At 39.9% G+C, this 111,535-nt stretch overlaps 4 protein-coding genes, 1 long non-coding RNA gene and 1 pseudogene across 10 annotated transcripts; all 6 read right to left on the bottom strand.

The window, feature by feature from the left end:
* Positions 1 to 9,653: 9,653 nt before the first annotated feature.
* Positions 9,654 to 15,687, bottom strand: LOC113547278 (type-2 ice-structuring protein). Its single transcript, XM_026947537.3, has 9 exons — positions 14,347 to 15,687; positions 13,008 to 13,092; positions 12,843 to 12,913; positions 12,518 to 12,541; positions 12,397 to 12,423; positions 11,595 to 11,713; positions 10,192 to 10,326; positions 9,969 to 10,077; positions 9,654 to 9,842 (listed from the first exon to the last, which is right to left on the bottom strand). The coding sequence occupies exons 3-9, from the start codon at positions 12,901 to 12,903 to the stop codon at positions 9,772 to 9,774; spliced, it is 546 nt and encodes a 181-aa protein (XP_026803338.1). The 5' UTR covers positions 12,904 to 12,913; positions 13,008 to 13,092; positions 14,347 to 15,687; the 3' UTR covers positions 9,654 to 9,771.
* A 345-nt stretch (positions 15,688 to 16,032) lies between these two features.
* Positions 16,033 to 51,080, bottom strand: LOC113547277 (lactose-binding lectin l-2). 3 transcript variants are annotated; one of them, XM_053233507.1, is made up of 8 exons: positions 50,933 to 50,971; positions 20,734 to 20,804; positions 20,437 to 20,460; positions 20,318 to 20,344; positions 18,977 to 19,098; positions 16,637 to 16,771; positions 16,366 to 16,474; positions 16,033 to 16,248 (listed from the first exon to the last, which is right to left on the bottom strand). In XM_053233507.1, exons 2-8 carry the CDS (start codon positions 20,792 to 20,794, stop codon positions 16,178 to 16,180), a joined length of 549 nt encoding a protein of 182 aa, XP_053089482.1. In that variant the 5' UTR covers positions 20,795 to 20,804; positions 50,933 to 50,971; the 3' UTR covers positions 16,033 to 16,177. The 3 variants fall into 3 exon arrangements, with proteins under 3 accessions (XP_053089482.1, XP_026803337.1, XP_053089483.1); XM_026947536.3 differs by lacking the exon at positions 50,933 to 50,971 and adding an exon at positions 20,878 to 20,984; XM_053233508.1 differs by lacking the exons at positions 16,033 to 16,248; positions 16,366 to 16,474; positions 16,637 to 16,771; ... (2 more) ...; positions 20,437 to 20,460; positions 20,734 to 20,804 and adding exons at positions 48,244 to 48,473; positions 48,597 to 48,705; positions 48,879 to 49,013; positions 49,403 to 49,503; positions 50,781 to 50,860 and having other exon boundaries at positions 50,933 to 51,080.
* Positions 25,001 to 46,926, bottom strand: LOC113547228 (lactose-binding lectin l-2-like). 4 transcript variants are annotated; one of them, XM_034303771.2, is made up of 6 exons: positions 46,689 to 46,824; positions 31,621 to 31,703; positions 26,707 to 26,809; positions 25,585 to 25,719; positions 25,357 to 25,465; positions 25,001 to 25,233 (listed from the first exon to the last, which is right to left on the bottom strand). In XM_034303771.2, the coding sequence occupies exons 2-6, from the start codon at positions 31,695 to 31,697 to the stop codon at positions 25,163 to 25,165; spliced, it is 495 nt and encodes a 164-aa protein (XP_034159662.2). In that variant the 5' UTR covers positions 31,698 to 31,703; positions 46,689 to 46,824; the 3' UTR covers positions 25,001 to 25,162. The 4 variants fall into 4 exon arrangements, with proteins under 4 accessions (XP_034159662.2, XP_034159660.2, XP_026803276.3 ...); XM_034303769.2 differs by having other exon boundaries at positions 46,685 to 46,820; XM_026947475.3 differs by lacking the exon at positions 31,621 to 31,703 and having other exon boundaries at positions 46,689 to 46,926.
* Positions 51,081 to 54,430: 3,350 nt separating the features above from the next.
* LOC113547230 (lactose-binding lectin l-2-like) lies at positions 54,431 to 57,155 on the bottom strand (annotated as a pseudogene).
* A 21,432-nt stretch (positions 57,156 to 78,587) lies between these two features.
* On the bottom strand, positions 78,588 to 82,867 carry LOC113547233 (uncharacterized). The gene is made up of 5 exons (XR_003404802.3): positions 82,726 to 82,867; positions 82,567 to 82,624; positions 81,882 to 81,926; positions 80,067 to 80,111; positions 78,588 to 79,971 (listed from the first exon to the last, which is right to left on the bottom strand). It is a non-coding gene; the product is annotated as an uncharacterized LOC113547233 (long non-coding RNA).
* A 1,624-nt stretch (positions 82,868 to 84,491) lies between these two features.
* On the bottom strand, positions 84,492 to 87,126 carry LOC113547232 (ladderlectin). Its single transcript, XM_026947481.3, has 8 exons — positions 87,079 to 87,126; positions 86,928 to 87,007; positions 86,611 to 86,634; positions 86,494 to 86,520; positions 85,589 to 85,689; positions 85,083 to 85,217; positions 84,805 to 84,913; positions 84,492 to 84,681 (listed from the first exon to the last, which is right to left on the bottom strand). Exons 2-8 carry the CDS (start codon positions 86,986 to 86,988, stop codon positions 84,611 to 84,613), a joined length of 528 nt encoding a protein of 175 aa, XP_026803282.3. The 5' UTR covers positions 86,989 to 87,007; positions 87,079 to 87,126; the 3' UTR covers positions 84,492 to 84,610.
* Positions 87,127 to 111,535: the final 24,409 nt, after the last annotated feature.

Below are 111,535 nucleotides of genomic sequence, written 5' to 3'. Positions count from 1 at the left end.
CCTAGGGGCAGGGGCATAAGAGGACATCAGGTCTTGCGGCACCGTCTCATGTACTGGCTGACCGAGGGCACCCCAGCGTCCTCCTCCTGTTCCGGAAACAGAGGTGGCTGGAACCCAAACTGGCACTGGAACGGCGACAACCTGGTGGCCGATGACTGGAGAGTGTTGTGGGCGTACTCTGCCCATGGCAGCCATGCCTCTGAGACGATGTCCTGTGGGAGACCAAAGACTCGGAAGACATGAGTAAATATTAGTTTGGCTGTTTCAAGAGCAGAAGGGAGTTTGCACAGCGGTATGAAGTGGCAGGCCTTAGAGAATCTGTCGAATATGACCAAAATGACAGTGTTACCTTGTGAGTCAGGAAGGCCCGTGATGAAGTCGACTGCCACATGGGACCAGGGACGCTGGGGAATGGGCAGAGGATGCAGGAGGCCCTGGGGATGCTGTCGTGGGTTCTTGCTTCTGGTGCACACATCACAAGACAGGACAAATGACCTCACGTCCTTCTCCATGCTTGGCCACCAGAAGCGTCTCTTCAAGAAGTCCAGTGTCCTCCGAGCTCCCGGGTGGGCGGTGAGAGGGGACGAGTGACCCCAACTGGAGAACCTTGGCCCGGGCTTGACGAGGGACGTACAAGAGGCCCGGTGGCCCCGTCCCAGGGCCGGGGTCCTGGCGTTGAGCTTGTCGGACGGCCTCCTCAACACCCCAGCGAACAGGGGCCACAATCCGGGACACAGGAATAATAGGCCCAACTTCACTCTCCCTGTTGGTGGACGAGAATAGCCTGGAAAGCGCGTCTGGTTTGGTGTTCTTAGAGCCAGGGCGGTACAATAGGGTGAAGTTGAATCAACTAAAAAAAAACAAGGCCCACCTAGCCTGTCAGGGATTCAGTCTCTTGGCTTGCTGGAGGTACTCCAGGTTCTTGTGGTCCGTCCAAACCAGGAATGGATGTTGTGCTCCCTCCAGCCAGTGCCTCCACTCCTCAAGGGCCAGTTTAACTGCGAGCAGTTCCCGATCCCCCACATCATACCGGGACTCCGCAGGGCTCAGGCGGTGGGAGAAGTAAGCGCAGGGGTGCAACCTGCCATCCGAGTGTTGAGAGAGGACTGCGCCGACACCACTGCCCGAGGCGTCCACCTCGACGACGAATGGTTGCGATGTGTCCGGGAGGACCAGAATGGGCGCCGTGCAGAAGCGATGCTTGAGGTCCCTGAACGCCTTTTCCGCCTGAGGACACCAGACATAAGATCCACTAGTCTTTTTGGTGAGGTCTGATATGGGCGCTGCTACAGAACTGAAGTTCCTGACAAACTTGCGGTAGAAGTTAGCAAATCCTAAGAACCGCTGAACTTCTTTAACGGACTTGGGAGTGGGCCAGTCCCGGACGGCCAGGGTCTTGGCTGGATCCATCTGGAGTTGACCCGTTCGTACAATAAAACCCAGAAAGGAGACCTCAGGGACATGAAACTCACATTTCTGGGCCTTGGCAAACAGATTGTTCTGTAGCAGCCTCTGGAGAACCTGGCGGATGTGATGGCGGTGCTCCTGCAAGGTCTTGGAAAAAATCAGAATGTCGTCGAGGTAAACAAAGACATATTGGTTGATCGTGTCCCTCAAGACGTCGTTGATAAGGGCCTGAAAAACTGCTGGCGCGTTGGTGAGTCCGAAGGGCATCACTTGGTACTCATAGTGCCCTGACGGGGTGTTAAAGGCAGTCTTCCACTCATCTCCCTGTCGGATGCGGACGAGGTGGTATGCATTCCGTAAGTCCAACTTGGTGAAGACAGTAGCGCCTTGGAGCAGATCGAACGCTGTGGACATCAGCGGAAGGGGATAGTGGTTGCGCACAGTGATCTTGTTCAGGCCCCTGTAATCAATACATGGCCGGAGCCCCCCATCCTTCTTGCCGACAAAGAAGAAGCTGGCCCCAGCGGGTGAGGTGGAGGGTCGAATGAACCCAGAGGCCAGGGCGTCCTTGATGTACTCCTCCATGGCCTTGCGTTCTGACTGAGTCTGCCACGAGGAGGGGTAGCCCCAGGGAGCAAGTCGATGGCACAGTCGCAGGCACGGTGCGGAGGAAGAACGGCGGCCCTGCTCTTGCTGAAGACTTCTTTCAGATCCCAGTACTCTGGGGGAACTTGGGATAACTCGGTGAGATCAGGAGGCTCGGCAGGAGACACAGGAGAGCTAGAGAGCAGACAAGAGGCATAGCAAGCAGGACCCCATTCCACAACCTGGCTTGTTACCCAGTCTATGCGAGGGTTGTGGCGGGTAAGCCAAGGAAGGCCTAGAATAACTGGGAACTCTGGTGAATGAGTCAGGTGCAGGGATATTTCTTCTTTGTGACCTTGAGACTGGAGAAAGACTGGAGAAGTTACTTGGGTGACTTTTCCATCACCTAAAGCTTGGCCATCGAGAGCAGACAGACAGCGGGACTTCAAGAGGTACCGTAGGGACATTGATTTTTCGGGCGAAGTGGACATCCCTAAAGTTTCCAGCCACCCCGGAGTCTAACAAGGCCTGGCAAGAGTGGACGGACTCACCCCAGGAGATGGAGACAGTGATGTAGACTCCTTGGCCGGGAAGTTCGGGAGACAGTAGATGCAGCACTTATCCCTCCTTCTGCGCTCCCTTTCAGCTGCGGAGAGACGAGTACGGCCAACTTGCATGGGCTCTGGACAGTCACTGGAGGAGGTGGACGGCCTCCAGGTTGAGGCAGTGAAGCAAGGGGAACTCAGAACTTGGTGACGCTCTCTAATCCTGTTATCAAGACGAATGGCATGCGAGATCAGAGTTTCGAGGTCGCTTGGGCATCCTATAGAGGCCAGACCGTCTTTGATGGGGTCAGACAGACCATGGTGGAAGGCTGAAACCTGGGCAGTCTCATTCCATCCGCTGACTGCTGCGAGCGTCTGGAACAAGATGGCATAGTCTGCAATGCTTCCTCCTTGCCGGATGGACATGAGCTTCCTGGCTGCATCTTTACTGATGTCCGCCTGATCGAAGACCCGAAGCATCTCCTCCGTAAACAGCTTGAAATCAGAACACTCAGGTCCCTGTCTCTGCCAGATGGCTGTTGCCCAAACTCGTGTCTTATCAGCTAACAAAGTTATCACAAATGCAATCTTGTGGCAATCCGTAGTGTAGGTGGTAGGCTGGAGCTCAAAGGTGAGTTGGCACTGGGTAAGGAACTCCCGGCACTCGCCGTCATACCTCTGTGGTGCAGGAAGACAGGGTTCGCGAGGTGAAGGAGGCAGCGTGGCATGAAGCACTGGAGCAGGAGCAGATGGTGGAGCAGGATCAGGAGAAGATGGAGGCAGAGGAGTCAGCTGTGCCAGGGCTTTCCCAATTTGTTGAAGCAGTTCCTCGTGGCGAGCAAGGGCCTCACGTTGGCTTGCAAGTGTCCGTCCATGAGTGTCCATGGTAGTTCCAAAACCTGTTAAAACAGCCACAATTCCCTGAAGGTTAGCCAGGTAGACAGTTGAAGAAGCCTCTGCTGAGTCAGTCATGACGGAGTCTTTCTGTTTGGGTTTTGCTGGGAACCGAACCCAGGTCGCCAGCATAGTAATCTAGCAAACCCCCACTAGGCCACCAGGGGAATGACTCAAGTGCAGAGGAGTGAGGCGAGAGTAAAGTAAAGGAAACAGTTTATTAATTAAGATCCAAAATCCAAGGCAAAAAATAACAAAAGTATAATCCAAATGCTCAGAAGATACAAGGGGAAAAAAATAGAAAAAATCCAAAAGTACACAGTCCAAGAAACCAAAAATCAGAAAAAAAGAGGCAAAAATCCAAATGCTCAGAAGATCCAACAACAGCAAGTCCAAAAAGTCCACAAGAAAGCAAAATACAAAAAACAACACAAAGACATAAGTTAGGAACACAGAACAGAGGTTACTAGACTTAAACATAACAGCACAAAGACTCCATGACAAGAGGCCAAACTGAGGGGGTATAAATACACAAACAAATCAAGGGGGCAAACTGAAAACAGGTGTAAGTAATGAGGACTAGGCGGGGCACAAGGCACATGGAAAAACAAAAGCACATGGCTGTCAAAACAAAAACACAAAACACGGAAACAATAGCGGCCTCTAGAGGCCAAGATAGTCCAAGTCCTAACATTCTCCACATCAGCTTACCAGGAGAAAAAATATATTATTTTAGTACATCAATCTGTCTCTATTATCTCTATTACCAAATTTTAATATATGTGTCTCTATTACTTTGAACGACAATGTAAGGTTGCAATGTTTAAAAAACATTAAAATTGCATAAAAATTTTAAATGTCACTAGCAAGTGCTATTGCACATATTTTCCTTAACAGCTTAAAAAATGTTGTGAATGTATAAGAATATTAAGTACTTATTGTAACTACTTCTGGACAGCTTTGAAAAGATTTAACTGTTTTAATCTTAGTTACCAAAAGCTGTCGCTGCAATGGTGAGAATAAGAAGTAATACCACTTCAGTCTGAAGAGCCATAACTCTAATTTTTCATGTGCTAAAAGAAAAGCATTCATTAGCTAAATGACATTCATTAAATAAACCTGGAACAGGTAACACTCCTTTAAAGTCCATTAAACTTACATCTAATCGGGAGATTCTTCTTGCTTGATATAAACCATGGGTGAAGTGGAGGTGCTTATATAGTAACGGGAACTCCTATCACCACCACTACCAAAATAAAGTAATCTGAACAATATAGTTAATGATTATCTTATACACATAATGTCACTTCAAGGATACTGTGGCATTGACAGAGATGGCGTGCTGAGGTGGAGTTTCTCTTACTGTCTGCATTGATTTGTTTTGACAATAAGCTGTTTGAGCGTTGCTGCCTCACAATTCCTGGTTAGATCCTGAGTTTGGGTTACTATTTATGTGGACTTTAGATGGCTATTGGCAATGGTCATTTATAACATAATGTTAGGACAAATGGTCACCACATGACTTTGTGGTGAAGGTCTCAACATGTGGGTGCATGCAAGAAGGTATCCATGTGTTAAAACATCAACCTCTTTTTTTGGCATTAGAATGTTATGATGGAAAGTTAGCTAGCTAGTAACTAGCTAGGGAAATAACACACAGTCATGGGAAAAAGAAAGTACAGTTCTATTGTGTTTATTTATCAGGGCCTAAATAACATTTGGGTCGTCCTCACCAACTTCTATAAATAAACAAATAATCTCAAATGACAACAAAAAAAACACAACTGATTTCAATATGTTGTCATTTGAGATTATTTGTTTATTTATAGAAGTTGGTGAGGACGAATTTGAATTTCTCAAAAAGTAACATTCAGAAAACAGGTGGGGAAAAAAATCAGTACACCCTATAATTTAGTAACATGCAGAACCACCTTTAGCAACAATAACTTGAAGTTTAAAAGTTTTCTGTAGGAGCTTATCAGTCTCTCACATTGTTTTTTTCTCACATTGCTTCTTTACAACATTGCTTCGGTTCATTGATGTTTGAGAGCATTAGTTTATGCACAGCTCTCTTAAGATCCCCCCACAGGATCTCAGTGGGGTTGAGGTCTGGACTTTGACTTGGCCATTCCCACACCTTGATATTTTTTTCTTTAGCCATTTAGATGTCGATTTGCTGGTGTGCTTGGGATAATTGTCCTTTTGTGTGACCAAATTTCGGCCCAGCTTAAGCTGCTGGACAGATGTCCCCACATTTGGCTCAAGAATATTCTGGTATAAAGTCGAGTTCATTGTTGTCCCAATGACTGCAAGTTTCCCAGGTCCTGTGGCTGCAAAACAAGCTCAAATCATTACCCCTCCACCACCATGCTTGATAGGTGGTATGAGGTGTTTGTGGTGATACGTTGTGGCACTGTGCATGATGATCAAACATCTCTGCCTTGGTCTCATCAGTCTAAAGGATATTGTTCCAGAACTTTTGTGGTTTGTTCAGATGCAATTTTACAAACCCAAGTCATGCTCCATATTCTTTTTGAAGAGATGAGACTTTTTTCTAGCCATCCTTCCATGAAAGCCATACTAGTTCAGTCTTTTTCTGATTGTGCTGTCACAAACATAAACATTAAATGTGCTTACAGAGGCCTGTAGGTCATATGATGTGGCTCTTGGGTTTTTTCTTTATATCTCTGAGCATTAAATGGTCTGCTTTTGGACAGAATTTGCTGGGATGTCCAATCTCTGAAGATTGGCAACTGTGTTGAAGGCTCTCTATTTGTAAACAATCCTTCTCACTATAGAATGATGTTTTTCAAACTGTTTGGAAATGGCCTTATAACTCTTTCCAAATTGATAAGCAGCAACAATTGCTTCTCTGAGGTCATGGCTGATTTCCACGCCTGGTGCTCCAGAACACCAAACTACTAAAACGTCTGCTTTTATATAGGTAGTCACACTTCCTGATGATTGACTAATCTGATTGTTAATTACTCTCTTAATGATTGTGTAAGTAGGAAGGGTGTACTTATTGTTTTCCCATCTGTTTTCTGAATGTTGGTTTACATTTTAGGGAAAAAAATGACTAGATATTGAAATCTGTTGTGTTTTTTATTGATGTAACCTGAGATTATTTGTTTGTTTATAGAAGTTGATGAAAACCACCCAATTGTTATTTAGGCCCTGATAAATAAAAACATTAAAGGAACATTACAGAATTAAAGGAGCGTGTACTTTCTTTTTCTCATGACTGCTGATGAACTTTACTGGCCAAATAAAATTTCTACCCAGTGACTTTTAACTATGTATTTATAATGTATTATACCAAATAAAGCTCAGTGGAGCTGGTTTGATAGATGAAAGTGACTGTAGATTTTAAGTCTGCATGCAACATTATAAGTAAATACATAAATTCATAAAATTCATGCTGCATTGAATTATTTATACCAACAACACTCAATAATTGCTATTCAAATATTTACAAAATGTATTTCGTTATACTTTAAATGTATAAATAAATTATTAACAATTTAAGATATAATTAAATAATTAGAATCTCGCTGCACCTTTACACACCATTAACACTCTCTGTAATATGTAATATAACATAATGACTATAATATGATCTTGACTGTCTTGATAGATAAGATAAATTCTCTTTCTTCTGGGATACCATCCACCCCAAGCTTCCCATCATAGGTTTGAACCATCATTATATATGCTGACTTTGACGTATTAATATCAATATAATTATATCTTAGTTTCCTTGTTTTTAAAGTTCTTTAATCTCCAAGTTGTGTTCTTTAATCACCAGCTATTTTCTAGGTTTTGACCCTAGACCCCTGCCATGATTATGGATTTGATTATAACAATCATGTCTGTATTAATCGCAGGCATAGATTTGGACCATGAATTTTAGAGCTACTTAAATAAAATATCTATTTACTTTCATTTTATTGCCTTGGATAATTACGTGTTACAGTACAGCTTATTATGTTGTTATAAATCTCCTTATCAAAATTTTCTGTCAAATTTTTGTTTGACCCCACTCAGTCTGAACTATCTAAACTCTACAGTGTCAGAAGGAACACAGATACCATCACACAGTGGTGTGAATCACAGCCAAACCACGACCCAGCTCAATCAGAAAGCAAATATGAGGCCAGATTTATTGTAAAAGCTTCCAAATTATTTGTATTATCTAACAGTTTTATATATAACTGACCTGTCAAGACCAATTTCCATTCCTTCATAAAACACTTTGTGGTTGAAATCCTGAATACATAATCTGCTTTTTCAGCTGCCTGGGCTACTAATTTGTCCACATCTAAAAAACATTTAGATCTACTTTTTGAATATATATATGTATACTCTGCCATATTGCTTTATGAGACACTTTTCATACTCCCAGTCACATGAAATACACTGAATGTACTTAAATGATAATAATCCGGGAATAAAACAGAATAAAAAAAAATACATTATGTGCAATATAACATAGTACTGTGACAAACCTAACTATAATTAACAGAGTTATCTGCATAATCATGATTCTTTTCAGTTAAATCTTCTTGGATATCTGCTGTCAGACTTATCTGGTTAAGCCTTTGAGGTTTGCTCAAATCCCAGGACTGCCTGTGTGCCGCTGATGACTTTTGGTCTGATTAATGAAATGATGACATGGCTTAAAAAAAACCAAAAAAACAGAATGTTTAATGCTGACTGTCAAAAGTTGTAACATGAAGTGCAACTATAAAAAAAAAACATAACCACTTAATATTGCTGTCTAGTTAATAGCCTTGAACTAATCACTAAAGGTAGCTGTTGTCATCATTCAGTCATTTTGTCTGAAACTTTATATAACTGGACCTTCAATTTTTTATTTGAAGACACCTGTCCTAAGAAATAAAATGGATTTTTTTTCATGCTTGTAATTAAGGCAGGATACAAGTATCAGCAGCCAGAAGTTCAAAAGCAGTTCAAAAGCTGCCTGGAGTCAGAAATAATTTTCACTGAGTGAGTAAGAGATCTAGGTTTGCTGACAACTTCATAACTGGTGACTGGATAATGTTGTTGTTTCGGCTTCTCCCATGGCAGATTATTAGTCAGCATGTTTGATTTGGCACAGGTTTTACACCAAATGCCCTTCCTGTCACAACCCTCCCATTCTATCTGGGCTTGGGACCAGCACTGAGAGTACATTCCTAGTGGCTGAGTTGGTTCCCTACCCAGGAATCAAACCCGGGCTGTAGTGGTGAGAGCACAGGACCCTTAGCCACTAGACCACCAGGGACCAACTAGTGACTTGATAATGATGGTCATAATTTTGTGAATGTTTCTACTACAGGTTTGTTACAAAACCAAAAGGTACTGCAAAAGTTAAAATCAGACTGTGTAAATGGTCACAATTCAATTTGCTGTTTCAACAAATTATAGTTTATGACACTCTAGAGGTTGTCCTTTGATGATGATCAAGTCCTGGAGGTGAAGGTGGAGGTGAGGTGTACACACACAGATGTACACACTTATCCACTTGTGCCACTCAAAATTCTATACTTGTTAAACGTTGTTCGACAAGAAACTGGCAACACAATTAAAATATCAAATGCTAGCCTGGGACCATGGTATAGGATTGGTACCAGGCATGCCACTACTGCAAAGTACTACTTTCTTTCCCCAATTACTTTTTAAAAATTAACGTCATGGAAAAATAAATTTAATAAGGTCAGGGGCTTGGATACATATATCCCTTTACATCCCCTGTTGCAGCTGCATTTTTCTTCATCTATGCATTGATTATAGAGGCTTAAACTACAGAACTGTCAAACACCGTGATTCATTTTCCTTTAGAACAGCTAAGAGGGAAAGAAATATTCACAACTCTGTACCTGAGATATTTTCAACATCACATCAAAATGTGTGGTGGTTTTGTTCGGACGTTGTGCACACAGCAGTGTTCAAACTCAAACCAGATCCCATAAGCAAGACACTTTGGTAGTATAGACCCAGGTTCTATTTAAAAAAAGAAAGGGTTCCTTTGGATGGTTTTTTACCCTAAATTTCTAAAAGTATTCTACTCTGTACTTCAAATGAAGAGGAAGCCATTTGTTTTGTGATTCTATGATTCCCAAAGGGACAAACTGAAAAGCCCTATAAGGTGGGCTGATGGAATTGAGAGTGTATTTCAAAATGATAACCATTTATGAAGTAATTTCATGAACACCAAAATCTAAAGATTTTTTTTATTGCTCAAGTTATACTAAATTGGCACAGTGATGTTTTTGTAAATCCATCAGTGACAAGAAAAACTTAGTGTAATAGTAGGTAAGGTGAGGCTGTGAGCATTTCATTTAAGCCTCCTGGCACACACAAAGGGACATTTCTTTTTACAGTTAATGTCATTCCAGTCCTTCGTTTCTGCAGACACAGAAAAAAATAAAGATTTAAAAATGACTTTTGCATCAAAAAGGACACAACAAAGCTGAATTTAGAAAAGATTCTAAACAAAATACAGCCACAAAAGAAGTTTCTAGATCTGCTTACTGCCATAGTTCATTTGCACACAGCACTCTCCAAGTAGATGATTTGGTTCTTTTGAGTTCCACTTGGTGAAAGTCAATTTGGTGCCATCAGACCAAAAAAACTTATTTTTCTGAAAGGATGAACAGTGGACAATCCATTACAGGCTGTAATATTTGATAAAAATTTGAGAGATCCTTTATCTGTCTATGTTATTTTGATAAATCTTGTTTGATACTTAGCAAACCTGCTGACAGCTAGAAAGGCCGATCCATGTTGGACTCTCCCCGTGGTCATATGTACGGATAATGGACTTGGCCAGCCGGTAATCATTTTCACTGTGTATTGAGATCAAGTGTCCACCGAGACTCAGACAGTGTTTCTAGAAAAAGAAAAAGAGCTTTGGCATCATTGCCCATTCTTTAACTGCAGTTATTATGGTGCATAATTTTGCTTATTGTTTTAAGGCAAAAGCCTCTGTGACACTGTATATTGTTCCTAAATAATTTTAATTATCTATTTACTTTAAGTCTAAAAGTGTAAGTGTCAAAATACACAATTCAAGTATTATAATGCTTGTTATTTAAGTGTACAATAATTTTAAAATCATAGAGCTTTCTATTCCTGAACTGTCCATTTAGAGCACACATTAAGTCCAAATTGACATCATTTGAAGTATTGCTTGTTTTTGAGTTATTTAGGTTTTTATTAAAGCCACTGATACACCAGCCCAGAACAATACCTCAGCACGCAGCCCCCCCAAAATTTTGAATCATTAACTCATTGGTGTTTTCAATAGCCTATTCACAGGATATATAAACGACATGAACAATACACTCAGTATTGTGTATGACCTTGCTTTGCCTTTGTTGGCTTTCTGCCATGGATAGCCCTTTTGCTTTGCCTTCGTCTGCCCTGGATCTCTGTTTTACCTGGTCATACAGAATATAGGCAATGGGGCACGGTGATTTTTTGCCCCATTGCCTATATTCTGTATGACCTGGAACTGTTCTCTGTTTATGCCCATTGTCTATTGGATGCTGTTTATATTAAATCTCTTGCATGTGGATACTCATCTTCCTGCTCACGCTTTGCTGTTACACCCATGCAATTCAGTGAAAATGGCTAATAAGGACAAGAAGTGTATAAGCCAGATCCCTGGTGGTTCCTGAACCCCAGTTTGAGAACCATGGTTCTAAAACCAATGTAACTACATTTGGAGTATAATATAAACATTGTTTGCAGTCCTGTTCAAAACCATATAATATAGGTGTAGCTGTAAGTGGCAACAAAAATTGATAACTCTTTCTGTATATTTTATGTGCATGTGATTACATATTTGTAACATCTATCTATAGTTTGACTTTTTCTTTAAGACGAAATAGGCTGCCTTACTTACTGATTCATTGGGTTGAACATTTAGGATTAATTGGCCAAATTAAAACTCATGTACAATAAAAGATTTTAATCTTTCTGTTCTGTGCTGTTACTGATTGCTAATCTACAGCTTATTGCTAATCGCATATTATATCACATCTGTATAGTTAATATCCATTGCACCACTGCTGTTAATAAGTAAGCATATAATCACACTGCACTCTTTTATAAAAACAACAAAAGTGAATAAAGATGAAATGAATTGAATTGAACCTCAGCAGAAGCCCAGATCAAGTTGGTGGCCTGATAGATGAAGCAGCGTCCGTCATGTTGCACCCAGCCAGATGGACAACATCTGGAACATCTGTCATTTACTTCCCGGTGTTTGGCTTCTGACTCATTGGTAAGAAAATAAAAACAAAAAAGTAAAAACAAACAAACAAACAAACCCTTCAAGAACAGTAGCTTATTTATATGGTGCCTCTGAAATGACATAGTGACATAATTTTTAATAAGGAATGGCCAGACATTAATATAAGGCCAATAGTTAAGCTTCTAGAGATTCATGTATTAGCTACAAAGTACTTAACTTATGACAACTACAGAATTTTAAAATGACTAAGACAGTAATTGGTTAAATTAAATTTTGACATTTTGACAAAAGGAACTATAATCATGAAAATTACCGATGATAATACACTTTACTTACCACATCAGCTTAGTGTGTATTCTCACATTCTTACAGACTTTTCCACCAAATAATTAACTGGAGGTCAATTGTTAAGGATGTTGTTCTCACAACATATTATCACATGAGCTCAAGTTATACAGTTAGTGGCCATGACTTTGGCTTCTCATATAGCAGCAAACTGACCTCATATATTAACTTGTGGCATCAGTATATGAACTGTGGTCATGCCTTATTAAAAAAATGACTACCATGTCACCTCATTGGCTCTGGTATGTTTAAGTTCTGTAACAATCTAGATTTTAAAAAGTCAGTAAATACAGTACTAATGAAGGAATATTATGATCATGTTCTTCATCTGTGCAGTTTTTTTTTTTTTTAACTAACCCTGTACGATCTTATCAAAATCAGCATCTAGAAAACAGAAAAAGACAGAGAAAAATTAGTACTGGTGGTTGCTAAGACTATTTTTGAATCTATTCATGTGTGTAATTTTACTTAATTTTACCCGAGAGAGTCATCACTGTAGTACCTTAAAGGGAGAAAAAATGGTAAAGATCAGCATACATATTTTTTAGACATACAGAAGGCAGATTTTCATGGTCAAGAACATTTAGAGATCACAGCAATTTGGCTAAAATCACAAGATATCACAAGCAAGTCATGTTTTTAATAAAAGCTTTTCAAATGTGCAAAAACACTACAAAAGTGGAATAATCAAACTGCTACTGTATAATAACTATAATATTAAATAGTTTCTGAAGTACCCATGCTCCTACAACTGTGTTATTTTGAGTGATAAGTATCCTACTTAATAGAGCTAAGATTCTTACCCCAAGCTGTTGCTGCTGTGGCGAGAATAAGAAGTAACACCACTTCAGTCTGACGAGCCATAGTTCATGCACTGCAAGAAATTAAGAAGTTACAGCATAATTTTTTAATACAATGCACACGCGCACACACACACACACACACACACAAAAAAAACATCCACTTACATCTAATCAGGAGTCTCTTCTTACTTGATGTAACACACTGAGGTAAGTTGTGATGCTTATATAGTGACGGTGATGGAAACCTCCCCTTTTGTAAAGGAAAATAAGTCATTTGAACTTGAGTTAATGATTATTTCATATATAAAATGTTCCTTGAAGATGCAGGTCCAAGGACATAGTAATATTATGACAGATGGTATGTTGAGTTGGAAATGTTTGGATATGTAAATGATTTAACACATAAAGTGTTACTGTTGCTCTATATTCAGACTGCATGAATTAAAGAGGAAAAGAATAACATGAAAAACTAAAACTATAGATACTTTTCTCATCATACTAGAATATTTTTTTAAAATCTGCAAAATTTTCTTATAACTCATATCTGCTGAGTATATTCCCTGGGCAGGGAACAAACGATTTAAAAAGGGCCCCCAATAAAACACACACATACACAACTTGGGAAATGTAAAAGGCTGTAATGCATAAATAAACTATAACTCATTCTAATTTCATATTCAATATTGCTTTAATAACTTAGCCATACATCCCTCAAGTTAACCAGTTCTTCTTCCCTTTTTCTTTTTCCTTTTTTGTGTGCCTGACTTATGCGACATCTTAGAAAAACTTGCAGGATTTAAAAGAAACTAATACCCAGAGACTCCCTATAGTATATGAGAACAATTAGCCACAATGTTTCAGTAGTTGTGCAATGCAGCAGAACAACCCATTAAAAAAAAAATAAATGGGAAATTAATCTGATGAGATGCACACAATGGATAGGCCCACATTTTGACAATGATAGTTTCAGATGGTTGATGAGCTACATTGTCGGCAGCTCCAGCTTATAAACTGTGCAGGATAGTGAGCTATGCAGGGTAGCAGGCTTTAAAACATAACAATTCTGATCAAGCACATGAAGAAACATGGAGTATTTGATTAACTTGGAAGGATGTGATCTTAAAAATGCACCTGCATCACTTTCAGTTGGTTCTATTGCTGACAACAGCCCAACATATATTTTCTTAGAGCACCTAGAATATGACCATTAGGTCTAGCTTGGTGAAAGTTTTGAACTGAAGAAAATCATTTCATGGTTGGGTATCATCATCTGAGTTGCTATAGTTCTGAAAAGACCTGTAGGTGATTGATGTTTTGACCCTCTGAGCTGTGATTAAAGTCAAGAGGCTATTGTTGTTATAACTAGTAATTATGAGCTATCAACATAACATATGTGTTAGCCTAACACCCCTTACACTAAATACTACCTATTTAGGTCATTAGCCACTAACTAAGAAAGCAGACAAAACGGAATAAATCCAATTAATTAGTATTAAGTACTTACCAGGGTCTTGTTTTTTTTCTGCTCTTCTGTTTTTTTTTCTGCCCCAGGTAGATATGAACCCTTCAACCCTTCATCCAAGAGACAGAATACCATGATAGTCAGGGTCATGAACCATACAGAAGATAAAGCACAGCTCAGAACTTAAACAAAACACTAGGAATCAGTAAGTCCATGATCAAAGAGCCAGGAAGTGACCTAATAGTGAGCGTGAGTGTCAGAGATCACGCTAGAAGTCAGGAGTACAGCATCTGCTGACAGGGAAGGGGAAATTTCTTGAGTCCTTGTTACACATATTGTCTAAATGAAATGGCAAAAATCCCAATTATGTCCATTTCAATTCCATGTGGAAAAAGTTAAAGGTGCTAAATACTTATGCAAGGCACTGTAATATTTCCATCTTTGGTCTTTGATTTCTAGTTCTAGTTTATCCATTTTTTGGATTTGTTTGGAATAATAATATCTGAGTGTTTCAACCCAAGATATGGATTTGTACCATGGGCTTTAAAAACATTCACACTCATTATTTTGGCAATGTTACCTCTAAACCAGAAGTAAAATATCTGGCACCACCCAATACAAGCTATCTAACCTGTACATTATCAGAAGGAAAGCAAATATCATCAGACAGTACCATTGTCCTCTATCAATAATTTCAGGCAGGATGCTGCTAATAAAGTCTCACTGGCCAAGACAAACATTCAGACTGCTACTCTTATCAACCATAAAGGAAATCTACACTTCAACTGACTCTTCATATCAGTCTTATCTGCCTATATTACCATGCCATAGGTTTTTTAAAAATACATTTCCTCTTATGATTATGTACTGTACTGAGCATCTCATAAGGTTCATCATGGACCTTTATACTGTATTGTAATGATTAACTATACACACAAGTGAAACGCCTGTTGTCTGACTTTACAACTTTTCTCTTGTTTATAGTGCAATCAGTTATAAACTGAAGTACTAGAAGTGTATGCATTTATTAATGGCATGTAAAGTGGAAAGTACTCACTAGCTATCATTTATTTTTTCGTTGTGTATGCATTTTTGTCTGGACTATGGACAGATTTATTTCAAAAGGTAATAAGTATTAACATACTAGTACAACACACAACATACAGTAAGAGGCTTTTGTTACACTTATTCTACCTACCAAATCCAACAATAATGCTGAAAGTGTAAATAGTGGACAGTTACAACAGCATGAAAATAAGCTATAATTTTTGAATAAAATTTCACACAGCTGGCAAATTGAATCATGAATCAGTTCTTAGCTTCAATGCAAGGCATTTGTCAAAAGGATATGTGTGCTGTTTTTGTCATTACTATATATATCATTCCTATTATTATTTATTATTATTACTATAATAAAGAAAGTTTTACTAAGATTACTTTCCTGCTAGCTATCATTTATTTTAGCCATGTTAACATTAATGAGAGAACTGTAACTAGGAGATCAGTGTATCTCACACGTCTGCATGTAGTACAGACCTAACGTTTTTGTTACGTAGGTAATTTTTGCAGACCCTTTACTGTAAAGTAAATTTCACAAACACTTCAGTACAGATCTGAGTATATAAATATAAATAAATATAATGCTTCACAGACCCCTCAGTGTCCTGTTTGTTCTGTGATTCTACATAGAAAATGCAAGAGATCCCCAAAGGGACAAACTGCAAAGCCTTTAGAGTGCTAAATGATTTTTTTTTTTTAATGAATTAATTTCATTAACACCAAAGTGTAGTTTTTTTATTGCTCAAATTATGGCAAGTTGCCAAAGTGAGTTTTTTATAAATGCATCATTGACAAGGTAAAAATTTCTGACATTTCAGATAGGCTTCGTGGCACACACAAAGTGATATGTCCATTCACATGGAGCATCGACCCAGTCCTTCCTGCCTGCAAAAACAGAATAAAATAAAAAAATATGATTTAACCATGCCATGACACTTGAATTAAACACAATATATCTATGTAAGAAGTTCTACAGCTTCATAAGAAGAAGGAATTACTTACCGTCGAAGTTTATAAGCACACAGCATTCTTCATTTTTAAAATTTGGTTCAGTTGGATTCCACTTGGTGAAAGTCAATTTGGTGCCATCAGACCATAACCAGTTATTTCTCTGAAACAATTAACAGCAGACAGTCATTACAGGCTGTAATATTTAAATAAAATTTTGAGTGTTTGATCATCTGACAATGTTCAAGTCAATAAATCATGCACTATACAGTTATAGGATTTCCTGCTGTCACATATCTGACTCAGTATTTTATTATTAGCTAACCTTCTGACAGCCACTGAGGCCGATCCATGTTGGCTTCTCTTGGGGGTCATGAGCACGGATAAGAGCCTTAACCAGCTGATATTCATTTTCGTTGCGCATTGAGACCAAGTGTGCATTGAGATTCAGACAGTATTTCTAGAAAAGGAAAAAAGTAATGTATAATTATTTATAATGTAGAATTTTGCACATTGTTTTAAAGCAAAGCCTCCTTGGCACTGTATGTTCAGTAAATCATCGATTCATTCATCACTGTGTGATCCTGGTCAGGGTCGTTGTGGATCCTGGGAGCACTGGACAAAAAGCAGGAATGCATTCTGAATGGGACACCAGGCCACTGCAGTGCATCATTAACACACATTCACACACACACACACACACACACAGACACACACACACTCATTCACACATAGGAGCAATGTAGTGTAGTCAGTACAACTACCAACATGTTTTTAGGTGGTGGGAGGAAATCGGAGAAGCCTATGCAAACATTCAGGGTCACTGGATGATCAATATATTATTATATTATTGCCCTATATTACATTATTTTCATAAGAAATTTTAATTTTATCCCTTTAACTGAAACAAATAAAAACCCTTACCTGGCAGGCCCCAATATGTGCGGCTATAGAACTGTGTGTCAGAGTGGATTGTAAACATGATCAGTACCCTTTTTCACTTTTCACACCTCCGATTTCAGGTATAATTCTGAGACGTGTCATCTACAAAAGTTCTCAGATGACAGTTACTGTGTTGTCTATTATTGAGGGGAGGGAGGAGGAGTACAGGATCCTGGTGAACAGCTTTGTGGATCTCGTGTCAGCACAACCATCTCCAAATAAACTCCAGGAAGAGAAAGGAGCTCATAGTGGATTCCCGGGGGATGAAGTCTCCTCCAGCTCCTGTCACCATCCAGGCTGAGAACATCGAGGTAACTCCTACATGTACCTGGGTGTCTATTTGTGTGACAAGTTGGGCTGGGAAGTGAACGTGGACAGGCTGTACAAGAAGGGCCAGAGCCAACTCTACTTCCTGAGGAGGCTGAGGTCCTTTTTTCTGAATGACCGGCTACTGAGAACTTTCTACAGTATGAGTCGATGGTGTCCAGAGCCATCTTATATGATGCTGTGTTCTGGGGCAGCAGCATTTCAGCGAAGGACACTGACAGACTGAACAAGAACATTAGTAAGGCTAGCTCCTGGGGGCTAAACTGGATACATTGGAGATGGTGGCAAGAGGAGGATGCTGGCAAAGTTGTTACTGATCATGAAGAATCTCTCCAATCCACTCCATAAAACACTACAGGGGCAGAGAAGTACACTGAGCAGCAGAGTGCTCCTGCCCCGCTGCAGGAAGGAACACTTTCGTAGGTCATTTCTCCCTGCAGCTATCAGACTGTACAACTCTGCACTTTAATCCATTTTTTAATTCATGCATCAGTATACATTTATGCATTATCTGCCCTGGACACAATATGGCAACTTTAACTACCTCATCTGTGGATAACTATAAATAACTATAACACTGTATAGAACTGCAAGACAATATATTCTTGCACCTTAGCATGGCTGTAGATGAAATATACTATATAGGTTTACTATATATATTATATCTATGCTAGGCATATATATATATATATATATATATATATATATAGTTTTACTTTTACATTTTATTTATTTTTTACCATTTCAATATTTATTTTATCTTCTTTTATCTTTATTTTATTCTTAACTTATTTCTTATGTGTATTTTTTGCCTTGTCATTTATGTATGCTGCTGAAACGCTCTAATTTCCCCTTGGGATCAATAAAGTGTTATCTTATTTTAAAAAAAAAATCAGCTGACCCCACAAAATATAGATAAAGAGTTAATTATCTAAATGTACAATAATGTTAAATGTACAATAATGTTAAAGCTATACAGCTTTTTATTCCTACTCACAGTTAAAAATTGTCGTTATTTATAAGTTTATTTGTTTTTAAAAGGTTTGGATTAAACCCATTAAATTCAAGTGTCTAGTAAAATAAGCTAAAAGATCTAAAAAAGTGGATACTGAAAGTGAGAGAGTATAATTTAAAAAAACAAAAACAAAACAAAACAATAAAAAGAGCATATAGTAAGTTGCCAAACTAAATGATTTATTGTGTTCTATATCTAAGACCAAGTGTCCATTTCAATTTCCATGTTCTATAAAATAATTAAGTCTCTCTGTCCTGAACTATGACTGTTCATAGCCGATTCCCACTCTCATCGATGTGCTAATCAAAGATTTTCATAACACTGCTCACTTTGGGATAAAGACAGCAAATGTAAATACAGTTGAAATAAATTTAATTGAACCTCAGCTGATATCCAGTCCATGCTGGAGGCCTGATACGTGAAGCAACTTCCACCATAGAACACCCAGCCAAATGGACAGCATCCGAAACACCTGCTTTTTGCTTGACGGCGTCCAGCTGACTCTTTGATAATAAAAAACAAAAAATAAAAAAAATAACTTACTTAAATAAATAGACACAGCTGCTGTGGTTATTTTTTTAATAAGGTGTGGCCATGAATTAAAATATTGAGGTCACATGTTTCTGGAGGTTTATTTCTTGGCCACAATTTATTTATCTAATGGCATCTATTGTATTTTAAAATGATTGAGACACAAAGACAGAGTAAACAAGTGAATTAGAATATTGTGGCTGCAGTGATGCTAAGCATAGAAATGACAAATGATACACTTTACTTCTTGAAATGAAGTATTAGGGAGTGACTGGCATTGTGAAGTATATCCACCATTAGCCCATGCCTCTTTAATGGGGCATTCTTAAAATGAATAGAATTTTTTTGCTCCTTCTGCCAAATAATTAACTGGAGGCCAATTATTAAATATGAGGTTCACACAACATATTGAATCGTAAGATCAAGTTTGGTATTGTGTATATCATCAAAGTAACTTATGGCCATGAGATGTTTAGTATGAGACCTTGACATATTAATTCTTGGACTCAATATATCAACTTGTGGCCAGATTATACACTATATGGCCAAAGGTTTGTGGACACCTGACGATCACACCCATCTGCATGTTTAACATCCCATTCCAGATTTATTCCCCCTTTGCTGTTATAATAACCTTCACTCTTCTGGGAAGGCTTTCCACTGGATTTTGGAGAGTGTCTGTGGGGATTTGTCCATTTAGCCACAAGAGGATTAGTGAGGTCAGGCACTGATGTTGGGTGAGGAGGCCTTGGGGTGCAGTCAGTGTTCCAGTTCATCCCAAAGGTGTTCAGTGGTGTTGAGGTCAGGGTTCTCTGCAGGCCACTTGAATTTTTACTACTTTACTGTCTTCATGGAGCTCACTTTGTGCACAAGGGCATTGTCATGCTGGAACAGGTTTAGGCCTCTTAGTTCCAGTGAAGGGAAATATAAATGCTACAGCATACAAAGACATTCTATACAATTGTGTGCTTCCAACTTTGTGGAAACAGTTTGGGGAAGAACCACATAGGGGTGTGATGGTCAGGTGTCCATAAACTTTTTGCCATATAGTGTATTAACATGTGGTACCAACATATATTTGTTGTCATACCTTATTAAAAAAATAACCATCATATCACCTCAGTGAGGCGGAATAAAAAAAAGTAAAAATTGTAATATTAAGGTATTTTAAGGTATTTTAATTTTAATTACCTTGCACAATCTTATCAAAATCAGCAGCTAGAAACCAGAAAAAGACAGAGAAATGTTAGTGCTGGTGGTCACAATGACTAATCTACTGATGATTATCAAGCCTTTAATTTTAATTTTACCTGTCAGAGGTTTCACCACATTAGCTTAAAAGGAGAAATGGGAAAAGATCATAATTTTTGGGAAATTATACTGTCTACATTTCTTAAACATACAGTTGGCAGATTTTGATGTTCAAAAAGCATAATGAGATCACAGCAATTTGGATACAATTACATGATAACAAGCAAGTCATATTTTCACTAATAATGTGATTTAAAAAAATGTACAAAAATAAAATCAAAGAGCTGTAATTTCACACATTCTAATAGTAATATCACTTTAGAGGAATTTTTGAATTTTTGAGCTAAGAATCTTACCAAAGGCTGTTGCTGCTATGGCGAGAATAAGAAGTAACACCACGTCAGTCTGATGAGCCATAGTTCATGCACTTCAAGAAAAACATGACTTGTGTTAATTAAATAAGAATTTAATATTTTATACCTCACCAAAATTCCACTTACGTCTAATCAGGAGTCTCTTCTTGCTTGATGTAACACACTGAGGGAAGTGATGATGCTTATATAGTGTAGTGTCAGTGATAAAAGCTTCCTCTTCCCAAAGAAAAATAACAATCATCTGAACTTACTGAGTGAATGATTATTTCATACACAAAATTTTCCTTTAAGATGCAAGGCCAAGGACACGGTAATATTAAGGCTGACAAATGGTGAATGTTGAGTTGGAAATGTTTGGACATGATGTGGAAATTTTTGGACATTTCCATGAAATGATTTAACATTTTCAGAGTTACTGTTGCTGTATATTCAGACTGCGTGGATTAAAGAGGAAAAGTATAATGTGAGGCAAAACTACAATTCTTATGAGATATTTAATATTGCTTTAAGAACTTTGCCATGCACTCACTTCCTTGAGTTAACCAGTCCTTCTTCCTTTTTCTTTTTGTGTGCTTGATTTATTTGATTAAAACTAACTAATAGCCAGAGACTCCCTATTTATGAGAAAATGTCTGATTATTGTAGACAGCTTGTAGAAGCTCTTACCGGGAAAATGAAGACCAAACCTTTTTAAAAACATAGTGGAAATATTCACTTATCTAATGAACAAATGCAGCGTAGGCCTACATTTCTGATACGTCACCTAGCCAGAGCCTGGGACAGCTTCCCTGGTTATCCCTCTGCGATGTCAGGGTGGTTTAATATGCTGAGTCATGTTATTTGTGCATTTATGCGTTTATTTATTTATGCGTAAAAAAATTGTATGTATGTGTGTGTATATATATACTGTATATCCACGCCAGCACGAATGCACACTGTCATCAAAGCAAAAAGAGGATGTACAAAATACTAAGAAGCTCTGAAATTCATGTAAATATTTCGAATTTTCTACTTTTCATTCAAGTTGTTTTATATAAGTTGTAATAATATAATTTGTAATTAAATTGTAAGTAAATTAGAAAAGAATGCAAAATAGAAGCATTTTCACTAGTGCTCTCAGACTTGATTTATGATTTATTAGTTTGGGATTATTAGTAACTTCATCATCTGCAGTTTAAATGACAGAAATGTCTGCAAAATGCTCACAATAAAACAGAGCGGCCTAAAAGCATGGCCACCGACTACAATTCACTGAGCTCAGAGCGGCCTACAAACATGGCCGCCGAAGACTACAACACCCAAAAGGCATCATGAACTCTCTCATATTCACCTTCATTCTTATTGCACACACCTGGACTCAATTACTCAATCACTCTCCACAGTATTTAAGGACTCACTTCAGCTTTGCACTTTGTCAAGTATATGCTCAGTGTCCTGTACCTCTCATACCAAGACTTGCTAGTCTGCTCTAGTTTTCATGGTTATGGTTATGATTCTGGTTATTTGATTTATGTCTTTGTCTTTTGCTCAGTTAACTCCATTTGAAAATCACTTGACTTCTGCCTATACTCTGACTTTGATTCTGCTTAACATTTGGGATTTGTTTGCCTGGTTCACAATAATGACTCTTAACCTGCAACTGTCACCGTCTCTGCCACCTGACACAGGATTGCAGAATACTTGTTGCCAGCCCTTGTTCTTTAGATATCAGGATGTTTGATTTGTTGAGAAATGGATCCCCAACAGCATTAGAATCCCCACCCATGATGAGCAATCAATCAGTTTTAGCATCTTTGTAGTGATTGTGTCATAACTTTTTGGCTAAACGCCCAGTATCTACGCTTACAAAACATGTAACAACAGCTACAATGCAGCTACAGCACAATGTGGCGTGATAATTTCATTCCAAGTTATGGTTATAAGCTGAAACTACTCAGTAAATGTCCCAATATACATTTATGTGTGCTACAAGTGTAGTATATTTGCATCTCAACATAGTCTACAAAAAATTAAATAGCATAGGAGAACTACATACTGTCCATCTTAGAGCTCTTGCTCATCTAACAGAGGTATGGAAGGAGAGTTGATGGGCATACTTGTCTGCAGTGACGTCAGTATATGAGTAATAAAAAAAAAAACTCTCTATAATGTTTTACAAAAATACCTTTTTACAGTAGGGTACTTCAACAATAATTTTGGTGAAAATTACATTTTGTCAATAACAAAATTCGAGTTCTATTACACAAGCTGCCCTGCGATGGACTGGTGTCCAGTTCAGGGTGAAATCCCACCTCGTGCCCAGCGTTCCTGGGATAAGCTCTGGACCCACTGCAACCTTAATGAGGATGAAGTGGCTACTGCTCATTAGTTTAGTTTTGCTGAACTTAGTCCTGCCTAAATGTACACATTATTCATACCCTGAATGTGCATGTTGTATTATTGCAAGATTGGTTTTGAGAAAACAATTAAAAATCAGAAGGCAGCTCTTGAATTGTTTTGGGCCTCAAATAATCAAAATAATGGGTTTGGTTAATCTGGACCACTGATGGATCTTCAAATCATGTAGTTCTTTTTACATGTGTGTTTTTTAATCACCCTTAAATAGCTAAAGATCTGAATCATTTTAACTTTAAAAACAAGTAGCCATTAAATTCCCATTGTTCTCTGTAGAAGAGTCACTCATTAATAATTCTAGTACTAGTGACCATGTTATAGTCTGTGTTATCAGGATGTTTTAAAGAGGCAGATTGCAAAAAACTTCTGTTACTGCAGGTATAAAACTGGACAGATGTTTCCTGTGATGCAGATAACTGAAATGATCTGTTGGTAAGATGACTAAGACTAACTGAAATGAGATTCATAGATAGCAACAAGTGAAGAGACAGGAAGTTAGCTGCATGCTGTGTGCATAGGGGCATGAGGTACAGGTCAGAGAGAGAGAGCATCATATAATTTGCGCCATGGCCCTTTACAGTAGAACATACAAACAGGTATGTAAACAGAGTAACAGAGTTTATGCGCAATCATTTGTAAGGTTGAAGCCAGGACGTAATCAAACACATTAATTGTATGTAGGAGACTGATTAAAAAGGTGCGACACATTTGATGATGATACATGCCCCATGAAAGTGACACATGATTAGCATTAAGCATGGATGGAGCATCAACTGTGGGGTGTTTTATCAAATACGGACTGGCTTCCTCACCATGACCTATTAGATTTCTGTCATTTATTAAGACATAAAAAATGTTTGATCACATGTATGTGAAATTAAAAATTAACAGCTGAGCTATGTCTGTAGTATCAGTGCTTTCATCACACACAACTGAATGAAAATCTAGGTACATGCTTTACCTGATACTTGCTGCTTTAGATTGGTTGACAAATCATTGAAATCTTTAATGTTAAATTCTTGCATCTTTTCTGGGCACATTATAGTAACAACTTTCTTGAGGCACTGGTTCATATAGAGTCACACTCTGCAAAAGATTTTTCCAAGCTACTAGCTAGTTACCAGCTAGCCCTTATAGCATGCTCTTGCACCTGGTTAGCAAAAAAACTGGTTATGTTGAGCTAACAGGCTAGCTGCTAGTTATTTCACCTTCTTTCTTTTCATTCAGCACTAGTGTACGACTTCAAATAGTGTTGTTTTATTAAATGTCTCTTAACACTACTCCTTTTATTACAGCCACTGATTGCTAACAAACTAAAGAAATTTTGCTCTGAAACTATCCATTTTGCCAGTTTGGTGCTGCCAGTAGCTTTGATGATACAGACAGCACAAACTTAGACACCACAATATGAACTATGGTTTCAAGGCAAAAGACATACATGGACTAGAGAGCAAACCGTGACAAAAAATGACAACGAAAAACAAAAGCTAGACAATGTGTGCTGTGCTGAAGTCGGTGTAACCATGACAATTATAATTAGCCAATGCCCAATTACATTAAAATGTCTTCTCACCATACAAACTGTCATGTTATTGTCATCTCGCTTTACTGCACAGAGACATTGTGATTTCCAAATATTGCACTTCTCAGACCCCTGGTGCCCCCAGAACCCACTTTAAGAACCACTGCCTTAAGGGTTCTTTGGATGGTTGTGATGAAAGTATTCGTTTTGGAACTTTTCCTGAAGAGGAAACCATTTATTGTGTGATTCTATGTGCATGATCAGTGCATGTGCTAGATGGGTTTATTTTTCTGAGAGTGTATTTAAGAACGACACAAAAATGATAACCGTTAATGAAATTGAAATGAAAAAATTTTTATTTATTTATTTATTTTTTAGATTTTTTCTTATTGCTGTAATTATGATAAGTTGCCACAGTTTTTTGTAAATTCATCAGTGACAAGGAAAAATTTTCCAACATTGTATTATAGTTGGTGAGGTGAGGCTGGGAGCATTTCAGTTAATACTCTTGGCGCACACAAAGGAATAGGTCTGATCGCATGGAATGTCATTCCAGTTCTTACTGCCTGCAGACAAAAGAAGGAATATAGACTTATACATTGCATGACACCCGAATCAAAATGAATCACTAAACCAAAGATATAAAAGATAGATTCTAAACACAGCTACAGAAGGAAGTTTCTACTCACTAGACCAGTTCGTATGCACACAGCCCTCTCCAGGTAGAAAATTTGGTTCAGTTGGATTCCACTTGGTGAAAGTCACTTTGGTGCCATCAGACCAAAAGAAGTTATTCCTCTGAAAGGATGAACAGTGGAAAATCCATATTAGACAGGTTGTAATATTTGATTAAAATTTTGAGGTTCTTCATATGACCTATTTGACTGAGTTCAGGAAGTGTTTTATTATTAGCTAACCTTCTGACAGCCAGTGAGGCCGATCCATGTTGGCTTCTCCTGGGCGTCATGAGCACGGATAAGAGCCTTAACCAGCTGATATTCATTTTCGCTGTGTATTGAGATTAAGTGTGCATCGAGTTTCAGACAGTGTTTCTAGGAAAAGAAAAAGAGCTTTAGCATCATTGCATGTTCATTAATGCAGTTATTATGCACTATTTTGCATATTGTAAGTAGTTTTCTTTTTTCTTAAATTTTGTTACAGCGGTGAAACTTAGAAAATGTAGAAATTTAATTTAATTAATTTTGAAGGCATCCTTGCTCTACAGCATTTCTTTGCATGTGCGTAAGACTTTTGCACAGTATGTGTGTGTGTGTATGTGTGTGTATATATATACATATATATATATATATATATATATATATATATATATATATATATATATATATATTTACCCATTCCACCAGTGATATGCTAATAAATAAGCCTTAACATTTCTTACTCTTCTATAAAGACAAATGTGAATACAGTTGATATGAATTGAACTGAACCTCAGCAGAAGCCCAGTCCATACTGGTGGCCTGATACGTAAAGCAACATCTCTCATGTTTCACCCAGCCAAATGGACAGCATGTGGAACATTTGCTGTTTACTCGACGTTCGTCTGTTTCTAACTCATTGGTATTAAAAAAACAAAATTAGTCAATAGCTTGTTTACATTAAGGTGTGACAATGAATTAATATATTGAGGCCACAATTTAACCTTGTGAGATCTATTAGTTGGCCATTAAATACTTAACTTGTGGCAACTCTATAACAGAGAAATCAATTGAATTAAACTATTTTGGTAACCTAAGCATGGAGATGTCACCTTTACTTCAATCTTAGAATGAAGCATAAAGACATACTGGAGTCACTCGTGTTGTCAAATGGATATACCATTAGTACACATCAGCTTAGTCATATTCTTAAAGACTTGTTCCATAATTCCCACCAAATAATTAACTGCAGGCCACATAATCAACATAACAATAACATCAACATAGTTTGTATCCATGTGATGCCTTGTCACGAGCCATAGTTCATGCACTGCAAGAAAAGTACGGCTTTTGTTAATGAAATAAACATCTTATATGCTTTACCTCACCAAAATTCCACTTATATCTAATTAGGAGTCTCTTCTTGCTTGATGTAAAACACTCAGGTAAGTGGTGCTGCTTATATAGTGATGCTGATAGAAACTTCCTGTTTGCAAAGAAAAATAACAAGGACAAGGACATGGTAATATTAGGACAGATGGCATGTTGAGTTGTTCAAAAACCTGCAAAATTAAAAATCAGTAGTCAGTAGTTATTATCGTACCTGCTGAGTATATTCCCTGGACTGGGAACAAATGATTTAAAAAGGGCCCCCAATAAAACACACACATACACAACTTGGGAAATGTAAAAGGCTGTAATGCATAAATAAACTATAACTCATTCTAATTTCATATTCAATATTGCTTTAATTTTAGCCATACGTCCCTCAGATTAACCAGTTCTTCCCTTTTTCTTTTTCCTTTTTTGTGTGCCTGACTTATGTAACATCTTAGCAAACTTGCAGGAGTTAAAAGAAACTAATACCCAGAGACTCCCTATAGTATATGAGAACAATTAGCCACAATGTTTCAGTAGCTGTGCAATGCAGCAGATCAACCCGTTTTTTTTTTAAATATATGAGAAATTTATCTGATGAGATGCACATAATGCATAGGCCCACATTTTGGCAATGATAGTTTCACATGGTTGATGAGCTACATTGTCTGCAGCTCCAGCTTATAAACTGTGCAGGATAGTCAGCTATGCAGGATAGCAGGCTTTAAAACATAACAATTCTCATCAAGCACATGAAGAAACATGGAGTATTTTATTAATAAATTGCTTCTCTTGCAGACACTCGCTTTTGCGATGATGATAATAATTGTAAACACATATTTTATTGTCTTTACCTAAGGAAAAGAAAGCAGCAGTAGTGTTACAATCTAGAATGGAAATAATTGAAATTTTATTTTATAACTCTATTTATATGGATTATAATCTATGATTTAAAAAAAGAAAAGAAAAGAAAAATCTTTTGTAAATGTTTTCAGGAGGTTGTTCAGCAGAATTCAGTGAGCAAGTAAGGAGGGCATTGGTCAGAGAAGCACCCAAGAGGCCATCGGTTTACTTGGAAGGATGTGATCTTAAAAATGCACCTCCATCACTTTCAGTTGGTTCTATTGCTGACAACAGCCCAACGTATATTTTCTTAGAGCACCTAGAATATGACCATTAGGCCTAGCTTGGTGAAAGTTTTGAACTGAAGAAAATCATTTCATGGTTGGTTATCATCATTTGAGTTGCTATAGTTCTGAAAAGACCTGTAGGTGATTGATGTTTTGACCCTCTGAGCTGCGATTAAAGTCAAGAGGCTACTGTTATCATAGTTTATGAGCTATCAACGTAACATATGTGTTAGCCTAACACTCCTTACTCTAAATACTACCTATTTAGGTCGTTAATTAGTATTAAGTACTTACCAGGGTTTTGGGTTTTTTTTTCTGCCCCAGGTAAATATGAGCCCTTCATGATCAGAGCATGTTCATGATTTTCTGATATTAGTCACATTAGTTACCTAATTTAATTACATAAATGTCAATTTCTCTTCTTTTTACACCACAAGGGAGACCCCTGCCAGATACAAAAAATACTTTCACCAAATGATAATAATGCAAGCTTTTTGCATATCTACTTCAAATATCATGAGGCCCTGGTGAACCTGGTGCCCTAAGCAACCGCTTATACCCCTTGTAACAGCTCTTGACACATATACCAGAAGACTTGCACCTGTAATTTCAGCCAAAGGTGATTTACCAAATATTGATCTGGGGGTGAATATTTATGCACCTAACAATTGCTTTTTTTGTTTACTTAACCATAAAATATCTTGTACCACCAAATGTTAGACATATTGTTACAATAGAGACTTAGACCAAGTGTGAGGACCCCTTTTCAGAAGGTTTTTAATAAAAACACAAAGCCCACAATCCAAAGATGATTAACCAATCCAAAGCCCAAATACTAATGTGAACAGTTACTGAGGCCAAATGGAGATCCAAGAGACAGAATAACATGATAGCGAGGGTCATATACCATAGAGAAGATAAAGCACAGCTCAGAACTTACACAAAACACTAGGAATCAGTAAGTCCATGATCAAAAATCCATGAGAACCAGGAAGTGACCTAATAGTGAGCGTGAGTGTCAGAGATCACGCTAGAAGTCAGGAGTACAGCATCTGCTGACAGGGAGGGGGATTTCTTGAGTCCTTGTTACACATATTGTCTAAATGAAATGGCAAAAATCCCAATTATGTCCATTTCAATTCCATGTGGAAAAAGTTAAAGGTGCCTAATACTTATGCAAGGCACTGTAACATTTCTATCTTTGGTCTTTGATTTCTAGTTCTAGTTTCTCCATTTTTTGGATTTGTTTGGAATAATAATATCTGAGTGTTTCAACCCAAGACATGGATTTGAACCATGGGCTTTAAAAACATTCACACTCATTATTTTGGCACTGTTACTTCTGGACCATTAGTAACTCAAAGCTGCTTTGAGACAATGACCTTTGTAAAAAGCGCTATACAAATAAAAATGAATTGAATTGAATTGAATTGAATAATACAATAAAATATCTGGCACCATCCAATACAAGCTATCTGACCTGCACACTGTCAGAAGGAAAGCAAATATCATCAGACAGTACCACTTTCATGTCCTCTATCAATAATTTCAGGCAGGATGCTGCTAATAAAGTCTCACTGGCCAAGACAAACATTCAAACTGCTACTCTTATCAACCATAAAGGAAATCTACACTTCAGCTGACTCTTCATATCAGACGTATTTGCCTATTTTACCATGCCAAAGGTTTTTTAAAAATACATTTCCTCTTATGATTATGTACTGCACTGAGCATCTCATAAGGTTCATCATGGACCTTTATACTGTATTGTAATGATTAACTATACACACAAGTGAAACGCCTGTTGTCTGACTTTACAACTTTTCTCTTGTTTATAGTGCAATCAGTTATAAACTTAAGTACTAGAAATGTATGCATTTATTAATGGCATGTAAAGTGGAAAGTACTCACTAGCTATCATTTATTTTTTTGTTGTGTATGCGTTTTTGTCTGGACTATGGACAGATTTATTTCAAAAGGTAATAAGTATTAACATACTAGTACAACACACAACATACAGTAAGAGGCTTTTGTTACACTTATTCTACCTACCAAATCCAACAAAAATGCTGAAAGTGTAAATAGTGGACAGTTACAACACCATCAGAATAAACTATAGATTTTGAATAAAATTTCACACATCTGGCAAATTGAATCATGAATTATTTCTTAGCTTCAATGCAAGGCATTTGTGAAAACGATATGTGTGCTGTTTTTGTCATTACTATATATCATTGCTATTATTATTTATTATATATCACAATTGTACCACTCTGTTTACTGCACACTGAACTGCATTCATCTGTTATTTCTACCTCCACTGTAATCGAAATTACAATTAAGTCAACCAATTTCTGCTTAAGGTGCAATATATGGATATTAGGATGGTAATTAAAATGTTGTGTGTTGTGTTGACTGTGATGTGTGTGTTGTAAACTGTGTTGAATGTGTTGTTTTGTGACCGAACACGAAGAAAAATTCCTTCATGTAAATGTATATTGCAAATAAAATGATTCTGATTCAGATTTAATTTTCTGTGATGATTTTTAAAAAAATTCATCTAATATCTAAAAAAAAATCCCAATTTCTTTAAAATTGTCATTTTTATTATAGTTATCACTGTGCAGGCACTGGAAAACTGTCCACTGATTATTCACCTTCTGAGAGCGTGATCTTTCTGAAAGCCAATCAATATCTGAGCCTTCCTGGGGTCATGAGCCCAAATAAGAGCCTTAACCAGCTCATTAAAGGGGCATTCTGTAATTAGAAAATAATCACCTCTGGCTGCATCACACCACCTTGTCATTGATTATTTTCCTAGAATAGCATGCCCCTTTGTGGTTTATTCCTTGCATAAGATCACTTCTGTGGCATTTGGAGAAATTTTTTGACACACCAATGTTTCTTAAGTGTAATTAACGTGCAATATTGGCTGTTGGCCATTGCATGAAGGATAAGATCATAGTAGTGACTACACCACCCTGAGGAAATCTCATTCAGGAAATTTGACCCAGAAAGGATAGAAGACAACAAATAGCCATGTGTCACAAGCCTTTCATCTGAATGAAAGAAATTAATCAGAGATGTGAATTCACAAAATGATTTAAAACACCTGAAGCAGAGAGAAAGTAAATATCAAATAAATATAATCAGTGTAAAAACTCATGTTTACTATGGCTTCCAACAATACCATAAATCAACCAGGAAATCTCCAGTCATATTCCAAGCTACCAGTGGAGGAGTCTAACACCATCATGCAAGGGGAAAAAATAACGATAAACTACTGAAAACATTTGTGAAATGTACACCATCATCCACTTGCACTTACTGAAGGCCAGGTCATGTAGTGACCATAGCAACATATGAGAAAAAGTACACGGCAATATTATTGAAGACTCCATGCATTATGGACCAGATTCCACCCTGTTCACAGAAAGGAACAAAATAAGAATTGTCCCTGTTTCCATTGAAGGTTCAGTTATAGCTTACCATAAAACATTGTAATATAAGAACAAGAAGAAGACGCTATGATGCAAATGAACATTAACAGTTATAGATTACAGAACACAGCAGAAGAAAATGATTCACTTCTGTATAAAACAGATACTGAGCAAAGACACAGGTTTAACACATCAGTAACACTATGACGAAGCTTCATTTCAGCACATGGCCTCATGACTGCTTTAGAAACTGATTCAAAAGAAATGTAAAACCTGGAGGATCATTCAAAGAATTAGTTTGAGTGAATTATTGATATAGAGATGTTTTGTAAGGTGACATGTGTTCTCACCGTGTTTGTGTGGGTTCTCTGGTTTCCACCCACCTCCCAAAATAGGCCAGTAGGTGTGAATGAATGTGTGTCTGCATGGTGCCCTGCGATTTACAGGCAAAATAAGCATTTGTGTGTTAGTATATAGGTTTGTAAATAGATGTAACCTATTTTATCATATTAGGGCATTGTTTTATCTTTTTGCCTTTATGGTTAAAAAAATTAACATTGCTATGCTATCTGAAGGCATTGGAATGCACAGACTTGTTAACTGAATATGAATCATATTCATATTGAAAATCCACTGCAACCTCAACTAGCACTTAGTAGAATACTATTTGCACTTCATGCTTTTGATCACCAGAGGCCACTAGAATGAAATGCTTGGACTAATCAACTCTATTTAGGAAGAGTTTGGGGAAAGTTCATTTTGCCATCACTACTACTAGCACAGGATTTTCCGCTCATGTGGGCAGTTAGGAAATAGTTTCCCTGTGCTCAATGTAGAATCTTCAAAAAAACAAAACAAAACAATCAGTAGTGCAACACTACTACAACCACAAATTATGTAAGAAACAAAACAAAACAATAAACCTGCCCCAAAGACTTTGATGGAAACTTGAAAAGGGAGCCAAGTTTCTCCTACCAATTAGGAAAAACTCTCACCTGCAACCTGTAGCTAACCTGCACCCCTGTGCATATCATACCTTTTCTCCTCCTTCTTATTTTAATATTTGATAAAATTCTGAGTGTTTGATCATCTGACCATGTTTAAGTCAATAAATCATGCACAATACAGTTACTATACGGTGCTTGCCATGCTGTCACATATTTGACTGACCTCAGGAAGTGTTTTATTCATAGCTAACCTTCTGACAGCTAGAAAGGCCCAGCCATGTTGGATTCTCCTTGTGGTCGTGAGCATGAATTAGGGCCTTAACCAGCTGATATAAATTTTCATTGTGTATTAAGACCAAGAGTGCACCAAGATTTAGACAGTGTTTCTAGATAAGGAAAAAGAGTTTTGGCATGATTCCATGCTCATTAACTCAGGTATAATAATTTTGCATATTGTTTTAAATCAAAGCTTCCTTGGCACTGTATGTTCAGTAAATCATTGATTCATTCATCTTCAGTAACTGTGTGATCCTGGACAGGGTTATGGTGGATTCTGGGAACACTGGACAAAAAGCAGGAATGCATTCTGAATGGAACACCGGGCCATTGCAGTGCATCATGAACACACATTCACACATATGGGCAATGTAGTATAGTCTATAGTACAACTAAAATTGAGAAAATTGGAAAAGCCTGTGAAAACCCTCAGGGTCACTGGAAGATCAATTTATTATATTATTTTCATATTTCATATCGTATTAGTTTCATAAGTAATTTTAATTTTATCCCTTTCACTGAAAAAAAAAAAACCTGACCAGCAGTCCCCAGTATGTGCGGCTATAGAACTGTGTGTCAGAGCCGTTCGTAAGCAGCACAGGTGCTCCCCAGGAGACTATACAGTTCCCCTTTCTTTTCACTTTGGACACCTCTGAATTCAGGTATAATTCTGAGATGTATCATCTACAAAAGTTCTCAGATGACAGTTACTGTGTTGTCTATTATTGAGGGGAGGGAGGAGGAGTACAGGATCCTGGTGAACAGCTTTGTGGACAGGTGTGAGTGCAACTGTCTCTAAATACACACCAGGAAGAGAAAGGAGCTCATGGTGGATTTGGGATGAAGTCACCTCCAGCTCCTGTCACCACCCAGGGTGAGAACATCGAGGTAACTCCTACACGTACCTGGGTGTCTATTTGTGTGATAAGTTGGGATGGGAAGTGAACGTGGACAGGCTGTACAAGTATGAGCTCCTTAATGGCGCCCCCCGAGGCAGACGAGTTTGCTCGCTCCCCACTCGAATGCCAGTTTTTTCTTCTTTTTTGTTTGTTTCTTGTTTTCACCGCAGTGCACAAATGCAATGCACTGCTAACATACAACAGACAGGCATTGCTGGACATCGCCAATTCAGCCAACCATTTTGAATTTACCTGTTTTATACCTCCGGAACTACAACTCATTATCCGCTCCCCCAGCCACCGCCACCATCCCCAGGAAGGCCTTGAAGCACTGAGCTCGAGCGAGGTAGCTGACCCGAGGAGAGTGCTCCGGAGAAGGCGACGCAAGCGAGGCAAGAGGGGAGGGCTTCATGCTAGGCTAAAGGCCTGTGCTAGCAGACCACCGCTACCCAGCCTCTTGTTAGCTAACGTGCGGTCTCTGGAAAACAAACTGGACGAGCTGAGAGCAAGGATCACATCACAACGGGAAGTAAGAGAATGCTGCGCTCTGATTTTTACCGAGACCTGGCTCTCAGAGAAAGTACCGGAATCCTCTGTTCAGCTACAGTCTCACTCCTTACACCGAGGAGACTGGACCGCAGCCTCCGGTAAGGCTAAAGGGGGAGGTGTGTGTGTTTATCAACAACTCGTGGTGTGGAGACATACAGACTGTTTATAAGCACTGCTCGCCAGATGTGGAGTTTTTATTGTTGAAATGCCGTCCCTATTATCTACCAAGGGAATTCACTGCTGTGTTTATAGCCGCTGTTTACATCCCTCCACGAGCCAACTCCACAGCCGCGCTCAGCAAGCTCCACGACGTTTTCAGCGCACTAGAGACGGCTCATCCTGATGCTGTTTTTATCGCTGCTGGCGACTTTAATCAGTGCAGTTAAGCTCTGGACCCCAGAGACCGAGGGCATCATGCAGGACTGCTTTGCCCTGACAGACTGGGATGTGTTTAAAGCTGCAGCCACTCTGGAGGACTCTTCTGTCAGCATACAGGATTATGCTGAGTATGTGACTGGGTACATTAGCACTTGTGTTGATAACATCGTACCCACCATACAAGTCAGGAAGTTCCCCAATCAGAAGCCCTGGATAAACAGTCAGGTACGCCACATGCTGCGTGCTCGATCTCTTGCATTTACATCAGGCAATGAGTACAAAGCTGCAAAGTACGGACTGAGAAGAGCCATTACAGCGGCTAAAAGACAGTACAGAGAGAAGCTGGACAGCTTCTACTCTACTGCCGACACCGGAAGGATGTGGAAAGGCCTGCAGCACATCACAGGCTACAAGACCACCACGAACACTACTATCAGCCTTTCAGACAGCCTGTCAGATGACCTCAACACTTTCTATGCCCGCTTCGAGACCTCCAGCGTCGACACAGAGAGGACACACACACACTCGGACCACCCAATCCCCCCTCCTACTGTCTCATCAGCTGTGGTACACAAGGCACTGAGGAAGATCAACCCCTGCAGCAGGGCCAGACCACATCCCTGGGCGGGCCCTCAGAGCTTGTGCTACAGAACTGGCTGATGTTCTCACTTCCATCTTTAACCTCTCCCTCAGTCAAAGGACCGTCCCAACCTGCTTCAAAACCACAACCATCATCCCCCTTCCCAAGAAGAGCCACCCAACCTGTCTGAATGACTACAGGCCAGTAGCACTCACTCCAATCATTATGCAGTGTTTTGAGAGAGTGGTGCTGAACCACATTCAGAGCACCAACAGGTCCATCTCAGACGCCATTGCTGCTGCCCTCCATATTTCCCTCTCTCACCCGGAAGATAAGGACACCTACATCAGGATGCTCTTTATCGACTACAGTTCTGCCTTCAACATGGTCATCCCCCATAAACTCACCCACTGTTTGCACTTGGACTACACCCCACACTCTGCGACTAGCTCCTAGATTTCCTTACTGGTAGACAACAGTCTGTCAGGATTGGAAAGAGGACCTCAGACACCATCATTACAAACATTGGCACCCCACAGGGGTGTGTTCTCAGTCCCATCCTCTACACACTGTTCACACACGACTGTGTCGCCTCCCACAAGGAAAATATCATCGTGAAGTTCGCTGACGACACCACTGTGATAGGACGGATCACTGGCGGAGATGAAGCAGCCTACAGAAGGGAGGTGGCCAGTCTTGTGACATGGTGTGAGGACAACAACCTCACCCTCAACATGGACAAGACAAAGGAGATGATAGTGGACATGAAGAAAGAGAGGAGAACGCATCAGCCACTGTTTATCCGAGAGCTTGAAGTGGAGAGGGTGAGCAGCTTTAAATATTTGGGGGTCCACATCAGCGAGGACCTCACCTGGACACTCAACACCACCCAGCTGGTTAAGAAAGCACAACAGCGGCTGTACTTCCTAAGGAGGCTCAGGAAGTTTGGCATGTCACCTAAGATCCTCAACAACTTCTACAGCTGTGTTGTTGAGAGCGTCTTGACCAGCTGCATCACTGTGTGGTATGGCAGTACTACAGTTAGGGACCGCAAATGTCTGCAGAAAGTGGTGAAGACTGCTGAGAAGATCATCAGGACTCCACTGCCCTCTCTGCAGACCGTTTATCACTGCAGAGTCCACAGGAGAGCTGCCTCCATCCTTAAGGACCCAACCCACCCACAACACGGACTGTTCACACTCCTACCCTCAGGACGGAGGTACAGGAGTGTGAAATGCAGAACCTCCAGACTAAGGAACTCCTTCTTCCCCTCAGCCATTAGACTTTTAAATGGGTAGCCAGTGGACACAGACTAGTCTCACATATCTCATAGAATAGATGGACTGAACTGCTACAGCTGAATTTGCACATTTGTAAATGTTACTGCTGCTATCTTCTTATCGAGAAGCTTCATCTTGTTTTGCACATTGTTAAATGTGACAGCTGCTATTATTATTGTGTAGTTGCACTCAATTTGCTACAGGTTACTGTACTATTGTTTTGTACATAAGTTGATATTGCACATAGAGATATACTACATATTACTGCTACATGGGAACACATTACTGTCTATAATACTGTTTTGCACAATTCAACATTGCACATGTTACTTTACTGCTGTTTTGCACAAGTCAATATTGCACACTCACACATACAGATGTACATAGTCTATATTTCTATATACATAATCTATATTTCTACCTCTGAAACTTTATTTTTACACTTTGCACTTGTCCTGGCATCAATGTGGACAGCAAAGAAAAATTTCATTGTACAGGGAAACTTGCTTTCCTCACTGTGCACATGACAATAAACGCTTTAAACTTTGAACTTTGAACTTTGAAGAAGGGCCAGAGCCAACTCTACTTCCTGAGGAGGCTGAGGTCTTTTGGTGTGAATGACCGGCTGCTGAGAACTTTCTGAGTTGGTGGTGTCCAGAGCCATCTTATATGATGCTTTGTGCTGTTGCAGCAGCATTTCGGCAAAGAACACTAACAGACTAAACAAGAACATTAGAAAGGCCGGCTCAGTCCTGGGGGCTAAACTGGATACACTGGAGATGGTGGCCAAGAGGAGGATGCTGGAAAAGTTGTCAGTGTTCAAGAAGAACCCCTCCCACCCACTCCATAAAACACTACAGGGACAGAGAAGTACACTGAGCGGCAGAGTGCACCTGCCCTGCTGCAGGAAGGAGCACTTTCACAGGTCATTTCTCCCTGCAGCCATCAGACTGTACAACTCTGCACTTTAATCCATCTTTTTATTCATGCATCATTGTACATCTATGCATTATCTGCACTTTAACTACCTCATCTGTGGATAACTACATGATCTGTGGATAATACTTTATACATAACTATAATACTGTCTAAAACTGCAATACAATATACTGTACTTCTTGCACCTTAGCATAGCTATAGATGTATATGATTGTAGTGTCTCGCACCTGTGGCAGGCAGAACACAGAAACAGAACAGGCAGAGATAGTGCAAACACATATGAGTTTATTGATTCAGTGGAGGGGTGAGGAGGAATGGCAGTGCTGGTGGAGGAAGAGTGAGGGTGGCTGGCTTTCTGGGTCATGGGCCGCAGTCAGGAATTTGTCTGGAGAGCCGCTGTCAGGCAATAAATGGTGGCAACGCGAAGTCAGGAGGCGTCCCAGAAGTGAGGAGGTCGCAGACTTGCTGCGTGGTGCAGAGGGGGAGTGGCGTCTTCAGCGCTGTCACCTTTTTCTTTGAGAAAAGAAAAACAAGTTAAACTTTCCATATGAGTACAACACCCCCTCACCTCTCTCTGTCCGCCACGCCCTATTACAGCATCTAGGCTTCAGCATGAAAGTGAGGAGCTGCTGCTGTCTTTATTAGTTTCCAGCCGTGCTTTGTTCTGCTGCTGCACTTTACAGCCATGTGCTATCGTGCTTTCCACAACAACAGTGCTGAAGTGGCGCTGTCCCGGGCAGCAATTGCATAAAGAGCATGCAGTGTTCCATTTGCCAGGGCTGGAGGCCCGCCATCACAGTAACCCCCCCAACCTCCCCTCCGAGTTCCTAGCGTACTGCCAGCGATGTTTGTGTCCTGAAGCTGTACCTCTGGGAAAGGCCATCGGCATCGCCGTGGTGGGCCTGAGTTACCCGAGCGTTGGTCTCCTTGGCTTTAGCCATCAACTGTAGTGGGGCGTGGTCTGTGACCAGGGAGAAGTGTTGGACGGCGAGGTAATTGCTCAGTTCACGAGCCCACATAGTGGCCAGGGCATCTCGTTTGATGGTGGCATATCGCCTTTCGGCAGGGGTCAGCTTTCGACAATACCACATGTTCCTCACTGTCAAAGTGTTGGGAGAGCATGGCGCCCAGACCAGCCTCAGAGGCTTTGGTGTGGACTACTAAGGGCCGGTTAAAGTCAGGGTTTCTGAGGACTGGCGACCTGTTGAGGGCTTGTTTTAGGACTGCTTCAGGTGACCAGTGTACTCAATCCGGTTGGCCTTTCCAGGCTAGAGCTGGGCGGGGGAGAGGCTAGAGAAGAGAAGTTAGGCACAAATCTTCAGTAATACCCTGCCAACCCCATGAAGGCACATACCTGTCACTTTGTCGTGGGCTGTGGGCACACTTTTACCACTTCTATCTTCTTCTCCTGTGGTTTCAGTAGTCCCTGGCTAATGTGGTACCCCAGGTACTTTACCTCGGTCAGCCCCAGATGACACTTTCATGGGTTCACCATCAGCCCGGCCTTCTGGAGCTCACCCAGGACCTCCCTGAGGTTGTCTGACCAGGTGGTGGAGAGAATTATGACATCGTCCAGATAGGGCATAGAATGAGATCCATAAGGTGCTGGAACGTTGCGGGGGCCCCTGTTTCAGGGGAGCCTGAAAGTGAGGACCCTGTACTACCAGTGGCAGCTAGTGGTGCTGAATATCATTTTACGTTTGGAGCCAGGGCTACCTGCAAATATCCCTTTGTGAGTTCCATGGTGAAGATGAAATGGGCCCTCCCTAGGAGCTCCACCAGGTCATCCACACAATGGAGGGGATGGCTGTCAAAATCTGACACCTGGTTGACCCTCCAGAAGTCATTACAATGCCTGAGGGTTCCGTCAGGCTTCAGGACCACCACAATGGTTCTGGACCAAGGGCTGGCAGATGATGCCGTCCCTTAGCAACTGGCTAACTTCCTCCTCGATGGCCTTGCCTCAGGCCTCAGGGACACAGTAGGGCCGCTGTTGGTCCACTACTCCTGGAGGGGTCTTTATCTCATACTGGACCAGGTGTGTCATCCCTGGGGTTGGCGAGAACATGTGGACTTCCTGAGCAAGGTGCGGTGACACTGGAGGCATCCCTGGCAGACCTTTCGTACCTCGGCCTCCATACCTGGCCAATGAAAGCAGCCTCTGACTTTCACCAGTGTGTTGCGGGTCCCCAGGTGACCGCCCAAGGGGTGTGAGTGGGCCAGGTGCATCACTATGTTCACCTTGGAGCACAGCACCACTAGGAGATTGCAGGCTTTCAGTGTGATAGTAGAGGAGGCTGTCTCTGACTAGGAAGTAGGATGTGGGTAGCAACAGGTTGGGTCTTTGGTTCTCGCCCTTTACTTGTAGTACTTCAGGCTGTTATCTTCTTTCTGCTCATGTTTGCAGTTGCCCTCATGTGTGACCTGGTGGAAAACAGAGGAAAAAGGGTTAGTGCTAATGTGAGGCTCACCTGCCGCTCCTGCATCGGCATCGTTTTCCTCCTGGGACAGGTAGACGGCCTGAACCTGGGGCAAGCTCTGCAGTGGTCATTTCCTCTAGGCAGCTGGATCTGGCCATCTTGGTGCGAGCAGGTGGGACCACTGGAAACACTGGTCAGTCTCGTCTCAGGAGTAGTGGCACCGGAAGTTCTGGTGCAAGCCCCACCAGCAACGGCCACTCACCTTGACAGTACCCGAACCCGGACCTCAGTAGTGGGGACCTCCCTGACGTCTCCATGCACATGCAAGCCTTGGCTGTGCAGGGCAGGGATGCCGGCTGGGCAAGCGTGACCATATTCCCTGAATCGAGGAGGGCTGGGATGGGTGTGCTGTCTTCTCCCCTCTTCTTCCCACTCTCCCAACAGCCAATTGCCAGGGTGGCCAGGGTGCACTCCAGTGCTTCAACCATCTCTCTGGGGTCATCGGGGGCTCTTGCGATCTTCGGGCAGCAGAGTCCTTAGGAACTGGTCCATGGCGACTCTTTCAACAACGTCTGTCAAGGTGAAGTCGGGTTGTAGCCACTATAGTCAGAGCATGGCATCCATCTGGGCCCTGGGGGTGGTTCCGGGCTTATAGGCCCACTTGTGGAACTCTGACGCCACATTAGAGGGGGGTAGACCACATTGCGGCAGGATTTCCTCTTCGAGGCTGTCGTAGTCTGTGGCCTCCCTTGGCGCAAGGGCATAGTAGGCCAGCTGGGCCTCCCCAGAGAGAAATGGCATGAGGGTTTGGGCCTAGTCCCTTTTATGCCATCCCTTGTGGGTGGCAACCTGTTAAAAGGTGTGGAGGTAGGCCTCTTTAACATCCTCCGCCATCATTTTGGAGAGCAGGTGTTGGACATCCTGGGGGGCCAGGGGGGTCAAGGCCTGGCGGCGGCGGCAGCAACAGTGCTCTGCCGGCAGAGGGTTAGCAGTCCCTCTGTGGCAGTGCGGAACCCCTGTGCCAACTCCTGGGTCACTGCCTGTTGCTGGAGGCTGGTCTCCAGCAGGTGTCTCAGCACGGGGTCCATGACGGGGGTCTGGTCTGCATTCTTGCCCGCATTCTGCACCAGTGCAGCATCTTGCAGCTATGGCAGGCAGGACACAGACACAGAACAGGCAGGGTTAGTGCAAACACATGTGAGTTTATTGATTCAGTGGAGAGATGAGGGGGAATGGTGGTGCTGGTGGAGGAAGAGTGAGGGTGGCTGGCCTTCTGGGTCATGGGCCGCAGTCAGGAATTTGGCTGGAGAGCCTGCTGTCATCGTGGCGTGGCGGTGTGGGTGTCAGGCAATGACTGGCGGCAGCAGAGGTGGAGTGGCATCTTCAGCGCTGTCATCTGTTTCTGTGAGAAAAGAAAGACAAGTCAAACTTCATATATGAGTACAAGACCCCTCTGTCGCAGCACCCTATCACAGCCTCTAGGCTTCTGCATGAGGTTGAGGAGCTGCCGCTGTCTTTATTGGCTACCAGCCGTGCTTTGTTCTGCTGCCCCACCTTACAGCCATGCCCTCTTGACTCTTCCACACCAGTGGTGCTGAAGTGATGCTGTCTCTTTAGCACCCGGGCAGCAGTTGTGCAAGGAGCGGGCAGTGATCCATGTACCAGGGGTGGAGACCTGCCATCACAATGATACATACTATATAGGTTTACTATTTATATTATATCTATGATTGGCACATATATTTTTATATTTTTACTTTTACATTTTATTTTTTTTTTTTACATTTTCAATATTTATTATACTTTATCCTATTTTATCTTTATTTTATTCTTACTTTATTTTTTATGTGTATTTTTTGCCTTGTCTTCTATGTATGCTCCTGAAATGCTCTAATTTCCTCTTGGGATCAGTAAAGTGTTATCTTATTTTTAAAAAAATTCAGCTGACCCCACTAAATATAGATGATGAGTTAATTGTTTAAATATTAGGATTACATGTACAGTAATGTTAAAGCCATACAACTTTTTATTCCTACTCCCAGACCACCTTTTTTTTTTTAAAAAAATTGTCTTTCTTTATAGGTTTACTTGTTTGTAAGAGGTTTAGATTAAACCCATTAAATTCAAGGGTTTAGTAAAATAGGCTAAAAGCCCTAAAAAAATTATAATAAGAAGTTAATGGTATTAAAGACAGCAAAATACAGTAAATACAGTTGAAATAAATTTAATTGAACCTCAGCTGAAGCCCAGTCCATGCTGGAGGCCTGATACATGAAGCAATGTCCACCATAGTACACCCAGCCAAATGGACAGCATTTAGAGACATTTGCTTTTTGCTTGACAGTATCCAGCTGACTCTTTGGTAATAAAAACAAAAAAGTAAAAAAAAAATGATTTTAGACAGATTTGCTGAGGTAGGATGGTGATTATTTATTTAATAAGGTGTGGCCATGAATTAAAATATTGAGGCCACATGTTTCTGGAGGTTTATTTCTTGGCCACAATTTATTTATCTAATGGCATCTATTTTAAAATGAGTGAGACACAAAGACAGAGTAAACAAGTGAATTAGAATATTGTGGCTGCAGAAATGCTAAGCATAGAAGTAACAAATGATAATACACTTTACTTCTTGAAATGAAGCATACTGGAGTGTATAATGTCAGTGGCATTGCGAAACAGATCCACCATTTACCTGTGTCTCTTTAAGGGGCATTCTTAAAATGAGTAGAATTTTTTTGCTTGTTCTGCCAAATAATTAACTGGAGGCCAATTATTAAATATGAGGTTCACACAACACATTGAATCGTGAGATCAAGTTTGGTATTGTGTATATCATCGTAGTAACTTATGGCCATGAGATGTTTAGTATGAGACCTTGAAGTATTAATTCTTGGACTCAATATACTAACTTGTGGCCAGAATATACACTATATGGCCAAAGGTTTGTGGACACCTGACGATCACACTCATCTGCTTTTTGAACATCCCATTCCAGATTTATTCCCCCTTTGCTGTTATAATAACCTTCACTCTTCTGGGAAGGCTTTCCACTAGATTTTGGAGCGTGTCTGTGGGGATTTGTCCATTTAGCCACAAGAGCATTAGTGAGGTCAGGCACTGATGTTGGGTGAGGAGGCCTTGGGGTGCAGTCAGTGTTCCAGTTCATCCCAAAGGTGTTCAGTGGTGTTGAGGTCAGGGTTCTCTGCAGGCCACTTGAATTTTTCCCACTTCATCTTTGGCAAACCATGTCTTCATGGAGCTCACTTTGTGCGTTGTCATGCTGGAACACGTTTTGGGCTCTTAGGTCCTGTGAAGGGAAAGATAAATGCTACAGTATACAAAGACATTCTATACAATTGAATGCTTCCAACTTCGTGGAAACAGTTTGGGGAAGAACCACATACTGGTGTGATGGTCAGGTATCCACAAACTATTTGCCATATAGTGTATTAACATGTGGTACCAAAACATATTTGATGTCACACCTTATTAAAAAATAACCACCATGTCACCTCAGTGAGGCGGAATAAAAAAAAGTAAAAACTGTAATAGGAATTCCTAAAATCATGTTGTTGATCTGTGCAGGTATTTTATTTATCTTTCACAATCTTTTAAATCAGCACCTGCCAGAGGTTTCACCTCTGCGGAGGTGAAGCAAGGAGGCATAACGATGTCCTCAACCCAACAGGAAAGTAGATCAACGTCCTCAGCTGGGCAAGGAAGCAGAGTGGTGTCTGAAGTGGGGCAGGGAGGGTGGGATATGGTCTTGGTCAGGTCAGATTAGGTCAGGTCAGGCCAGGAGCCCCCCCCGCCACAAAAATTCCGGAGGGGGCGCATGGCACCGAGCCATTGCTTATTGGCCCTGACTCAAGCTTCCTTCCCCTCTTGCTCCCACCTCAAATGGTTCCTATCCAGGAGCTACTCTTGGACTCCATGTGTAAGTCTTGCTTTCTGTCATGTAACAGAGGCGAAGACAGATGCAAGAGCAGATTAAAGTTTAATGAAAATGAACATACAATCAAAACGTAGTATACTAGACACACAAAACATGAACTATGAACTTGAGGCAGAAATACAAGGACTAAGGAACATAAACTAAAGATAACAACATAAGACAAAAGCAAGACAAATGTGAAGTGCAAGAAGTGACTTATACACTAGTGCTCATTAACAGTGATGCAGGTGCAGGTGGTCATGTGACGTGCTCCAGTGGGGTGCAGTGGCTGATAGTCATGCGCCAATGTTGGTGTAACCATGACACATCTATTTCTTAAACGTACAGCTGGCAGATTTTACTGTTCAAAAAGCATTAAGATTTCACAGCAATTCACTTTGCGGGGATTGTGTCATAGCTTTTTGGCTAAATGCCCATTATTTCTGCTTACAAAACATGCAACAACAGCTACAATGCAGCTAAAGCACAACCTGGCATGATAATTTCATTCCAAGTTATGTTCAGTTTAGTTTTGCTGAACTTAGTCCTGCCTAAACGTACACATTATTCATACTCTGAATGTGCATGCTGTATTATTGCAAGACTGGTTTTGAGAAAACAGTTAAAAATCAGAAAGCGGCTCTGGAATTGTTTTGGGCCTCAAATAATCAAAATAATGGGTTTGGTTAATATGAACCACTGATGAATCTTCAAATCATGTAGTTCTTTTTTACGTGTGTTTTTTAATCACCCTTAAATAGCTAAAGATCTGAATCATTTTAACTTTAAAAACAAGTAGCCATTAAATTCCCATTGTTCTCTGTACTCTAATTCTATACTAGTGACCATGTTATAGTCTGTGTTATCAGAACGTTTTAAAGAGGCAGATTGCAAAAAACTTCTGTTACTGCAGGTATAAAACTGGACAGATGTTTCCTGTGACGCAGATAACTGAAATGATCTGTTGGTAAGATGACTAAGACTAACTGAAATGAGATTCATAGATAGCAACAAGTGAAGAGACAGGAGGTTAGCTGCATGCTGTGTGCATAGGGGCATGAGGTACAGGTCCGAGAGAGAGAGCATCATGTAATTTGCGCCATGGCTCTTTACAGTAGAACGTACAAACAGGTACGTAATGAGTTTATGCGCAATCATTTGTAAGCCATGAGGGAGAAGCCAGGACGTAATCAAACACATTAATTGTAGGTAGGAGACTGATTAAAAAGGTGTGACACATTTGATACATGCCCCATGAAAATGACACATGATTAGCATTAAGCATGGATGGAGCATCAACTGTGGGGTGTTTTATCAAATACGGACTGGCTTCCTCACCATGACCTATTAGATTTCTGTCTTTTATTAAGACATAAAAAATGTTTGATCACATATATGTGGAGTTAAAAATTAACAGCTGAGCCATGTCTGTAGCATCAGTGCTTTCATCACACACAACTGAATGAAAATCTAGGTACATGCTTTACCTGATACTTGCTGCTTTAGGTTGGTTGACAAATCATTGAAATCTTTAATGTTAAATTCTTGCATCTTTTCTGGGCACATTATAGTAACAAGTTTCTTGAGGCACTTGTGCATACAGAGTCACACTCTGCAAAAGGTTTTTCCATGCTGGGCTGCTAGTAACCAGCTAGCCCTTATAGCATGATCTTGCACTTGGTTAGCAAAAAAAATAAAAAATCTGGTTATGTTGAGCTAACAGGCTAGCTGCCAGTTATTTCATCTTCTTTTTTCCTCATTCAGCACCAGTATACTACTTGAAAAATTTTTTATTTTCTGTCTCTTAACACTAATCCTTTTATTACAGCCACTGATTGCTGAAAAACTATAGAAAATTTGCTCTGAAACTATCCATTTTGCCAGTGCACCTGAAATCTTTTGCATTTGCTTTCTATTTTTCATGTCTTTGCTGCTGCCAGTAGCTTGGCAAAAATAATACAGGCATAAATTCACATTCATTTTTACATGAGAGCACTCAAACTAGCATTCAAGCTTTCTTAGTAGTCTGGCAGTTTTAATTTTACTTCCAAAATACCTCTGACAAAAAAAATGGCAGCAGTCCGTAGTTTGGACTCCCTTGTCATAAGTTTATGGCACAATGGCTTATTGTCAGTGTGGCAGAGTGAGTGCAGTACAGGTTTTAACAAGCCCAAGTTCATCTACTTAACCCTAAAGATTATTATTAGGTCACACAGGTTCGCTTCTCCCATTTAAAAAAAAAAAAAAAAAAAAAAAAAAAAAAAAAAAAAAGGTAGGCAGGAAACGTAGGGATCGTATAAAAACACAATTTATTCACAATGAATTCAACAAGATAGAAAAATTGCTTAAAATAATCACAATGATAAGGGGCCACTCCTAGCAGCTCACTCTCAAATAACAGTCCAATAAACAAAGACAGACCAACCTACAGGGCTGAGGTTACCCACAGGAGTGATCACCAGGCCTATTTATCCAAAAAACACACTTCCACACACCCCACCGTGCACTCATCACACACCCAAACACTTCAAGTGTGTCACACGGCAAATGTTGACGCAGCCACCACCACCCGTGGAACCCCAGCTCCTGAAAGAAAATCAAAAACAAACTAAATAAATCTTATAACAGAAATCAGTCAAATGAAATTACAATATACAAATACAAATATTCAAAAAAAGAAAAAAAAAAAAAACAAACTCAATTCAAACTATGAGGAAAACAGGACTCGTACGGAGCGGCCACGTAGTCTGTACGCCAGCTCCAATAATCAAATAGACAATCCTCCGCCCCGAGATAAAACAAATAAATTAAATAAACTAAAAATAAACAGAAACCAGACAGCAGCAGCAATCCCCTTTTATTAGTTGCGAGGTAACAGCGTTCTTGCAGCGCGGCAGCAAAAACGACAGCGTGGCAACAATAATCTCCCAGAACGAAAGGGAGAATCCTGCGGCAAATACGAATAACAAAACAGGTGTTACTAATTACATGATCACCCACTAAAATACCCCACTCGTAACCACATGCAAGACACTTACCAACGAGGACAAATGTGCTTTATGATCTGTTCACAGGCCAGGATACACAGCCTTCATATAACCCGCTGCTAAACTAAAGTACAGGGAACTGCACATTACTCAAACCAACCGCCAAACTGTCAAGCCCCAAGCGAAGCTAGATCTGTTTGCTACAAAACAGCTTTAACTCACCTACCGGAAAGGAGGGCAGTCATCAAATCCAATACTTGAAACAACCGAAGGAGACACGCACAGATGAAAAGACAAGCTAGGGTGCAACAAACGAATCATTAATGCCACATAAACAGTAATTGGAAGGGTCAGCGAGCTGCTACATGCTAACAGCACTTACGTGAAACCATCGTCAATAAACAGAACGGGGAGGATCCGGACGTGACGCATCACAGGCTACAACGAACCTGCTCTAAAATAGGAAGCACTCGTCACTAATTGGTGGTCACAAGTGTCAATCACCACCACTTACCTCAGTCATACTGTCACATCAGGATATTGTAGAGGAGGCAGATGCAAGTGCAGATTTTTATTTTAATGAAAAACAAACAATACAGACAGCGCAAACATAGACACCAAAACATTAGCTATGGTTTCAAGACAAAAGGCATACATGGACTATAGACCGAAACATGACAAACAATCAAGGACAAAAGATAAAGGCTATACAATGTGTGCTGTGCAAGACGTGACTTAAATACAAGTACTCATTAAACCAAAATGTGAATCAGGTGCAAACATTCACGTGACGTGATCCGGTGAGGTGCAGCGGCTGATGGGAATCGTAGTCCTGCGTCAAAGTCGGCGTAACCATGACACTTATAATTAGCCAATGCCCAATTACATTAAAATGTCTTCTCATCATACAAACTGTGCTGGTATTAATGGATAGAGCTGTGCCTTTTTTTTTTACTGCTTATACAAATTGATCAATTAAAGAGAATGCATATGCTGACCTTAAAATTCTGCTTTTAAATTTTAGACTTTTTTTGATGTCATTCATTAATTCTATTGTAACTGTTCTTTTTTTCTGGTAATCAGCAATTTTATCTGTAGTTTTTTATCTTCGCACCATTCTGTGTAAACACTAGAGACTGTTGTGTGTAAAAATCACAGGAGATCAGCAGTTTCTGAAATAATCAAACCAGCCCATCTGGTACCAACAACCATGCCACAATCAAAGCCAAAGAGATCACACAGAATCTTCATTCTGATGTTTGATGTGAACATTAACTGAAGCTCTTGACCTGTATCTGCATGTTTTTTGTTTGTTTGTTTGTTTGTTTTTTTGCATTGCGCTGCTGCCACATGATTGGCTGATTAGATAACTGCATGAATGTGCAGGTGTACAGGTGTTCCTAGTAATGTGGACAATGAGTGTATCTGGGGACACAATGAACAAAATGAAAGAGCTGTAGAAACAAGGTAATCAAAGCAAGTGTGTCATCTACCTGAGAAAAAAATGCTGGTGAAATGTTGGTCATGTTATTGTCATCTAGCTTTACTGCTCAGAGACATGGTGATTTCCAAATATTATAGTTCTCAGACCCCTGGTGTCCCCAGAACCCACTTTAAGAACCACTGCCTTAAGGGTTCTTTGGATGGTTGTGATGAAAGTATTCGTTTTGGAACTTTTCCTGAAGAGGAAGCCATTTATTGTGTTTTTTTATGTGCATGATCAGTGCATGTGCTAGATGGGTTTATTTTTCTGAGAGTGTATTTAAGAACGACACAAAAAATGATAATCGTTAATGAAATAAATTTATTATTTTTTTTTTTTAGATTTTTTATTGCTGTAATTATGATAAGTTGCTGCAGGTTTTTTTGTAAATTCATCAGTGACAAGGAAAAAATTTCCAACATTGTATTATAGTTGGTGAGGTGAGGCTGGGAGCATTTCAGTTAACACTCATGGCACACACAAAGGGATAGGTCCGATCGCATGGAATGTCATTCCAGTTCTTACTGCCTGCAGACAAAGAACAAATATAGCCTTATACATTGCATGACAACCGAATCAAAAATGAATCACTAAACCAAAGATATAAATGATAGACTCTAAACTCAGCTACATAAGGTAGATTCTACTCACCAGACCAGTTCATATGCACACAGCACTCTCCGTACTGAAAATTTGGTTCACCTGGATTCCACTTGGTGAAAGTTAATTTGGTGCCATCAGACCAAAAGAAGTTATTCCTCTGAAAGGATGAACAGTGGAAAATCCATCACAGGGTGTAACATTCAATTAAAATTTTAAGTTTCTTTATTTACCCATGTTTAAGTTAATAAATCATGCACTATACAGTTATACGATTCCCTGCTTACATATTTGACTGAGCTCAGTCAGGAAGTGTTTTTATTATTCGCTAACCTTCTGACAGCCAGTGAGGCCGATCCATGTTGGATTCTCCTCGGCGTCATGAGCACGGATAAGAGCCTTAATCAGCTGATATTCATTTTCGCTGTGTATTGAGATCAAATGTGCACCGAGATTCAGACAGTGTTTCTAGAAGGAGATAAAGAGCTGTAGCATCATTGCATGTTCATTAACTGCAGTTATTATGCACAATTATGCATATTGTAAAGAAGCCTCCCTGGCACTGTATAAATCTCATAAATAATTTTAATTTTATAATTTAAAATGTTCAGTATATATAAAACTGTCTAAGCAAGTACATATAGACCAAGACATTAAATTATTCGTCTCCATTTTAATAAAAAGAACTTAATTCTCTGTCCTGTGCTATTACTGTTCACAGCCTTTTGCTAATATCACATTTAACTGCATGTTTCAAACCCATTCCACGACTGATATGCTAATAAATAAGCCTTTCATTAAATTTCCTACTCTTCTATTAAGACAGCAAATGTAAATACAATCGAAATGAATTTAACCTCAGCAGAAGCCCAGTCCATAGCAGTGCCCTTATATATGAAGCAACGTCCGTCATAGTACTTCCAGCCAAATTCACACTGTCTGTATCCTTCACTTTCAGCTGCATTATTAATGATAAAAATATATACAATTAATAAAAGCCTATGTTTAGAATTCAGTAATTATATATTGAGGCCAAGAGTTCTAGAGATCTACACTATATGGTCAAAGTTTGTGGACACATGACCATCACACCCATATGTGGTCCTTCCCCAAACTGTTGCCACAAAGTTGGAAGTACAGAATTGTATAGAATGCCTTTGTATGCTGTAGCGTTACAATTTCCCTTCACTTGAACTAAGAATGGAGTGGAAGAACTCAAGAGGCCTGCACAGAGCCCTGACCTCAACGCCTCTGAACACTTTTGGAATGAATTGGAATACCGACTATGTGCCAGGCCTCTTTGCCTGACATCAGTGACTGACCTCACTAATACTGTTGAGGCTGAATGAATAAACCCCCACAGACACGCTCCAAAATCTAGTGGAAAGCCTTCCTAGAAGAGTGGAGGATATTATATCAACTAAGGGGGACTAAATCTGGAATGGGTTGTTCAAAAAGCAGATGGGTGTGATGGTCAGGTGTCAACATAATTTGCAGCCATGAAATACTTAGATTCCAGCCTTTTTCTATTAACTTTTGTCCTAATTTTTTGGTGCAGTAAATTAACGTGTGGCCTTTATTCGTTAAACCATGGTCTTAATATATTAATTTGTGGCATCAATATAGGAATCTGTAGTCACACCTTATTAAAAATAACCACAATGATACATCAGTGGCTTTGTATGTTTCTAACTTCTGTAATAGGAAATAATCAGTTTAAAATTAAAAAAAAAAAAATCAGTGAAGAAGGTACTAATGAGGGATTCTTAATAGCATGCTAATCTGTGCAGGTATTTTAATTACCTTTCACGATCTTATCAAAATCAGGTGATAGAAACCGGAAGAAGACAGAAATGTTAGTGCTGGTGGTCACAATTACTAATCTACTGATGATTTTCAAGCCTTTAATTTTAATTTTACCTGGTGGATGATTCACCACATTGGCTTAAAAGGAAAATGGGTAAAGGTCATCATTTTTTGTAAATTATTTTCTCTACATTTCTTATACGTACAGATGATGGATTTTGATTATGTTCATAAAGCATTAAGAGATCACAGCAATTTGGCTACAATCACAAAATAGGAACCAAGTCATATTTTCACTAATAATATGATATTTTGTTAAAGCAAAAAGAAACCAAACAGCTGTATTATAACTACACTACCACATAAAACATCCCCAAATGTTTCATTTTTAGTTATAAGTATCTTGCTTAATTGCGCTAAGACTTTTACCCAAAGCTGTTGCTGCTGTGCCAAGAATAAGAAGTAACACCACGGCAGTCTGATGAGCCATAGTTCTGAATTTTCATGCACTGCAAAAAAAGCATGATTTGTTTTAATGTAATATGATTTTATATGTTATATCTCACCAAAATTCCACTTACGTCTGATCAGGAGTCTCTTCTTGCTTGATGTAACACACTGAGGGAAGTGGTGATGCTTATATAGTGTAGTGTCAGTGATAAAAGCTTCCTCTTTCCAAAGAAAAATAACAATCATCTGAACTTACTGAGTGAATGATTATTTCATACACAAAATTTTCCTTTAAGATGCAAGGCCAAGGACACGGTAATATTAAGGCTGACAAATGGTGAATGTTGAGTTGGAAATGTTTGGACATGATGTGGAAATTTTTGGACATTTCCATGAAATGATTTAACATTTTCAGAGTTACTGTTGCTGTATATTCAGACTGCGTGGATTAAAGAGGAAAAGTATAATGTGAGGCAAAACTACAATTCTTATGAGATATTTAATATTGCTTTAAGAACTTTGCCATGCACTCACTTCCTTGAGTTAACCAGTCCTTCTTCCTTTTTTCTTTTTGTGTGCTTGATTTATTTGGTTAAAACTAACTAATAGCCCTATTTATGAGAAAATGTCTGTAATTAGCCAAAAAAGGTTCAGCTTGTAGAAGCTCTTACCGGGAAAATGAAGACCAAACCTTTTTAAAAACATAGTGGAAATATTCACTTATCTAATGAACAAATGCAGCGTAGGCCTACATTCCTGATACGTCACCTAGCCAGAGCCTGGGACAGCTTCCCTGGTTATCCCTCTGCGATGTCAGGGTGGTTTAATATGCTGAGTCATGTTATTTGTGCATTTATGCGTCTATTTATTTATGCTTAAAAAATTTTATGTATGTGTGTGTATATATATACTGTATATCCACGCCAGCACGAATGCACACTGTCATCAAAGCAAAAAGAGGATGTACAAAATACTAAGAAGCTCTGAAATTCATGTAAATATTTCGAATATTCTACTTTTCATTCAAGTTGTTTTATATAAGTTGCAATAATATAATTCGTAATTAAATTGTAAGTAAATTAGAAAAGAATGCACATTCGCCTTCATTCTTATTGCACACACTCAATTACTCAATCACTCTCCACAGTATTTAAGGACTCACTTCAGCTTTGCACTTTGTCAAGTATACGCTCAGTGTCCTGTACTGCTGAGGCCAAGCCTTGCTAGTCTGCACTAGTTTTCATGGTTATTTGGTTCTGGTTCTGGTTATGATTCTGGTTATTTTGTTTATGTCTTTGTCTTTTGCCCAGTTAACTCTAATTGAAAATTACTTGACTTCTGCCTATACTCTGACTTTGATTCTGCTTAACATTTGGGATTTGTTTGCCTGGTTCACAATAATTGCTCTTAACTTGCAACTGTCACCGTCTCTGCCGCCTGACACAGGATTGCAGAATACTTGTTGCCAGCCCTTGTTCTTTAAGAAATGGATCCCCAACAACAAATCCCCAGCCATGATGAGCAATCAATCAGTTTTAGCATCTTTGTAGTGATTGTGTCATAATTTTTTGGCTAAATGCCCAGTATCTACGCTTACAAAACATGCAACAACATCTACAATGCAGCTACAGCACAATGTGGCATGATAATTTCATTCCAAGTTATGGTTATAAGCTGAAACTACTCAGTAAATGTCCCAATATACATTTATGTGTGCTACAAGTGTAGTATATTTGCATCTCAAAATAGTCTACAAAAAATTAAATAGCATAGGAGAACTACATACTGTCCATCTTAGAGCTCTTGCTCATCTAACAGAGGTATGGAAGGAGAGTTGATGGGCATACTTGTCTGCAGTGACTTCAGTATATGAGTAATAAAAAAAAACTCTCTATAATGTTTTACAAAAATACCTTTTTACAGTAGGGTACTTCAACAATAATTTTGCTGAAAATTACATTTTGTCAATAACAAAATTCGAGTTCTATTACACAAGCTGCCCTGCGATGGACTGGTGTCCAGTTCAGGGTGAAATCCCACCTCGTGCCCAGCGTTCCTGGGATAAGCTCTGGACCCACTGCAACCTTAATGAGGATGAAGTGGCTACTGCTCATTAGTTTAGTTTTGCTGAACTTAGTCCTGCCTAAATGTACACATTATTCATACCCTGAATGTGCATGTTGTATTATTGCAAGATTGGTTTTGAGAAAACAATTAAAAATCAGAAGGCAGCTCTTGAATTGTTTTGGGCCTCAAATAATCAAAATAATGGGTTTGGTTAATCTGGACCACTGATGGATCTTCAAATCATGTAGTTCTTTTTTACATGTGTGTTTTTTAATCACTCTTAAATAGCTAAAGATCTGAATCATTTTAACTTTAAAAACAAGTAGCCATTAAATTCCCATTGTTCTCTGTAGGAAAGTCACTCATTAATAATTCTAGTACTAGTGACCATGTTATAGTCTGTGTTATCAGGATGTTTTAAAGAAGCAGATTGCAAAAAACTTCTGTTACTGCAGGTATAAAACTGGACAGATGTTTCCTGTGATGCAGATAACTGAAATGATCTGTTGGTAAGATGACTAAGACTAACTGAAATGAGATTCATAGATAGCAACAAGTGAAGAGACAGGAAGTTAGCTGCATGCTGTGTGCATAGGGGCATGAGGTACAGGTCCGAGAGAGAGAGCATCATATAATTTGCGCCATGGCCCTTTACAGTAGAACGTACAAACAGGTACGTAATGAGTTTATGCGCAATCATTTGTAAGCCATGAGGGAGAAGCCAGGACGTAATCAAACACATTAATTGTATGTAGGAGACTGATTAAAAAAGTGTGACACATTTGATGATGATACACGTCCCATGACAGTGACACATTAAGCATGGATGGAGCATCAACTGTGGGGTGTTTTATCAAATACGGACTAGCTTCCTCACCATTACCTATTAGATTTCTGTCTTTTATTAAGACGTAAAAAAATGTTTGATCACATATATGTGTAGCTAAAAATTAACAGCTGAGCCATGTCTGTAACATCAGTGCTTACATCACACACAACTGAATGAAAAGCTAGGTACATGCTTTACCTGATACTTGCTGCTTTAGATTGGTTGACAAATCTTTGATTTGTCAGGCAACTGTGTTTCTTTAATGTTAAATTCTTGCATCTTTTCTGGGCACATTATAGTAACAACTTTCTCAAGGCACAGGTTCATACAGACTCATCTGCAAAAGATTTTTCCAAGCTGGGCTGCTAGTTACCAGCTAGCCCTTATAGCATGCTCTTGTACTTGGTTAGCAAAAAAAATGGTCATGTTGAGCTAACAGGCCAGCTGCCAGTTATTTCATTTTCTTTTTTCTCATTCAGCACCAGTGTACAACTTAAAAAAGTGTTGTTTTTTTATGTCTCTTAACACTACTCCTTTGAGGCAGATGCAAGTGCAGATTTTTATTTTAATGACAAACAAATGGTACAGACTATGTGCATGATTACTGCATGTGCTAGATGGATTTATTTTTCTGAGAGTGTATTTAAGAATGACACCAAAATGAGAACCGTTAATGAAATAAATTTTTTATTATCATTATTTTTTTTTTTAGATTTTTTTAAATATTGCTGTAATTATGATAGGTTGCCGCAGTTTTTTGTAAATCAATCAGTGACAAGGAAAAATTTTCCAACTTTGCATTATAGTTGGTGAGGCTGGGAGCATTTCAGTTAATACTCTTGGCGCACACAAAGGAATAGGTCTGATCGCACGGAATGTCATTCCAGTTCTTACTGCCTGCAGACAAAAGAAGGAATATAGACTTATACATTGCATGACATCCAAATCAAAATGAATCACTAAACCAAAGATATAAATGATAGATTCTAAACACAGCTACAGAAGGAAGTTTCTACTCACTAGACCAGTTCATATGCACACAGCCCTCTCCAGATAGAAAATTTGGTTCAGTTGGATTCCACTTGGTGAAAGTCACTTTGGTGCCATCAGACCAAAAGAAGTTATTCCTCTGAAAGGATGAACAGTGGAAAGTCCATATTAGACAGGTTGTAATATTACACAGTTTGTCATATTTGATTAAAATGTTGAGGTTCTTCATTTGACCATGTTTAAGTCAATAAATCAGGCACTACAAAGTTATTTGATTTCCTGCTCACATATTTGACTGAGCTCAGGAAGTGTTTTATTATTAGCTAACCTTCTGACAGCCAGTAAGGCCGATCCATGTTGGATTCTCCTGGGGGTCATGAGCACGGATAAGAGCCTTAACCAGCTGATATTCATTTTCTCTGTGTATTGAGATCAAGTGCGCACCGAGATTCAGACAGTGTTTCTAGGAAAAGAAAAAGAGCTGTAGCATCATTGCATGTTCATTAACTGCAGTTATGCAGTTATATACTGTATATTGTAAGGAGTTTTTTTTTTTTTTTTAAATTTTGTTACACTGTTGGATCACTGCCAATCCACAACCTAATTAAATATTTTATATGTATATAAAGTACAGTTAAATATTATTTTTTTTGTAAAGCAAAGGGTCATCACACCAAATATTCACTTTGTTTCATTTATTACGGTTTACTGCTCTTTAGTATTTTTTTAAGTGTAGAAACCTAGAAAATGTAGAAATTTAATTTAATTAATTTTGAAGGCATCTTTGCTTTACAGCATTTCTTTGCATGTGCCTAAGACTTTTGCACAGTATGTGTGTCTCTGTGTGTGTGTGTGTGTGTGTATATATATATATATATATATATATATATATATATATATATATATATATATATATATGTATATATACACACACACGTACACATACATACCCATTCCACCCCTGATATGCTAATAAATAAGCCTTAACATTTCTTACAATTTCTTACAAATGTGAATACAGTTGATATGAATTGAACTGAACCTCAGCAGAAGCCCAGTCCATCCTGGTGGATTAGTACGTGAAGCAACGTCTCTCATATTTCACCCAGCCAAATGGACAGCATGTGGAACATTTGCTGTTTACTCGACGTTCTTCAGCTTCTGACTCATTGGTATTAAAAAAACAAAATTAGTCAATAGCTTGTTTACATTAAGGTGTGACAATGAATTAATATATTGAGGCCACAAGTTAACCTTGTGGGATCTATTAGTTGGCCATTAAATACTTAACTTGTGGCAACTCTAGAACAGAAAAATCAATTGAATTAAACTATTTTGGTAACAGGAACCTAAGCATGGAGATGTCACCTTTACTTCAATCTTAGAATGAAGCATAAAGATATACTGGAGTTACTGGTGTTGTCAAATGGATATACCATTAGGACACATCAGCTGAATCATATTCTTAAAGACTTGTTTGATAATTCCCACCAAATAATTAACTGCAGGACACATAAGCAACATAACAATAACATCAACATAGTTTGTATCCATATGATGCCTTTAAATATTAACTCTTTTATTACAAAAATTCTTTTTTACTCTTTTATTAACTGGGTTGGTTCCCTGCACACAGGGACACAAGTTACTTGTCCAAGTAAGAAATAATAAAAAACTGACTATTGCACCTTTAATATGTTAACTTGTGGCCTTAATATATTTACTTGAGGCATCAGTATATGAATTTGTGGTCACACCGTATTAAAATTTTAAATTTTACATTTAAAAAAATCTGTAAAGACAGTACTAATGAGGGATTCTTAATATTATGTTGATTTCTGCAGGTATTTTAATTACCTTTCACAATCTTATCAAAATCAGCCGCTAGAAACCAGAAAAAGACAGAGAAATGTTAGTGCTGATGGTCACAATGACTAATCTACTGATGATTTTCAAGCCTTTAATTTTAATATTACCTGACTGAGGATTCACTACATTAACTTAAACGGAAAATGGGTAAAGGTTCATTTTTGGTAAATTATTTTCTCTACATTTCTTATATGTACAGATGGCAGATTCTGATGTTCAAAAAACATTAAGAGATCACAGCAATTTGGCAACAATCACAGAATAGGAACAAAGTCATATTTTCACTAATAATATGATATTTTGTTAAACAAGCAAAAATAAAACCAAACAGATGTATTATAGCTATACTATCCCATAAAAATTTTGCAGTTCCCATACTCCTGCAAGTGTATCATTTTAGTTGTTTACATATCCTGCTTAACAGCGAAGAATCTTACCAAAGGCTGCTGCTGCTGTGGCGAGAATAAGAAGTAACACCACTTCAATCTGGCGAGCCATAGTTGATGCACTGCAAGAAAAGTACGGCTTTTGTTAATGAAATAAACATCTTATATGTTATACCTCACCGAAATTCCACTTACATCTAATTAGGAGTCTCTTCCTGCTTGATGTAAAACACTCAGGTAAGTGGTGCTGCTTATATAGCGATGCTGATAGAAACTTCCTGTTTCCAAAGAAAAATAACAAGGACAAGGACATGGTAATATTAGGACTGACAGATGGCATGTTGAGTTGGAAATGTTTGGATATGTAAATGATTTAACACATTAAGTGTTACTGTTGCTGTATATTCAGACTGCATGAATCAAAGAGGAAAAGAGTAACATGAAAAACTAAAACTATACTTTTCTAATCATCCTGGAATTTTTTTTTTTTTAAAAACCTGCAAAATTAAAAATCCTTAGTCAGTAGTTATTACCTATTTTTATTATAGTTAGTACCTGCTGAGTATATTGCCTGGGCTGGGAACAAACGATTTAAAAAGGGCCCCCAATAAAACACACACATACACAACTTGGGAAATGTAAAAGTCTGTAATGCATAAATAAACTATAACTATATCTGATGAGATGCACACAATGCATAGGCCCACATTTTGACAATCATAGTTTCAGATGGTTGATGAGCTACATTGTCTGCAGCTCCAGCTTATAAACTGTGCAGGATAGTGAGCTATGCAGGATAGTGGGCTTTAAAACATAACAATTCTGATCAAGCACATGAAGAAACATGGAATATTTGATTAATAAATTGCTTCTCTTGCAGACATTCGCTTTTGCGATGATGATAATAATTGTAAACGCATATTTTATTGTCTTTACCTAAGATAAAGCACAGCTTTATCAATTAACAGAAGTTACACAAAACACTAGGAATCAGTAAGTCCATGATCAGAGAACCAGGAATAAACGACCTACTAGTGAGCGTGAGTGTCAGAGATCACGCTACAAGTCAGGAGTACAGCATCTGCTGACAGGGAAGGGGAAATTTCTTGAGTCCTTGTTACACATATTGTCTAAATGAAATGGCAAAAATCCCAATTATGTCCATTTCAATTCCATGTGGAAAAAGTTAAAAGTGCTAAATATTAATGCAGGCACTGTAATATTTGGTCTTTGATTTTGGTCTTGTCTTTGATTGTCTTTGGTCTTGTCTGGTATTTGGTCTTTGATTTCTAGTTCTAGTTTCTCCATTTTTTGGATTTGTTTGGAATAGTAATATCTGAGTGTTTCAACCCAAGACATGGATTTGAACCATGGGCTTTGAAACCATTCACACTCATTATTTTGGCAATGTTACTTCTGGACCATTAGTAATACAATAAAATATCTGGGACCACCCAATACAAACTATCTGACCTGTACACTGTCAGAAGGAAAGCAAATATCATCAGACAGTACCACTTTCATGTCCTCTATCAATAATTTCATTCAGGATGTTGCTAATGAAGTCTCACTGGCCAAGACAAACATTCAGACTGCTACTCTTATCAACCATAAAGGAAATCTACACTACAACTGACTGTTCATATCAGTCTTATCTGCCTATTTTACCATGCCAAAGGTTTTTTAAAAATACATTTCCTCTTATGATTATGTACTGCACTGAGCATCTCATAAGGTTCATCATGGACCTTTATACTGTATTGTAATGATTAACTATACACACAAGTGAAACGCCTGTTGTCTGACTTTACAACTTTTCTCTTGTTTATAGTACAATCAGTTATAAACTGAAGTACTAGAAGTGTATGCATTTATTAATGGCATGTAAAGTGGAAAGTACTCACTAGCTATCATTTATTTTTTCGTTGTGTATGCATTTTTGTCTGGACTATGGACAGATTTATTTCAAAAGGTAATAAGTATTAACATACTAGTACAACACACAACATACAGTAAGAGGCTTTTGTTACACTTATTCTACCTACCAAATCCAGCAAAAATGCTGAAAGTATAAATAGTGGACAGTTACAACACCATCAAAATAAACTATAGATTTTGAATAAAATTTCACACAGCTGGCAAACTGAATCATGAATTATTTCTTAGCTTCAATGCAAGGCATTTGTCAAAAGGATATGTGTGCTGTTTTTGTCATTACTATATATCATTGCTATTATTATTTATTATATATCACAATTGTACCACTCTGTTTACTGCACACTGAACTGCATTCATCTGTTATTTCTACCTCCACTGTAATCGAAATTACAATTAAGTCTACCAATTTCTGCTTAAGGTGCAATATATGGATATTAGATAATTAAAATGTTGTGTGTTGTGTTGACTGTGATGTGTGTGTTGTAAACTGTGTTGAATGTGTTGTTTTGTGACCGAACACGAAGAAAAATTCCTACATGTAAATGTATATTGCAAATAAAATGATTCTGATTCAGATTTAATTTTCTGTGATGATTTTTTAAAAAATTCATCTAATATCTAAAAAAAAAATATCCCAATTTCTTTAAAAGTGTCATTTTTTTTTATTACAGTTATTACTGTGCAGGCACTGGAAAACTGTCCACTGATTATTCACCTTCTGAGAGCGTGATCTTTCTGAAAGCCTATCCACATCTGAGCCTTCCTGGGGTCATGAGCCCAAATAAGAGCCTTAACCAGCTCAATAAAGGGGCATTCTGTAATTAGAAAATAATCACCTCTGGCTACATCACACCACCTTGTCATTGATTATTTTCCTAGAATAGCATGCCCCTTTGTGGTTTATTCCTTGCATAAGATCACTTCTGTGGCATTTGGAGAAATTTTTTGACACACCAAATGTTTCTTAAGGGTAATTAACGTGCATGTCACAGTAATCGACCATACAGTATATTTATGCAAGAAGGATAAGATCACAATAGTGACTACACCACCCTGAGGAAATCTCACTCAGGAAATTTGACCCAGAAAGGATAGAAGACAACTAATAGCCATTTGTGTCACAAGCCTTTCATTTGAATGAAAGAAATACCATAAATCAACCAGGAAATCTCCAGTCATATTCCAAGCTACCAGTGGAGGAGTCTAACACCAGCATGCAATGTGGAAAAATAACGATAAACTACTGAAAACATTTGTGAAATGTACACCATCGTCCACTTGCACTTACTGAAGGCCAGGTCATGTAGTGACCATAGCAACATATGAGAAAAAGTACACAGCAATATTATTGGAGACTCCATGCATTATGGACCAGATTCCACCACACTGACCAGAAGAACTGGGTAGAACACCTAAAATGACAAAAAACAAAAGTTAATACTAAATCCCTGTTCACAGAAAGGAACAAAATAAGAATTGTCCTTGTTTCCATTGAAGGTTCGGTTATACCTTACCAGAAAATATTAAGAACGACAAGAAGAAGAAGCTATGATGCAAATGAACATTAACAGTTATAGATTACAGAACACGGCAGAAGAAAATGATTCACTTCTGTATAAAACAGATACTGAGCAAAGACACATGTTTAACACATCAGTAACACTATGATGAAGCTTCATTTCAGCACACGTCCTTGTGACTGCTTTAGAAACTGATTCAAAAGAAATGTAAAAACTGGAGGATCGTTCAAGGAATTGGTTTGAGTGAATTATTGATATAGAGATGTTTTGTAATGATTTACAGGCAAAATAAGCATTTGTGTGTTAGTATATAGGTTTGTAAATAGTGTAAATATTGTAACCTATTTTAGAAGTATCATATTAGGGCATTGTTTTATCTTTTTGCCTTTATGGTTAAAAAAATTAACATTGCTATGCTATCTGAAGGCATTGGAATGCACAGACTTGTTAACTGAATATGAAATATATTCATACTGAAAATCCACTGCAACCTCAACTAGCACTTAGTAGAATACTATTTGCACTTCATGCTTTTGATCACCAGAGGCCACTAGAATGAAATGCTTAGACTAATCAACTCTATTTAGGAAGAGTTTGGGGGAAAGTTCATTTTGCCATCACTACTACTAGCACAGGATTTTCCGCTCATGTGGGCAGTTAGGAAATAGTTTCCCTGTGCTCAATGTAGAATCTTCAAAAAAACAAAACAAAACAATCAGTAGTGCAACACTACTACAACCACAAATTATGTAAGAAACAAAACAAAACAATACACCTGCCGCAAAGACTTTGATGGAAACTTGAAAAGGGAGCCAAGTTTCTCCTACCAATTAGGAAAAACTCTAACCTGCAACCTGTAGCTAACCTGCACCCCTGTGCATATCATTCCTTTTCTCCTCCTTCTTCTTATTTTAATATTTGATAAAATTCTGAGTGTTTGATCATCTGACCGTGTTTAAGTCAATAAATCATGAACAATACAGTTACTATACGGTGCTTGCCATGCTGTCACATATTTGACTGACCTCAGGAAGTGTTTTATTCATAGCTAACCTTCTGACAGCTAGAAAGGCCCAGCCATGTTGGATTCTCCTTGCGGTTGTGAGCAAGAATTAGGGCCTAACCAGCTGATATTAATTTTCATTGTGTATTAAGACCAAGAGTGCACCAAGATTCAGACAGTGTTTCTAGAAAAGGAAAAAGAGTATTGGCATGATTCCATGCTCATTAACTCAGGTATAATAATTTTGCATATTGTTTTAAATCAAAGCTTCCTTGGCACTGTATGTTCAGTAAATCATTGATTCATTCATCTTCAGTAACTGTGTGATCCTGGACAGGGTTATGGTGGATTCTATTATTGAGGGGAGGAAGGAGGAGTACAGGATCCTGGTGAACAGCTTTGTGGACTGGTGTCAGCGCAACTGTCTCCAAATAAACTCCAGGAAGAGAAAGGAGCTCATGGTGGATTTGGGATGAAGTCACCTCCAGCTCCTTTCACCACCCAGGGTGAGAACATCGAGGTAACTCCTACACGTATCTGGGTGTCTATTTGTGTGATAAGTTGGGATGGGAAGTGAACGTGGACAGGCTGTACAAAAGGGCCAGAGCCAACTACTTCCTGAGGAGGCTGAGGTCTTTTGGTGTGAATGACCGGCTGCTGAGAACTTTGAGTTGGTGGTGTCCAGAGCCATCTTATATGATGCTGTTTGCTGGTGCAGCAGCATTTCGGCGAAGAACACTATCAGGCTAAACAAGAACATTAGAAAGGCCGGCTCAGTCCTGGGGGCTAAACTGGATACACTGGAGATGGTGGCCAAGAGGAGGAAGAACCCCTCCCATCCACTCCATAAAACACTACAGAGACAGAGAAGTACACTGAGCGGCAGAGTGCACCTGCCCTGCTGCAGGAAGGAGCACTTTCACAGGTCGTTTCTCCCTGCAGCCATCAGACTGTACAACTCTGCACTTTAATCCATCTTTTTATTCATGCATCATTGTACATCTATGCACTTTAACTACCTCATCTGTGGATAACTACATCATCTGTGGATAATACTTTATACATAACTATAATACTGTCTAAAACTGCACTTCTTGCACCTTAGCATAGCTATAGATGTATATGATTGTAGTGTCTCGCACCTGTGGCAGGCAGAACACAGAAACAGAACAGGCAAAGATAGTGCAAACACATATGAGTTTATTGATTCACTGGAGAGGTGAGGAGGAATGGTGGTGCTGGTGGAGGAAGTCGGGAGGCGTCCCAGAAGTGAGGAGGTCGCAGACTCGCTGCGTGGCGCAGAGGGGGAGTGGCGTCTTCAGTGCTGTCACCTTTTTCTTTGAGAAAAGAAAAACAAGTTAAACTTTCCATATCAGTACAACACCCCCTCACCTCTCTCTGTCCGCCACGCCCTATTACAGCATCTAGGCTTCTGCATGAAAGTGAGGAGCTGCTGCTGTCTTTATTGGCTTCCAGCCGTGCTTTGTTCTGCTGCTGCACTTTACAGCCATGTGCTATCGCGCTTTCCACAACAACAGTGCTGAAGTGGCGCTGTCCTGGGCAGCAATTGCAAGTTCCGAGTGTACTGCCAGTGATGTTTGTGTCCCGAAGCTGTACCTCTGGGAAAGGCCATCGGCATCGCCGTGGTGGGCCTGAGTTACCTCAGAGTTGGTCTCCTTGGCTTTGAGCATCAACTGTAGCGGGGCGTGGTTTGTGACCAGGGAGAAGTGTTGGACGGGCGAGGTAATTGCTCAGTTCACCAGCCCACATAGTGGCCAGGGCATCTCGTTTGATGGTGGCATATCGCCTTTCAGCAGGGGTCAGCTTTCGACAATACTGCATGTTCCTCACCGTCAAAGTACTGGGAGAGCACGGCGCCCAGACCAGCCTCAGAGGCTTTGGTGTGGACTACTAAGGGCCGGTTAAAGTCAGGGTTTCTGAGGACTGGCAAGCTGGTGAGGGCTTGTTTTAGGACTGCTTCACGTGACCAGTGTACTAGAGAGGCTAGAGAAGAGAAGTTAGGCACAAATCTTCAGTAATACCCTGCCAACCCCATGAAGGCACATACCTGTCACTTTGTCGTGGGCTGTGGGCACACTTTTACCACCTCTATCTTCTTCTCCTGTGGTTTCAGTAGTCCCTGGCCAATGCGGTACCCCAGGTACTTTACCTCGGTTAGCCCCAGATAACACTTTCATGAGTTCACCATCAGCCTGGCCTTCTGCAGCTCATCCAGGATCTCCCTGAGGTGATCTGACCAGGTGGTGGAGAGAATTATGACATCATCCAGATAGGGCATAGAATGAGATCCATAATGTGCTGGAATGTTGCGGGGGCCCCCTGGAGCCTGAAAGTGAGGACCCTGTACTACCAGTGGCAGCTAGTGGTGCTGAATATCATTTTACGTTTAGAGCCAGGGCTACCTGACAATATCCCTTTGTGAGTTCCATGGTGAAGATGAAATGGGCCCTCCCTAGGCACTCCACCAGGTCATCCACACAATGGAGGGGATGGCTGTCAAAATCTGACACCTGGTTACAATACCTGAGGATTCCGTCAGGCTTCAGGACCACTGCAATGGGTCTGGACCAAGGGCTGGCAGATGATGCTGTCCCTTAGCAACTGGCTAACTTCCCACTCGATGGCCTTGCCTCAGGCCTCAGGGACACAGTAGGGCCGCTGTTGGTCCACTACTCCTGGGGGGGTTTTTATCTCATACTGGACCAGGTGTGTCATCCCTGGGGTCAACGAGAACATGTCAGCAAACTGGTCCATGAGCTCTGTTAGGTTTTGGCACTGCGAAAGGGTCAGCTCTTACCCTTTCTGGACCAAGGTCCTTCAGGATCCCCACATGGCTGAAGCACAGGCTTTCAGTGTGATAGTAGAGGAGGCCGTCTCTGACTAGGAAGTAGGATGTGGGTAGCACCAGGTTGGGTCTTTGGTTCTCGCCCTTTACTTGTAGTGCCTGGCCTCAGCAGTACTTCAGGCTGTTATCTTCTTTCTGCTCATGTCTGAAGTTGCCCTCGTGTGTGACCTGGTGGAAAACAGAGGAGAAAAGGTTAGTGCTAATGTGAGGCTCACTTGCCGCTCCTGCATCGGCATCGTCCTCCTCCTGGGACAGGTAGACGGCCCGAACCTGGGGCAAGCTCTGCCGTGGTCGTTTCCTCCGGCAGCTGGATCTGGCCATCTTGGTGCGAGCAGGTGTCCATCTGGTTCCGGGCTTATAGGCCCACTTGTGGAACTCTGACGCCGCATTAGAGGGGGGGAGACCACATTTTATCAGGATTTCCTCTTCAAGACTGTCGTAGTCTGTGGCCTCCCCTGGCACAAGGGCATAGTAGGCCAGCTGGGCCTCCCCAGAGAGAAATGGCACGAGGGTTTGGGCCTAGTCCCTTTTATGCCATCCCTTGTGGGTGGCAACCTGTTAAAAGGTGTGGAGGTATCATTTTGGAGAGCAGGTGTTGGACATCCTGGGGGGTCAGGGCTGGTGGCGGTGGCAGCGGTGCTCTGTCGGCAGAGGGTTAGCAGTCCCTCTGTGGCAGTGCGGAGCCCCTGTGCCAACTCCTGGGTCACTGCCTGTTGCTGGAGGCTGGTCTCCAGCAGGTATCTCAGTACGGGGTGCATGACGGGGGTCTGGTCTGCATTCTTGCTCACATTCTGCACCAGTGCAGCATCTTGCAGCTATGGCAGGCAGGACACAGACAGAAAACAGGCAGGGTTAGTGCAAACACATGTGAGTTTATTGATTCAGTGGAGAGATGAGGGGGAATGGTGGTGCTGGTGGAGGAAGAGTAAGGGTGGCTGGCTTTCTGGGTCATGGGCCACAGTGAGGAATGTGGCTGGAGAACCTGCTGTCATTGTGGCGTGGCGGTGTGGGTGTCAGGCAATGACTGGTGGCAGCAGAGGTGGAGTGGCATCTTCAGCGCTGTCATCTGTTTCCATTTGGGGGCAGTCGTGGCCTAATGGTTAGCGTCTTGGACTTGTAACCTGAAGGTCATGGGTTCGAGTCTCAGGTTTGGCAGGGATTGTAGGTGGGGGGAGTGAATGACCAGCACTCTCTCCCATCCTCAATACCAAGACTGAGGTGAAACCCTTGAGCAAGGCACCGAACCCCCAACTGCTTCCCGGGTGCCACAGCAAAAAAGGCTGCCCACTGCTCCGCACGTGTGTGTGTGTGTGTGTGTGTGTGTGTGTGTGTGTGTGTGTGTGTGTGTGTGTGTGTGTGTGTGTGTGTTCACTGCTGTGTGTGGGCACTTGGATGGGTTAAATGCAGAGCTTCACTACACGTCACTTCACTTCTGTGAGAAAAGAAAGACGAGTCAAATACGGTGTCGCAGGACCCTATTACAGCCTCTAGGCTTCTGCATGAGGTTGAGGAGCTTCTTTATTGGCTGCCAGCCATGCTTTGCCCTCTTGACCTTTCCACACCAGTGGTGCTGAAGTGATGCTGTCCCTTTAGCACCCAGGCGGCAGTTGTGCAAGGAGCGGGCAGTGATCCATGTGCCAGGGGTGGAGACCTGCCATCACAATGATACATACTATATAGATTTACTATTTATATTATATCTATGATTGGCATATATATTTTTATTTTTACTTTTTTTTTTTTAAACATTTTCAATATTTATTATACTTTATCTTATTTTATCTTTATTTTATTCTTACTTTATTTTTTATGTGTATTTTTTGCCTTGTCTTCTATGTATGCTGCTGAAATGCTCTAATTTCCCCTTGGGATCAATAAAGTGTTATCTTATTTTTTTTAAAAAATCAGCTGACCCCACTAAATATAGATAATGATTTAATTGTTTAAATATTAGGATTAGATGTACAGTAATGTTAAAGCCATACAGCTTTTATTCCTACTCCCAGACCACCTTTTTTAAAAAATTAGGTAGGTCGTGGGTTTGAGTCTCGGGAGCAAGGCACCGAACCCCCAACTGCTCCCCAGGCACCGCAGCAAAAAAAAAAAAAAAGGCAGCCCACTGCTCCAGGTGTGTGTTCACGGTGTGTGTGTGTGTTCACTGCTGTGTGTGCACTTGGATGGGTTAAATGCAGAGCACAAATTCCAAGTATGGGTCACCATACTTGGGTACACATCACTTCACTTCTATTCATATAGTGTATTAACATGTGGTACCAAAGCATATTTGATGTCACACCTTATTAAAAAATAATCACCATGAGGTAGAATAAAAAAAAAGTAAAAACTGTAATAGGAATTCTTAAAATCATGTTGTTGATCTGTGCAGGTATTTTATTTACCTTTCACGATCTTATCAAAATCAGCACCTGACAGAGGTTTCACCTCTGCGGAGGTGAAGCAAGGAGGCATAGCGAGGTCCTCAACCCAACAGAAAAGTAGATCAACGTCCTCAGCTGGGCAAGGAAGCAGAGTGGAGTCTGAAGTGGGGCAGGGAGGGTGGAAGATGGTCTCGGGTCAGGTCAGATTAGGTCAGGTCAGGTCAGGAGCCGCCCCCCCACAAAATTCCAGAGGGGGCGCATGGCATCGAGCCATTGCTGATTGGCCCTGACCCAAGCTGCATCCATGTGTAGGTCTTGCTTTCTAATACAGAGCATCCTACAAGCATGACCACCGACTACAACTCCCAGAACACAGAGCAGCCTACAAACATGACCGCCGAAGACTACAGCACCCAACAGCCATCACGAATACTTTCACATTCACGTTTGCCTTCATTCTGATTGCACACACTCAGCTTTGCTATTCTGCTCTAGTTTTCATGGTTATGATTACGATTCTGGTTGTTTGGTTTATGTCTTTGCCTTTTGCCCAGTTAACTCTATTTGAAAATCAACTGACTTCTGCCTGTACTCTGACTTTGATTCTGCTTAATGTTTTGGATTTGTTTGCCTGTTTTACAATAATGACTCTTAACCTGCAACTGTCACCATCTCTGCCACCTGACACAGGATTGCAGAATACTTGTTGTCAGCCGTTGTTTGTTAGATATCAAGATGTTTGATTTGTCGAGAGATGGATCCCAAACAATGTTAAAATCCCCGACCATGATGAGCAATCAATCAGTTCTAGCATCTTTGCAATGATTGTGTCATAACTTTCTGGCTAAATGCCCAGTATCTATGCTTACAAAACATGTAACAACAGCTACAATGCAGCTAAAGCGCAATGTGGCATGATAATTTCATTCCAAGTAACAGTTACACTATATTACCAAAAGTATTCGGTCACCTGCCTTGACTCACATATGAACTTAAGTGCCATCCCATTCCTAACCCATAGGGTTCAATATGATGTCGGTCCACCTTTTGCAGCTATACCAGCTTCAACTCTTCTGGGAAGGCTGTCCACATGGTTGAGGAGTGTGTTTATAGGAATTTTTGACCATTCTTCCAAAAGCGCATTGGTGAGGTCACACACTGATGTTGGATGAGAAGGCCTGGCTCTCAGTCTCCGCTCTAATTCATCCCAAAGGTGTTCTATCGGGTTCAGGTAAGGACTCTGTGCAGGCCAGTCAAGTTCATCCACACCAGACTCTGTCATCCATGTCTTTATGGACCTTGCTTTGTGCACTGGTGCACAGTCATGTTGGAAGAGGAAGTGGCCCGCTCCAAACTGTTCCCACAAGGTTGGGAGCATGGAATTGTCCAAAATGTTTTGGTATCCTGAAGCATTCAAAGTTCCTTTCACTGGAACTAAGGGGCCAAGCCCAACTCCTGAAAAACAACTCCTGAAAAACAATTCCTCCTCCACCAAATTTCACACTCGGCACAATGCAGTCCGAAATGTACCGTTCTCCTGGCAACCTCCAAACCCAGACTCGTCCATCAGATTGCCAGATGGAAAAGCGTGATTCATCACTCCAGAGAACGCGTCTCCACTGCTCTAGAGTCCAGTGGCGGCGTGCTTTACACCACTGCATCCGACGCTTTGCATTGCACTTGGTGATGTGCGGCTTGGATGCAGCTGCTCGGCCATGGAAACCCATTCCATGAAGCTCTCTGCGTACTGTACTTGGGCTAATCTGAAGGTCACATGAAGTTTGGAGCTCTGTAGCAATTGACTGTGAAGAAAGTCGACGACCTCTTTGCACTATGCGCTTCAGCATCCGCTGACCCCTCTCCGTCAGTTTACGTGGCCTACCACTTCGTGGCTGAGTTGCTGTTGTTCCCAAACTCTTCCATTTTGTTATGATAAAGCTGACAGTTGACTGTGGGATATTTAGGAGCGAGGAAATTTCACGACTGGATTTGTTGCACAGGTGGCATCCTATGACAGGTCCACGCTGGAATTCACTGAGCTCCTGAGAGCGGCACATTCTTTCACAAATGTTTGTAAAAACAGTCTGCATTCCTAAGTGCTTGATTTTATACACCTGTGGCCAGGCCAAGTGATTAGGACACCTGATTCTGATCATTTGGATGGGTGACCGAATATTTTTGGTAATATAGTGTATAAGCTGAAACTACTCAGTAAATGTCCCATTATACATTTATAGGAGCATAGGAGAAATACATACTGTCCATCTTAGAGCTCTTGCTCATCTAACAGAAGTATGGAAAGAGAGTTGAGGGGCATACTTGTCTGCAGTGACTTCAGTGTATGAGTAATAAAAAAAAAACTCCCTACAATGTTTTACAAAAATACCTTTTTACAGTAGGGTACTTCAACAATAATTTTGCTGAAAATTACATTTTGTCAATAACAAAATTCGAGTTCTATTACACAAGCTGCCCTGCAATGGACTGGTGTCCAGTTCAGGGTGAAATCCCACCTCGTGCCCAGCGTTCCTGGAATAAGCTCTGGAAGCCACTCCAACCTTAATGAGGATGAAGTGGCTACTGCTCATTAGTTTAGTTTTGCTGAAATTAGTCCTGCCTATATGTGCAAATTGTTCAGACCCTGAATGTACATGTTGTATTATTGCAAGACTGGTTTTGAGAAAACAATTAAAACTCTTGAATTGTTTTGGGCCTCAAATAATCAAAATAATGGGTTTGGTTAATCTGAACCACTGATGAATCTTCAAATCATGTAGTTCCCCTTCAGGAACTCGAGCTGCGTCGAAATGCTATGGGAATGCCTTCAGTGTGACCACGCTCTGAATCACGTGTGTAACCAGTCCAATGGATGGGCGAGACGTCACTGGTGGGGTGACGTAGCAACCAGGAAGCTTAAAAGCGTGTGCAGTGGATACAGCGGCAGCTTTTTTTTCATTCAGCGCGTGCTCTGTGTGTCGGGCTTTTTATGTTGTTTGTCTTTCACTGTGGCATGCCTAAAGCTAGCGAAAAGATGAAACATAAGGGTGAGAGCAGGCAGCGTTTTAGGCTGTGTGTTTCTCCCTGCCTGCGCAATATTACGGGTGGGGATGCACACAGTCTGTGCGTTATCTGCTTGGGAGCAGAGAACGCAAAGTCGGCTCAAGGGAGCCGACTGCCCGCATTGCAAGCGTTTGCCGCTGCGTGTGCTTCGCTCCCGGAAGGCTCTCTTTGAGGAGGGAGCCTTCACCAGTTTTCCTCGTGGTGCTGGCCCCGCTTCAGCCGAGGCCGAGCGGCGGCTACACTTGTGGGGATTGCAAATGGATTTGTTGGAGGGAATGGAGACGGGCTAGCCCCTATCTTCTTCCTCACCCACCAGATCCATTGCCCGCTCTCTGGGATCGGAAACCCCTTTCTTCCCCCCGGGGAGTGGGCTCGGCGGTCCTCCTGTCTTCTTCCGAGGCGGTTGACATGGTGGGCGTCGATGAGGATTCGCCCCCTCAATCTCCCCAGTCTGATGAGCTGTTGGAGGTGGTTACTCGTGCTGTGGCCCAGCTGAACATCGACTGGCCCGCAGAAAAGCAGGCTGGATAAACGCTTTCTGTGGAGTAAGCCGCCACCCTCCATGCCGGAGCCTACCTTTCTTCCCTGACCTCCACACCAAGGTGTCGAGGTCGTGGGGGTGGCCTTTCTTGGCCCGTATCTTCAGTTCCGCCTCCAGTCATTATGCTAATGTGGTGGGGCTGAGTGATCTTGGTTACAGGGCTGTGGACCACCTCAGAGCTGGTGGGCAAGGGGTACACGGTAGCAGGCCAGGCTGGCACTTGCCTGCACACCATGGCGGTGTTGTACTTCCCATACAGGAAATTCAAAACGGTCCTTCAAAGCCTCTTCAGTCTCTTCATACCATCTCTTCACTGTGCGGGTGACCACTGGTTCCCTGTGCACAGTGGGTTTGTATACAGGCAGAAGATGAACCAGGTTGTGATCTGATCTTCCAAAGGGGGGAGGGGTGAAGAGTTGTATGCCTCCTTGGTGTTGGCATATAATAAGTCCAGTATTTTATTGTCTCTGGTAGGGCAGGTGACATACTGACTAAAAGTGGGCAGCATGTGGGAAGGAGAGGCATGATTGAAGTCCCAGAGATAAGAAAGCGGGCCGGTAGGTGCTGTATCTGTAGCCTGCTTATGACCAAGTGGAGAACATCACAGGACGAATCAGCCTTAGCAGAGGGGGGAACATACGCAGCCACCGCGATAACATGCCAGAATCCCCTCGGTAGGTAGTATGGCCTCAAGCTAACAGCTAACAGCTCAATGTCCTTACAGCAGATTTTTTCCTTCACAGTGATATGCCTAGCATTACACCATTGGTCATTTACAAATACTACCAGCCCTCCTCCTTTCCTCTTACTGCTCTTACCTCTTCGTCCTGTCTGCCCTCACCAGGTGGAATCCATCCAAAGTTGCATTTGTGTCCGGAGTAAGCTTGGTTAGCCACGTCTCCATAAACAGCATGATGCTACACTGCCGGTATTCCCTTAGGTGCCAGGACAACGCCGCTAACCCGTCCACCTTATTGGGGAGAGATCTTACATTCCCCATGATGATCGATGGGAGGACGGGTCTGTGTCCTCTCCTCTTGGACCGGCATCGAGCTCCTGCTCGGCTCCCCCTTTTCCTCCTCCTCAGCTCACAAGGGATGCTGGGTCTGTCCTGGGGCAACACCGCTGTGTTACGGAGTGTTAGCAGCTGATCCTTACTGTAAACAATGGAGCTGTGATTGCATGACAATGCGGTTTCCAACAGTGCAAGAAACATAAGGATTACCAAGATAGACAACACTACCTTGGTCCCCATAGTGCAAAGTTAAGTAAAAGAGAAGATAAAAAGTGACGAAGAAAGATGATAAAAATAAGAGAAACTCAAGAATATTTGTGAATATAGAAAGTTTGTGAACCCATTATAATTTTCTGTATTTCTGCATAAATCTATACAAAAAATGTGTCAATTTACAATAATTAGAGCAATAAAAAACATCTAAAAAAAGATACATTTATTTCAATAAACGGCAGCACCAAAGACATGAAAAATAGACAGCAAATGCTAAAGATTTCAATCGCACTGGCAAAATTGATAGTTTCAGAGCAAAATTTCAAAATGTGATCAAGTCTTCATGTAAGTCCTAAAATTAGATAAAGAGAACTCAATTAAACAAATGATGCAAAACATTATAGTTTTTAGAAATTCAGCACCACTGTTACTCTGTGAAGGAGTGGTCCTGAAGCAAAAAAAGAACCCCAGGGTAACATTGAAGGACCTACAGGCCACTCTTGCATTGAGTATTGTCAATGTTCACGAGACCACCATCAGGCAAACACTGAACAAGAATGTTATACATGGCAGGATAACAAGGATGAAGCCACTACTCTCCACAAAGAACACTGCTGCCCAATTGAAGTTTGCTCAGGACCACATGGATAAGCCAGAAGCCTATTGGAAGAATGTTCTGTGGACAGATGTGTCCAAAATAGAACTTTTTCGTTTAAATGAAAAGTAGTATGTTTGGCGAAAACACTGCATTCCACTGCATCTCAACCATGAAGCTTAGGGGTGGCAGTATGATGGTTTGGGGCTGCTTTGCTGCCTTTGGTCCACGGGACTAGCCATTATTGATGGACCTATAAATTCTAGATTGTACCAGCAAATTTCACAGGAGAATGTCATGGTATCTGTCCATGAACTGAAGCTTAACCATAACTGGGTCATGCAGCAAGACAATGACGCTAAGCACACAAGTAAGTCTACAGAAAAATGGTTAAAGCAGAAGAAATTTAACATTTTGGAATGGCCATGTCAAAGTGCAGACCTTAACCCAAAAAACATGTTGTGGAAGGACCTAAAAAGAGCAGATCATGCAAGGAAGCTCACCAACATCACTGAGTTGAAGCAGTTTTGTAAGGAGGAATGGGCCAACATTCTTCCAACCCATTGTGCAGGATTGAGCACCACTTACCAGAAATGTTTGGTTGAAAGGTTTACAAATTTATAATGGCACTACTGTTCCTGTTAGGAGTTGCCACAGAGGATCATTTGTCTGCATATTTGATTTGGCACAGTTTTTACAGCTGGATGCCCTTCCTGACACAGCCCTCCCCAGTTTTATCTGGGCTTGGGACCAGCACTGATATTGCACTGTTTCAGTCAACCCCAGTGGTTGGGTTCCCTGGCTGGGAATCGAACCCAGGCTGCAGTGGAGAGAGCGCTGTGGTCTAACTACTAGTCCTCCAGGGACCCTATAATGGCTAAAAATTAACAGCTGAGCCATGTCTGTAGCATCAATGCTTGCAACTCAATGAAAAGCTAGGTACATTACCTGATACTTGCTGCTTTAGGTTGGTTGACAAATCTTTGATTTGTCAGGCAACTGTGTTTCTTTAATGTTAAATTCTTGCATCTTTTCTGTGCACATTATAGTAACAACTTTCTTGAGGCACAGGTTCATACAGAGTCACCCTTTGCAAAAGGTTTTTCCAAGCTGGGGTGCTAGCTACCAGCTAGCCCTTATAGCATGCTTTTGCACTTGGTTAGCAAAAAAAATGGTCATGTTGAGCTAACAGGCTAGCTGCCAGTTAATTCACCTTCTTCTTTCTCATTCAGCACCACTGTATGACTTGAAAAAGTGTTGTGTTTTTATGTCTCTTAACACTACTCCTTTTATTACAGCCACTGATTGCTGACAAACTAAAGAAATTTTGCTCTGAAACTATCAATTTTGCCAGTGCGATTGAAATCTTTAGCATTTGCTGTCTATTTTTCATGTCTTTGGTGCTGCCGTTTATTGAAATAAATGTATCTTTTTTTAGATGTTTTTTATTGCTCTAATTATTGTAAATTGACACATTTTTTGTATATTATGTATATATAATGCCATATAATGTCATTCCAGTTTTTACTGCTTGCAGACAAAGAACAAATATAGACTTATACATGACATGTATATTCGGCATGACAACCGAATCAAAACTGAAACACTAAACTGAAGTTATAAAAGATAGATTCTAAAGACAGCTACATAAGGAAGTTTCTACTCACCAGACCAGTTCATATGCACACAGCCCTCTCCAGATTTAAAGTATGGTTCACCTTGATTCCACTTGGTGAAAGTCAGCTTGGTGCCATCAGACCAAAAATAGTCATTCCTCTGAAAAGATGAACAGTGGAAAGTCCTTCAAAGGGTGTAACATTTGATCAGAATTATGAGTTTCTTCATTCGACCATGTTTAAGTCAATATATCATGCACTATACAGTTATGCGATTCCCTGCTTACATATTTAACTGAGCTCAAGAAGTGTTTTATTATTAGCTAACCTTCTGACAGCGACTGAACCAGAAAAAGACAGAGAAATTTTAGTGCTGGTGGTCACAATGACTAATATACTCATGATTTTCAAGCCTTTAATTTTAATTTTGCCTGACTGAGGATTCAAAACATTAACTTAAATGGAAAATTGGTAAAAGTTCATTTTTGGGAAATTATTTTCTCTACATTTCTTATATGTACAGATGGCAGATGTGACGTTCAGAAAACATTATGGGATCACAGCAATTTGGCTACAGTAACAGGATAGGAAGCAAGTTATATTTTCATTAATAATATGATATTTTGTTAAACACGCAAAAATAAAACCAAACAGCTGTATTATAGCTATACTATCACATAAAACATTTGCAGTTCCCATACTCCTGCGAGTGTATCATTTTAGTTGTTTACGTATCAGATAACAGTGAAGAATCTTACCAAAGGCTGTTGCTGCTGTAGTGAGAATAAGAAGTAACACCACTTCAATCTGACGAGCCATAGTTCATGCACTGCAAGAAAAGCATTACTTGTGTTAATGAAATAAAAATTTTATATGTTAAACCTTATCAAAATTCCACTTACATCTAATCAGGAGTCTCTTCTTGCTTGATGTAACACACTCAGGTACGTAGTAATGCTTATATAGTGATGCTGATAGAAACTTCCTGTTTCCAAAGAAAAATAACAAATCATTATACAAAATAAATCATTTATTCATCGTCATAATCATCTGAACTTGAGTTTATGATTGTTGCATATATAAAATGATTCTTGAAGATATGGCAATATTTGGGCTGACAGATGGCATGTTGATTTGGAAATGTTTGGACATATAAATGGTTTAACAGGCTTAATGTTACTGTTGCTGTATATTCAAACTGCATGGACTAAAGATGAAAATTATACTGAGGCAGCACTGCAACTGTACAGTGGCCCCAAAAAGTATTTGGACAATTAAGCCACACTTACAAGTGCATGAATTTGACTGCATTAGAAAACAGTCAAAAAAAAAGACATTTATTTTAAAGAAAGATACCATAAGCACGCTTTTCAAGCAAAAATACACTGCCTGGCCAAAAAAAAAAGTCGCACAATCTAATAATTTGGTTGCACTGCATTTAGCTTTGATTATGGCACGCATTCGTCCTGGCATTGTTTCAACAACCATATGCAACTTCACAACGTTTATTTCCATCTAGAGTTGCATTAATTTTTGGCTGAGATCTTGCATTGAGGACAGGAGAGTCTAACCACTCCGTAAAGTCTTCTCCAGCACATCCCAAACACTTTCAATGGGGTTAAGGTCAGGACTCTGTGGTGGCCAATTCATGTGTGAAAATGATTCCTCGTGCTCCCTGAACGACTCTTTCACAAGTTAAGCCTGATGAATCTTAGCATTTTCATGCTGGAATATGCCTGTGCCGTCAGGGAAGAAAAGGTCCATTGATGGGATAACCTGCTCATTCAGTACATTCAGGTGCTCAGCTGACTTCATTTTACTGTCACACAATGAGGCTGAGCCTCGACCTGACCAGTTGATGCAACCCCAGATCATAACACTGCCTCCAGAGGCTTGTACAGTAGGCACTATGCATGATGGGTGAATCACTTCATGCATTTCCCTTCTTACCCTGACACGCCCATTGCTTTGGAATAGGGTAAATCTGATTTTATCAGACCACATGACCTTTTTCCATTGCTCCACAGTCCAGTCTTTATGCTCCAGAGGAAATTGATGTCATTTTTCCCATTAGCCTCACTAACAAATGGCTTTCTTGTGGCCACACAGCTGTTTAGTCCAAATCCTGTAAGTTCTCATCACATTGTGTGTGTGGAAATGCTCTTACTTTCACTATTAAACATAGCCGTGAGTTCTCCTGTAGTTTTTTTACGATGTGATATCATCAAGCGTTTTAAAAATCTCTGATCACGATCATTCAAAGATTTTTTTCTGACTGCATTTCTGCTGTAAAGTTGACGGTTCACCACTATCCTTCCAGGCTTTAATAATGCACTGGACATTTCATAACCCAGTTCCAGTGATTTCAGCAATCTCCTTAGTTGTTTTCTTTGCTTGATGCAGGCCAACAATTTTCCCGTTCAGAAACATCTTTTCCACGACCATGGGATACGTAATCCGCCATGGTTGTTTAAGAAATGAGAAGCTACACACTGCATCAGTTAAGGTTAAAAGAATTGTTGCCAGCTGAAACATATTAATCACTGCAGTAATGATCCAATCATAGGCTCTTAAGTATTTGCTTATTTAAACCCAAACAGTGACCTTTTTTTTGGCCAGGCAGTGTACTTCCCAAAATACAGATTGTTATGTTTAAGATTCTAAAAAGAATAGATAGACTGGTCATAATTAGATAAAAAGTATGTGTTCACTCAGTAGTGGCTTCATTAAAGATCACAGTGTTTTAGGATTTAGTTTTTCTATCCTTTGTTTTGCAGAACTTCTTGACAACATCTGGGCATGGAATTAACAAGTTTCTGTAACAGTTGTATTGGAAGTTTCCTCCACATTTCAACCAACAAAACTTTCAGTTCATTGACACTAGAGCATCAACAATGGACAATTCTCCACTGCATCCCAGAGATGCTCTGTAGGGTTTAGGTCAGGGCTCTGGGAAGTAAATGTCGGCTGGTCATTTGGAGCATTATCCTGCTTAAAAAATCCTTTTATGTCACTTGACTAATTTCTTCACTGATATCTGCAAGTTTGCATCCAAAACATCTTTGTATACTTCTGAGTTCATGACGCCATCAATGAACACAAGTTCACCAGCACCACTGTAGGAAAAACAGCCTCAGAAATCTCTGTGCTTTATAGTACCCTTAGTGCAGCTTGTCTGGAATTCTTCTCCTGGCTTTTTCCACACTAACTCACTACCATCAGATCCACCCAAGTTCAATTTGGATTAATCTGAAAATAAGAAAATAAGTTCTCCAGAAGCTGCTATCTTTCTCTGCATGTTATTTTGCAAATTTCACCCTTACTTTCTTATTCTTGAGACTGATTAATGGTTTCTGCTGCAATACTCTCCCTCTGTACTCATGCTCATTGATCCTGTTTTGAACAGTTTGGGCTCTAATTGTATCTGAAAATTCTAACTGATGTCTCTAGCAATCTTTTTGTTACCTTTCACAATTATCCTGCGGAATAACCACATGGTGTAGTTCATCACATTAACTATGGATTAACCGTGACAACCAAAATAGTCTTAAGTGTCCAAATACTTTTTTTTATCTAATTATGAGCAGTATTAAGTGCTGCTAGAAAGTTTGTGAACCCATTACAATTTTCTGTATTTCTGCATAAATTTGACCTGAAATGTGATCAGGTCTTCATCCTAAAAGTCCTAAAATTAGATAAAGAGAACTCAATTAAACAAATGATGCAAAACATAATAGTTTTTACATTTATTTCTTGAGCAAAATTATGCAACATTAAATATCTTTGTCAGAAAAAGTATGTAAACCTCTAGTTAATTTAGAGGTGTAACTGAAGTCAACCCTTTCAGTCAAGAGGATGGCAATCAAGTGTGAGTTCAGCATGCCCTCTCTTGTTCCAAGAACATAACCTTGTGGCTTCAGTATCAAGGTCTGGTCTTACCACACAGGTTTATGGAATTGTGCCATGCCTCAATCAAAGGAGATTCCTGAGGATCTCAGAGAAAGGAGTTATCAATGCTCATCAGACTGGAAATGTTTACAAAACCATTTCTAAAGAGTTTGACCCCCACAAATCCACTGTGAGTCAGATGATATACAAATGGAGGAAATTTACAAATTTGTAATGGCACTATTGTTCCGCTGTTCCCATTAGGGGCTGCCACAGAGGATCATTGGTCTGCATATTTGATTTGGCACAGTTTTTACACCGGATGCCCTTCCTGACGCAACCCTCCCCAATTTTATTTCATACACAACTGAATGAAAATCTAGGCAGATGCTTTACCTGACATGCTTTACCTTGCTGCTTTAGGTTGGTTGACAAATCTTCTATTTGTCAGGCAGCTGTGTTTCTTTAATGTTAAATTCTTGCATCTTTTCTGGGCACATTATAGTAACAACTTTCTTGTACTTGGTTAGCAAAAAAATGGGTATTTTGAGCTAACAGGCTAGCTGCCAGTTATTTCACCTTCTTTTTTCTCATTCAGCACCAGAACCACAACTTGAAATAGTGTTGTTTTATTTTATGTCTCTTAGCAGTACCCCATTTATTACAGCCACTGATTGCTGACAAACTATAGAAATTTTACTCTGAAACTATCCATTTTGCCAGTGCACCTGAAATCCTTTGAATTTGCTTTCTATTTTTCATGTCTTTGGTGCTGCCAGTAGCTTGGCAAAATTAATACAGGCATAAATTCACATTCATTTTTACGAGAACATTCAAACTAGCATTCAAGCTTTCTTAATAGTTGGGCAATTTTAATTTTATTTCGAAAATACTTCTCAGACTATTTTTAAAAAATGGCTGCGGTCCGTAGTTTGGACACCCCTGTTATAAGATTATGACATAATGGCTTATTGTCAGGATATTGTAGAGGAGGCAGATGCAAGTGCAGATTTTTATTTTAATGAAAAATAAACAATACAGACAGCGCAAACATAGACACCAAAACATGAACTATGGTTTCAAGACAAAAGACATACATGGACTATAGACCGAAACATGACAAACAATCAAGGACAAAAGATAAAGGCTAGACAATGTGTGCTGTGCAAGACGTGACTTAAATACAAGTGCTCATTAAACCAAAATGTGAATCAGGTGCAAACATTCACGTGATGTGAACTGGTGAGGTGCAGCGGCTGACGGGAATCGTAGTCCTGCGTCAAAGTCGGCGTAACCATGACACTTATAATTAGCCAATGCCCAATTACATTAAAATGTCTTCTCACCATACAAACTGTGCTGGTATTAATGGATAGAGCTGTGGCTTTTTTACTGCTTATCCAAATTGATCAATTAAAGAGAATGCATATGCTCACCTTACAATTCTGCTTTTAAATTTTAGACTTTTTTTGATGTCATTCATTAATTCTATTGTATCTGTTCTTTTTTTCTGGTAATCAGCAATTTAGGCCAGCAAAACGTGTCCTACTCACTGCAGTGGGGTATGCTGCATACCTAAAGATCTCCTCAGATCTACTCACTCTTGCTGAGTTTAGAGCGAAAATTAGCCATCTTAATCTTTAGGTAGTGTTTCCATCCTTCATGGCTAGTGCGAGTTCCTTTTTCCCTCAAGCAAGGTGGGCATTTATCAAGGCTTCAGCTGCCTAATCAAGCTGACTATCAGTGGGGTATGCTGCATACCTAAAGATCTCCTCAGCCATGCCTTCAAGAATGTCAGATCTTAGTTTGGGTGGTGGAATAAGGAGCGTTCCACTTTTGTTGAAGTCTGTGTCAGCTCTCTGAAGCTGAATTTCAGCAGAACATGAAAAACGAGGAACTACAAAAACCTGAGGCCAAGGACTGGTTCTTGACTCCGGAGACGTAACTATGACAGTCTCATCGCTACTGGAAAACGAGTGATCAGACAAGTTGACTTCCTGGACTGAGTCAATGGCACAAGCGCTAACATCTCTTGTGTCAAGAGTGTCAGAGCTACAGGTTGAACTGGGTGAAGGAACAAGAATGCTGGAGCAGGAAGGTGCATCAGGTGCACTCTCTTGCATGCAGTAGTTACAGTCATCAGTTGATAGAAAAATCACTTTCAGGGTATCCCTGTCTTCAATTTGACTGGTTGAGATTCATGTATTCATTTCCAAAGTTCTTATCTTTGTACTGGAGCCTGAACTTTTGCTTCACCCCAAAAACAGTCATTAGTTCAAGGACAAGGTCATCCACAGACTTTGGGATTCCTGTCTTAAGCGTAAGCTTTCTTGCATCGTCATCCCCACCAAAAACAATCTTCAGAAAGACTGGACACGACATTTTTCTCTTCTTTTCTAAAAGAGGGAATGAAGCAGAAAATGACATAAATCAGTAATACAATTTTTGCGCTGTAACTTATTTTAAATAAAACACTTCATAAATACATTACCTTAAATGAGGATGTGCCTCTTCAGGGTCACCATTCGTCTTCCTCCTACCATATAATCATACAGTGGATAAGCATCAGTTAGCTGATCTAGATCAACCAGGGCAACCTCTCTATCAGGAGAGACAGTCAACTGAAAAGCTCTAAAATGTTCTTGATACCATGCACACAGTTTCTTCACAACAAAATTCAAACTTCTTTTGACAATACAGATTTGAAGAATTTCAGCAAACTCTTATTCATTGCCTTCTCGTTTTCCCGTTTTTTCCCCCTGAGTTATTTCCGTGTGTTTAATAAATAGATTCTTGTGCACTACTTCAGCGTTTGCTTCGTGGGTTCACCGCCTCCGCGTGGCTCAACGCCTGAGACCCGGGTTCGATTCCCGGTCGTTGGAGGCATATGTACATGGAATAATGTGAGGTCTATTGGTTTTATCACCCCACTTATAGGGGAAGTTCAAGATCAAGGTGTTTAGTGTATCAAGAGACAGATACTTCTTGGAAACAAAGTACAAGTTCAAATGGGACAATGCCCTCAAACAAGTCGTGTACAATATCAGATGGGTAGCCTCTAGTAACATGAAAGTGAGATAAATTCTCTGTTAACACACAACCTCTTTTTACTCCACAAAATATGCCAGAGTTATCCTTTGCAGATGTAACATGTGCATCATGAATTTCCTTTGTTCTAAGGGCAAAGTCCCCGGTCTGAACAGATTCAGCCTGGATCGCCAATCTCTTCCCTATGCAAAACCTGCAAAAGTACTCACCAGAGAAGCTTTCTATGAAGCCTGCTGAACTGTGGGCCCCTAAATTATCTGCAATGACAGACTGGACTGTACCTTTCACAAACCGTCCAAGCTCTGGAATGTAGACACCATGACTCTCTAAAGTAATCAATTCCTGTAAAAGGGGCTCTAAAATTGTCATATCCATATGACTTTACATGTTCAGTCTTGCATAAAACTGCCAGATAGATAGATGAAAGTGTGGAACTGCATCTGGGTGGCAAATTATTCAAAATCGAATAGAACCCACAAAGTTTGTGCTTTTTACATGAGGTGCATAAGGGGTTACAGAACTCAAAATCATCAATGTACAATGACAAAGATATTTTCAATTCCTCTCCACAAAAAAAAAGTTTGGACTTCTGATCGGAAGGTTGAGAGTTCAAATCCCAGCACCACCAAGCTACCACTGCTGGGCCATTGAGCAGGGCCCTTGAGCAAGGCCCTTAACCCTCAACTGCTAAGTTATATAAATGAGATAATTGTAAGTCGCCCTGGATAAGGGCGTCTGCCAAATGCCATAAATGTAAATGTACCCCAGAATCAGTTTTCTGTCTCTGGTGGTCACCAGTAACACTCTTTAAAATATTACTGCAACTAAACAACAGCTGAAGAGAAGGCAAAATTGGTATATACTGATAGGTCTTTTGACTCGTTTGATCAAGGATAAACTCAATTGGTTCTACAACACCTACATATTCCTTGTAGAATTGCTTCTGCTTGAAAGCTGTGGCAAGGGGACCACCTTTTTCTATGGCTTTAACCAAGGGATTTGACCTGCCCACTGCTTCAGAAAGCTCTTGAATGACAGACTCATCAATTTCTAAGTTGTAATTTCTAAGAATGTCAGAAATGATGCTACAAGTCACTTGATTTGATGCTGAAGTTAATAAATAATGTAGTTCCTGAAGTAATTCATCAACGCGGTGGCTGGGACATGCAAAATGTTTTCCAACTTCAATAAAACAAGGGCAATATTAAGAACACTTGCCTTAGAAATATCTTCATCATTATTAGCATCACTGCATTACCTTAAATGAGGATGTGCCTCTTCAGGGTCACCATTCGTCTTCCTCCTACCATATAATCATACAGTGGATAAGCATCAGTTAGCTGATTTAGATCAACCAGGGCAACCTCTCTATCAGGAGAGACAGTCAACTGAAAAGCTCTAAAATGTTCTTGATACCATGCACACAGTTTCTTCACACCAAAATTCCAACTGCTTTTGACAATACAGATTTGAAGAATTTCAGCAAACTGATCATGATTCTGTTGAACATGCGGGAAAATCAACGGGAGAACTGGCCGACTCCTGACAGTCTTGCAATGACTGTGACAACATCTAACTTAAAGTCAGTTAGACAATGTGGATTGTGCTTCCTATTTTTATGTGTATGAAATGTATTATAAATGTTACTTTTAAATGTACACTCTTTAAATACACAGGTCGCAGTTTCATGTTTGCGCAAATGTTCATTTAGATGACCGAAGTAATCTCTTTCATTTGACTCAATGCATGCACACAGCTGACACGAAAATGTGGCTAACTGATCTTGTTTCGAAGATGACTGATCACAGTGGGCATGGTATATATGACTTAGGAGGTTATTCCATGATTTAAAAGTGCAAGGACAATTACTGTATATACAAGGATGCATGAACCTTGCCCCAAAATGTCCATGTTTGAGCTTAGAATGTTTCAATAGCGCATACCTGCTGGATACTTCTGTGCCACACACTTTACATTGCCACATTCCCAAGACTCACAGATCTAAAAGTCAAAAATGAGTGTGAGAACATTAACACTTTTACAAAGTAATTAGACAAGTAAAGTTTAGTTATATTTAAAACAACAACAACAACAACACTTACTGTAATTGAGTGATTGCCCCAAACTGGAAACAAATGTGGAATGATGTCACAATGATGAGGTCTCTGAAATAAAGATGACATATAATTTGAGTTTTGTAATGAAATTACAACTCTGCATTAAAAGAATGCATGATCAACTTAATGTACACGATTTGTTTTAAATGGAAATCCTATAAACTTTTACATATACTCACATGACTAAAAGTCAAAAAAGAGAGAAAAGATCAACACTTTTACAAAGAAATGAAATGAGTAAAGTTTAGTTATATACATATAGTGATTGACCTATAGTGATTTCAGATTCAGTGTGGAATGATGTCACAACGATGTCTCTGGAATATTAAAGACAACATATAATTTGATTTTTGTAATGAACTTACAACTCAGCATGAAAAGAATGCACGTTCCACTTGATGGACACAATTTGTTTTAACAGGACATCCTACAAACTTTTACATGTAACTTTCATGTACTGTTGAGCATGTTGTTACAACGCTTCAGCATAGTTGCAAAGCATATTTATAGAAAAGCAAAATGTACATCGAGATGGCTAATCTATTATTTTAAAAAAGTCATACATGCGTATTCTGGCTAAAAAAGTTAAAAAAAAAATTAAAATGATCGGAGTTGCATATATTTGATAACAGATTTGTTTTTACGCGAAATCCTAACGTTTAGCGTTACATGTTCTAGCATATTTGCAAAGTGAAATGTAAGATGACAAGCTGTTATTTAAAAAAAAATCATACACGCGTAATCTGCCTAAATGCAAAAATGATGCACATACTCAAACGATAGTAAATTTTAAAATGATCAAGATAACGTTAGCAGGGAAAGCCGAAAATATCTAACGTTATTTATTGTTAACGATATTAATGATAACGTTCATTCGCCAAAAAGTGCAGTTACGTCAAAACTAAGATATTTCTTAAATCAAGATCGATCAAATCATAAAAATAGTTTATGTTTAGTCTACATCAATTATATATGAAGAAAATATCTTAACTTGTATAATCTCCTCATCTGTTCATTAATCTTCCTTGCGACCGTTGAGTCACTCTCGTGCCCTCATCGACTTCCCGCCTTCAGTGTTTTTTTTTTTTTAAATGTAATATGCGCATGCACAATATCTGCATTCGCGCTTTACTGCAACAAATTAGGTATAGTTTATGTAAATTGATCATGTTGGTGTCGGATCCATTACGTTCATGTTGAGAAAGCGTAATTCGGAATAATAATAGTTATTTTATACTTTTTTAAATATACTTTATTTAAATTGTTTGCTCCATTTCAATTACTGGCGAGAATCATTTTTTTTGAGTGTGTGCAGGTGTACAGGTGTTCCTAGTAATGTGGACAATGAGTGTATCTGGGGACACAATGAACAAAATGAAAGAGCTGTAGAAACAAGGTAATCAAAGCAAGTGTATCATCTACCTCAGAAAAAAATGCTGGTGAAATGTTGGTCATGTTATTGTCATCCATCTTTACTGCTCAGAGACATGGTGATTTCCAAATATTATACTTCTCAGAGCCCTGGTGTCCCCAGAACCCACTTTAAGAACCACTGCCTTAAGGGTTCTTTGGATGGTTGTGATGAAAGTATTCGTTTTGGAACTTTTCCTGAAGAGGAAGCCATTTATTGTGTTTTTTTATGTGCATGATCAGTGCATGTGCTAGATGGGTTTATTTTTCTGAGAGTGTGTTTAAGAACGACACAAAAAATGATAATCGTTAATGTAATAAATTTATTTATTTTTTTTTTTTAGATTTTTTATTGCTGTAATTATGATAAGTTGCCACAGGTTTTTTGTAAATTCATCAGTGACAAGAAAAAATTTTTCCAACATTGTATTGTAGTTGGTGTGGTTAGGCTGGGAGCATTTCAGTTAACACTCATGGCACACACAAAGGGATAGGTCTGATCGCATGGAATGTCATTCCAGTTCATACTGTCTGCAGACAAAGAACAAATATAGCCTTATACATTGCATGACAACCGAATAAAAAATGAATCACTAAACCGAAGATATAAAAGATAGATTCTAAACACAGCTACATAAGGTAGTTTCTACTCACAAGGCCAGTTCATAAGGACACAGCACTCTCCGAATCGAAAATTTGGTTCACCTGGATTCCACTTGGTGAAAGTTAATTTGGTGCCATCAGACCAAAAGAAGTTATTCATCTGAAAGGATGAACAGTGGAAAATCCATCACAGGGTGTAACATTCAATTAAAATTTTAAGTTTCTTTATTTACCCATGTTTAAGTTAATAAACCATGCACTATACAGTTATACGATTCCCTGCTTACATATTTGACTGAGCTCAGGAAGTGTTTTTATTATTAGCTAACCTTCTGACAGCCACTGAGGCCGATCCATGTTGGATTCTCCTCGGCGTCATGAGCACGGATAAGAGCCTTAATCAGCTGATATTCATTTTCGCTGTGTATTGAGATCAAATGTGCATCGAGATTCAGACAGTGTTTCTAGAAGGAGATAAAGAGCTGTAGCATCATTGCATGTTCATTAACTGCAGTTATTATGCACAATTATGCATATTGTAAAGAAGCCTCCCTCATAAATAATTTTAATTTTATAATCTAAAATGTTCAGTATATATAAAACTGTCTAAGCAAGTACATATAGACCAAGACACTAAATTATTCGTCCATTTTAATAAAAAGAATTTAATTCTCTGTCCTGTGCTATTACTGTTCACAGCCTTTTGCTAATATCACATTTAACTGCATGTTTCAAACCCATTCCACGACTGATATGCTAATAAATAAGCCTTTCATTAAATTTCTTATTCTTCTATTAAGACAGCAAATGTAAATACAATCGAAGTGAATTTAACCTCAGCAGAAGCCCAGTCCAAAGCAGTGCCCTTATATATGAAGCAACGTCCGCCATAGTACTTCCAGCCAAGAGGACACTCGCTGTCTCCTTGACTTTCAGCTGCATTATTAATGATAAAAATATATACAATTAATAAAAGCCTATGTTTAGAATTCAGTAATTATATATTGAGGCCAAGAGTTCTAGAGATCTACACTACATGGTCAAAGTTTGTGGACACATGACCATCACACCCATATGTGGTCCTTCCCCAAACTGTTGCCACAAAGTTGGAAGTACAGAATTGTATAGAATGCCTTTGTATGCTGTAGCATTACAATTTCCCTTCACTGGAACTAAGAATGGAGTGGAAGAACTCAAGAGGCCTGCACAGAGCCCTGACCTCAACGCCTCTGAACACTTTTGGAATGAATTGGAATATCGACTATGTGCCAGGCCTCTTTGCCTGACATCAGTGACTGACCTCACTAATACTGTTGAGGCTGAATGGATAAACCCCCACAGACACGCTCCAAAATCTAGTGGAAAGCCTTCCTAGAAGAGTGGAGGATATTATATCAACTAAGGGGGACTAAATCTGGAATGGGTTGTTCAAAAAGAAGATGGGTGTGATGGTCAGGTGTCAACATAATTTGTAGCCATGAAATACGTAGATTCCAGCCTTTTTCTGTGTGGCCTTTATTTGTTAAACCATGGCCTTAATATATTAATTTGTGGCATCAATATAGGAATCTGTAGTCACACCTTATTAAAAATAACCACAATGATACATCAGTGGCTTTGTATGTTTCTAACTTCTGTAATAGGAAATAATCAGTTTAAATTAAAAAAAAAAAATCAGTGAAGAAGGTACTAATGAGGGATTCTTAATAGCATGCTAATCTGTGCAGGTATTTTAATTACCTTTCACGATCTTATCAAATTCAGGTGCTAGAAACCGGAAGAAGACAGAAATGTTAGTGCTGGTGGTCACAATTACTAATCTACTGATGATTTTCAAGCCTTTAATTTTAATTTTACCTGGTGGATGATTCACCACATTGGCTTAAAAGGAAAATGGGTAAAGGTCATCATTTTTTGTAAATTATTTTCTCTACAATTCTTATACGTACAGATGATGGATTTTGATTATGTTCATAAAGCATTAAGAGATCACAGCAATTTGGCTACAATCACAAAATAGGAACCAAGTCATATTTTCACTAATAATATGATATTTTGTTAAAGCAAAAAGAAAACCAAAACAGCTGTATTATAACTACACTATCACATAAAACTTCCCCAAATGTTTCATTTTTAGTTATAAGTATCTTGCTTAATTGCGCTAAGACTCTTACCCAAAGCTGTTGCTGCTGTGCCAAGAATAAGAAGTAACACCACGGCAGTCTGATGAGCCATAGTTCTGAATTTTCAGGCACTGCAAAAAAGCATGATTTGTTTTAATGTAATATGATTTTATATGTTATATCTCACCAAAATTCCACTTACGTCTATTCAGGAATCTTTTCTTGCTTGATGTAACACACTGAATTATGGTGGTGATGCTTATATAGTGATGCTGATAGAAACTTCCTCTTTCCAAAGAAAAATATCAATCATCTGAACTGAATAAATGATTATTTCATATGTAAAATGTTCTGTGAAGATGCAAGGACAATGACATGGTAATATTTTGGCTGACAGATGGCATGTTGATTTGGAAATGTTTGGACATGTAAATTCAATTCAACTCAGTTTTATTTGTATAGCGCTTTTAACAATGGACATTGTCACAAAGCAGCTTTACAGAAATAAATACATTCAAATTAAGTTAAACCAAAATAAATTGTAAAGGAGAAACTCCCTAAGATGATATGAGGAAGAAAACTTGAGAGGAACCAGACTCAAAAGAGAACCCATCCTCATCTGGCTGCTAACAGATAGTGCAATTATACATAATTCCCTTCTATAACTGTGTACTATATGGACAAATAGTGCAATTATGCAACTAGTAAATTCATCACAGTTTCTGCAAGAAGTCCAGTTGGTTAAAATCTATCCACTGTCCACTGATGGAGTCCTGAGTACAAAGCTGCTCGTGGCAACCGCAGCCCCAAAGCCACCACAGCAATCGCAGTCCCAAGCCATCACAGTACAGCTCCCCATATGAGATCTCCAAGCCATCCCCAGCAATCCTGCTGATCTTCAGGCTGTCCATGTGGGGCCACCTCCAGCAGCAGCGAGCGATCTCAACTGATGAGAACTCCAACCAGAAGTAGGGCATCAGGATGGATCAGGCAGGTCCAGAGAGCAGAATGGGTTAGGATCATTGGTATCTCAGGAGTAGCATGTGTAGCTCAACAGAGAGAGGCAGAGAGTGGGAGAGATTGATAGGTATGCTCTTGTCATGTAGTGGTTAAAGACAATGTACTTTGCATGCAGAGTGCAAGCAGGGAATCCGGCAAGACTAGCTATGACAGTGTAACTAAAAGGGAGAGCCAGAAGGTAACAGAGACACCACAACACTCCCAGTTCACCACAACACTCCCAGTTCACCACAACACTCTATGCCTGTGAACTCTCCAGACCCGCTCCTTTACCTAAGAAAAAACTATTCACAAAAGGCTTGACTAAACAAATATGTTTTCAGCCTAGGCTTAAACACTGAGACTGTGTCTGAGCCCCGAACACTAATTGGAAGGCTGTTCCATAACTGTGGGGCTTTGTAAGAAAAAGCTCTACCCTCTGCTGCAGCCTTCACTTTGATCAAAGTAGGTGTGACGGATCATAAAAGACCAAAATTTCGCTCAGGTACTGTGGCGCGAGACCATTCAGTGCTTGATAGGTCAATAGTAGTATTTTATTATCAATATGTGACAGTATGAATGAGGTAAGTGGTGGTGATTGACGCTTGCGACCACCAATCAGTGACGAGTGCTTCCTATTTTAGAGCAGGTTGGGTGCAGCCTGTGATGCGTCACGTCCGGATCCTCCCATTCTGTTTATTGACGATGGTTTCAGGTATGTGCTGTTAGCGCGTAACAGCTCGCTGACCCTTCTAATTACTGTTCATGTGGCACTAACGATTCGTTTGTTGCATCCTAGCTTGTCTCTTCATCTGTGCGTGTCTCCTTCGGTTGCTTCAAATAGTGGAGTTAGAGCCATCTTGTCTTCCCCAGGTACTTTTCGCCTACAACACTACTCCTCACCAAGCTACAGGGGAATGCCCTTATTTTTTGATGTTCGGGCAGGAGCCTAGACTTCCAGTCGACTTCTTGCTTGGTAGAGTTGAGGAGCCTCTGGCAGGTAGTGGGTCCTGGAGCATCAGGATCAGTTGCAGGTGGCTTTTGAGGGTGCTCGTGAGCGGTTGGGGGCCGTGGCCGATCGCTGAAAGGCCAGGCATGATCTGCAGGTACGAGAATCACCACTGAAGGAGGGTCAGTTGGTATATCTCCGCGATTATAGCGTGAGAGGTCGACATAAAATCCACGACCTGTGGAGCTCAGTGGTGTATCAGATCTTGAAGGTACCTAAGGAAGGGGCTGTGGTGTATACTATTGCCCCCACCACAGATTTAGGTAAGTTAAAAAATGTGCACCGATCCTTGCTGAAACCTCAGATTGGCAGGAACCCCTCTCCCGTTTTGCAGGACATTCCATTAGTGGAACCTGTGCGGTCTCGGGCAGAGGAGTTAGATGAGGGAGATTTGTTTGTCTTGGTGCCTGAAACACCGCAGGTTAGTATTGGGCAAGCACCTTGGGATATTGGCCAGTCCGTCCCTCAGGGGTCTGGTGAAGCCCAGGGAGTAGAAGAAATTCTTGAGGCAGAGGTGCATGGGCAGCCGGTAATGAACCCTCCTTTAAGTTCTGCCGTGAAGGGTGAGAGTGTGGTGAGGAGGACTGGAAGGAGTACGGCTGGGCAGCACTCTAATGTACATCATCTCCCACGATCATTGGGGGCAGGTACAGTGTCTAGTATAGTGGGTAGTACAGCTGTTGCTTGGTTCCGTCCTTGGGACTGAAGGTTTAGAGGGTAGGTTTTTGTTTAGTTCATCGCTGGGGCGACGATGCAGAAGCTGGGGGTGGATTGTGACAGTATGAATGAGGTAAGTGGTGGTGATTGACGCTTGCGACCACCAATCAGTGATGAGTGCTTCCTATTTTAGAGCGGGTTGGGTGCAGCCTGTGATGCGTCATGTCCGGATCCTCCCGTTCTGTTTATTGACGATGGTTTCAGGTATGTGCTGTTAGCTGACCCTTCTAATTACTGTTCGTGTGGCATTAATGATTCGTTTGTTGCATCCTAGCTTGTCTCTTCATTTGTGCGTGTCTCCTTCGGTTGTTTCAAGTATTGGATTTGATGACTGCCCTCCTTTCCGGTAGGTGAGTTAAAGCTGTTTTGTAGCAAACAGATCTAGCTTCGCTTGGGGCTTGACAGTTTGGCGGTTGGTTTGAGTAATGTGCAGTTCCCTGTACTTTAGTTTAGCAGGGGGTTATATGAAGGCTGTGTATCCTGGCCTGTGAACGGATCATAAAGCACATTTGTCCTCGTTGGTAAGTGTTGTAGGAATCGAGACTATCAAATTAAGGAAACTAACTGTCTCTACAACCACACAGAGGACAAAGACATTCCTTCACACCCAACGGACCTAAGATGGCTCCGGCCTGTCTAGATTAAACGACAGGTCGTTAAACATTAAGGGATGATAACGGTCATAGGAATGCAAGAAACCCCGAAAAGAGGGTGTAAATTACTCCTCCGTGGATCTAACCTTGAATTGACCACCCTTAACAGATGCCTTTTGTTTGGATTAGGGAATTGGTTGAGATTTATTACACTACACCCTACTCAGCTTCAAGTGACCTTTTGTTCCCAACTGAATCAGCAAAAGGGCCCCAGACTCGAGACTCCTCCACTTCTTGGAATGTCTTTTTCTTTCTCTGCATCTGCCTTATTTTATTTCAATATAATCGCTCAGTTTGTGTCAAATCTGTATGGGGAATACACATTCCCACAACCTGTATTAAACCAGGGGGCAAGAGTTAACCTTCACTTCAGCCACGGCGACTTCTCACATGGTGGGAAGTCCAGTGTTACCTCCAAATCATGTACTCTAACCCGCATTATATTACAACCCCACTATTAATGGAATTGTATAATACTAAGTCTGTTTCTTTCTGTAAACATGCCATTATACCCAGTAGCTAATGGCCATGGCTAATGTATGTCATGTGTGGTATCTGCATGCTTGTCTTCATGTGCTGAAGCTGTTGATGATTTGCAATTCTCAGTACCTCATATCATACATGTATTATAAACATTAAAGGTAAATAAGACCACATTACATGGACATTAAAAAGGAGGCAGCCCGGGAGGGGTCGCTTGCAAATTAGCTGGAGGGCCAGCCAAGCCACTCTCCAATCATCTCCAAACCGGCCTGCGGTTGGTTGAAGACCTCAAGAGGCCGGCTCATCTAAACTAACATAAAAACCACATGCCCAAGCAAGAAAACACACAGAGAAACACAGAAACACAGAACACCTCGACCAAGAAAAGAACCGAGCCGGAGTTGGAGCTGGAGCTGAAGCTGGAACCCGAACAGAGCTGGAACAGCAAGAGAACCTGCCTCAGAAGATCCCAAGACTGGCAACCTCGAACTTCGCCTGAATCAATTTTTCTCCCAGCCGTTCAGACTCCAGCCTCCCTCTCCAGCGACGATCCATAACTCCTCTAACATCCTCCAACTCCGATCCGACTAGAACCTGCTGACCGACACCAACTCCTTCCACTCATCACCCAAGCAAAGCAAGTATTGATACCTCCCAACTTCATTCAAGCTGGTGCAGTAAACCTAAACCCTTTTTCATTGACTAATGCTGATACAGAATGATGGCTCACTCAGGTCAGGGTCTAGTAAAATGGTCTTGCATATGCTTCAGAACTCAACTCTCTGGTTATTATCACTGGTTCTTCTCATGTCACATACCCACATGTATGAATGTGTATGAATGTGTATGTCTGTGTGCGTGTTGATTGTGTGTGGTAAGTTAGGATGTGTGTGTGTGTTGGTCATGTGTAGTAGTTAGGATATGTGTGTAGTAATTAGGATATGTGTGTAGTAGTTTAGCCTGTGTCTGTAGTAGCTTAGTATAATAAAGTCTTGTCTATGTTCAAGGTGATGTTGTTCTGTGATTTCCTGCTCACCATCTGAGTTCCTAGGGTGCCCGATCTGTAGTACCGTGCTCTATAAAGGTTGTCCTCAAGGGAAGTTATTACTGTCGACGGCCGCGATTGTAATGACTTGCCAGAGTGGATAAGACACCTCGTCAAACTTATTTTGATAAAATTCCCTAAGATAATCAATATTACTGATTACATTAATAATTTTTACGTCATAATAATTATAAGACCAAACTAAGTCAACATCTAATGAGCTAAAAGTTCTTATATAATGGTGGAGAATACGTCAGCTTAATTTAAATGAGCTAAGCTTTCCCTACAGTGTCTTACATGTGGGTACGAGTGGGGTATTTTAGTGGGTGATCATGTAATTAGTAACACTGTTTTGTTATTCGTATTTGCCGCAGGATTCTCCCTTTCATTCTGGGAGATTATTGTTGCCGCGCTGTCGTTTTTGCTGCCGCGCTGCAAGAACGCTGTTACCTCGCAGCTAATAAAAGGGGATTGCTGCTGCTGTCTGGTTTCTGTTTATTTTTAGTTTATTTAATTTATTTGTTTTATCTCGGGGCGGAGGATTGTCTATTTGATTATTGGAGCTGGCGTACAGACTACGTGGCCGCTCCGTACGAGTCCTGTTTTCCTCGTAGTTTGAATTGAGTTTGTGTTTTTTTTTCTTTTTTTGAATATTTGTATTTGTATATTGTAATTTCATTTGACTGATTTCTGTTATAAGATTTATTTAGTTTGTTTTTGATTTTCTTTCAGGAGCTGGGGTCCCACGGGTGGTGGTGGCTGCTTCAACGTTTGCCGTGGGACACTTTTTGGAGTGTTTGGGGTGTGATCTGAGTGCACGGTGGGGTGTGTGGAAGTGTTTTTGGATAAATAGGGCTGGTGATCACTCCTGTGGGTAACGTCAGCCCTGTAGGTTGGTCTATTTGTGTTTATTGAACTGTCATGTGACAGCGAGCTGCTAGGAGTGGCACTTTATCATTGAGGCTATTTTAAGCAATTTTTCTATCTTGTTGAATTCATTGTGAATAAATTTTGTATTTTTATATGATACCTACCTTTTTTTTTATAAGAGAAGTGAACCTGTGTGACCTAATAATACACTTTCGGGTAATTTCTATTTGCTGGGTGAAAATCCCCCAGGTGGCATAGTCGAATCTTCTACAAGTAGATGAACTTGGGCTTGTGTTAAAACCTGTACTGCACTCGTCCACCACAAATATGAGATTTGACTGGGGGCCAATGCAGTGTGGATAAGATAGGGGTGATGTGGTCATATCTACTGTTTCCAGTAAGGACACTTGCTGCTGCATTCTGGACTAACTGGAGCTTGTTTATGCATCTACTGGAGCATCTAGACAGTAAGGCATTACAATAATCCAACGTAGAGGTAACAAAAGCATGAACTAATTTTTCTGCATTGTGTAGTGACAATATATTTCTTATCTTAGCAATATTTCTGAGATGAAAGAAAGCTATCCTAGTAATATTATCTACGTAAGCTTCACACGAAAGACTGGAGTCAATAATCACACCAAGGTCTTTTACTGCTGCACATGATGAAAGAGAAAGGCCATCCAGAGTTACTGTGTAATCAGAAAGCTTACTTCTAGCTGCATGTGGTCCTAGTACAAGTACTTCTGTCTTAAGTAAGAGAAAGTTAATAAGCATCCAGTTTCTAATGTCCTTCACACATTCCTCAATTTTATTAAGCTGGTGTCTGTCATCTGGCTTTGCTGATACATACAACTGTGTGTCATCAGCATAACAGTGGAAGCTAATACCATGTTCATGAATAATTTTGCCCAGAGGTAGCATATATAAAAAAAAGAGCAGTGGGCCTAAAACAGAGCCTTGTGGAACACCAAACGTTACTTTAGTATGCGTAGAGAAGTCACTATTTACGTCTACAAATAGTCAAATCAGTCAAATAAGACCTGAGCCAGGAGAGAGCCGTTTCCTTAACGCCTAAAACATTTTCTAGTCTATCAAGGAGAATGGTATGATCAATGGTATCAAAAGCTGCACTAAGGTAAAGCAACACAAGCAAGGAGACATAACCCTGATCAGAGGCCAGTAGTAAGTCATTTACCATTTTAACCAGCTATGATGAGGCCTAAATCCTGACCGATACATTTCATGAATGTTTTTCCTATGTAGGTATAAGCATAGCTGCTGTGGAGATAAAGGGGAGGTTTGATATTGGCCTATAGTTAGACAGCCGACAGGGGTCAAGGTTAGGTTTTTCAAACAGGTGTTTGATAACTGTTGTTTTAAAAGATTTAGGTACATAGCCAGTGCTAAAGGAAAAACTGATTATCTTTAGAAGAGGTTCGATTGTTTCTGGAACGATGTTTGAAGAAACATGTAGGTAAGGGATCTAGTATACAGGTTGATGATTTTGATGATGAAATTAGTGAAATTAGTTTGGTTTCTCTACGGGGAGTAAAACATTCTAATTGTTGATCTGATATCATTATATTATTATCTACAGGGTTAGTTATAAAACTGTCTGGTTTTAAATTAATAGTCTTAATTTTGTGCCAATTTTGCTACAGTATTAAATAAGAATCTAGGATTACTTTTGCTATTTGAAATACTACCAATTTAGTTTGATGCCATTTACGTTCTAGTTTTTGAGTGGTCTGTTTTAAGGTCCGTGTGTGATTGTTATACCAGGGTGCTAGCTTTTTCTCTCTAATTTTTCTTTTAAGTGGAACTACCTTATCTAGCGTGTAGCATAACGTTGAATCTAAGCAAAACTACGTTGTACATTGTACAATACATACAAAACTAAATTGTACAGTGCCCCAAAAAGTATTTGGACACTTAAGCCACACTTACAAATTCATGAATTTCACTGCATTAGAAAACAGTATGTCAAACCAAGTGGCATTTATTTTATAGAAAGATACCACAAGCACACTTTTCTAGCAAAAATATTTCCCAAAAAACAGACTGTTATGTTTAAGAATATAAAAATAATAGATATATTGGCCATAATTAGAAAAAGGCAGTATGATGGTTTGGGGCTGCTTTGCTGCCTTGGGTCCTCGGGACTAGCCATTATTGATGGACCTATAAATTCTAGATTGTACCAGCAAATTTCACAGGAGAATGTCATGGTATCTGTCCATGAACTTATAATCTTATAAACACACCAGTGAGAGACTGTCCAGAGCGCTAATGTTTAAATAGCCATGTTTAATTTATTTCTAATGCACAGCTTTTGTTTTGTTATACACTGCTCAATAGAGTCTGAATGGATAAAACAAACACTGTGTGATTTTTAAGTTTCAGTTATTGTACTTTTATAATGTTGAATGTTTTAACCAATTTCACATGGAAAACGAAGGCTATTTTCAGGCAGTCCTTAATTCAGGCAGTCCTTAATTTGAGTTTTGAGTTTTGTGTATTGTTACACTGCTATTTCCATGTCCTAGTTGTATATAATTATACAAGGTCTTCTTGAGCTGTTTATTAGTCTGGGATTTATTTCAGAAGAGTTTAAAATTTTCTTTTGTTGGTTGAAGTGTCATGAATTATTGCTAAAATAAGAAATATATTGTCACTACACGATGCAGAAAAATTAGTTCATGCTTTTGTTACCTCTACGTTGGATTATTGTAATGCCTTACTGTCTAGATGTTCCAGTAGATGCACAAACAAGCTCCAGTTAGTCCAGAATGCAGCAGCGAGTGTCCTTACTGGAACCAGAAGATATGACCACATCACCGCTATCTTATCCACACTGCATTGGCTCCCAATCAAATTTCGTATTGATTATAAAATACTACTATTGACCTATAAAGCACTAAATGGTCTCGTGCCACAGTATCTGAGCGAACTTTTGGTCTTTTATGATCCGTCACGTCACACAGATCAAAATGTGCAGGCTATTTGTTGGTACCTCGAATAATGAAGGCTACAGCTGGGGGTAGAGCTTTCTCTTACAAAGCCCCACAGTTATGGAACAGCCTTCCACTTAGTGTTCGGGGCTCAGACACAGTCTCAGTGTTTAAGTCTAGGCTGAAAACATATTTGTTTAGTCAAGCCTTTTGTAAATAGTTTTCTTAGGTACAGGGGCAGGTCTGGAGGGTTTCACAGGCATAGAGTGTTGTGGTGAACTGGGATGTTTGGATGCTGTCGCCCCCCCACTCTCACACGTTCACTCAGGTTTGTTGACGGTGGAGTGGCTGGCTGCTTTATGTCCCAGGGTGCCCTCATGTCTGTGTTAGCTTCTGGCTCTCCCTTTTAGTTATGCTGTCATAGCTAGTCTTGCCGGAGTCCCTGCTTGCACTCTGCATGCAAAGTACATTGTCCTTAACCATTAGAGTTCAAAAGCTCACTTAACAATCTCTTCCTTTCTCTCCATCTCTCTCTCTCCCTCACTCTTTGTCGAGCTACACATGCTACTTCTGAGATGCCAGTGATCCTGACCCCTTCTGCTCCTCCTCGCTGCCTGACCTATCCTGATGCCCTACTTCTGGTTGGAGTTCTCATCGGTTGAGTTCGCTCGCTGCTGCTGGGGGTGGCCCCATATGGACCGCCTGAAGAACTGTTTGGATTGCTGGGGATGGCGCAACCTGGGGGCTGTGGAGATGGCATGGGGATCACATATGGGGAGCTATACTGTAATGGCTTGGGACTGCGATTGTTGTAGTGGCTTTGGGGCTGCAGTTGCCACGAGCAGCTTCGTGCTCAGGACTCCATCAGTGGACAGTGGATAGATTTTAACCAGCCGGACTTCTTGCAAAAACTGTGATGAATTTATTGGTTGCACAATTGCACTATTTGTCCATATAGTACACAGTTATAGAAGGGATTTATTTATAATCGCACTATCCGTTGCACCCAGATGAGGATGGTTTCCCTTTTGAGTCTGGTTCCTCTCAAGGTTTCTTCCTCATCTCATCTCAGGGAGTTTTTCCTTGCCACCGTCGCCACTGGCTTGCTCATTAGGGATAAATTCACAGTGATAAATTCAAATATTTACAAGATATTTTTGTGAATCCATTTATTTCTGTAAAGCTGCTTTGTGACAATGTCCATCGTTAAAAGCGCTATGCAAATAAAATTGAATTGAATTGAATTGAATTGAATTATAATTCATAATCACTTCTGAACATCTGTCTAGTTTTATATCTGTTACTGCAGATATAAAACTAGACAGATGTTTCCTGTGATGCAGGCAACTGAAACAAACTGTTCTTGTTAAGATGACTAAGACTAACTGAAATGAGATTCATAGATAGCAACAAGTTAAGAGACAGGTGAAGTAAAGGTCAGAGAAAGAGAGCATCATATCATTTAAACTTTGCGACATAGTCCTTTATAGAAGAACGTACAAACAGGTATGTAATGAGATTATGTGCAATAATTTGTAAGCCATGAGGTTGAAGCCAGGACAAAATCAAACACATTAATTGCATGTAGGAGACTGATTAAAAGGTGTGAGACATTGGGTGATGATACATGCCCCAAGAAAGTGACACGTGACTAACATTAAGCATGGATGGAGCATTAACTGTGGGGTGTTTTATCAAATACGGACTAGCTTCCTCACCATGACCTATTAGATTTCTGTCTTTTATTAAGACATAAAAAATGTTTGCTCACATATATGTGTAGCTAAAAATTAACAGCTGAGCCATGTCTGTAGCATTAGTGCTTACATGACACACAACTGAATGAAAATCTAGGTACATGCTTTACCTGATAATTGCTGCTTTACGTTGGTTGACAAATCTTTGATTTGTCAGGCAACTGTGTTTCTTTAATGTTAAATTCTTGCATCTTTTATAATGGGCACATTATAGTAACAACTTTCTCGAGGCACTGGTTCACACAGAGTCGCCCTCTGCAAAAGGTTTTTCCAAGCTGGGCTGCTAGCTACCAGTTAGCACTTATTTTTTCTCATTCCGCACCAGTGTATGACTTGAAAAGGTGTTGCTTTTTTATGTCTCTTAACAGTACCCCTTTTATTACAGCCACTGATTGCTGACAAACTAAAGAAATTTTGCTCTGAAACTATCCATTTTGCCAGTGCACCTGAAATCTTTTGCATTTGCTGTCATGTCTTTGGTGCTGCCAGTAGCTTTGCAAAATTAATACAGGCATAAATTCACGTTGATGTTTATATGAGAGCATTCAAACTAGCATTCAAGCTTTCTTAATAGTTGAGCAATTTTAATTTTATTTCTAAAATACCTCTCAGACCATTTATGGCAGCGGTCCGTAGTTTGGACACCCTTGCTATAAGATTATGACATAATGGCTTATTGTCAGGGTACTGTAGAGGAGGCAGATGCAAGTGCAGATTTTTATTTTAAAAACAAACAATAAAGACAGCGCAAACTTAGACATCAAAACATGAACTATTGTTTGGACGTGACATGGAAACGTGACAAACAAACAAGGACAAAAGATAAAGGCTAGACAATGTGTGCTGTACAAGATGTGACTTAAAAACAAGTGCTCATTAAACCAAAATATGAATCAGGTGCAAACATTCACGTGATGTGAACTGGTGAGGTGCAGTGGCTGATGGGAATTGTAGTCCTGCGCAAAAGTTGGCATAACCATGACACTTATAATTAGCCAATGCTCAATTACATTAAAATGTCTTCTCACCATACAAACTGTGCTGTTATTAATGGATAGAGCTGTGGCTTTTTTTTTTTACTGCTTATACAAATTGATCAGTTAAAGAGAATGCATATGCTGACCTTAAAATTCTGCTCTTAAATTTTAGACTCATCTTTACTGCACAGAGACATGGTGATTTCCAAATATTATACTTCTCAGACCCCTGGTGTCCCCAGAACCCACTTTGAGAACCACTGCCTTAAGGGTTTTTTGGATGGTTGTGAAAGTACACCTTTTGAAACTTTTCCTGAAGAGGAAGCCATTTATTGTGTGATTCTATGTGGATAATCAGTGCATGTGCTAGATGGATTTATTTTTCTGAGAGTGTATTTAAAAATGACACCAAAATGAGAACCATTTATTAAAATAACTTTTTCTTTGATTTGCCAGAGTAAGTGATTTTTTTTGTATATTCATTAGTGACAAGAAAAAATTTTCCAACATTGTATTATAGTTGGTGAAGTGAGGCTGGGAGCATTTCAGTTAATACTCTTGGCGCACAGGATAGCACCGATCGCACAGAATGTCATTCCAGTTCTTACTGCCAGCAGACAAAGAACAAATATAGACTTATACATGGCATGACAACAGAATCAACACTGAAACACTAAACTGAAGTTATAAAAGATAGATTCTAAACACAGCTACAGAAGGAAGTTTCTACTCACCAGGCCAGTTCATATGCACACAGCCCTCTCCAGATTTAAAGTTTGGTTCACCTGGATTCCACTTAGTGAAAGTCAGTTTGGTGCCATCAGACCAAAAACAGTTATTCCTCTGAAAAGATGAACAGTGGAAAGTCCATCACATATACATATATATACGCACACACACACACACACTCATATATATATGCTAATAAATAAGCCTTTTATAACATTTCTTACTCTTCTATGAAGACAAATGTGAATACAGTTGAAATGAATTGAACTGAACCTCTGCAGAAGCCCAGTCCATCCTGGTGGCCTGATACGTAAAGCAACGTCTGTCATATTTCACCCAGTCAAATGGACAGCATTTGAGACATCTGCTGTTTACTCGACGTTCTTCAGCTTCTGACTCATTGGTATTGAAAAAAAAATTGTCAATAGCTTGTTTACATTAAGGTGTGACAATGAATTAATATATTGAGGCCACAAGTTAACCTTGTGAGATCTATTAGTTGGCCATTAAATACTTGACTTGTGGCAACTGTAGAACGGAGAAATCAATTACATTACACTATTTTGGTAACAGGAAACTAAGCATGGAGATGTTACTCTTAACTTCAATCTTGGAATGATGCATAAAGATATACTGGAGTCACTGGTGTAGTCAAATGGATATACCATTAGTCCAGCTTAATCATATTCTTAAAAACTTTTTCATTCATTCCCACCAGATAATTAACTGCAGGCCACATAATCAACATAATAACAACATCAGCATAATTTGTATCCATGAGATACCTTTATGTATTAACTCTTGGCTAAAATATATTCACTGATGGCATAGATATATTAATTTGTGGCCTCATTAAATGAACTTGTGTCCTTGATATGTTAAATCATGGCCTTAAGAGTGCATTAGGTCAGACATTTGAATGATTCCCACCCATGTTCACGAAGCTCCACACTCAGGATCTACACTGGCCTGTAGACTAGAGTGTCTATAAAATGACTGACAGGAGGCTCATCCAAACACATACAAGTATTCTGGAACGGAACCTGTTTTTCCAAATGGGTTTTCTCAGCGACTTTATACAGTTTTGCTAAGGCTATGACTTAACCCATTGTTTTTTTTTTTAAAATCATCTTCTACATACCTTGAAGGTGTGACGAGCGAGATCACAAGGAGGGCTGAACACAAGCAACTGTTCTACCAGCCTGTCGATCTGGGGGTGGTCGACGGACATCCTCAGATGTTTCACCTACAACAGCTGACACAGATCTATCATTAGTTTAGACATAAAGGGCGTACCTTTGTCGGTGATGACATCCTTGGTGATTCCCAAGTGGCTGAAGAGGAGAAGGAGCTCACGTGTGATGTTCTGGGAGGGGGCCTTTTGAAGTAGAACTGCGTCGGGGTAGCAGGTGGCATAGTCCACAATGACCAGGATGTACTTGTGGCCCCGGGCAGACTTCGGCAGCGGCCCTAGGAGCACCATGCCTATCCTCTCGAAGGGGACGCTGATAATGGGGAGAGGGATGAGTGGCGTGGGAGCAGGCTTGTACAGTGTCATCCTTTGACACTGGGGGCACTGCTGGCAGAAGGCCCGGACCCCTGCGTCCATCCCAGCCATGTGAAACGGTCCTTTAATTTTTGGAGGGTGTTCCGGGAGGGCTCACCTGCTGAGGTCACTCTGGCCACGTCATCCTGTTCCTCCTCTTCCGTGTGGCTTGTGGGGCCCTGGCTGTGGCAAACCTGGGCCAGTCTCAACCCAGGAGCAGGGGCACGGAGAGCTCTGGGATGAGGCCCACGAGGCCCACGTGAGCTGCTGGAACCTCCCGGACATCCCCGTGCACACAGGAGACCGTTAGGGACCCACTGGCTTTGGGAGAAGTGAGGATGGAGGGACGGGCCAGGGTGATGGTGCTCCCAGAATCCAGGAGGGCTGAGACTGGCCTGCCATTGACTTTAACTGGGATGGTGGGGAGGCTGGGAGGAGTCACCTTGTGGAGGGCACATCCGGCGAGCCAGGGCTTTTCCACACGTCGAGGGGCAGTGGGGTCCGGCTCTCCAGTGTAGCCATTGCTCGCTCCAGAACCTCCAGCATCTCCCGAGGGTTGCGTGCTCCACACATGCCCACAGCCTTTCTTTCCTCGGGAGGCAGAGCCATCAGGAATCAATCTATGGCCACCCTCTCAACAACCTCGGTGGCAGTGAGACGGTTGTCACAGTTAATCCATAGTTAATGTGATGAACTACACAATGTGGTTATTCCACAGGATAATTGTGAATAAAATCAAGAAAAAGCAGGTGACAAACAGATTGCTTCATACATCAGTGAGAATTTCCAGATACAACTAGAGCACAAACTATTCAAAACAGGATCAATTAGCATGAGTACAGAGGGAGAGTAATGCAGCAGAAACCATTAATCAGCCTCAAGAATAAGAAAGTAAGGGTGAAATTTACAAAAGAACAAGCAGAGAAAGACAGCAGCTGAAACCACCGCTTGGCCGGGAGGGGTGGCTTTTGGGTCATAGCTCCAGCTGGAGCTCTGCCGCCGCACTGGTAAGGGAGAGACCACAGCGTAGGAGGATGTCACTCTTCACAGTGTCGTATTGGGCAGCTTCCTCTGGTATGAGGGCATGGTATGCCAGCTGGGCCTCTCCTGTGAGGAATTGAGCGAGGTTGTGGGCCCAATCGTCCTTAGGCCAGCTCTCCACAGTGTCACTTGAATAATTTCTTCACTGATTTCTGCAAGTTTGCATCCAAAACGTCTCTGTATACTTCTGAGTTTATGACACCATCAATGAACACAAGTTCACCAGCACCACTGTAGGAAGAACAACCTCAGATGTCTCCGTGCTTTATAGTACCCTTAGTGCAGCTGAAATTCTTCTCCTGGCTTTCTCCACACTAACACTCTACCATCAGCTCCACTCAAGTTCAATTTGGATTCTCCAGAAGCTGCTGTCTTTCTCTGCATGTTCTTTTGCAAATTTCACCCTTACTTTCTTATTCCTGAGGCTGATTAATGGTTTTTGCTGTATTACTCTCCCTCTGTACTCATGCTCATTGATCCTGTTTTGAATAGTTTGTGCTCTAGTTGTATCTGGAAATTCTCATTGATGCCTGTTTTTTCTTTATTTTATTCACAATTATCTTTTAATTAAGGACCTCAGAGAAAGGAGTTATCAATGCTTATCAAGCTGGAAATGTTTCCAAAACCATTTCTAAAGAGTTTAATCTCCACCATTCCACTGTGAGGCAGATGATATACAAATGGAGGAAATTCAGCACCACTGTTACTCTGTGAAGGAGTGGTCCTGAAGCAAAAATCAAACAAAGGGTGCAGCGATTAATATTACAGGAAGTCACAAAGAACCCCAGGGTAACACTGAAGGACCTACAGGCTACTCTTGCATTGAGTATTGTCAATGTTCAAGAGACCACCATCAGGCAAACACTGAACAAGAACATTATACATGGCAGTATAACAAGGATGAAGCCACTACTCTCCACAAAGAACACTGCCGCCCAATTGAAGTTTGCTCAAGACCACGTGGATAAGCCAGAAGCCTATTGGAAGAATGTTCTGTGGACAGATGTATCCAAAATAGAACGTTTTTGTTTAAATGAAAAGCAGTATGTTTGGTGAGAACACTGCATTCCACTGCATCCCAACTGTGAAGCTTAGGGGTGGCAGTATGATGGTTTGGGGCTGCTTTGCTGCCTTTGGTCCTCGGGACTAGCCATTATTGATGGACCTATAAATTCTAGATTGTACCAGCAAATTTCACAGGAGAATGTCATGGTATCTGTCCATGAACTGAGACATGCCATAACTGGGACATGCAGCAAAACAATGACCCTAAGCACACAAGTAAGTCTACAGAAAAATGGTTAAAGCAGAAGAAATTTGACATTTTGGAATGGGCATGTCAAAGTACAGGCCTTAACCCAAAAGACATGTTGTGGAAGGACCTAAAAAAGAGCAGATCATGCAAGGAAGCTCACCAACATCACTGAGTTGAAGTAGTTTTGTAAGGAGGAATGGGCCAACATTCCTCCAACTCTTTGTGCAGGATTGAGCACCACTTACCAGAAACATTTGGTTGAAGGTTTTACAAATTTATAATGGCCCTACTGTTCCTCTTTCGGCTGTTCCCGTTGGGGGCTGCCACAGAGGATCATTTGTCTGCATATTTGGTTTGGCACAGTTTTTATGATGGATGCCCTTCCTGACGCAGCCCTCCCCAGTTTTATCCAGACTTGTGACAGGCACTGAGATCGCACTGTTGCATGCAACCCCAGTGGATGGGTTCCCTGGCTGGGAATCAAACCCAGGCCGCAGTGGGGAGAGCACTGTGGTCTAACCACTAGTCCTCCAGGGACCCTATAATGGTACTATATACAGTGATATTTATTACAGGTGTACAATCATTGCATATTATATTCCATTGTTTGATCAGAGGCTAAATTAGACGAAATCATGAAGTAAAAAACTTACACACGTCTGCCGAATTTAGGCAGCCTTTCCCACCTGTTTCAATCCAGGTCAAAGGGAAGACTTTGTATAAAGTCTTATAAGCCATGGGCTTTGGCCTTGCCTCCTTTAGAATCACACCAGTGAGAGACTGTCCAGAGCAGTAATGTTTAAATAGTCATTTTTAATTTATTTTCTAATGCACAGCTTTTGTTTTGTTATACACTGCTCAATAGAGTCTGAATGGATGAAACAAACACTGTGTCATTGTTAAGTTTCAGTTATTGTACTTTTATAATGTTGAATGTTTTAGCCAATTTCACATGGAAAACGAAGGCTATTTTCAGGCAATCCTAAATTTTTCTTGAGCTGTTTATTACTGTGGGATTTATCCCAAATAACATTTCAAAAGAGTTTAACATTTTCTTTTGTTGGTTGAAGTATCATGAATTATAATTCATAAGTGGCAAAAAAGCTTCTGTTACTGCAGATATAAAGCTAAGACAGATGTTTCCTGTGATGCAGGCAACTGAAACAAACTGTTCTTGGTAAGATGACTAAGACTAACTGAAATGAGATTCATAGATAGCAACAAGTTAAGAGACAGGTGAAGTAAAGGTCAGAGAAAGAGAGCATCATATCATTTAAACTTTGCGACATGGCCCTTTATAGAAGAACGTACAAACAGATATGTAATGAGATTATGTGCAATAATTTGTAAGCCATGAGGTTGAAGCCAGGACAAAATCAAACACATTAATTGCATGTAGGAGACTGATTAAAAGGTGTGAGACATTGGTTGATGATACATGCCCCAAGAAAGTGACAAGTGACTGGCATTAAGCATGGATGGAGCATTAAGGCTGGTTGACAAATCTTTGATTTGTCAGGCAACTGTGTTTCTTTAATGTTAAATTCTTGCATCTTTTCTGTACTATACAGCACTGTACTATTGTTTTTGTTTTTGTTTTTGTTTTTGTATTTGTATTGTATTGTTTTGTACATAAGTCAATATTGCACATAGAGATATACTTCATATGCACAAGTCAACATTGCACACTCACACATACAGATGTACATAGTCTATATTTCTATATATATAATCTATATTTCTACTTCTGTAACATAGTCTACACTTTATTATGTCTGTTTTTATTTTTATTTCTGTATAGTTTCTGTTATCTTGGCATTCAATGTGGACAGCAAAGGAAGAATTTCATTGTTCAGGGAAACTTGGTTTCCTCACTGTGCACATTACAATAAATGCTTTAAATCTTGAATCTTTGAATCTTTTCTGGGCACATTATAGTAACACCCTCTGCAAAAGGTTTTTCCAAGCTACCAGCTAGCTACCAGCTAGCCCTTATAGCATGCTCTTGCACTTGGTTAGCAAAAAAATCCGGTTATGTTGAGCTAACAGGCTAGCTGCTAGTTATTTCACCTTCTTTTTTCTCATTCAGCACCAGTGTATGACTGGAAAAAGTGTTGCATATTATTGTCTCTTAACAGTACCCCTTTTATTACAGCCACTGATTGCTGACAAACTATAGAAATTTTGCTCTGAAACTATTCATTTTGCCAGTGCACCTGAAATCTTTTGCATTTGCTGTCTATTTTTCATGTCTTTGGTGCTGCCAGTAGCTTTGCAAAATTAATACAGGCATAAATTCATTCATTTTTACATGAGAACATTCAAACTAGCATTCAAACTTTCTTAATAGTCTGTCAGTTTTAATTTTATTTCTAAAATACCTCCATTTTTCAAAAATGGCAGCGGTCCGTAGTTTGGACACCCCTGCTATAAGATTATGACATAATGGCTTATTGTCAGGGTACTGTAGAGGAAGGATATGCAAGTGCAGATTTTTATTTTAATGAAAAATAAACAATACAGACAGCACAAACCTAGACACAAAAACCTGAACTATGGTTTCAAGGCAAAAGACATACATGGAATAGAGACCAAAACGTGACAAACAAACAAGGACAAAAGATAAAGGCTAGACAATGTGTGCTCTACAAGATGTGACTTAAATACAAGTGCTCATTAAACCAAAATGTGAATCAGGTGCAAACATTCATGTGATGTGAACTGGTGAGGTGCAGTGGCTGACGGGAATCGTAGTCCTGCGTCAAAGTCGGCGTAACCATGACACTTAGAATTAGCCAATGCCCAATTACATTAAAATGTCTTCTCACCATACAAACTGTGCTGTTATTAATGGATAGTGGCTTAATGGATAGTGGCTTAATGGATAGTGTCTGTTAATGGATAGTGGCTGCTTATCCAAATTGATCAGTTAAAGAGAATGCATATGCTGACCTTAAAATTCTGCTTTTAATTTTTAGACTTTTTTGATGTCATACAGGTGTTCCACATAAAGTGGACAATGAATGTATCTGGGGACACAATGATCAAAATGAAAGAGCTGTAGAAACAAGGTAATCAAAGCAAGTGTATCATCTACCTGAGAAAAAATGTTGTTCAAATGTTGGTCATGTTATTGTCATCCATCTTTACTGCTCAGAGACATGGTGATTTCCAAATATTATACTTCTCAGACCCCTGGTGTCCCCTGAACCCACTCTGAGAACCACTGCCTTAAGGGGTCTTTGGATGGTTGTGAAAGTACTCTTTTTGAAACTTTTCCTGAAGAGGAAACCATTTATTGTGTGATTCTATGTGCATGATCAGTGCATGTGCTAGATGGATTTATTTTTTCTGAGAATGTATTTAAAAATGACACCAAAATGAGAACTGTTTATTGAAATAATTTTTTTTTATTTCTCTAATTATTGTAAGTTGCCACAGTAAATGATTTTTTTTGTATATTCATTAGTGACGAAAATTTTTCCAACATTGTATTATAGTTGGTGAGGCTGGGAGCATTTCAGTTAATACTCTTGGCACACATAAAGGGATAGCACCGATCGCACAGAATGTCATTCCAGTTCTTACTGCCTGCAGACAAAGAACAAATATAGACTTATACATGGCATGACAACAGAATCAACACTGAAACACTAAACTGAAGTTATAAAAGATAGATTCTAAATACGGCTGCATAAGGAAGTTTCTACTCGCCAGGCCAGTTCATATGCACACAGCCCTCTCCAGATTTAAAGTTTGGTTCACCTGGATTCCACTTGGTGAAAGTCAGTTTGGTGCCATCAGACCAAAAACAGTTATTCCTCTGAAAAGATGAACAGTGGAAAGTCCATCACTGGGTGCAAAATTTGATCAGAATTATGAGTTTCTTCATTTGACCATGTTTAAGTCAATAAATCAGGCACTACACAGTTATTTGATTCCCTGCTTACATATTTGACTGAGCTCAGGAAGTGTTTTATTATTAGCTAACCTTCTGACAGCCACTGAGGCCGATCCATGTTGGATTCTCCTGGGGGTCATGAGCACGGATAAGAGCCTTAACCAGCTGATATTCATTTTCGCTGTGTATTGAGATCAAGTGTGCATCGAGATTCAGACAGTGTTTCTAAAAAAGAAAGAAGAAGAAGAGCTGTAGCATCATTGCATGTTCATTAACTGTGGTTATTATGCACAATTTTATTATTGTAAGGAAACCTTGTAACTTATGTTAATGAATTAAAAATTTTGTATGTTATACCTCATCAAAATTCCACTAACATCTAATCAGGAGTCTCTTCTTGCTTGATGTAACATACTCAGGTACGTGGTAATGTTTATATAGTGATGCTTCCTGTTTCCAAAGAAAAATAACATAAATCATTATACAAAATAAATCTGTACTGTTCTCCTCGCATGTGCAAATGCAATTTAACAGCCAGCCAAACTCCATCCATAAAGTACCGATGAGTCAGGATTCATCTTAGTCTTTCTCGTTTAATAAGATGCCAGTGAAATGTACATTATGAATTAGGAGTAAAACTGTAAAAAACAGCAAACAAACAATAATCAGAATAATTATACAACAACCAAAGAATATGCATACAAGCAGCTCCGAGACTTATATCTGAAAAAAGGCTCAAATATTATCGATGTAATCAATTTACTTAAATGAAATTATCAGATAACCAAAAATAGCAACAAGAATGAAATCAACACAATGAGTGCCATATCAAATAATGGCTAGGCTAACAGCTAGAGGCTATTACTAAAATTACATCAAATCAAAGCTTCGAAAGAACTTATTACAAACATGTGCAAATATATATATATATATATATATATATATATATATATATATATATATATATATATATATATATATATACTCAAGCATTATGTAACTAAGAATTAACTTACAGATGATGCATTTACAAACACAAAACAAAGGATGGCATCCAAAAATCGAGGATAAACTGACTGCATGAGAAATGTGCTCTACTCTGAACTCACTTTGCGTAGAACTATTCATTCGCCAAACCTATAGAAGTGACGAACTTGGAGCAGAACAAAATCATTTATTCATCATCATAATAATCTGGTAATATTTGGGCTGACAGATGGCATGTTGTTTGGACATATAAATGGTTTAACAGGCTTAATGTTACTGTTGCTGTATATTCAAACTGCATGGACTAAAGATGAAAAGTATACTGAGGCAACACTGCAACTGTACAGTGGTCCCAAAAAGTATTTGGACAATGAAGCCACACTTACAAGTGCATGAATTTGAAAACGTGCCATTTATTTTAAGGTAAGATACCATAAGCACACTTTTCAAGCAAAAAATATATCCACAAAAAACAGATTGTTATGATTAAGAATCTAAAAAGAATAGATAGACTGGTCATAATCAGACAAAAAAGTATGTGTTCACTCAGTAGTGGCTTCATTCAAGATCACAGTTAACAGTGTTTAGTTTTCCATCGTTTGTTCCGCAGAACTTCTTGACAACATCTGGGCATGGAATTAACAAGTTTCCGTAGCAGTTGTAGTGGAAGTTTCCTCCACATTTCAACCAACAAAACTTTCAGTTCATTGACACTAGAGCATCAACAATGGACAATTCTCCACTGCATCCCAGAGATGCTCTGTAGGGTTTAGGTCAGGGCTCTGGGAAGTAAAAAGTCGGCTGGTCATTTGGAGCATTATCCTGCTTAAAAAATCCTTTTATGTCACTTGACTAATTTCTTCACTGATATCTGCAAGTTTGCATCCAAAACATCTTTGTATACTTCTGAGTTCATGACGCCATCAATGAACACAAGTTCACCAGCACCACTGTAGGAAAAACAGCCTCAGAAATCTCTGTGCTTTATAGTACCCTTCGTTCAATTTGGATTAATCTGAAAATAAGACAGTTCACCAGAAGCTGCTGTCTCTCTCTGCATGTTCTTTTGCAAATTTCACCCTTACTTTCTTATTCTTGAGGATAATTAATGGGTTCCACTGCATTACTCTCCCTCTGTACCCATGCTTGTTGATCCTGTTTTGAATAGTTTGTGCTCTAGGTGTATCTGGAAATTCTCACTGATGTCTGAAGCAATCTGTTTCTTGTCTGTTTTTTTTCCTGATTTTACTGCTGAGTAACCACATGGTGTAGTTAATCACATTAATGATGGATCTTAAGTGTCCAAATACTTTTTTTCCCTAATTTTGAGCAGTATATGATTTATTAGTTTTTATAGTTTTAAACATAATCTTTTTTTTTCTAATGCAATGAAATTCATACATTTTAAGTGTGGCTTAAGTCTCCAATTCACACATGTGCTATTCATCATTGCTTGCCCTACACTCACTCCCTTTAGTTAACCAGTCCTTTGGCACCTTTTCTTTAATTATGCTGTCTCATGTGATTATAGGTAATTAATACACAATGCAATTTCTCCAAATGTGACATGTATGTCTCATTCACTTCCATCCATCCATGTTCCATACAACACATGGCTTTGGACTGGGGGAGGAAGCCATAGTACCTGGAGGAAGGCCCCAGGTAGCCACAGGGAGAATATGCAAACTCCACGCACACAGGGAGGAGGTGGGATTCAAACCCCCAGCCCTAGAGATGTAAGGCAAATGTGATAACCACTAAACCACTATGCCCCCTGTCTCATGCACTTATTAATGTAATTCAGTAATTACATAATAATTTGAATACTTAATAATTTTTTTCCAATTAAAACATGTAATTAAATTTTTTTTTTAATTCATTCGGCACCTTAATTCATGTTGGTCTCATGTCTAAATTGTAATATGAACCCTCCGGGTTGATAATATAAATTGTTCACACACCATCCATTTATTATGTTCACAGCTTTCCATCTGTATTTGCACTGACTTTGACACATTACATTGTAAAACCACATCCACACAGCAAAATCCCCAGTGTTAACACCTGGAGTATTGACTTAAGATTTTATTCATGTAAACACTGTATGTGTTAATTCAACACTGGGGATTTTGCTATTAGCTTCCCATCTGTATTTGAGTTGACAATGACCTGCCATTTTGTATTTCATTGGAAACAACAATTTAAAGTACATATTTCTGCCATGCAGGTGCATTACAGTGTTTTTCATTTTCCTAGCTCCAACTTATGAGTGGTGCAGGATTGTGCTCCTAGAGAACCTCTTAAAACAGTAACAATTTTAATCAAGCATTCCCAATACAACATGGAGAAACATGAAGTATTTGATAAAGAAATTCACTTCTGCTTCTCTTGATGACACTTGGTTTTGGGATGAAAATTATTTTGCCATCATATGTCATTGTCTTTACCCCAAGGATTATGTATATAGAAAAAAAAACCCACTTGCTTCACGCATAAGTATTCACTTGAACTTTTCCACATCTTGTGGTGTTAATGGACTTAATTGGGATTATATGTTATGATACTACACAAAATAGTCCATAATACTGAAGGGGGAGGGGAAATAATCATAGTTTACAAAACTATTTACAGATATAAAATGTAAAGGTTTTGATTGGTTTTGATGGTGCAACCATTTATGTTCCACAAATTCCACTTATGTGCAATTAAAGTGTTTGTTAGAGAAGATACCTTAAACAAACTGTGTCATTAGGACCAAGAAGCTGCCAGAACAAGTCCAGCACAAAGCTATCAACAAAAAGTATCAACACTCAAAGGTTTGATGCGTACATCCATTATTAAAAACAGAAATAATATAGAAGGCAGTCCAGCAAAAGTCAGTGACTGGGAAATGATGGCATTACAAAGAGAAACAACCAAAAGGCCAAGGGTAACTTTGAAGGAAATGGAGAGATCCACAGCTCAAGATCTTGTGATCTACCTGGACAACCCATATCACACAATTTCACACTGCACGCATCTTGGGGTAGTTCTGTACAATGAATTATTATTCTTGCCACACACTGCTAACCTGACTCAGTCATGAGCTCGTTTAGTCCTTTGTCATCTTGAGGCTAGACTACTGCACCTCGCTCCTGCCAAGTCTGTTCCTGTGTGCCATCTGGCCCTGATCCATAACATAGCTGGAAGTGTTCTTTTCAATCTCCGGAAATACATTCCACACCACCCCATTGCTGCACTCTCTACATTGGCTTCCTGGAGCTGCCTGCATCGTAATTGAGAAGCCTTTTGGCTTTGACAAGGCCAAAAATGGACTACAACCCATGTACCTTCAGGCACTGATCACACCCTGCAATGCACCACATTCCCTATGAGCTACAGGCACTATGGACTAGACCCATAATCCCTCAAGGTACAAGGAAGACATGCATCAAGGCTCTTCTCCGTTTTGGCACCCAGGTGGTGGAATGAACTTACCCTTGTTGTCCAAACAGCTGATTCACTGATTCATTTTCAAACAAAGACTAAAGACCTACCTCTTCACCAAGCACTTGAATTAGCACTTAGTTAATCTATTTAAATAAAATGCTTTGAACTGTGTGTTTTCTTTTCATGTTGTACTAACCTTCCCTAACAGGGCTTTAGGTTTATGGTTTTCTTAGTCCTTGATATAGTGACTAACATAAGAATATGTTTCGATAACACTGCATAGCACTTCTGTAAGTCGCTATGGAAA

Source organism: Pangasianodon hypophthalmus, chromosome 4, assembly GCF_027358585.1.
Source record: "Pangasianodon hypophthalmus isolate fPanHyp1 chromosome 4, fPanHyp1.pri, whole genome shotgun sequence".
Classification (NCBI taxonomy): domain Eukaryota; kingdom Metazoa; phylum Chordata; class Actinopteri; order Siluriformes; family Pangasiidae; genus Pangasianodon; species Pangasianodon hypophthalmus.
Note: the sequence above shows the minus strand (reverse complement) of the source record. Positions and strands in the feature narration are given on the sequence as shown.

What these genes read in the sequence shown, in the direction of transcription:
- LOC113547278 (XM_026947537.3), bottom strand. Translation starts at nt 12,903, where the DNA reads ATGGCTCGTCAGACTGAAGTGGTGTTACTTCTTATTCTCGCCACAGCA. An exon ending in CACAGCAGCAACAGCTTGGG is followed by an intron (nt 12,542 to 12,842) that starts GTAAGAATCTTA and finishes TCTCCCTTTAAG; the next exon opens with GTACTACAGTGATGACTCTC. An exon ending in TGATCTGGGCTTCTGCTGAG is followed by an intron (nt 10,327 to 11,594) that starts GTTCAATTCAAT and finishes TTCTTTTTCTAG; the next exon opens with AAACACTGTCTGAGTCTCGG.
- LOC113547277 (XM_053233507.1), bottom strand. Translation starts at nt 20,794, where the DNA reads ATGGCTCATCAGACTGACGTGGTGTTACTTCTTATTCTCGCCATAGCA. An exon ending in GCCTCAGTGGCTGTCAGAAG is followed by an intron (nt 16,475 to 16,636) that starts GTTAGCTAATAA and finishes TAATTGTTTCAG; the next exon opens with AGAAATAACTGGTTATGGTC. An exon ending in TGTGCTTATAAACTTCGACG is followed by an intron (nt 16,249 to 16,365) that starts GTAAGTAATTCC and finishes CTGTTTTTGCAG; the next exon opens with GCAGGAAGGACTGGGTCGAT.
- LOC113547228 (XM_026947475.3), bottom strand. Translation starts at nt 46,783, where the DNA reads ATGATTCGTTTGTTGCACCCTAGCTTGTCTTTTCATCTGTGCGTGTCT. An exon ending in GATGACTGCCCTCCTTTCCG is followed by an intron (nt 26,810 to 46,688) that starts GTAGGTGAGTTA and finishes CTTTGCAAACAG; the next exon opens with GAAGTTTCTATCAGCATCAC. An exon ending in GCCTCACTGGCTGTCAGAAG is followed by an intron (nt 25,466 to 25,584) that starts GTTAGCTAATAA and finishes TCATCCTTTCAG; the next exon opens with AGGAATAACTTCTTTTGGTC.
- LOC113547232 (XM_026947481.3), bottom strand. Translation starts at nt 86,988, where the DNA reads ATGGCTCATCAGACTGCCGTGGTGTTACTTCTTATTCTTGGCACAGCA. An exon ending in TGTGGTGAATCATCCACCAG is followed by an intron (nt 86,521 to 86,610) that starts GTAAAATTAAAA and finishes TCCGGTTTCTAG; the next exon opens with CACCTGAATTTGATAAGATC. An exon ending in TGGACTGGGCTTCTGCTGAG is followed by an intron (nt 85,218 to 85,588) that starts GTTAAATTCACT and finishes ATCTCCTTCTAG; the next exon opens with AAACACTGTCTGAATCTCGA.